At 35.5% G+C, this 144179-nt stretch overlaps 1 pseudogene; it reads left to right on the plus strand.

The window, feature by feature from the left end:
• The first annotated feature begins 57437 nt into the window (after positions 1-57437).
• LOC114903041 lies at positions 57438-118336 on the plus strand (annotated as a pseudogene).
• The last annotated feature ends 25843 nt before the right edge of the window (positions 118337-144179 follow it).

Genomic DNA, 144179 nt, shown 5'->3' on the forward strand with positions numbered 1-144179 from the left:
AAAACTCAGTAAATGTTGGATCAATAAAATACATATAAATACTCTAAGAACTAAAAAATATATCTGTATTAAATTGTAACTGACAGAGCAGTTTCTCATTATCTATGAGAAATCATAATGAATGATTATTTCAAAAGCAGGCATTAAAATATTTAATTTAAGCATATCATTCTATAAGGATTAATCTACTATAAAGGACAAAATAGGGTCAGTGTGATATGAGGAAAAATAAATCCATGTAAATGTCTGTAAAGGACTTGTGAAAATAGTCATTAAAATAGTAGAAAAATGATTATTCTCATAATTGTAGTAACAAAGATTTCTTGAATTAAAAGTTTAGGATATTTGAAGATATTTAAAATATATTGATGAAAATCACATTATATTTTGTAGCAAGTTTAAATTAAACAGAATCATGACACTGAAGTATTTTAATTAGTAATACATATTATAAAGTAAAATATATATCTATTTTTGGTAAACAAGATTTAAAATTAAACTTGTAGGGCTTCCCTGGTGGCACAGTGGTTGAGAGTCCGCCTGCTGATGCAGGGGACACGGGTTCGTGCCCCGGTCCGGGAAGATTCCACATGACGTGGAGTGGCTGGGCCCATGAGCCATGGCCGCTGAGCCTGTGCATCCGGAGCCTGTGCTCTGCAATGGGAGAGGCCACAACAGTGAGAGGCCCGCATGCCGCAAAAAAAAAAAAAAAAATTAAAGTTGTAGCCACACCACCTAGCATGAAAATTTATGAAAGTGGAGGTATATAAAAATTATTTGAATTCAGGGATTTTGATGGTATCTTGTGGTTTAATAAAGCGTTTAACAACAAATTCTCAATCTCACTATCTATGACCATTTTAAAAAATTGTAAGTTGTCTCAAGAGGTGACAAGTGCCTTTAAAACATAGGCTTAAATTACCCTTCAATCAGAAATATATATATATCTTGTTTTAAGTAACAGGTTTCACCAAAATGGAACAAAAAATTTCTCTAAAGCTTTGTTTCTATGTCAGCATCAATAATCACTTTGCTTATTCTACCTGTGATCACAAAACTTCATTATTTTTAAAAATCAATTTTTTATTGAAGTATAATTGACTTGCAATATTATATTAGTTTCATCTGTACAACATATTGATTCCATATTTCTGTACATTGCCAGGATAAGTCTATTTACCATCTGTCACCATGCAAAGTTATCACAGTATTATTGATTATATTCCATATTATGTACAGTACATCTCTGTGACATTAATTTTATAACTGGAAATTTGTAACTCTTAATCCCCTTTGCCTATTTTGCCCAACTCCTCATCCCCTCCCCTCTGACAAAAACCAGGTTTTTTCTCTGTATCTATGACTCTGTTTTTGTTTTGTTATGTTTGTTCATTTGTTTTGATTTTTAGATTCCACATATAAGTGAAAAAATATGGTATTTGTCTTTCTCTGACTTATTTAACTTAGCATAATACACTCGGTTTAGCTATGTTGTCACAAATGGCAAGATTTCATTATTTTTGGTGGCTAATATTCCATTACACACACACACACACACACACACACACACATTTATCTCACATTATCATATTTTCTTTATCCATGGACACAGGTTGCTTCCATAATCTTGACTATTGAGAACAATGTTGTAATAAACATTGGGATGCATGTATCTTTTTGAATCAGTGTTTTTGTTTTCTTTGAGTAAATTTCCATTTTTAATTTTTTGAGGAATCTCCATACTGTTTTCCATAGTAAACATATACCACCAACAGTGCACAGGGGTTCCCTTTTCTCTACATCCTTGCCAGCACTTCTTATTTCTTGTTTTTTTGATAATATCCATTTTTACAAGTGTGAGGTATCTCATTGTGCTTTTGATTTGCATTTCCCTGATGATAAGTGATGATGAGAATCTTTTTATATGTCTCTTGCCATCTGTATGCCTTCTTTTAAAAAATGTCTATTCAGGTTCTCTGTCCATTTTTTAATCAGAGTGTTTGTTTTATTATTGTTGAGTTGTGTGAATTCTTTATATATTTTGGATACTAACCCCTGTTGGACATATCATCCACACATATCCTCTCTCACTCAGTGGACAGCTTTTCATTTTCTTGATAGTTTCTTCTGCTGTGCAAAAGCTGTTTAGTTTGATGTAGTCTCATTTCTTTATTTTCTTTTTGGTTTGCCTTTCCTGAGGAGACAGATTCAAAATTATATTGCTAAGACTAATGTCAAAGATTGTACTGCCTATGTTTTCTTCTATGAGTTTTATGTTTTCAGGCCTTACATTTAATTCTTTAATCCATTTTAAGTTTATTTTTGTACATGGTGTAAGAAAGTGGTCTAGTTGCATTATTTTGCTTGTAGCTGTCCAGTTGTCAACACCATTTATTGAAGAGACTGTATTTTCCACGTTGTATATTCTCACCTTATATATGATAGATTAATTTACCATATAAGTATTGAAAAAACAATAACTGAAATTTTAAAATATACAGTAGAGGGAATCAGCAAATTCGATGATACAGAAGAACAAATAAACAATCTGGGAGACAGAATAGTGGAAATCACCCAATCAGAACAGCAAATATAAAAAAAGAATTTTTAAATATGAGGATAGTTTAAGGGACCTCTGAGACAATGTCAAGCTTATTACCACTCACATTATAGGGGCCCCAGAAGGAGAAGAAAAATCAACAAATTCTAACCATTCTGAAAATATTCTGATATGATTTATGAATTAGTTTCATGTCAAATATTAATATTTATTTGACTTTAAAGCCTATATATGAATAAGTCTAAAACTAGCAGTACTGTTTTCTCTATGATTTGAGGTATATGTAAGGTTTTTTTTAGCATGCATTGTAGACAAATTCATTAAGTATCAAAAACCAAAGAGTAAAATTATGGTTAATAATAGTTTGCTCAATAAATGAAATAAATATTTGTTGAAGGCTATGTTATATGCTATAAGGTTGACCTTGTATTTGCTTCCAGTATAGAAGGTGCATAATATAAGAAATGCAATGAGGAAAGATCTAATCAAATTTTAACAGGAATTCAAATGAGGAGGAGATTATATACAATTGGAGAGAGAGAGAGAGGTTCAGAATTAGGAGGGGAGGAAAATTCTATGGAGATCAATAAGATTTCTTACAACAGACAAGGAGAAAGAGATTATGCTAAATATGCATAACAGAATTAAAAAGAGCATGGGATACAAATGCCTTTTTTAAGTGCCTAAACTAACGTGGTTGATTTAGGTAGTGGCCAAAGAAATGAATATGAAAATATTAGTAAGACTAATGTGTCCAGTAAGGCTGGATACGTGAAAATAATGCATCTAGTTACCTAATCAAAGATACATCAAAAAGAACAGATCTCTAGTTTCTTTCATTGTTTGTAGAACAGTGAATAAGAGGTCTGTCTGTACTGGTTTGGTATGACAATGAAGTTCTTACATTTGGAATTTCTATCAATGCCTAGGTTTCTGACATTATGTGGTCTCTGAATAATTTGTGTCCAGGAACCATTAGGTTGGATGGCATCATGTCACTTTTTACCCCTTATTTCTACCCTCCTCATTTCCTTTTAAAAACCAGCATTGGAGGTATCGTTAAGGGTGTTCATTCTACTTTTAGGGGAGAAGAGAGATCTACTTGGTAAAGAAATGGAGTGAACGTAACAAAGCTGGAGGGATGGTCACATCACTTTAGTTCCTTTCCCATGTTTGTTTTTGAAACACCAGATGCAAGGGGGAAATGTGAGAAAGAAAGTAATAAACAGCAATAATTTTAAAAGCATCAGTAATCCGCCATATGCCATCGTACCCCTCCACGCTTATTTTAAAAAGATAAGGAAGAACTCTCTAAAAGACACAACTGTTGAACTAAGGATGGGCGGCTTTGAAAATAGTGAGTTTTCTGTTCCTGAAAGTGTGTAAATAGAGGCCCAATAACCACGTGGTCAGGATGATACCAGAGGAATTCAGTCTGGCTCCGTGCTCGTGAACTGGCCATTTGCAGAGGACCCCCATGCTCAGAATGGCCCTGGGATTAGTTTAATACTCTGCAGTCAGTGTCTTGAAATTCTTTATTTTTTGGACCAGAAACCCCACATTTGCACTTAGCACTGAATTCTACAAGTTATATAGACACTGCTGAGCATCAGACCAATAATATGAATAACATATCCTTAAACACCCTTCTGACACTGAATTCCTTTGATTCAGTGGGCTTACGTTGGGAATTCAAAATGAGAGACAATCTTTGAAAAATAAGCTTGAATGAAACCTTATGTGGATATGGGGATTAGTAGCAAGAGATATGAAAAAAAAGTAAGTCAACCTGTGTTTATCCAGTCAGTTATGATGACATAAATAGAAGAATATGACTTGAGCAAAATGGGATAGTCTTAATTTCTTTCATTGAAATTAAAGAAATAAAATAGGACAGTTGTGGAGGAAAATGGGCAGATTCTAATTATTTCTGTGACATCTGTACAAATTGAAACAGCCAAATAAGCAATTAATGATGCTACTAGTAGTGGCAATGCAGGACGTGATGGCCTGGGTAAAGCAAGCAATTACTTTTGCAGATGCCTGAGGTGAAATAATCTATTAGCTGTGTACATGGCCCTCCTGAAACTGTTAATTGTGGTAGGTATTGTATTTTTATCTTATCAAAATTGGATTATTTTTCATCCTACAGCTACATTAAATCCTTCAAAAGTCTCATTAATATATAATAATTTTTCTTCAACCCGCAGCAAAAGTTGGTTTTTACATATTTTCATCGCATATCTTCAGAGCAAAGTCTAAAGACATCTCGGAAAACACTGACATTAATATTGTCTGATGCTCCTCCTTAGATGCCTCAAACATTCTCCACAGTGGGTGTGAGGCGTTTATTTCCCTCGACTCCTGTAAAATCCCCATTTGTACGTAAAACAGTGAAATCTGGAAAACCCATATGGCTCAATGCAATTTTCTCATAGAAAACTCCTGCTGGTAACACTTTCTCTTCAGCCCCTGGGTGAGATGCAAAGCTCCTTTATCATCAGAGGTGGAGAAAAATGAAAAGGAAGGGAGCAAAGCCATTTAAGAACTAAGGAGGACTTTAGACAAACACCTCAACTTTTAGTTGCAAATTTAACCTTTTAGTTTAAATAAAGTTGCAGGTCACATTTGTAACTCAAATAAAACTAATTTAACATTTACGTGTGTGTGAGATGTTAATCATCTAACTAAACTATGAAGATTAGAAAAGTTGGCTTTAAGGAAATTGAAACAGAGCCAACAGGAGATATATAGATAGATAGATATAGATAGATATGTATAAAATTTTATATATTTATATATATTTTATTATATATTTAGCACCTATTTTGTTGTATACTATATATTATATTATACATATTTATCTATGTCATGTAAATAATATTACTTTTTATGTTTTATTTTCTTCTATTTCTTGCTCCTAAGAGAGAGAGAGAGAAAGAGAGATTTTAAGGAATTGAGTCATATGATGATACAGGCTTGGCAAATCCAAAATTTTTACCATAGACCAGCAGGCTAGAGACCAAGGGAAACATTGCAGGGTTCAAAGACAGTCTGCTGGCAGAATTCCTTCTTTCTGTGGAGAGGTCAGTGTTTGTTTTATTAAAGTTTTCAACATATAGGGTGAGAACTAACCTCATATAAGGACTGCTTTACTCAAAGTCCATCAACTTAAATGTTAATGTCATCCAAAAAATGCCTTCACAGAAACATCCAGAGTAATGTTTGACCAACTGTCTGGGCACCATTGCCCAAGGAAATTAGCAAATAAAATTAACCCTCATGCTTCCTTTGAAGAGTTTGTGGTTACTGGCACACATTTTTTAATGAAGTAAATACTCAAGTCACAAGTACGAATGACAATATACATATACTGCAGCAGTAGCTATATTTCTGCATAATCTATCATAACAGAGAACTGTATGTAGAAAAAAACCCTTTAACTTCTCAATTCAAAAAACCTTTATATTAAAAAAAGTCACAGATTTTTAAATCTCTTTCCTTATTTCTTCTCTGAAAGAAAATCTTTTTTCAGATCCTTTGTCATGGCACTTAGATTCTTTATTTTTGAAATAAGTTGGTTCACCCTATGTAAAAATGAAGAAAAAACAATTAAACAAACATCTAAGTACAGCAGAAGAGAAACAAATGACTCATCACATTTAATAGGGCACAGACTCATAAAAATAACAATAAATAATATTCAATTGTATGTATAGTTGAAAATAGAATATAATGTAAATTGAATCTCCAGTTGATGAATATTGAATAAAATACTACCAAATCTAATGGCAAGAAATATTTGTCATGCTAGATTGTCTAGGGAAAACCCCAAGGATTATGACTATATTATGAGGATCCACTGGCTTATAGGCTGAGACCTCATTCTTAGCTCTAAAAGGATAAATGAATGCAGAGCGTCTCAAGAAATTTAAATCTTAAAAAGGACACAGCAATACTGTCCCCAAACATCTCTACTTTACTGCTAAAGATACAGAAAAGAATGTGTTAAACTTCGCTTCAAATATCAATTCTTTTGAGATATAAATATGTGTGTGTGTGTGTGTGTGTATATATATATATATAAATGCACTCTTTGTGTAGGGGAATTACTTGATCATAATGAAAAACTTAAAATTCAGAGAATTGTATTATGGGGGTGAGGTGAAGGTGATCTGAGTAACAATTTTTAAAGCCCATGCTAAGTGTATCTAAAAATATTAAAGTCTGTAATTTGAAAGCTTTGTGTCTCTGGGAATATAGTTAGGTCTACAGACAGGAATTAAAATAAAAATGTTTTCTTATTAGAAAAGAATCTCTGAATAAAGAATACAATAGTAGCTTTACTAACTATAAGGAAATATTTCTAGATGCATCTCTATTTAAATTTCATGCAGCATAAACCATGTCCAATCATTCCCCTCTTTCATCTGAGAAGATGTGTTCCAGGTCAGAATGTTAACTCACATAAGTGAATTAGTTCTAGATTTATGCTGAGGCTTGGATTTGCTCAAAGCATATCATATAAAAAGCAAAACTTGAAGCATGGAGAATTACACAAGAAAATGTTCAAATGTTCAGAGTCTACGATGTATGTTATTGGAATGTGCTATTTGAGCGCTATTTTACTCTCTTTAACTAGCTGTGAGCTGGTGCTTTACTTCACCACTCTGGGATACTGTTTCCACTTCCTTATGAAATTAAGGCTTTGATATAAATCATCTTTAACCTACAAAGCTCTTTAATCTGTAAAACTAAGAACACAAAACTGTGAAAGCCAAGAGCTTCTAAATGCATTTTGATTCTAGAAAAGAAGTGTGTCATGAAATTAAAACCATTCATGCTTACCCTGGAGATTCATCCCCCAATAGATTTGTGTCAGAATAAAAGATTTATAAATACATGTACACCATTGTACTTGTACCAAAAGTACTGTAATGTTATTGCAGTTGTGAGACAGAGAAAGGATAATGAAACAATTTGTTATTCTTTATAGCTTTTTTGTATGAAAACCAAAATTATCAAAAATGTCTGCATATAGATTAGACATTTGATATGAAACTGCAAAGTACAATTGAAGAGACAAGTTCCATTATGTGACATAGATACTTCTTTAGACATCAAGCGCAGCATTTCTGTTTACAGGAAGCAAGCCCTGAAGTTCCTCAATCAAAAGTAATATAGTAAATCAAAAGTGCCTGGTTTATTTTGAAGTGTCTTTGCTTGGATTTGAACAACCGTCCTGCTGCTTTTTTTATGAAGAGAGAATTGAGGGTTTTTTTCTCTCCTTTTTAAACGGGAGATCTTTAACTTTAGAGTGTTCTCCTTTGAAAATGACATACTCGTGTACTCTGTATATTCCATGCATGTGTCATGCTGGAATAGGTTTAGTTTCTGTTATTGTTGTCTATGAGGTGGGCCCTGAAGGGTGAGAAATGAGACCGAGAGTAGAAGACAATTTATTGTGAAATTGGTGCTGAGCAGTTCAGTGACCTGGAAGGCATCATGAGTGAGAATCACTGAGTTGTTGATCCATAATGTATTACTGTCATAACTTCATGCCACTTACACTCAGATCAAAGGGTGAAGATAGTGACATTGCTCTAAATTAGAAAACATATTAAAAGAAAGAGATGCTAAATTGGGTTTTCGAAGTATTGGAGAACTGTGTGCACATAGTCTAACAGAAAAAAGAAAAAACTCCAAAGAAATCTTAGATACTTTTGCATGAAATTGATACTATTGCATGAAATTGATACTATTGCTATGATACTACTGCATGAAAAAAAAATGTTTTCAGCTATTTTTCTAATTTATTAAGCAATAGATAGGCAAAATTATGTCTACATATTATTTACAAACCAAGGAAATTGATACTTTTATTCATTAATTTATTCATAATTTACATAAATATAATTCATAGATTTTAACTGTAATGCTTGATGAATTTTAACAAATGAATGTATCCATGTAACTCACATCCAAATTAATAAAAAAGACATCATCGTTATCACCACAAGGTTTCTTTTTTTTTTTTTTTGCGGTACGCGGGCCTCTCAGTGTTGTGTCCTCTCCCGTTGCGGAGCACAGGCTCCGGACGCGCAGGCCCAGCGGCCATGGCTCACGGGCCCAGGTGCTCCGCGGCATGTGGGATTTTCCCAGACCGGGGCACGAACCCGCATCCCCTGCATCGGCAGGTGGACGCTCAACCACTGCACCACTAGGGAAGCCCCGCAAGCTCTCTTATATCCGTTTCTAGTTAATGATCCTCCTCACCCAGGAAACCGGAGTTCTAATTTCTACTGTAGCTCACTGTAACCTTTTATTGAACTTACTATAAATACAAATCTGGACATTGTCGTAGACGTATCATTAGATGGTTTCTGTTATCTTCTCCAAGGAAGTACTGAGTTTTATTCTAGCAAACAACTGAATTGTAATCGATGACCTTGAACTTGTGGACTTTGTTTTGATGAGCTTAGTTCAGTTGTGTCATTAATTTGGGATGAGCTCCTTACTTTTTGACTCTCCAGGCATGACCCTTTTGGGTGTTTTGAGACAGGCTGGGACCTGGGACCTGGGACGCTTTGCTGCAGTGCTTGCACCTGGACAAAGGTCTCCTCAAGCAACAAAATACAAAGAAACTATAATGGACTAAAAATAACCGCATGCATGCAGATTTGGGGTAAATTATGAACAAGATACAAAGAGACCAAGAATACAACTGCCACTTCTGAAGAGCCGAGAGCAAAAACAGGGTGTCAGGAGCAAAAGCAGGGCACTGCGCACGCCCCCTGTACGCAACACCAGCAAAGGGGTGGGCAGACCACCTAAGCCGCCCCTCCGGCCCAACCCTGGGACCTGCCCGCACCCTCACTCTATATAAGGAACCAGCTCGCACCACCTTGGAGAGTGACTAGGGAAACTGTTACTTGTTTTTGCTCCCCTCTTTTGCAGCAGAAGCCCCAAAAAAGCCTTGCCTGAATTTCTTGTCAGGCCTCTGATCAACTTCTATTAATTACAGAAGTCCAAGAATCCTGGTCAGTAACAGTTTGAAGACAGAGCCCAACTTCTGTACCAATGCCCTCGAAGTGAGTAGGACTCAAATTGTAAGAGTCTCCTTTCATTGTGCAGCAGCTGAAAGATGGGCTTTTCCCATTAAGCACTCCATCTGTGGTCCCCCCCCGGACCCCTTGATGTCTTGCTTACATACATAGCCCCCTGCTCAACTCAGATTTGAAAAGAGGTTATACAAGCTGTTGGGTTACTGTCCCGTTTCTCCCTCCTTTTTAGATCTCCCTCAATTTCCATGTACAATGTCAGTCCCAAAGGTCTCCTCTGACAGCATCTCCAGTGAGGCCGAGGCTTTCTGCTTGAGTTCTATTCACTGTGGACACCTGCATAATTCCCGCAACGTGGACCCTTTCCACAGAGGGTAAATTCACCCGTTTCTGAATGCTTTTTTTCACCCACCAGTGTCTTCAAATAGTTCTTGTTAAAATTTTGGCCATAGTTTGTAACTATTTATTTTTATAAAAAACTATTCTGCTCTATCAGAATTGGTTTGTACTCTGCTCCCACACAGTTATCCTAAATCCCTAACAGTATCTATTCCTCTATAGACATACATGTGCTACGGTCTTAATGTTTCTTTCCCCCCACCCCAAATTAATATGTTGAAAACCTAATGCCCAGGATGATGGTATGGGGATGTGGTGGGTCTTTGAGTGTTGCTTAGACCATGAGGGTGGGTCCCTCATGAGTGGAATTAATGACTTAGAAAAGTGGCCCCAGAGAGATTGCTCACTCCATCCACCAGTTGAAGACAGAGTGACAAGTCATCAGCTATAAACCAGGAAGAGAACCCTCACCAGAATGCAACCTTGTTGGTGTCTTGATCTTGAATTCCTAGCCCCCAGAACTCTGAGCAATACATTTCTGCTATTTATAAGCCCAAAAAACAAACAAAAAACCAAAAACCTATTCTGCTCTATCAGAGCCAAGCTCCTGTTCTAAAATAACTTGAAATTTTACTGAATAGAAGTACTGTGCTAACACTTGTTATACCAAAGTCCTTATCACATGGGTTACTTGATTAAATAAATAATTATATATATAAACATGTAATTTTAAAATGTAAAATGTTTCCAAAAGAAAAACAGATTTGTGAGAGAAAATAGAAGAAGCAAATAATTTGGATTGGATTTCGTAAGTACCTCTTGGGACATCTGTAGGATAAAGATTTGTCAGATAATAGGAGGTGGAGAGAGGTTTTCAAAGGTAGAGGAGAGCATCTGTGCAAGAGAAAAGGGCTTATTTCACATAGGAAACTGAAAGTAGGCCAGAGCGACTTAGCTATGGGGCACAAAAGAGAAATAGCAGAAGCAAGGCAGGGACGTACCACTTAGGATTTTGTACAAATGCTTGTAAAATACACTTGTATGCCAAATACAATGGGAGGCTGTCAACAGTTTTTCATCAAGGTAGTGACATGATTTTGACTACAGTATGGAGTCATATACTTTAGCTAAAATATGGAAGATGATTGGATTATGTCAATTCCGATTGATAAATGAAAGATTGTGGGAACCAGGTAGGAATAGTAAAGAAGAAATTAGAAGAATCCAGATGTGTTTTATGGAAGAACAATGGAAAATTTGAAAACATTGTCTTTAATTTTTAAAACATTATTTCATTATTTAAAATCAGTAGTAGCTCATAACAGATTTGAAAAAAAAAACCTTTTTCAGCAATTATTACATTTTTCTGACCTTCACAAATCTATTTTATTAAGTAACATATGACATAACACACATTATTGCTTAAAAATTTACAGTTATAAAAACAATCTTCGAGGTCATCTAGTCCAATTCCCACAACTTAAACAAAAAAAACACACATCTAGCTCATTACTTTTTTAGGGACCTATTTAAATCTGGAAAATCATAGAGGCTGAAAATTCTGACTTCTAATGAAATGAAATCTGCCTCTTAATTTTTACTTAAAGTTACTTAATGATTAAGATGAGTACTGCTCACTTTACACTAATGAACTTTCTTAAATTTCAGATCTTTGGCATATGGTTTAAAATGTTTGGTATTTTTGTTGCTGTTGTTAATATGACAACCTAGAATGATATTCTCAATTTCTAGGCATTCGGTCACTTCTCCTGCCCTTGCCTAGTTTTCTCCACTTTTGATCCTTCTGATAAAAGTTTATACAAATCAATCAGTGTTTGACTCATCTACTTCTTACATACTTAAATTTTAGACTATTTACAAGTCATCTACTCGTATTTATATCCTAGCTCTGAAACAGTTTAATGGACAATAGTAAAATCATTAGACGACTTTGTGTTTCTTGTCAGTGTCTGTTATATTTAAACACCAACATTTTTTGGTGTCCTCTCTCGTTTTCTTCTTTTCTAATTTCAATCTTAATCCAAATGTTTTCCAGCAGTCTTCTTTCCTTAAGTTCATGTATATACACTCTGGACGTAGCATATCATGCCAGTACTTAGTTTATCTGCCATGTTTATGCATTGCTAATTACAACCTGTTCTTCAGTGGTACATCCTGTACTACGCCATACTCTGCCAGTATTTTTGTGTTAGGATATACTTAACTCTCTATTGTTGCATGTTAAGGCCATTTCATACCTGCCTTCTTAAATATAAATGAAGGAAAGGTAGTTCCTTAAAACTTTAAGGTTATTGTTTCTGCTAATAATTTATTCAAAATCTTTTCCTTTTCTGAACAAATTAAAACTCCTTTATCATTTAGTTCAATGTTTCTTCACTAGCTTTAATGTCGTTACACACATGTAGATGTATGTACATGTAATATGTAACACAGATTCATATGTAAAATTTAAAATCAACATTTGGTGACTGTTTTTCATATGTAATTCTACCCACTCTGATCATAATAACCATGAATAATTCACTAGGACATTATAAATAAAATCTATCAGGGTCCTTTAATTCCAACCTTTATGTAACAACAAATTGAGACTTTTCTTTGAAGCTCTAAGAAATGAGAACCATGTAGATATTAGTGCAGATCTTTGTATACATATATACAAAAATATAAATGGTGCATAGAGAGTCTGGATACAGACTTTTAGGTTCTTTTCACTGAGGAATTGCTGTCCCTGTTCAGATGTGATCTGGATTTTTCTTTTGTTTTCACTGTAAAGTTATGAGAGATTCATTTTCATCCTCTCTACCATTACATTGCCACACTCTACCCCCATTTGACTGCAATTTCCAGTAAACTAGAGGTCTTGCTTCTCTCTACATTTGACTGGATCCCCAATGCCAATCCAATGCCAAATATACAATTCTTAAAAACTAAATATTTTCAATAATATTGGTAAACAAATGAATAAAATATTCTTTGTGAGGCCTCTTATTCCATCCTTGTTCCAAGAACTGTACTTCTATTTGCACCAAAGTGCTTAGACTGCATTAGTAAATTCATAATGTTCGTTTCATACATCAGGTTTTTATTGCCTGATTATTAATGAGGCAATGTCTAAAGGCTCAGTCACCTCTTTTCTGTAACCCTTTTATAGCACTCTTCATTTTCCAACTTTGTAATAAAGTTAGTTTATATACACTCTTGGGGTTTCTAGTAGATTGGCTTAAAAAAAGGCAGGCACGGGCTTCCCTATGGCGCAGTGGTTGAGAGTCCGCCTTGTCGATGCAGAGGACACGGGCTCGTGCCCCGGTCCGGGAAGATCCCACATGCCGCGGAGCGGCTGGGCCCGTGAGCCATGGCCGCTGAGCCTGCGCGTCCGGAGCCTGTGCTCCGCAACGGGAGAGGCCACAACAGTGAGAGGCCCGCATACCGCAAAAAAAAAAAAAAAAAAAAAAAAGGCAGGCACCTATGTTAGTTATTATGGTAGGACCATACCTTTTTTGTATCCTCTTTGATATTTAGCATAACTGTGACTTGGCTTGGACAATAAAAGGTGTGCAGCAGTGAATGGTCTGATTTCCGGGTAAAAGTTTTAACAGCCAGTGCGCTTGTCAATGTGTCCCATCCTCCAGTGACAGTGAATGTTGAAACTTGTACTGAGATGTAGCCCACAATGCTTAACGGTTTTTCTTTGAAAATATTTGTTTCCTTTATGTTAAAAAATGTTCCCCTCTATCTGAAAAGAAAGGACAAAGATTTAGCATAGTAGAATATGGCCTATATACACTAAAAAAAAAACAACAAACATTTATCAGAATGGGAATTTGGAAATGGAATTTGGGCTTTTTAATAGTGTTTATTTTGGGGGGCCCTAAGACTAGAGTGTTACTAATTCTGAACTAATTACTATGCTTTGGGGTCATCACAATACAAAAAGAGCTCTACTGACAGTGTTATTAGCCTTCTAAAAATCCATTCTTCCTTTTTCTTTATTATAAGAAGCTTGATATTTACAGAGCAGAAACATGTCCAGTTAAAATATTTGGTTTTTCAAGGTCTTAGAAAGCTAGCTACTTAACATTTTAGGAAAATAATTTGTTATTAATTTACTGAAAACCTTCTATTCTAAACTAAATAACACTCATTTATAAGTTCCTTAAGTGTTTCCTCACTGGTCATGGTTTTTCTGGGTAGCATGTGGCCATGACATGCAGTCCGGTGCTGGGCTGCGGATGAGCTTTTTTTTTTTTTTTTTTTTTTTTTTGCGGTACGCGGGCCTCTCCCGTTGCGGAGCGCAGGCTCCGGACGCGCAGGCTCAGCGGCCATGGCTCACGGGCCCAGCCGCTCCGCGGCACATGGGATCTTCCCGGACCGGGGCACGAACCCGTGTCCCCTGCAGCAGCAGGCAGACTCTCAACCACCGCGCCACCAGGGAATCCCTATGGGCAGGGTTCTTGATGTGTATTAGGAACTACTGTTTGTATGCCCTTACTTGAGATGTAAAATGTGGAAATAAAACAGAAGTCCTCTTTCATTTATTTTCGGATACATTTTGTTTGCAATACTGTATGGATATGGGAATTTTCTACAGTATCACTGAAGTCCAATCTCTGGCTCCACAGGTGTTTAGAGGCTATTGCGTTGACAGCTGCAGTAATTCCATCTTTCATATTGGTAAATCACAAATTCAGTGAATTTTTTAACTCAGAAGTTTCTGTGATGCTTTCTGATACCTTCTTAGTTGTGTCTCAGGTAGAAGCTCCTCCATTGGTCAGTTTTAAAAGTTCTGGGAGTCCTTCCAAGGAGGACCTGGAAGGGAGACTAAAACTCTCCCTGACATATATGGCATTTTCAGAAGATGGCGTGGTTCTCAAGTGAGTTACTGGTATTTTACATTAGCAAAATAACTCGATTTTACAGGTTACAAACAAAAAACATCTGTTTCTCTTTATGCATTTTATTATTTTAGAATAAAATAGGTCATGCTGCTGTAATAAAATTGTCTTTAATCACTTAACAAGCCTAAACTTGACTAAAGCAGTGAATGCCTGGAAACATAATAAATGAAAAAAGCTAGTATTTTTATAACATAAAACTGTATCATTTATAGCTTGTCCATCTCATATTGTCATCCAGCAAAAATAGAAAGCCCAGTAGAGAATTAAGTTATCTTCGTACCTGCTAATGATGGACGCTATTTTTGTTAAGACTGTCAGAATTTACTAACCAAAATTATGACATATAGTCCAAAGAATGCAGTAAACTCTTTATCATGTTAATTAATTGTTCTCTTTTGAAGATCTATTGTGTTGACTAATTGAACATTAATTCAAGTGGAGTGTCCCAGAAAAATAAGAAAACACTTGGGCTCCCTCTTTGTCGTCCGGCTGGTGGCTCTGAGCATTGCCAATGGCCCCGACTCACTCTGACTTTGTGTCCTCATTTAGAGGCCTCGTCTTCTGCACATGGCTTCCTTCCTCATGGTCTGGAAACAACCTGGAGTTGTGTTCTGTTTGGCTGTTGTCTGGCCAGGGCCTTTTGAACAGTACTGTCCCAATGAAGTACTAGATATTATTTATGTAAGAATGAGCTTTTTTTTTTTTAACAATAATATCCTTTCAGAAATTTCTAACTACTTTGTAACTGCATGGCTTAACCTGGTGATAAAAGCAGTTATCAACAGTCTACCTTTTCCAAATCTTAAAAAAAAAACAAATAAAAAATTTAAAACTCTCCCTAACAACTTGCAATGAATTTGTGAGCACCAAATTTCAGGAGTTAAATATGTTTTCTGTTTAAAGTTATCTAGAGGGGTTTGGTTTTCTCTATTGAACTCCAAGGGAGACGACCTGAAACCAGGACAGCACTTTTAAATTCAATTATTTTTTTCTTAAAAATTAAGGACTTTCTTCTTCCCCTTTCCACACTTGGTCTATTTAGTACCACTATCTGACCACTATCCATTAAAGTTTTGTTTCAAAACACTGTTAAAGTGGTTCTCTATGGAATGGACACTAAAAATTGTATATCTCTGCTCCTACACTCCTTAACTTAATGTGCTCACTTTATCTGGAACAACTGTTTTTCTCTAATAAACAAGTATATTTTGATCCTAAAGAGATGTTTCTCTGGCAAATGAAAGTTGTCATGGATTAACTAAAGGTAAATCAGAAATCCAGAGGGGCTCTTACTGTAGATATTGCCCTCTGTGATAAGAAGGCTTTATTTTGTCAGTGAATCATAAACACAGTTTTCTCTGACATTTTATTTCCCAAAGTTTTAATAATATCCCAATCAGGAAATTTAAAAAATTAACATATTTATGTGTATACAAGCATTTCACTTTTGTTTGGTTGTGCCAGGTATAGGAAGGACAGAAGGAAGGAAGGAAGGAAGGAAGGGAAAAATATGGAGTAGAAATATAGAAAGAGTATTTGCAATTACAGAAGTAGAAATATTGCCCTTGGCATAAGAATAAAATAATAAGTATGAAGAGAATATATATAAATACATAACCCACCCTCAAGATGCATCTCTCCGTTCCTACTGGTATTCTTACCACCATGGTGTAGCCCTCTCCCAAATTACACCAGGATAGGTCCATGTGACCAGCAGACTAATAGAATTAGTACGTCAATTTGAGGTCAGGTTATAAGGACTGTAGGTAATTCTCTTGTGGGCTCCTTGTTTGCTTGTGCTCTCATTCTCTTTCTTCCTTTCCTCACTCACTCTGGGGAGGCCAGCATCCCCGTCATGTGAGCAGCGCTATGGAGAGGCCCACACAGCAAGGAATCAAAGCCCCTTGCACTCAGCTTCTGAATGAGTATGATGTAGATTGTCTGGAACCTTCATGAGACTGTGGCCACACAGACAACTTGAGTGCAACTCATGAGAGACACTGAGTCAGAAGCACCCATTAAGGCATGTTGGGAGTCCTGACCTTCAGAGAGTGTGTGAAATAACACACATTTGTCGCTAAGTTTTCAGGTGTTTTGTTACACAACAGATATCTAATACAACATATAAATATGAAAATAGGTGTATGTTTATGTATATGCATGTGTGTATATATACAAATATATATATGCATATATATTTACCTTTAACTTTGATAAATGTTGCTGATTAAAGTTAAATACAACTATTTAAAATCAACATTGATTTCAGCTCAGCATTGCAACAGATGGCCAAATGCCTTAAAGTAACTTAAAATATAAATACCTACTGCCATCTATTGGAGATTTTAATAACTTCCATGCTTATTTAGTGATGTTTATTTTTTTTTAGGGTGAGCTGTGTTTGAAATATACACAAATATATTCAAGCTCTTGAATATCAGCAGTTTTATCCAGAAAAATATTTTATTATTCATATTATCTAGTTAGATAAAAGCTTATCTTAAGGAAAATATACATTCATTATAATGTCAAAACTTCTTAAAAAGTATCTTCACTATGCATATTTATATTTTAAGTTCAAAGTCTCCTTAGATAAAGTATTTAATTTGATTTTTATTTAATTTTATAACTCTTTTATAAATCATTAATAAAAACAAATTTATTTTCAACATAACTTTAGTGTAAAGTGCATTGCATTTTCCCCTAAATCTTATTGAAGTTTGATAAGCTGACAATGACTATGAGTAATGAAGAGATTGTTCATTAACTAAATTGCATTATTCTAAACAACTGTTAATTAACGGCTTTTTTTTCTATTGGGTAAATTAAAATATAATTTATGGCCTGTGGTATTTTTAAATTACTAATAAGAACCCTTAAACATGAAAATGTAGAGTTCACATTAACAACTGGAAAAATATTAGCTCTTTCACAAAACTTTCTGAAGATAAGGAATGGAGAAGCATCAGGACTCCCAGTACATTCCCTGCCTCAACTGTCTTAAGTAATAGAAAGCAATGGTCAATCTTCACTCAACATCTCATGCAGAACTCTTCTCTTTTAGAACAACTGCTCTGGTGACACCTAATATATGTTTAGATTTCATAGTATCAAATTACTCTCAGTTGCTGGGGTTTTTTCCCATACATTATCTTCTATATTTCTTTTATTCTGTACATTGCTTATCACATTTTGAGTAGTTGCTAAGTGTTTAATAATGATGATAATGAGTATCTCAGAAAGAGCAAAGCAAGATATAATTGTATAACAGCAAGATGATACATGGATAGATAGATAGATAGATAGATAGATAGATAGATAGATAGATAGATATTCCACTTGCAAAGATTAGAATAAAGACTCTAAAATCTATACTAAGTCCAACTCAGGTAGCTCAAATTTATTCTTTTGTTAGGCTGGCTTCTCCTGCCTATAAATCTTTCTGTCCCAGTGGGCTAGTCATTATAGATAATTGGTTAGTGTGTTATTTTCATGCTGAGTGGAATAGCTATGTTACTAAAAGCGTTTTTTATAGGCCATATATTGACACTTGGATAATTTAAGAAAAATATGAATCTCATAAAACACCTGGTATTCATTATCTATGTATATCATCCTGTTCAATATTTTGATGACTTACCCCCTTCTGTGTAGATGACAGAAAAAAATCTCTTTCATAAGAGAGAATTTATATCTGTATGAGCTGCACATACAGTGCAATGCAGCACATTTATTTTCCAACTGTTCCCTTTTAGTGCAGAAGATGAGGTAGAGCTACTGAAGTATGTAAGAAAGTGTTGATTGTGAAGAAATTTATGAGAATCCAATCGACATTATCTCATTTTTGACTTACTTTTTGCCAACTAATGGGAATTGTGGCTGAATCTGTCAGAAAGAAATTAACAAAGACTAGAGGATAATTCGTAATGTACAATTAATAAGCAATTTTCTTTGATGGCTCGTTTATAAATGTTGGCTACTATAGGAAATTATCCACAAAGGACAGTCCATTCTCCTGTTTATAATTAATTTTCACTTTGTTAACAAAGATTTTCTTGCAACTATACTGACCTTATAAACTTGTGTTTGAAAAACAGGAAGAAATATTTTAACAACGGTTTATTTTGCACTTCTCAGGTGCCAAATGGCACAAATATAGTCATTTTTGACATGATACTGGTTTTCTAAAATTTCTTATGTTAAAATGAAATGTGAAGGTAATTAACTATGATACATATTTTATTACAAATTATACAAAGGAATGCAAAATTTTATAAATCAATAGAAATTATGTCTATATATTGTATCAGTCATCATATTTAGTGACTCAAATTAGCCAACTACTTTGGTACCAGTAGTACATATTGGTAAATGTTTACATCTAGTCTTTTAGTTTATTCTAATTGTTAATTGTTACTGTGTACTGTCAACTAATGTGTATTTAGAATAAAAATAGTAGAAATTGATGTTGATTATGGAAACAACAGTTCTAATTTAATCTGTATTAATTACTAATAGGTCAGACTGTGCCAGAGACAAACGTCTACACAGTGAATGCCTTAGTAGATTGAACACAGCGACCAATAATTGCTTAATATATTTCTCCAGAAAATGGAAGCTGGTCTAAGCTTAGTCTATGGAAATAGACTAAAATACAAAGATGGAGTTAAGAGAATCTTTGGTAGCATGGAAGACTTCCTGTGATCAGAAAATGAGAGTAAAAGCAAAACAAAACTAAATGAGATGGAGGAAAAAAGAGGACAACTACAAAGTCATCACATTTAGAAAGTGGAAATGGAAGAGAGATGTTTCCAAAATATATCGATATATATCTCACTTTGTGAACCCTATGGGGTAAAAGAATTGTTAGGTGAGTGAAAGGACTAGAGAATGCCCGTGGAACCAGTTTATGGACTGAGTTCTTTGGAGGTGGACTGGTTTCTTGGCACTCACTTGTTCATTCAATTCTTCATTCATTCATTCAATGAGTATGAATTTAGCACTTTCCATATTCTAGACACAGTTCTAGGTACTGAGTATTCCACAATGAACAAAACAGGTATCTGCCCCCTCTTGAGTTTGAGTTTGGTCCGGTATTGCTATATGCTGGAAAAGTTTCACTTCTCAGGTGTGATTCATTGTTTACTTCACAAAGGTAATGAGGGAGAATTCCCCCCGTGGGAGTGGGCTTAGATGCAGTATCATTACAACAATCCACTCCTGACTGATACTTGAAGATTGGCCTCCAAACGCGGTTCATTAAATTAGTTACAATATTCCTTTCCACTTTGAGATACCTGATAGCACAACACCTTAGAAGTCTGCTTGTCAATTTAGTTTGGGGACATCTTCTCGTATTATGTCGTCTTCAGGCAGAGTGCTCCCCAGATCAATAAGTCTGACATTTTCCCTTAATGAATGTCTCTGTGTTACTGTGGTTCATCCTCATTTTTCTCCTGGTAATGGCCTTGATCTCAGAACAGATGAACAATGATACCCAGTAGAGGATCAGAAGAATGGCGGTCTTCAATGATCTCATAAAGCTGCCGTGATAGTCCATGTTACATAGCAACCCCATCCTCAAAGTGGAAGAATCTTCACCTTGAGGAAATGGGGAGAGAGATCTAGTGTAAAATTTTGGAATTACCTGGGGGTATAGATTCCCCAGTTACAGGATCACTCTCCTATGTTTCTAATTCCCTTGACCTAATGACATGGTACATACTACTGCAAGTCTAAAGATATAATTTCCAGAATCATCTGGGTAAAATGACTCTTGCCTCTATTTCCTAGTCCTAAATTTAGTAATACTGATAATATTAGACTTGACTACAAAACAGTGATTGTTAAGAAATATACCCAACATTTTGCTTTCTGCCCACCTCCACCGCAGCCATTTTGTGTTCTGGGAAATGGCTTACTGCAAAGAACCAACCGTCTTTCCTCATATGATATAGGTAAGACTCACTCTCCACTCTCTCTCAGGACTTTCATAAGACCAACTTTGATACCCTTGTTTGTCTATGATAAGTCCAAACACAGACCTTTTTCCCTTCTGCCTGAACTTGCTGTCAAGGTCAGACACAGATTGTCAAACTCCCTGTACTTTGATGAATGATTAACTGAGATTAGAACTTTTTCCCTTGAAACTAATTGGACACAGAGATGAACATTTCCTGTAAAGCTAACTGGCCAGGACTTCCTCTTTTTGAAAAGCAATTCCAACTCTAAACCACAACACCTGTAATGTCTCTACTCTCCCCATGAAGCCTAAGCTGAAGTCACCTGCTGAGACACCATGATCTCAGATCTGGGGCACCCTCTCTTTGCAATAGCCTGAGTGAGATCAATGCCTTTACCTGTTTGATTTTTGTCTCTGACATGTATTTGGACCAAGCGCTATCAGCCTGTATAAGCTGTGGATGTTACTTAAGATAATTGTTAGTGCTAAATGTACTGTACGCCAATAATCTTATTTCTCTATGGACAACTCCAAGAATGATGAGGTATACCTGATCCAGTAAGGTGATCTCTAGCTTGCATCTAGGTAGTGCTGTATGCTTATGGCTAGACCTGAGGACTGCAGAAGGACAAATATACTTCCTTTATTTAAACATTATCACCCACAACTGTGTTCCTTTTAGAATATAGCTAATCTCCCTATTGGTTATCTTAATGGTGCTGATTTTCTTCTACAGCCCTCGTATAAACGTTTCTTTAAAAAAAAAAAAAACACTCTTGTTTATGCCTTAATTTCAGTTCAAATCACAGGTACCATTGACGTTTGTCAATGTAGTAGTTGAACCCCATCCTTGGGGAGTATTTAGTGGAAAAACTGACAATAGAGAACTGTCTCCTCATTTCTGCAAATTGCATGAGCAATTTGTTTATTTGGCCTTCAGCCACCTAAGGCTAAACGCAGAAATATTTCAAGTAACAGGGATAAAAAATTGTGTAATTTTTCCTAATAGCACTGAGGTTGTTGACCTGGAACCAGAATTTCTCTGCCTTCTGCTGTATTATCATCAAGGCAAGAAAAAGTAAGCAACACACTCTAACATAGTTACACTCAGTTGTCATCAAGTTTCCAGAAAGCACCCTCCTCCTCTGTGTTAATGTGTCCTAGGTTGTAAGAGACAATAGGAAAGATTTGAGGTGCTCCATTCCTACGAAGGACTAACAGTTCCTCATCCCACGTACTGCCTCCACAACTAAGTCTACATTATCATTAAGGGTCTGCTTCTTATAACCACAATTCCTAAAGAGGTGGTTTTGAAAGTGCAATGATAAAATATAAGTATATTCTATACAGGAATAGGGCCTGGCACATAGTACCTTCCCAACAAATGTTTAGTTCTATACATACTACTATACACACACACACACACACACACACACACACACACACACACACACACACGTCTCTCTGGTCCCTGACTTTACTTTTATTTATTTTTTTACCTTTTTAAAAAAAATTTTATCTTATTTAATTATTTTTGCCTGACTTTACTTTTAAAATCAAAATAATGTCTTTGCTGTCATTAGCTTTATTTTATCTATGCTTTTAAACATTCCATGTAGCATCTGTCTGTTTTCCTCCACTTTAACATTCTCAAAAAAGGTCATTTGATATTAATAAATTATATCATAGGGCAAAGGGAAAGACATTTACTTTGAGTTATTAGCTCATATTTATCCAAGTCACAGTCAGATGCAGTCCTTTCTACAAGTCATTGACATTTCTAGATAAATGAGATAACACATTTCCATGAATACAGGAAAAGTCAATTCACCAGAGGCTAGAGTGAGGGATTATGGGGAAATTCATTTCCCTTGCCTGTTGTCCTTCATTAACAAAAATGAGGAACTGAGATCATTACAGAGCTGGTTGAGAATTAAAAAGGAATATAACAGTTACCATTAAAGCAACTCTTGAGGAATAATAATAGGATAAATAATGTAATACTCTATAGGCCTATTTCTTCTAATTCCCATTAAAGCACAAATCTTAGCACTGAGAATTCTAGCAAGATATTTGGCAGGACAACTACTGATTGATATTCTAGTTAACATGTTTTTTGAATTCAGACATATTTGCCTTATATTTTAAAGAACATGCTGAGAAAACATGGTACTATATACACTGTTTCTCAGGGAGACACTCAAGAGAAAGGGCTTACCAGAACACTACAATACTACCAGTCAGTCTTATCTTATCTTGTAATGTCAACACATAGGGAGAAAGGACTCGTGAATAAAATATGCTTTGTTTCTTCAAACCACAAGAGAATAACCTGCCTTGTGTCACTTGGTTGAGACCTCCTCCAGTAAATTGCAAATCCCTCATTGTTTGTAATAATCTTCCTAAATCTACAAAATCCTAAATCTACAAAAAAGGATAAAAGAATTTTAAAATTCAGTATTGTTTTAAACCATAAAGCCTAGTGAATTCCTCCTAGTACCTCAGATCACAATAATAAGATTTGAGTGACAGGTTTTAGAAAACTCTATAAATTAAATTAATGGACATATTCTAGCATACTTTTAATTCATGATGATTAATGACAAGACTTTATAAGATTAGCATTAATCAGTAAATAATAGTCATATTCTGCACATCTTGTGTGTTTTCTGGCATTCATGTTTAGGTATGACATAACATGAGGTTTTGCTATTCAAATTCCCTAGCATTAATAAATGTATCTACAGATTTTGGAAATAAAGGTAATCCTTGCAAAAGAAACAAATAAGAAGCATCACATAACAGATTTAATTAGGTATTTTGGTAAGTTACTCTAAGAATGCCTGTAAATGTGTTATTGAGTAGTTTAACAAAGGCTTTAATTAGACCAGATGAAGAAAGTATAAAATATTAATTGAAGTCAGAATAGAGTTGTTTTGAATAAGATTTATTTAACGAAAAGATGTTGCAAAAAAGAGTATGCTGTCTTCATATAAAAAAAGAAGAACTTGTAAGTACATACACTTAAAATTTTTCCATCATGTCCAGGAAACAGAAAGGGAAATAGGTAGTTCAGGAACCAGTAGCTGAGTACTTGAAATGCCCTCAGAAGACTCTGAAAACCTGGGCAGAATTCATATCTCTTCAACTACCACTTCCGTTTTGCTGACTCCTGTCCTCTGAAGTCAACTTTTTACCCAAACTTGGAATTTCCAAATAATAGGATGATAGAATCCTATTACTTGGATTAGGACCAAATTAGGATGGTCTCTAATTTGATTTCTTCAAAGAACATTTGCTGAACATCTAACCTTCTCTACGTCAGACAGTGATAAAACAAAAATTAATCAGAATCAGAATTAATCTTTGTAATTTTAGGGTTTTTAAAAATTAAAATATATAGAATTAGAATTGGAGTATATATGTGTACAAGCATATATGCGCGCACACACGTGTGCTCTTCTTATATGCATGTGTGTATGGTGCGTGTGTGCGTATATATGTGTACAAGCATATACGCGCACACACACGTGTGCTCTTCTTATATGTGTGTGTGTGGATATGGCGTGTGTGTGCGCATATATGTGTGCAAGCATATATGCACGCACACACGTGTGCTCTTATATGTAGGTGTATATGGCGCGTGTGTGCGTATATATGTGTACAAGCATATATGCGCGCACACACATGTGCTCTTCTTATATGTGTGTGTGTATATGGCATGTGCGTGCGTATATACATATGCAAGCATATATGCGCACACACACGTGCGCTCTTCTTATATGTATGTGTGGATATGGCGCGTGTGTGCGTGTTAGTCTTAAGCAGCTGATGATGTAACAGGAGTTTCCCAAAGAAGAGTATTTGCCCAGAGGTTTTCTGCCTTCCACAGGGGCAGATTAACCAGCATGCTAACTTTTTTTTTTCTTAATTCTTTGAAAGTGTTTTGAAATTCCAACGATAGGAACACATAATGTAATTTTAAAAATCGGAGCTGAATTTTTGAATAACAGATGGAGATAATGAGAATAGAGAAGTTCCTCTCGGTATAAACATATCAAATATTGGTTGTTACATGATCCCTTAACCGTCAGGGTTTTATACACTGATTCCTGGGACAGAAAGTGTGTCTTCTCAGGCTGGCAGTGCACAAGCTAAGGAAGTGTCTACTCTCTTACTCATTAAATATGGAAAGTATCAGCAGTGCGGTTGAGCTCAATTAATCATTACAAAGACAAACATGATATAAATCATTTGAAGCAGCTGCTAAGGCAAACTTCAGAAGTATAATGCCAATTTAAAAGTGTTTTCCGGGTTCCCCTGGTGGCGCAGTGGTTGAGAGTCCGCCTGCCGATACAGGAGACAAGGGTTCGTGCCCCGGTCCGGGAAAATCCCACATGCCGCGGAGTGGCTGGGCCCGTGAGCCATGGCCGCTGAGCCTGCGCGTCCGGAGCCTGTGCTCCGCAACGGGAGAGGCCACAACAATGAGAGGCCCACGTCCCGCAAAAAAAAAAAAAAGAAAAAAAAAACTTCTTGGTTTTAGGGGATGATTACTCTAATGTTGAAAATGAATCCCATAATAAGGTATGTTGCCACCCATTCTTCCATGGGAAAAATGATACTGTCAAATGTTGAGGAAACCACTACCAAGAGAAGTATGCTGACCAGGCACATTCTCTCCATGAACAAGCTTCTGCATTTAGGTAGGAATTTTTGGAAGCATGGAGGTCAGAGATTGATGGTCTTTCAAAAGCTTAAGTAAGGTGACATTAGCTGTCAAAACACAGTTGCTCTGATAAAATTGTTGATTGGTTGGCACTTGGAGGTGTTATGGGAGTGAGACCATTTCTAATTATTCAACTGAAGTAAGAAGCTGTCACTGTTTGGTTTGCTTGTAAAAAAAAAAACTGTCATTAACCAATTGATTGGATTAAAATCTAATTTGGGTGACTACTTGATAAATAGTTCTAGAATAATTAGACTTTTCTTTCGACTGTGGTAATATTTTATTCTCAGTTTCCCCTTTCAGTTTTCACACATCCAAAGCTGCAGGGGAGACCGTCAAGGATTTTCCATGTCCTCACTACTATTGTTGAAATGAGGCTTCAACAATTGCCAATAAATATTTTTCAGTGTGAGCATCAATCAGCATGATGTCATTCCAGTTTTTTCTTTGAATCACTTTTTTAATTTAATTTTTATTTTATGTTAGAATATGGTTGGTTTGCAATGTTGCGTTAGTTTCAGGTGAACAGCAAAGTGATTCAGTTAGACATATACATATATCCATTCTTTTTCAGATGCTTCTCCCACGTAGGTTACTTTTTGAATCACCTGTTAAGAAAATACTTATCCAGAAACATTTAAAATTCTGGACAACAAACTTCAAAGACCCCTAAGGCAAACAAGCAGAACTAGAATTATAAGAAATGAATAAAAAATTCTGGAACAATGACCCAAGACTTTCCTTGCTTGATAGAGAAAGCAAGACCCAAATACATCTTGTCTAACATAGCTGGGTTTTCATTTCTCTAAGCTTACATATAGATTATTTCACATTACTGGTCCACAGGAATTATTAGCAGTAGTACAGACTCTCCTTTGGACACAGAACAAAAATCCAAGACAAATCTATTGTTCACAACTATTTATATGAAAAATTTAAATGGTTTGTGCTGCCCTAGAACTTGGGCTGTGCTGTTTGCTATGTCAACCAAAGTGATGGACAAGTTCTAGATGACCACTTTGAATTCTTCAACCCTCATTAATGGAATTAATATCATTAGATGTTTGTTCCACTAATGGTTACTCGTATCTCTAGAAAGAGTGATATTCATTCAGATCCTTGTAATGAGACATCATTTTCTTAGGGTACTGGAAAGTCATTTACTTGAAATAGTCTACTTTCCAGGCCAAACAATCAGCCGTGGTTCTGGGTTTGTTACTGAAAAGTCTATTTTCTGTATAGGAAAGAGAACACAGAAGGTGGAGAGGGGTTATGATCTTCTTTAGTGTAACTATAATTATTTTATTCCTGGGTGTTGGCATGACAATCATTATTGTACCTTTCTTCATTTATGTATCATCTACCAAAAATATTGTTATTGCTAATGTTAGTGTAACTTTCTGCCAATTTATACAAACCCGTATGGTTTTTAAAAAGCCTCCATTGTTAGGGGAATTTACCTACTATAACAGAAACAACATGAACAACTGTTAAAGGCACTAATTAATATTTGTTGTCAGATTCATTATTTAAAGTTGGTGGGTTTTACAGTATTGAATAAAATCTTGCAAACTCCATTCTCTAAAGGAAAAATGGGAGTTATAAGTCTGGATTCAATCAGGTTGTAGAACCACTCAGTAGTTTAAACAGGGAAAGTTTAAAGTAAATAATTAGTAATATGCAGAATAGGAGAGTAACTGTAAAGATAGATACTATAAAGTACCCTAGGGCTCAAGCAGAGTACTCAAGGAAGGGCAAATGTAGATGAGTAGATCTTCACCAGACTGGGGTTCAGACCTTGCCGAAGAAAGTGTAGTTGCAGTCCAGGAGATAGATGGCTGTTAAGCTTTCTAGGTTTCTGGGGCAGAGGTGATCCACAGTAACCATGCTGGAAGGAGCCAACGCTCTGGGGAGTAGATGAGCCAAGACTGGTCGGCAGGCACACAGAGTGTCACAGCACTACAGTAAGAAGCCTGGAGTGCAGGGCGTCTGTGTTGGAAGTGGTCGTTGTAATTGACAAGTAATTGTAACTAGCAGTGTAATTGGAAAGATGGTCGTTGCAGCTAGGCAGAGTTGTAATGTCACTGTCACCAAGCGCCAGAACACACACCACCACTGGATGTCCCACAGATGTTCTGTTGACGGACTGTGCAGCAGGACCAAGAAAAACCAAAACGGGAGTTGAAACCAGAGACGCTTTCACCTGTAATGTCCCTTCAGCATCCTCTACTGGGCAAAGCATAGCATCAGGCTCACTGTGTGGAGGAAATGCCTAGTGTCAAGTCCATTTTCACAGAGCAGATAATGAAGGGAGAATTGGAGTTGAGAGAAAATCAACTGATAGCTAACAGAGAGGAACATATAAAATCTATTCATGTAAATTACAGTTAAGGACGTTTTAAGTTAATATAAAGAAAATTATTTTAGAAACTATCCTTATAATGGAATAGTTGCAATGATTAGTTGACAAATCGAAAAGGTTAAAGAATTTGCCATAAAAGAAAAAGAAACAAGTTACAAAAATTTAAAAATAGGAAACCAAATTATGCATGATTTTTATGGTTATAGAAATGGAAACTGCAGGCAAATTATTACAATTAAAGAGGGAGTACAGCAAGTTTCCTAAATTTAAGGTCAATATACAAAACTCTATTGACTTTCAAAATGCCAGCAAAAAGAGCACCTGGAATTTTTACAAAATAGAATTTTAAAAAGCAACCAAAAATGTTACATCTAAACATCTCTGTGACACAGCTGCAAAATATTTTATATAACAAAATCATACAATGTAAAGAATGTTATAAAAGAAATGTAATTAAATGGAAACATATCATAGTTATATACAAAGACGTAGTATCACTGAAATACCAATACTCTTTTCAAAATATTTCATAATTTAAATTCATTTTCAGTAAACATTACCAAGAGTTTTTCAGAGACCCAGGTTATAAAATATGTATGGAAAAAACTAATTGCTTAGAATAGCCAAGGGAATTATAAAGAAGAACAAGGTAGGAAATCGCTGAATCAAATATCAAAACATAAAAATTATAACTTAAGCACTGTGGGGAATTCAATCAGAGTTATTTGTACAAGGATAAAAAAAAATAGATCAGTGAAACACAGCAAATAGCCCAGATCATAACCCACACACATATTTGCAACTTGGTATATGGCATGTGTAGCATTACTTGTCAATTGGAAAAGTGAATGTTATTTCTGCTTTAATGGATGATACATGTGGGACAAAAAAAGCTGAAATTGAATGATGAACATTGCTTTATTGTCTCCTACTGTGTTATGCTGCTAATGAAAAATCTGATACTTCTTCAATGAGGGTTGCATTCTTCTGTCAGTAAGATTTATTTTTACTTTCTTCCTTTATATGCTTTCTAAGGCTTATATTGGCGAAATGAAAATTCACAAGCTTATCTGTAGTTGTGATTATTATTCTAGTTTTTCACTAGTTGAGACTTTCATTGACAATTTGTATTTTCCTTGGCTCTGAGAATTTGACAGAATTGTAACTTTGATTATTTTTCCCACTCAATTTTCTCTGTTGCTCTTTTTAGGGACTTTTAGTAGAAAATCATTAAACTTTCCTGATTAGTCTTCCAATTTTTGATACGTTCTCTTTATTGTTCTTCTTTTTATGTTTTGTAGACCCCCCTGTAATGTCATACACATTCTTTCCACTGAAGTTCTCATCATCTATGCTTTTTAAAATTGTCTCATTTTCTTCCTTGCTCTCTAGCTGCTGTATTCTTGATCATTTTGGGCTGAGTTATCATTCAAATCTTTCTGATTCAAATCTTTCTGATAAAAATTCCCCTTCTACTGTCTTTATTCATTAAGCAGATATTTATTTAGTGACCACAATTATCCAGACATTCTTCTAGGACCTCAGGATATGTTAATACAACTTGACATGGTCCCTCTCCTCATGAATGTTAATCTAAATTCCTGAATGATATTTGCTACTTCCAGTTTCAATTTCTCAACTTGTTCATCTTTGACCTCTTCTTCTATTCTGTTTGCTTTATTCAGTTTTCAACTTGTTACCAAACCAAACTTGAGTCCATTTGCCAGATACACAGCAAAGCCAATCTACTGACACCAGCTTGTGGTCCAGGGAAGTACAGTGTTCATGGCAAGTCCAAGCAAGGAGAACAGGCAGCTCATGCTCAAGAGACCTGAACTCCCTGATGGTTTTCAGGGAAGGGATTTTAAAGACAGTGTGAGGGAGAGGGTCACAGGGTGTGGATCAACTAGTGCTCAGTTCTCTGACTGGTTGATATTGAGGGTGATGTTTCAGGAATCTCAATCATCAACCTTCTGATTCCAACCAATCTGTGGTCTGCATGCTGGTGGGCAGCATGCAGTTAGTTTCTTCCACTTGGTGGGCATTGTGGTATCTACAAAACAACTTAAGGGTGTGGCTCAGGATATTATCTACAGCCCTTAAAGAGGGACTAAAAGTCCTTGACTTTGTTTTATGGCTCAACTATTATTATTTTGTCTTGCTTGACTGTTTTTGTTTCTGCATTTTTTCACTTCTCCGATTAAATTTGCTCTTTGGAACTTGGAGAAGCCCAAGAGGTTAAAGCTTTTCTACAAATAAGGTGTGGAGGACACAGGAGGGGTTTCTCTCCCTGGGAAGGTCCTGGAGGGTCCTGCTCAGTTTCAAACTAAATATTGGATTTTTGTCATATTTGAGATGAAATAAATTAATTACCTAATTTTCTAGGTGTTAAGTGGATCCATTCCCCATGTATGCCTCACTCCTAAGAGGTAATACACAATAAGTCTCCATGTATGTGAGCAGTGCACATCACCCGGTGGGCTTAAATTTAGGGTGTATAGACAGGAAACCAGAAGGTAGGCTATGTACAATCCATAATGTCAAGTATAGAGGCTTTATTCTGGGTCACCAAAACCTGAATTAAATCTATAATTTCCCTCCCAACAAGCAGCTCCATATTTTAGATAGGACATGCAGAAACAGTGCTTGATTATCTGCTGCGTGGCATTTTTAGAGTAGAGGAAGAGCAAGTAGCAGGCTAATTTTTCTATAAATGACTTCTTAACTAATCATCCTCTTTCTGCTGTACTATCCACTCCTATCTGTGCTCCAAGCCCTATGATTGGAGTGTCTCCTCAGTCCTCAAGGAAAGCTGCCCTCACAGCTCTGCTCGTCCAGCCTTCTTCCCAGTGAGAGGCCTACTGCACCCACAGCACTGTTTTTCTCTTCCCCTAAAATCCCAGTCATGTCTACTACCAAACTTCATTCATAATGCTCTTACATTGATGAGTACTTGTTCTTCTCACTACTAAAAGTTCATGACCTTGGCTATTTTTAATAGCAGTTTGATAAGATTTTGAAAGAGGAAAATGTATGCTTAATAGTTCATACTGAGCTATTTTAAATGTTCTCAATTTTTGTTATATACACTTGGCTTAATATCATGAATGGTCAGAGTAAAATATTTAAAACCAAATATTTCTAAAATTAATTTGAACAATGTGACTAAAAAGGGGTTAATTTCCAAAATATACAAACAGCTCATATAAATCAATATCAAAAAAACAAACAACCTAATTTAAAAAAATTGGACAGAAGATCTAAAGAAACATATCTCCAAAGAAGACATACAAGATGGCCAACAGGCACATGAAAAGATGCTCAACCTTGCTAATTATTAGAGGAATGCTAATTAAAACCATAATAAGGTATAAACTCATAGCAGTCAGAATGACTAGCATCAAAAATCTACAAATAGACTACCTTTCTCATATGTGGTAACCACCAGTTTGTTCCTTGTATCAGTGAGTATGTTTTGTTTTATTTATTCATTTTTTTTGGTTTTTGGATTCTGCATGTAAGTGAAAATGTGCAGTATTTATCTTTCTCTGTCTGACTTATTTTACTAACAATAATATCTTCAAAAATCATCCATGTTGTCCCAAATAGCAAGATAGCAAGATTTCCTTCTTTTTTATGACTGAGTAATATTCTAGGGTGTGTGTGTGTGTGTGTGTGTGTGTGTGTGCATCTCTTCTTTTTTATCCATTCATATGTTGATGGGCACTTAGGTTGCTTTCATTTCTTGATTACTGAGAATAATACTGCTATGAATATTGAGGGGCATATATCTTTTCAAATTAGTGTTTTCCTTTTCTTCAGATAAATACCCAGGTGTACAATTGAGGGATAGTATGGTAGTTCTATTTTTAATCATTTGATGAGACTCCATACTGATTTGCATAGAGGCTGAACCAATTTACATTCCCACAAACAGTGTAAAAGTGTTCCCTTTTCTCATGTATATCGTGTACAAATATGTTCTCCTATTTAGTAGGTTGCCTTTCCTTTTCTTTTTTTTTTGATTGAGGTACAATTTTACAACATAATGATTCACAATTTTTAAAGGTTATACTCCATTTACAGTTATTATAAAAGATTTGGCTATATTCCCTATGTTGTATAATGTATTCTTGTAGCTTATTTATTTTATAGATATTTTATTATTTTTCACTCAATTGTAACTGGGATCGTTTTCTTGATTTCTCTTTGTGATAGTTCATTTAGTAATGAAATGCAATAGATGTCTGTATATTAATTTTGTATCCTGAAACATTATTGAATTCATTTCTTTAGTTTTAAAAATTTTTTGTGGCATCTTCAAAATTTTCTATATATAGTATTATGTTATCTGTAAATAGTGACAGTTTTACATCTTCCCTTCCAATTTGGATGCCTTTTATTTCTCTTTCCTGTCTGATTGCTGTGGCTAGGATTTCCAATATGATGTTATATAGACATGGGAAGAGTGGGTATCCTTATCTTCTTCCTGATCTTGGGGGGAAATCTGTCAGCTTTTCACTGCTAAGTACAATGTTAGCTGTGAATTTGTCATAAACGGTCTTTATTATGCTGAAGTGTGTTCCCTCCATAGTCACTTTGTTGAAAAATTTTATTATGAATATATGTTGAATTCTCTCAAATGTTTCTTCTGCATCTATTAAGATGATCATATGATTTTTATTCTTCATTTTGTTAATGTGGAGTATCCCACTGATTGATTTTCTGTTGTTGATCTTTGCATTCCTGGAATAAATTCTACTTTACTAGGGAATATAATCCATTTAATGCACTGTTGAATTCAGTTTGCTAATATTTTGTTGAGAATTTTTGCATTTATATTCAACAGGAATATTAATCAGTAATTTGCTTTTTTGTAGTATCTTTGGTTTCATTAAGTGTTTTTTTGTTTGTTTGTTTTTCCTGGGGTTTTATCTTGTTCTTTTGTTTGGAACACATTCCTTGTCTTCTCATTATGTTTGAATATTTCTGTTTGTCTCTATGAAATTAGGCAAAACAATTACCTATCCTGACCTTAAAGGTATAGCCTTGTGTAGGAACTGTCTGCCTGTGCCCAGTGGATTTGGTGGGAGAGTTGCATCTGAAGCAAGTGCAGGCTGGGGCCTTTTTTGGGGGGAAGTGCTGAAGGCCATTGCCTTAGCAGGGGTGGGGGTGGGGGTGAGAACTGGAGCCCAGCACAACCCCAAGCTTCTCCCACAGTGTGTGGGGACCACTACCTTGCCAGGGGTAGACTGGAGCCAGGAGTTGGCTAGAGAGGGAGCATGATTTTAGCTGCAGTTTCTCCCAGGGTGTGCTGGCAGCCACCACATTGCAGAGGGCAGGAGCCACAGCCTAGTACAACCTGGAGAGTGCACTGAGGTGTTCTTGGCAAGCTGGCGAGACCATCAGACCCTATTCAGTCTGCTGCTTTCACACTGGGGTTGGGAGTGAGCAAGTCTGCACATGCACCCTTTAAGAGAAGAGCCTTGATTTCCCACAGCCCTTCTGTAAGCTCCACTGGTTTGCAAACCAGGGAGTTCATCTTCCTGGTGCCAGACTCCAGGGCTGGATACCCAGTGTGGGGCTTGAATCTTCACTCCTTAGGGAGAATCTCTGAGCTTGTAATACACCTCCCCTCCTCTGAGTTGCCCCCCAGGGAATGGAGGCAGTGGGGGTTCTGACTAGATCACTTCTCTTTCCCTCCTACTAGTGTCAGTACGTTTTTTTCTTTATATCCTTGGTTGTAGAAGAACCGTTCTGCTAGTCTTCAGGCCATTCCCAAAGAGAACTGGGGTATATGTAGTTTTGGTGTGTTCCTGAAGGGAGAAGAGCTCAAGTTCTCCCACTTTCACCATCCCGATCCTGACTTAGCACAACAGATTTTTACATTGGGATCTGTGAACTGAAGTGCTGACCCTGAGGTTTGTGCTGTATGCAACTTTTCACAGTGAACAGACCATGGCAGCTAAAATTTGAACAGCATTATTGGGGAGCTGGTATTATTTCACTAAAACATGGTAACTAAAATCTGTGCATATCAGAATGGTGCAATATGACAACTGCTAGTATATTATAATTTTTAACCTTAAAGAATATTTCTAAAATTGCTTTTAAGTTAAAAATGGAGAAACATAGAGTAAAAAATGACTGGTACACAGAAAAAAGGGAATATTATACGTAATTACTTGTGGAGGAAACCCAACTTGTTTTTATGGTGTATACCTGAGTAAGACACTGTGCCTATGAAAGTTTTGTTTTGGAATGGTGTGACTTTTTTGCTGATGGAGAAAATATGACATAGATAGCTGAGTTTTCTTATGAAATACAGAGTAATGAGATAATTTTAAAATTCTGTATGCAGAATTGTCTTCATAATTGGCAAGATGCAGTACAAAATGAAGGTATGAGACCTTGTATTCAAAACTTATTAAGAATTTCAAGACAGAAACAGCATATGCTCCTTCTGAGCATATGACCTGTGACACTGTACAGAGGACATGCCCAGGAAGCCCACCTTGCATGCAACAATTTAAGCTGGCGTATTGTTAGGTAGTATGTTGGTATATTTTTAGCTAGCTGAGCAATTCATTTTAAACTGGTTGCCTTGGTATGATTATTTATACTACAACTTTTCACTCTCAAAATTTTCCTATATAGGCTCTGAATTCCATAGTCACTCTGGTTATAAGTAAATATGTTAAAGCTGACATACTCTTGACAAAATGAATAGTTTATAATTTTTGAATAATGGATACTGATAGTGATGGTTCATTGGTATTATGCTTTCTTATAAAGATTAATAAGACCTTTCTGGTCTCAATAAATCTGATATATAGGAAAGACAACTGGAAAGGAGGAAATGGGGTAAAGGAGAAAGGGGACATCTCTTGGGTTACAGCCAGAGCTCACTCTGGAGGATGGGAAAATGAGTGTCAATGATCCCATTGTAAAGAATATAATGCCCTCTTCAATTTCCAGCTCCCAATTTCTTTCTCATAAGCCAAGACAGATTAAAACTGTTGATAAATGATGAATAATAAATAAGTAGCTTTCTATCTATATCATATATCTATATAAGTATTATATATAGAGAGAGATAAAATATATTATGTATGTATATATGTAAATATAGATATATAAAAGACATATCTATACATTATATGTAATTTATATATAGATATAGATTTGGATAGGTTATATATTATATATCATATATCATATATTATATATAGATAGAGCTATGTTATTTGTGTATATGTGCATTATATATAATATATGTGTTTACATATTTGTGTGCATGTGTATATTTTAGCACAATAAATTATCTGTCTCATTTTATTTGTTCTAAAAGTATTTCTTAGGATTGCGACATAATATTTAATTTTTAAAAAGTTCTGCTTTTCTAAATTCCCCTAGATTAACCTAAAAAAAAAAAAATAGGAACATGAACCTGTTTCTATTATTTCTTTCTACAACCACACAGTGGCAGTAAAGGATAAGTGTAAATGCATAGAGACACTGAAGTATATAAAGGAAAAATTGAAACCTCTAAGCACTATAAATAACGTTATATAACAGCAACTTATATAACAAATATAAATAACAAGTTCACAATTAAGAGCAGTCTTATGGTATAAAAGTAATTTATATTATATGGTTTTACAAAATACTAGCTATTGAAATTCAAAGTGTTTTTTTTTTTAATGAAGCATAGTTGAGTCACAATATATATTAGTTGCAGGTATACAGCATAGAGATTCTGTTATTTTATTATTATTTTCTGATTGTATTCCATTATAGGTTATTATAAGTTATTGAATATAATTCCCTGTTCTATACTGTAAATCCTTGTATCTATTTTATGTATAGTAGTTTGCATCTGTTAATTCCATACTCCTAATTTGTCCCTCCTCTTCCCTTCTCTTTTGTAATCCTAAGTTTGTTTTCTATGCTTGTGAGTCTGTGTCTGTCTTGTATATACATTCATTTGCATTATTTTTTAGATTCCACGTATAAGAGATATCACAGAGTATTTGTCTTTGTCTGACTTCACTAATTTTTCTCTAGGTCCACCTGTGTTGCTGCAAAGGTCAACATTTAATTCATTTTTAATGGCTGAGTAATATTCCATTGCACACATATATATCACATCTTTTTTTTTTTTGCAGTACGCGGGCCTCTCACTGTTGTGGCCTCTCCCATTGCAGAGCCTGTGCATGGCAGGCTCAGCAGCCATGGTTCACGGGCTTAGCCACTTTGCAGCATGTGGGATCTTCCTGGACCGGGGCACGAACCCGTGTCCCCTGCATCGGCAGGCGGACTCTCAACCACTGCGCCACCAGGGAAGCCCCCTATATCACATCTTCTTAAGCCAATCATCTGTTGATGGGCACGTGGGTTGCTTCCATGTCTTGGCTCTTGTAAAATTTCTTGGTATCTTTAATTCTAATGGGTCAATAGCATAACTATCAGTGGTTTCCATGTTGGCCCTACAACTCACTTTATCCATACATTTGGACTTGTACTATAAAAGCGGTTCCCAGATTCTTAGCCATCCATTCCATTATTTTCAACTCTTCTCGACATACAAATGTATTTTCCTCCACTTATTATTATTGTAGTCATGAACATAAAGACTCTCTCTATATATAGAGAGATCTCTATACATGTGTACATATATAATATATGTTATATATATTATATAAATTTCCTCTTCTTATTTGTGATGCCTTTAAATATAACTTTTAAAATGCATTTTATTTCTTTCCATATGGTGTATTCTTTAGATGCCAAACTTCCACCCAGAATTCAGGAACTTCTGGCTCCTGCCAGATGTTGAAATTACAGCTGCCCTACCCTATAAAGTTGGTGATAGGGTAATAGCGCTGATGCCTGACCACTGAAATATTCAAATCTTAAAATGTCCACCCTTCAACAATCACTATTCTACAAGGTTTGAGGGAATATCTCACTATGGTTTTGACTTGCATTTCCCGGATGATTAGTGACATTGAGCATCTTTCCATAAGTCTATTGGCCATCTGTATGTCTTCCTTGGTAAAATGTCTATTCAATTCCTCTGCTACGTTTTTAAATTTTATTTTTTTAAACATCTTTATTGGAGTATAATTGCTTTACAATGGTGTGTTAGATTCTGCTGTATAATAAAGTGAATCAGCTATACATATACATATATCCCCATATATCCTCCCTTTTGCGTCTTCCTCCAACCCTCCCTATCCCACTCCTCTAGGTGGACACAAAGCACCGAACTGATCTCCCTGTGCTATGCGGCTGCCTCCCACTAGCTATCTATTTTACATTTGGTAGTGTGTATATGTCCATGCTAATCAAACCCATATTTACATGTTCAGCTAATTTATGATAGAGGAACCAAGAATTTACAGTGTGGAAAAGACAGTCTCATCAATGACTGGTGCTGGGGAAACTGAAAGGCTAAATGCAAAAGAGTGTAATGGACCACTTTCTTACACCGTATACAAAATAAACTCAAAGAGATTAAAGGCTTAAATATAAGACCTGAAACCATAAAATTCCTAGAAGAAAACATAGGCAGTACACTCTTTTATATTGATCTTACCTATTTTTTTTTTTTTGGATCTGTCTCCTCAAGCAAGAGAAACGAAAGCAAAAATAAACAAATGGAACCACATCAAACTAAAAAGCTTTTGAACAGTGAAGAAAACCATTGACAAAACAAAAAGACAAGCTACCAAATGGGAGAAAATATTTGCAAATCATATTACTGGTAAGGAGTTAATATCCAGAATATAAAAATAACTCACAAAACTCAATATCAAAAAAAAAATATTCTGATTTAAGATGGAAAGACAACACTCAGAATGGGAGAAAATATTTGCAAATGAAGCAACTGGATTAATCTCTAAAATATACAAGCATCTCATGCAGTTCAATATCCAGAAAACAAACAACCCAATCCAAATATAGGCAGAAGACCTAAACACATTTCTCCAAAGAACATATACAGACTGCCAACAAACACATGAAAGGATGCTCAACATCACTAATCATTAGAGAAATGCAAATCAAAACTACAATGAGGTATCACCTCACACTGGTCAGAATGGCCATCATCAAAAAATCTACAAACAATAAATGCTGGAGAGAGGATGTGGAGAAAAGGGAACTCCCTTGCACTGTTGGTGGGAATGTAAATTGATACAGCCACTATGGAGAACACTATGGAGGATCCTTGAAAAACTAAAAATAAAACTCCCATATGACCCAGCAATCCCACTACTGGGCATATACCCTGAGAAAACCATAATTCAAAAAGAGTCATGTACCACAATGTTCACTGCAGCACTATTTACAGTAGACATGACATGGAAGCAACCTAAGTGTCCATCGACAGATGAATGGATAAAGAAGATGTGGCACATATATACAGTGGAACATTACTCAGTCATAAAAAGAAAAGAAATTGACTTATTTGTAGTGAAATAAGTCAGAAAGAGAAGAACAAATACCGTATGCTAACACATATATATGGAATCTGAAAAAAAAAAAGGTTCTGAAGAACCTAGGGGCAGGACAGGAATAAAGATTCAGACGTAGAGAATGGACTTGAGGACATGCGGAGGGGGAAGGGTAAGCTGGGACGAAGTGAGAGAGTAGCATGGACATATACGCACTACCAAATGTAAAATAGATAGCTAGTGGGAGGCAGCAGCATAGCACAAGGACATCAGTTCGGTGCTTTGTGTCCACCTAGAGGAGTGGGATAGGGAGGGTTGGAGGAAGACGCAAAAGGGAAGATATATGGGGATATATGTATATGTATAGCTGATTCACTTTATTATACAGCAGAATCTAACACACCATTGTAAAGCAATTATACTCCAATAAAGATGTTTAAAAAAATAAAATTTAAAAACGTAGCAGAGGAATTGAATAGACATTTTACCAAGGAAGACATACAGATGGCCAATAGACTTATGGAAAGATGCTCAATATCACTAATCATCCGGGAAATGCAAGTCAAAACCATAGAGAGATATTCCCTCAAACCTTGTAGAATAGTGATTGTCAAAAAGATAAGAAATAACGAGTATTGCCGAGGATGTGGGAAAAACAGAACACTTGTGCACTGTCAGTGTAAATGTAAATTTGTGCAGCCACTAAGGAAACCATATGAAGATTCCTCAGAAAATTAAAAATAAGGCGTGGGATGAATTGCGAGATTTGGATTGACATATATACACTAATATGTATAAAATAGATAACTATTAAGAACCTGCTCTATAGCACAGGGACCTCTACCTCACTTCACTGTACAGTAGAAACTAACACAACATTGTAAAACAACTCTAACCCAATAAAAAAAATTAAAATAGAAATACCATACGATTCAGCAATTCCACTCTTGGATATTTATCTAAAGAACACAAAAACACTAATTTGAAAGGATTTATGCACCTCTATGTTCATTGCAGCATTATTTACAATAGCCAAGATATGAAAGCAACCTAAATGTCCATTGATAGAGGAATAGATAAAGAAAATAAAAAGATAATATGGAAATGTTAGAGGAAAAATAGAGGATAATAGTTAATTTATATGTAGGTATAAATGCAAACAGCCATGAAGTCCTAGTCAGTAATTATAATTTTATTTTTCATAATCCGTTATATGCTCTCTTTTTCTTCAGTCTGATCTCCTGCTGGCTGTGGTTCTATAACTGGGGTGGGGGGACCTAAACTTTAAATCTTGAATGTATTAGTGACTTTGCCTACATATTATAACTTTCATTAAATTTACCACTAGCAATGGAAGTACTAGGAGGCAATCCAGATGATTCCCTGGACTTCAGACATATTTTATTCCATTTGTTTTATTACGTAATAGCAGTACTAATTTCTCCTGATAATCAAGACCGGTTATCTCAGCCAATACTGTAATCCCTTCTGAGCCTGCGGGCAGCAGTCTCTATGCCCATCTCGATGCCCACTTTGAGACACTGCTATTGTATTCTCTTCTATGTATGTTTTTCTTTGGACCCTAAACAAGCAATGTCCACAGTAGTAGGATTAATGAGCAATTACTTTGTAGGTGGATCATCAAGGGTAATAGTGAGAAAAGGCATTTCTAATCCTAATCCTTGATTTCCAGACCACTGAGGCTGGGCTATTAATGAATGTTACATGCCAACGGATGTACAACCTGGTCAGCTAGAACACTTTACTATGTTTGAAGCTGGGCACTGTGCAAAGAAATGAACAGTAATTTATCTCCCCTCCAGGTGTGTACACGATAAATGTTGATCACAATTTTCCAGACCCTGATGTAGGATAATCATAAACATGCATTGTCAGAAATTGTTTAATGATTACTGAAACATGTTTAACTCTATGTTATGATCCCAGACTGCTCTATATATCCTGAGAGAACCTGTCTTAGACGTCTGGAAAGGAAACATTTCTTCTCAGTGTGGGAAACTACCTAAAACTTAATTATTACTAATTCTACATACCCTTCAGAATAAAAACAATTATTAACTAATTCTGTAACGCATGCATTTAATTATTTAATTTTATTGCAATGCATGTATTCAATTTTTTTAAATGTTAAGGCACAATGAAATTGGAACTCCAGAAATGTTTAAGGTTCAATTTAAGACATATAAAGGTGAAAAAATAGAAGAGAAGAAGGGAAAAATAAGTAATATTTTACTATATTTCTAAACTGTACTTCAAAATCTATGGTAAATGTCTTCTATGAACTAGCACCCTATTGCTACATTGTGACCTATTTCAGCCTCAGAGATATTAAGTAATTAGGTGAGATCAACAGCATATAATTAGAAGTGACAGGGTAATCAAATTAACACTGGATTATTTTCTGTTTTCTGGATGATGGGAGGTTTTCCATGTATGTATGTTTTTCAATAGCAAAATATTAAAACTATTTTCAATGTGTCATGAAAAAAATTAAAAACATACTATATTTCACCAATTATGATGGAATCGTAGTGATGCAACTAGAATAAACTCAGTCTCATTCCATAGCACTCAGTTGTACAGACTGCATCTCTGGGCATAGGATTAGCTGGGCCAGAGTCAGCTGAAATCTCCAGGGATTTTTCACTGGGTTAAGTGTTGCTCTCACAAAAGTGCCTTCACTAAATTGCCAAGACCACTTTCACTGCACTTACTTGTTCTTTACAACCTTCCTTTAGGTAGTGACCTAAATTTACCTGGTTGGGCTTTTGAAAACCATGTGATGTGCTTGCAAAATCAGCATAAACGTCTCTAAGATCTAGGGTTTTCAACAAGGTGTAGGAATATAAGATAAAGATGATGGTGATGATGATGACAACTCATGATCAAGTCACCACTTTCAGTTTAATGCAACACCCATCAAAGAAAAGTTAGTGCCTTACCCAAATTTATTAATTTACTCATTAAGTAAAAAAAAAAATACTTATTATGGGCCAATAACTGGGACAAATATTAAAATAAATTAACGGAACAAAATTATTTTACTTTTTTTTTTCCTACTTTGTGTTTCTCAGTGAATCTTTTAAAGGATACTGTCTATTTATGTTTTAACTCAGTCTTCATTTGCTTATGAAAAGTAATGCTTTAAGAGCCATTCTTGAAAGTTCTGACAATAATCAAGTAGTTTAGTTCACAAAACTACTTGTGTGTTATGTAAAATACCATTAATTACTAAATCATATTTTATAAATAGCATATTATTTAATTACTTCCTAAAGAGATAAGAACTGCATTGCAGGTGATTAAACTATGCTTCTTTTTATTTGAGGGATGTATAAACACATTGCATGCAATAATATATACCCCATGTTGGAAAATTAATTTTTGTACAAAAACAGGTACCAAAAAGATAAGAGATAAAGAAAATGATAGAAATAATGATATATGTTCATATGGACATGGTCCAGAAGAAACTGCTTTATACAACTTTTTTTTTTTTTTTTTTTTTTTGCGGTACGCGGGCCTCTCACTGTCGTGGCCTCTCCCGTTGCGGAGCACAGGCTCCAGACGCGCAGGCTCAGCGGCCATGGCTCACGGGCCCAGCCGCTCCGTGACATGTGGGATCTTCCCGGACCGGGACACGAACCCGCGTCCCCTGCATCGGCAGGCGGACTCTCAACCACTGCGCCACCAGGGAAGCCCTATACAACTATTGAATAGATAAAAACAGGATTAGGATTAGAAATGCCTTTTCTCACTATTACCCTTGATGATCCACCTACAAACTATTGAATAGACTGTAATCCAAATACACATTGCCCAGTTATATAATTATTATAGCACAAGAATTATTTGCATATCAATTCTTGGGGAATTATAATATTTTCTCATAAGAACAATACCATAAATAATCATCAGTTTCACTGGATAGTCCGTGAAATCTTTTGAAGTATCAAGCTAACAAAGCAAAGTTTATACAGTACATTGCCAGGAGAACGGTTTGAAAAAATGCCATTGCTTACAGTACTGAAGTTTGATGAGCAGTGTTATAAACATTTCTAGGAGCATGAAATTAAATTTACATAGACACACTTAACCTCAGGGGTATGATTTAGAATCCGAACATAAGCTAAAGTCGTTGTTTCAGGAAGTAAGCAACATAATAGTCAAAAGTCTAAATGAGAATCTAGCAGATATCTCAGCACTTGGGCAGGGCTGGCTATGAATTAGCTAGGCTAGTTCATAATTAGCTAGTTCTGAGGTCTTAGCTACAAGGAAAAAAAAAAAAAAAAAAAACTCCAAATCTAACCCAAAAGGACAATGCCAAACCAGTAAGTGCCAACCAAAACACTGACTTGTAAGTTAAGATTCTTTCTAAGCTTAACACACCTCCTTAGGCTGATGTCCTCTGAATTAAAATTAAAATAGTGCATAAATCTAATACACCATCTTGGTCACATCCAGTTTTTGATGATTAAGAATAAAGCTGCTATAAATATCCATGTGCAGTTGGGAGTGGGTAAGTTTTCAAATTAGTTGGGAAAATACCTAGAAGCACATATGTTGGATCATAGGGTACAACTATCTTTAACATTATAAAAATTGCCAAATTGTTTTCTGCAGTGGCTGACTCTGCATTTCCACCAGCAAATTAATGAGTTTCTGTTATTTTGAGTTTTTACCAACATTGCAAACAGGCCAGTTTTATGATTTGGGTATTGTTAGTTTTGTATTTAGTCATTCCAATAGGTATGTAGTGCTATCTCATTACTGTTTTAATTTTCAACTCCCTGATAAACAATGTTGAGCATATTTATAAGTGCTTATTTGTCATCTGTATATATTCTTTGGTGAAGTCTATCAAGGCTTCTTGCGCATTTTTCTTTAAATTGCATTGTTTGTTTTCTTATTGTTAAGTTTTGAGCTCTTTATATATTTTGGAAGCAAGAGCTTTATCAGATATGTGTTTTGTAAATATGTTTTCCCAAACTGTGGTTTGTCTTCATTATCTTAATAGTTTATTTCACAGAGCAGGGTTTTTTTGTTGTTTTTTGGGTATTTTTTAGTAGTTCTAATTTATCAATTTTTTTCTTTAATGAATCTTGTTTTTGGTGTGGATCTAAAAAATCCATTGCCAAACCTAAGGTTATATAGATTTTCTTCTATTTTTTTTTCTAGCAGTTTTATCATTTTGCATTTATATTTAATTTGATAATCCATTTTGAGTTAAATTTTGTGAAAGGTGTAAGATTTTTTTGTTTGTTTTGCATATGTGTCCGATTGCTCCAGAATTATTTGTTGAAAATTCCATTCTTCCTCCATTCATTTCTTTACTCCTTCATCAAAGATCATTTGACTATAAGACTGTGGGGGATTTTTTATGGCCTATCTATCTGTTCCATTGATCTGTCTGTTCTTTCACCAACACCACATTGTCTTGATTACTGTAGCTTTACAGTAAGTCTTGATATCAGGTATTATAAGTCCTCCAACTTTGTTCTTCACAATTGTGTTGTTTCTTCTAAGTCTTTTGTCTTTCCATGTAAACTTTAGAAACAGTTTGCCAATATCTACAAAGTAGGTTCCTTGGATTTTGATTGGGATTGTGTTTAATTTATAGATAAATTGGGACAAACTGACATCTTAATATTGAATCTTCCAATTTATGACCATGGAATATCACTCTTCTTTTTTAGATATTCTTTACTTATTTTATTACCTTTTTATTGTCTTCTACTTACATTTCCTATGTATTTTTTTAGATTTATGACTAAGTGTTTCATATTTTTGTGCTGTTATTAGTTGCATATATTGTAAGACTTCAAATTCCATTATTTATTACTAGTAAATAGGAAAGTAATTAACTTCTGCATATTAATCTTATATCTTGTAACTTTGACATACTCACTTATTAGTTCACAATATAGATGTTGAAGGTAGAGATTACATGATTTGCCACTGGGTTTGTTGTTATAAGAGAAAGAAGTGTCACAGCTTTTGATCTGGGTAAATGCACTCATAGAGAGCCAGAGGGGAGGCTTAGGGAGTTTGATTTGGGAAATTCAATATTGAATTACCCATCACTCATCAAGTGGAGATGCCAGGTAGCCAGCTGAATACACGAATCTGGAGTTCATGGAAGAAATCTGGCTTGGGAACACACATTTGGTATTAATGATCATGTGTATATATTCTTAGACTATGGGATTGAATGAAAAAACTTAGGTAATAAATGTAGTTATAAAAAAGAATATGTTCATGGACTGAGGCCTGAAACATGTCAAAATTCAAAGGTCTGAAAGATGAGAAGAATTCAGCAGGGAGGTGAAAATGAGTTTCCAAATACGTAAATGCAGAACCAAAAGAGAGTATGACCCTTAGAGATAAGTGAAGACATTATTTCAATAAAAAGGGTAACCAACTACATCTAGTGCAGCCGATAACTCATTCATACAGGCGCTGAGAAATGACCACTGAATTGGCAACATGGATGTCATCAGTTGTCCTAAGAGCTATTTCACTGGAGCAATAGGGAAATAAATTGCCTGTTTGAAGAGGCCCAAGAAAAAACAAAAATATACAAAATAAGTACAGTTTGCATTAACAACTCTTCAAGAAAGTTTTGCTATAAAGGGAAGTAGACAGGTGGGGTAGACTGATTATTTCTAAAGAAGGAAGATAATTTAGTTTGTATATGTTGATGGAAATCATCTAGTAATTCAATCATGCAAGAGAAAGAGGGGACACTTATAGAGGAACATCTTTGAAAATTAAGACATGGTTGGATCAAGTGCATGATTATAGGTGATTGGCAACAAGGGTAGCACCAACACAAATTCACATAACAGCAGTGAAGGCAGAGCAGACAGTTAGAGGGGCAGTGCAGTAAGCTGACGTTGGTTATGGTCTATGTGAATACATTAAACAAAGGATCTTGTACACATAGTCGTAATGTCATTTCCCAAAGACACCTAAAAGGAAATCTAAATTATATTTTATGCTGGCAATTGAATTATACAATAATACCTCTGCTTGCATGTGTGAGTTTAAAACCACAATGTGTTACTTAACACTTAGAAATAAGCCATCAATAAAGATATTCACTATTAATTAGGTCATAGTTCAATATGTAAGAAATCTATACAAGTTTATGAAAAAATTAGCTCTAAAGGAATATATACATATATATTTATATACACACATGCAGAGAAAAGAAACCGACCTTGGTTAGTAAAATTATGAAAAAATATCCGCCCTCACAATAGTCAAAGAAACGCAAGTAAAGAAAATGCAAAAAGTGAATCAACAAACAAAATTTAACTCACAATTTCAGGCATTATTAAGATGTGCATTCAAAAACCACTGGACTTTTTTAAGAATTTAATTTAGAAATAAATATGAAAAGTGTTACGTACAATTTTAATTAAAGTAATAGAATACAAACATAGCACAAGGCATTATGACAAGTTTGTTAACAGCTGAGGTGGAATCTCATCCAATTATAAACAAGGATTGTTTAAAGATGGTAGGGATGAGTGACTATTTTTGTTCCATTTTTTGAATTTTTCAGATTTTATAAAATTAGCATTTTTTAATGATCAGAAAGTAATTAATAAAAGATTCAAAATTTAGTCGTTACATTGATAATACAATATTATGAATTGCAATCTGAACCTCTAATGATAGGGGAATAGTGCCTTATGGTCTGAACAGTTCATGTTTGGTGATACGTCATAAGAATTATTTAAAAATAGGGAAAGAGTCAAAGTATAATTCTAGGAAGTAAAGAGATCGTCTCTGGTATATTACTATGCTCACATTCATGTCAGTTAGTACTGAAGAGAGAGAGACAGAGACAGAGAGAGCAGAAGAGTGTCTTAGTGAAGACAGGAGCCTTGTTTATCTGGTGTATTGTACAGGCTCAATGCCTGGGCCTAGGTTAGTGTCTGGCACAAAGTAGACACCAATATCTATTTGTGAAAAGAATGTATGCATGCAGAGATTAATATATTTAGACTCAAGGAAATATACTAAAATACTACACACATTAATGTTGACTTTGAGTAGTGGAATAATAGGTGGTAGATGAATTTTGGGAAAAATGTTTTACATTTTTATATATATTACCTAACATTTCTATAATAATTATGCAGTATATATTTCATTTCCTATCCTGATCTAAACTACCACAAAGAAAACATCAAATACATGTCAATGTGATTTTAGGCAGATAAAGAAAAGATAAATTGAAGATAACATTTTTATTCTCATCAAAAAATATTTTACTTTTTTGGAAATCATAGTGAAACAGCTGTTCTGATTAAAATTAAATAAAAAATATCCTTAGTTCAGTAGCAACTTCTTATACAATATCACTGTGAAAATCACTGCTGATGGTTAATTATTGTCAGAGTTGAAATTAGTATTCCAGCTACCGACTCTTTAAAGAGACCTTAGTGCCAGAGAAAAGAAGCAGCAGATGTTCAGATGGCTGCAATTTGGTCCTCAGCAAAGGTTATAATCAGGTTCATAATATAAGCCTCGATGAAGAAGCAGTGTCCTCTAGAAGAAAAGTACATTGGGAAAAAACTCATAAAAATGAGCTCAAAATTAGTCTTCATCACTTAGTAATTATGAGTTTGATTCACCCTTAACTGTTGTAAGCCCCAATTGCTTCAACTATATAATAGAGATCATAATAACTGGCTTACTTACTCATTTCAAGTATAGTTTAGAATATTTGTCAGATTTCGAAGAACTTCTCTTGTGTCTCTTTTTTTTTTGTCTGGGAATCAGTCACTTACTTTCCCTCCCCCACCCATCAAATCACATACCATCAAAATCACTGCATTTCAATGAAAAAAATAAGATCAACTATGGTGAAACAAGTAGCCTGTATCACAGACATAACTATTAGAAAAATGTTTTGAGATGTGTGTTTATAGATTGCTTTACTTAAAATACAGTTTTTTAAAAGTATACTATAGCACCAAATAAAATATGGCCTTTTTCATATTTTTTACTTAATTTTACTTTAAAGCTGGTGTGGCTAAAAATATTGTAAGATTATAGATCTTGACATTTCCACATGGCCAGAAAAAGAGCCTCCTGTAGGCTGTAGATTCTGCTGTTTCTGAGTCAACCACCCCTTCATCCAACAGTCTCTCTGGATATTAAGCAATGTGCCCACATTTCTTAAAGAGACTTCTAAAATAGTTTTACAGGCCTCTTCTCCAGTAAGTACTCCTTCCTGCTGATGCTCCATCACACCATCATCCCAGGAGCATCTGAATTTTCTTGAGACTATATGCATCCCTCTTCACTTCCCCTTCTCTTGGTCCTTTAGACCACTATCTTTGTAATCAGTAAACCCCTTATATCCTCAGCTTTTTCTACTTACCTTCCACCTCAGGTTCCCTAAGTGACCATGGTTTTGCTAGTTTTGAAGTGACAAGGGTTATACTTACATATTTTCTGATGTTCCTGGCAAGAGAGAGAATAAACAATCGAGAGGATAGCACACTGGTGCCCTCGGTGAGTGGTCTGGCTTCAGTTAGAGTGAGGAGGCGGAGAGAATCCAGCCCCTTCCACCATGTGACTTACAGCAAGGAGTCTACAACAGGAAGAGGGCCATCACCCTACCATGCTGTCATCCTGACCTTGAACTTCCAGGCACTAGGACTATGAGAAATACATTCATATTGTTTATAAGCCACCGGGTATGCGATGTTTTGTTATAGTAGTTGCCAAGAACTGAGACATGGGGTGAAATGGTCATTTTAGGGAATAGGAAAATGAATTTACAAGGAAAGTAAAGTAGATTAGTCTCTCTTTGTTGAACATCCACTTTTAATTTTTGCTCATAAGTTTTAAGTGAGTATAGTGAGTGTTGTGGTATGCTTCTGTCAGTGCTCAGCTGCTTTAACTGAATTATAATGCAGACAGTCGGGCTCGGCAAAGTTTAGTTTTGCCAGATGTGAGCGACAGAGGAAGAAGGGAACAAGGGAAGTAAGGATACTTGTGATGGAACTGTTATAGTGCTGGTCCACGGAATCTTGTTTGGCTGAAAGATATGAAGTCATATAGGAGATAAAAGATTACTAAAATAGTGAAAACATGGTATGTTCACTGAATTGGGTGTCTTAATGAGGTCAAAGACTTTTGGAGTGGGATCACAAGTGTAAGTAGAACAGCAAGTGACGGTGAATTGTGGTAGTTGGGATCAAGGTATAAGGTCATCTCAGGGTCTAGGATACGAACATGTAAGTGCACAGCTGTAGCAGCTTCTCTGTTGTGGTAGTAGGGAATGGAGATGGCAGAGGGGCAGTGCTGGATCATCACAGCAATGATTTCAAGATAGGCCTTATAGCTGTTACTCCTTCCCTCTAAAATTAACTCTAATTGATCACTGCAAGGAGAATGAGGTGTTCAACAAACAAACCAGAGCATATGACCACACCCTCAGCTTACAACTAGTCCTTGTCTCTCATTGTTCTCAGATAAAGAGCACAATTCTAAATATTTCTGTATTGACCACTCTTCACCTACCTTGCCAGCCTCATCTTCACCAAATGCCCCTTCCTGGCTTTGCTCTGGACTCGAGCTGTGCTATGCTCTTAGGATTCTCACTCTAAGAATCAGCTCCCTCGCTTCCTTGAGAGGCCAGCTCAGTTAGCCTTTCCTTGGAAAAACCTTCCCTGACCTTCTGAACTATCATAATACCACTCTCCCTGCCCCAAGAGTTCAGGAAAGCAAATTAAATAATGAACATCGTGTTCCACATTTCAAAAAACTTAAAATGTCACAATGTCCTATTTTAGTGAGGATATGGGAAAATATGTGTGCTTACACATTGCTGATGAAAATATATATAAGCCCCACTTCTGGTTTGACATACCATTAAGTGCAGAAAGCACATAAGATACAGGAGCACCATGAAGCAAATTCTGTAATAGTGTTAATATCAATACTAATGAAAGTGTAATTCTGGTATATGTTACTGGAAAACAAAAAGATAGACAGGTAGATAAAAACCACTGTTTCAATGGCGTGTTTTAGTGGTAGCATAATGCATACTCAGGAACTATGCTCTTTAAGTATTATGCTATATTAAGGCAATTCACATCATCGTTAGACTGATTTAAAAATTCCCCAAAATGCTTAGAGTAAATATTTTTGTGGATGAGTTTTGGGTAGAGAAACTTCAAATTAGTTTCTGGAAAATGAATTATTTGCGTTGAGTAAAATTAGACCACAGACACTCACTAAAAGCCTAGACCTATTTTCTGGAAATTTCCGTCGACTGAAACTAATTCAGCCACTTACTCCAATGCTATGTTTAGTTGTTCTCTGTCACCATTCAGTTGTTTTCCTCTGGCATATCATGTGTGCTCACCCTCTCAGAGCTGGGCTGTTCCGGGAAATTGCCTGTCAGACTTCTGAACATCTACTGTTCTGGGGGCAATGTGGCTTTTTCCTGTATTAGTGAAGTCGGCAAGGAGATTTTTGCCTTAAAGAGAAAAAATATTTTAACTAAAATATCAAAGTGGTTTTTTTTTCTAGAATAAATAAGCATCATATTAAGGCTTGAAACATAGAAAATTAGAAAACTAGAATGAATACACATTTTGCATCTTAATATTCACCCAGAAAAATAATTGATAAAAGTATAATACTTTTTAAATGGGAAAAACACTAAAATCAGGAAAAACAAAAAACAAACAGAAAAATCAGACCTGACTTTTTTCATTCTAGTCTGGAACCTGAGAACAAGTTTTTTTTTGTTTTCTAGGCTTGGGTGTGGAGACTAAAGAGGAAGAATCATAATGTATTACAGAAAAAGCTTGGGCTTTGTCTTTTATCACCTTGGGGTCAGATACCTATGAACTGTATGTTCCCAGGTAGATCACTACCTGCCTCTAATTCTTTGTTTCCCCTGCATGGAAAGTGGAGATAATGCAAACACTTGTTCTCTATGTTTGCGGGGTAAAATGGGTACAGTGTGTCGACGTATGTGGGAATTCTTTCCAGACTGCCATGTGAGTGAACGTCAGGTTATCATTGTTCTGCCAGTGGGTGAGGTCCTCCACGTCTCCACAAAAACTGATGCCACAAAGATGTATGAACACTATTCTTGTGGAAGAGGAAATGGAGAGAACACGGCACGCTTCACCAGAGGACATTTCATCAGAATTGTCTGATAGCAATTCTGATTGTAAGGGACTATTTCTCCCAGGCGCTATGAATGAGGAAAAAGAAGCTTGTGCACGAGTCCCCACCTCTGAGAACTACTCCATCTGGTTAGGCCAACACAGAAGAAGGGAGAGATTAAAAATGTTTGCAAAAGAGAGGTCAGGCAAAATCTATAGTATTGATCTCTTGTGGGAAGTATCATATTTTTAATTTGCATAAAGTGCAATGTTTTCATTACAACTCTCCATTTTAGAATATGGATAAATAAGTGGTAAACAAGTGTGAAAATTCAATGATTCCAGAGAAAGTATTCAAAATACACAAATGACGAGAATTTATCCTGAAGCTCATCCAAGCAGAATCTACCAGTCATCATCTTTATTTTTAGGTATTAGCCATAAAATAGCCATGGCTATTTGCTTTATGCAGTAAAGGAATCTTACAAGTATTATCTACCCTTGAGGTTGAAACTTAGCAAGGCACTGATTAAAGGCTTAGGGATAATTCAAGGGACAACATTCTTTGGATTGGTTCGGAAGCATTTAAATTTAACGCTCTGGGATGCCTGTCATTATTTATTAGAGATAGAGAAACAGAAAATACTAAGTAGAACAAAAATAATGAAGGACAACAGAGAAGGGAAATAATGAGCACTGTATACCTGTCTGTAAGAAAAGGCCAAATTCAAATCATCCTCTCGATTTCCGTAGCACTCTTTTCCTATCCTGTTACTCATAGGGATAAAATGAATACTGAGTTCCATTACAAGTGGGTTATAAATGAGCTCAATATAGATGTGGTAAAATGCGTATTAACCCCAAAGCATATAATTGCCTTCCATATCATGCAGTGATAATAGCAACAGGAAGGGAAATTTTCAAAAATTCTTTCATTTTATGCTAATGCAATGCAAGTAACTATGACAACATTTCCTGACAGTCTTAATTTAAATAGTACATTCTGAAAAAATTCCAAATTGACTCCATAAAGGAAATGGATTCGTCGATGTCTACATAAATCTAATTTAAAGAAATGCTTCATACGATAATGGAAAGGTTTTATCCAAATTATAATAAAATACATTTTAGTTTTGTGTTCAACCTTGGCAATGAGTTATTTACTTTCAAATGTATTTATTCATCATGATTCTTAGGTAGCAATCAAAGGACGTCTATCATTTTTCTACTCACTAGAACGTATGCAATGATGGTATGCCTCTAGGACATAAAATTTTAGTATATTAAAAATAAAAGCAGTGGGCTTCCCTGGTTGCACAGTGGTTGAGAGTCCGAGTGCTGATGCAGGGGACACGGGTTCGTGTCCTGGTCCGGGAAGATCCCACATGCCACGGAGCGGCTGGGCACATGAGCCATGGCCGCTGAGCCTGCGCGTCTGGAGCCTGTGCTCCGCAACGGGAGAGGCCACAACAGTGAGAGGCCCGCGTACCGAAAAAAAAAAAAAAAAAGCAGTGACCAAATTCACAATAGTTTTGAAATGAGAATTCTAAGTAACTCAAATAGCCAGTTACTGCTGACACTGCAGTGTCCTAATTCCCTATGTCCACAAAGAAAGGCACTATGGAGCTATGCATTTACACAGAAGATATTTTCACAAATTCATATATATATATATATATATATATATATATATATAAAAATTTTTAGACACAAAAGTAAATATTTAGAATGAGAGAAAAAAATCACAAGAAATTAAATATTTTAAAAAACTGATAAATACCATAAACATCACAAAATCTAGAAACATTACATAATAGTTTAATTATTTGCCTGACACACTTCACATTATATTTTTCCATTTCATTTTTGAGCTATGTAAGAATATGTTTATAAAATCTAATTTATAACATTTTCTATAGAGAGAATAGATAATTCAGTATTTCTTTTAGCATGGTTGATCCAAATTTCTTTTCTAAGCAACTTTTAAAATATAGAAGACTTTTAGATTTACAGAAGTTGTGAAGGTAGTAAAGAGTTCCTGTATACCCCTCACTCATTTTCTGATATTGTGCATTTGTTACAACAAATGAATCAATTTTGAAACATCTTTTTAAAAATTTTTATTGGAGTATAGTTGATTTACAATGTTGTGTTAGTTTCATGTGTACAGCAAGGTGAATCAGTTATACATATACATGTATCCACTCTTTTAAAAATTCTTTATCTGTGTATATGTTATATATTTTGGCTCCAAATTCACATAGGTTCTCTCATCCTATTGGGCTGGACTCAGGCATAAGCTCATTTTGACTATTTCAAATAAAGACATTGTATTTGAGTCAGACACTTTTGGTCTCCTTTCTTGTTCTTCTTTGTCCTTACAAGCCAGAGGCAAATTATTAGGCTGAATCTCATCACAATAAAATAGGAAGAGCACAAATGAGAGATAACTTTCCTAAGCGCATTTAATTTTAAAACTTTCTTTCAGAATTACAACGGCTACTGCTGACACCACCCTATCATCGATGAGTCTGTCTAGTATGTCTTTGTACAATATGTCAGCGTTCTGTTTTTTGGAAGAGAGAAGTGGTGAGCAACGTCCTTGAATTTCTCTTGACAGTTATAATATTTCACTAAAAATATGGATGACTGCACCTTGTGGACTAATATTTAAAATAATGTTTTATTTTAAATCCTTATGTATATTACAGCATCTTTAATCAGAGACTAGGTGTATAAAAAGAGTAAATATGAGAAATGTGACAACAGATCATTCCAAAGAATAGTATGAGTGTTAATCAAATGAAGGAATGAAAGGATAGATTATCTTCTGCTGGGTCCAGCTAAGTTCTTCAGACTCTCTCAGGCCTATACTAGGTGGCTAATCAAGAGTGAAGGAAAAAGAAATTCTGAAATGTCTACCTCCTTATTTCATACATATTGGCCCACGCTTCCTGATAGCAACTAAAGAAACTTAAACCCTGTCATCAGACGCAACTATTTTCAGAGCTTAGTAAAAATGGCCTTGAATGGAACAACTACTCTATTTATTTGAGGAAAGTTGATTCATTTCATTTCATTCACTTCATTTCAATGGTGTTTACTTCACTTGCTTTAATCAATCCCACAATTTAGGGACAGTTATCAAAAACACTGTCATTTCTTTCAAGGTTTCACAAAATTTAAAAACAACACAAACTTTCATAGCAATACTGTATAAATAAAACATAAACATTTTAAAATATGTGTATTTCACATAAAGTAGCTTATGCTACTCTCATAGTACTATGTTCAAGGGCCCATTAGGCAATTACGTTATAAGCGTGTATCAATAGAATCATTTTTATTGTTTTCTATAGTATGTGACACATTTTTTTATATTACAGTGAGATCTAAATGTGTTATGATTCTTTAAAACTGTTTTTTACAATATTCCACATTTTCAAGGAAACTCTCAAGAGAGTTCATAGAACTCTGATTCTTTGTGGAAGTTGATTGGTGCTTTAGCACCAAAACCAAGATCATTTATCATATTCCATAAAATGTGCTGCCTCCATCATGTATTTAATTTGGTTTAAAAAAATCCAACTGATCCATGCTACATATTCCTTTGTGTTAAATATAAATTCTTAGAACCTAAGTGTTTTAGCGGTACATCTATTATCATATTCAAGTGCAAGAAGTCCTGCAATTTTCTAAGAATAGCACAACCAAAATTTGACACATTGTGCAAATCTGTACTAGAAGTATAATTACAAGTATTCTATTTTTGTCAGTGCTTTGACACTGCTGGTGGTTATCTTGCCATGTACTGCATACTTAATAAAAGTCTTTCTTGTTTTGGTTTTTGGGTTGGGCTATTGTAACTACAAAATTTAAATAAGAGCATTAACAACGTTTCCAGTTAGCTGTCCATGTTATTCTAAGAAATAGACCATTTGATGATGATGACCCAACTGCCACTCAGTTTGTCTAATATGACTTCAACTCAAGTGTATGCAATCTGGATGAGTAACACTTGCCCAGTATTCAAACTGAACAGTAAGAGAAACTATTAGAAAAAAGGTTAAATTTCAGTTTAGGTGGTCAATTATGGCGCTGGTAAAATAATCACCACTCCATAGTTTTTCCAAACGGTTACCATCTGCTCTAAAATTAAGAGCCTCTGGTAAAATATAGAGACTAGCTAAGAAAGTATCTGTAATAGCTGAGCATAGAGTCCTTATTCTTAAGTAAGTGCCAAATGCCACAGAGCAGAGGCTCCATCATAGACTTATTTCAAAAGGACAGGGAGGCAAATTTCAAACCTCTCTTGACATTCATAATCCCTCGACTCGAACCTGTGTTTGACAGCCCCAAAGTATAAATCTGTCTGTGGGTTTATCTGATCTACCCAGAGTCATTTTTAAATACAACACGGGGGAAGTGGTTTCTGAGACTTTACAATCAATGGCCTCTGGATATCAACCAGGGCCTACCATAACCCAACCAATCCACATAGTGACTTTGAGAAAAATAGTAAAAGTGTCCCATAAAAGTAAGCCAGTGGGCCCAGAGCAGAGCTGGTAGGACCAAGACTGGATTTCAGGGGCCCTCACTTGGCCCCTTCTGGTCATTTTAGGCAATTTGGGGTTTTGTAGAGGCCAACACCCAGAATAAAACCCTCAGCTATTGGGAAAAATGGGGACTTTATTTCAGTTTTGTTGAGATACAATTGACATACAACACCATATAAATTTAAGGTGTACAACATAATGACTTATATAAATTGCAAAATGATCACCACAGTAAGTTTTGTTGGCATCCAACATCTCATATAGATTTAAAAAAAAGGAAAAATGTGTTCCTTTCCTTGTGGTGAGAGCTCTTAGGGTTTACTCTCTCAGCCACTTTCAGATGTGCCGTAGAGCGGTATTACCAGGGTCAGCATGGAATAGTTTACATTCCCAGTACATACTATCTTCCAACTGGAAGTTCGTACCTTTTCACAAAAGGGGGGCTTTTTAGTCTCATTGAGAAGACCTTGAATAATACCATTAGTCTGTAGATATATGTATATAGATATACATATAAAGGTGTGGTCATGGACAATTCAAAGTAATCTCTGCATTTTATGCTTCTGTAAATGTAATAAAGCAATGGGCATAGACGCTTGCCCTAAAGGATAGGACAGGGTATACAGCTGGGTGGGGAAAAGGACGTACCAGGTGAGGGTACACAGGATGGAAATGGGAATATTGAGGGCTGTTGAGAAAAAACCTGGATAAGCTTCTGCATTTGCTCCCTTCAGGAAGGTGCTGAAATCTTATTGAGAGAAATTAGCAACAAATAAAACAAAACAAAAACAAAAATGAAATCAAAACTGGGATTTCTATGTGAAGCATAGCTGACAAAGTAAATGCAGAAGAAAGTTAGTTTCCATCATAGATCTCAACCAGGGACAACCTGGAGGGGAAAGGGCCACAGCGCCCCCTGTGGTGGACAGACCTGACAGCAGCCCCAGCATGCAGACCCTTTGGGAGGGCCTGGTCGCCACAGCACTGGGATTTGTAAGGAGAAGGGTACCATCACCCCATTCACTTGAAGCCCAGAAGGCCATGTGGGGATGTAGTGGAAAATGGACCATACTCAAAGCTCCAGGTCTTTGAACTAAAAGCTTTGGTGCAAGTTGCATGGCTATAGCTCTTGGGCAAGAATAAAAATAAACTACTTTTTGCTCTTTACTACTTTTATAATCATTATAGGATTACATTATAATCCTACAATGTTGGGAAATGATAGTCTGAAAAATAACATTTACACTCTAGTTCCTGCTGGTATTTATTTGCAACACATGATACAGCTTTATGACAATTACTACAATCTAAAAGTCATAGATTACCTCTAACTGTCCATGACCACACATTTATATGTATGTGTGTATATATATATAAATACTAATGGTGTTATTCAGCTCTGCTAAGTTTGGGAGAGTGATGTATACAACTATTAGAATTCATGGACCTTCTTTAAAAAGTGGCAGGTTTGAAATACATGAACATGCACATTTTTAGTAAAGTATATAAACTTTATCTCTCTTATTCTTATTCATAATTTCAAAGTTTTTGTACATCCTCAATGAGTTAATCATGTTTAAGGCTTTTAATTGCCAGAAGAATTTGTGTTATTTGCTATGTATCCTGCTGTAAATCCCTATTCCTAAGAACTAGTATGAATAGTAAGAGATAATGTTTGGGGCCTGCTTACTCCTTTTTCAGCACAAAAATTTTTTACCCAGGCACCAGTCCTACTCATAACTACAAATGACTTCTTTGAGATAGAACTGCTTCAAAAAATAGATAGTAATTTCCACTTTAATAGGCAAGGTAGAGATTGTAACCCTTACTCTCTAAATTGTCTTCTGGAAAGTCTTTCGATTATCTCAACTTTTTGAAGAATTTTAAACTGGAAAAAAATATTTTATTTCTTTCATTAAAGCTGAAATTCCAGTAGTTAGGTAGTTATGGTTCAGGTAAATGTGACATCTTCCAAGGTATTCACAAAATCACCTAGCTTCAGGCCTGTGACATGTGTACCTCTGTCGGCACATTGAGAGTCACTGGTGGAAGTTGAAATGACTTTGTCTCCAGATACCTCTCTGGTACACCCAGCAGGATAGCTACCCCTGTACACCAGAGGGCTGGAAAAGGACAGAAGCCAGAGGCATTGCCAAAAAAAAGACATCTTTTAGATTCTAAGAGCTCAGAATTCTTCTGTGTTCAGGTCTATTTTAATTTGTTCAATCACTTTTATACTTGGTCTGTCCCATTATCCAAGTAATCTGAAATCTTGTTGGGTTTTTTTTTTTTGTTTGTTTGTTTTTGGCATTCTGTTCCAAAATGCCTGTACTGAAAGTCATAACTAAATCTCCTTCATCCCCCGGGGGAGGAGGAAGGAAGCTATCCATCAACTATCAGGATCCATTGGCATCCCAGAAATGTACCTCCTTGGATGAGAATTCTGCAGCAAGTATGGATCCCTTGGTAAACCACAACGCCTCCAAAACTCCCTTCCTGAAAATGAGATTACTTGTCAGCAAAGTGTGAAATAAAATTCATATTTTATAGCAAGACAAAAAAAATTTAAACATAAAATTTTCTCTGCCCTGTGGCCTCCTCTCTCCCCTCACTATGCATTGTGTATCTGCATTATGCATTGACCAAACCTTCCCCATCGACAGAAATACCTGCTCAACCATAAAGAGCAAAATTCTAGCACCTACAAGACAGTTCTTTAAAGGTAACATTTCTTCTTAATAAGGGGTCACATGGCACTTAGATCTAGATTGTGTAAACTGTCAATGATACGTCATTTAATGTACAGCCCTCTGTCTCAAAAAACGTATATAACTGTGCCTCGAATTCTAACCAGTAGAACAGTTCTCAGAGCTTTCTGAGATGCTGTTCCTGGGTCATAATCCTCAAATTTGGCTTGAATAAAATTTTCTATTTCTTTCTTAGATCAACTGATTAATTTTTCATCAACAAAAGGAAAACTCCTCTCAGGTTGTAGCATGCCGTCATGCCCGATATGATTGGAGGGTTGTTCCCTGTTTAGTTCTAACAGAAGCCTCTACTGATGTTTTGGTTAATTAGCCCAGGATACTGTGGCTACTCATGCAGCTGTGACTGAGATTCTGCGTTCAAGCTGGTCCCTTCCTGCTTCTACAAGTGATTCTAGATCAGACTGATGCAAGCTTGTGACAAGCATGGCTCTAGCTCTACTGCTGCTGCCAATCACTGACTTGGTTTTAAATACACTTTGTGTAAATATGTTTCAAATGTGGTCTCTGTCTGCCTTAATCTGTAAGATGACTATCTTCTGACTGATATCTGGCTTCTTTTTACTTTAATTCTAGCCTTATGATTTCTGCCCTTTGTACAGTCAAACTGTTGACTGATCTTGACTGGGATCCTGATAGAATGCTTTTATCTATATGACCTGTGCGAGTCTGTGTGTTTCCCAAACCCAAAAGCTTTTACTTCATTCACAAGTGAATTGTGACCCACATTCTAAGCCCCTCATGATCAGCTCTAGGATTAACTAGAACATTTCAGTTATTTCTATCACCTGCTCATCAATCACAATTATCTTATCCTAGGCCACTGGGCTTGAACTTCAAGCAAATGCTTGCCATTATCACAAATGTTTACTTTCTTGTAGTCTTCAGACTACCAGAACTGATAAGGTTTACATGATTACATTTATCTGAATTAAAATTCCTCTCTCCATGACCTCATAGATATTATTTTCCATGTTAGTCAAAAGACAAAAATGATCTTAATATTAATTATTTTAGTTTGTACCAATTATACATTTCTTAGCAGTGTTTTGTAATCATTACACTCTTAAAATTGTTTATGCCATAAATTTATTATTAAAATTTCCACTAAAGGAAACAAAATGTTACATGTTTAAAATTTTGTCCATATTCCTTTTCTCCAACTGAAAAATATGTTTTATAACATGTATTTTTTAATATATATAAATTAAAATGATATATTTTTTTAAGAAATAAGGATATCAAATTACGATAGAGAAAATTATGTTTTGTTTAAGGAAACTACTTAATTTTCTGTTCTTCCCTTGGTCCTCTAAAATCCTCAAGCATGGTCCACTGCAGCTCTTGCTGTCTTAACCCAGAATTGTCCTCTCCAAATGTTTGCTGAGGTCACTTCTTAACATACTTTAGACCTCTACACAAACAGCACTTTTCAATGAGGTATTCCCCAACTATTACTATGAGTTTATTTTAAATCGCAGCTTTATTTCTTAATTCTCCTCTTCCTTTTTTCCCCTGTTTTGTCATACCTGACAGCAATATATGTTTTTTTTATTTATTAATCTGTCATTAAAAATGTAGCCCATCGAAATATATCCAGTAGGGTATAAAAATATAAATCCGTCTCCTTAAGAGCAGAATATTGCTGGAGATATTTACTCACCCCTCAACGAAACAGCCTGTGAAGAAATTATTTCCAACTACCCTTGTGGATGGAGATGATCATGTGATCAAGTACTGACCAGTGGAATGTAAGGGGCAGATGGAAATCTCATTAAATCTCTTTAAAACAGGGTGGGATCAATTTTGCCCTTTATTTTCCACTTCATCTTGCCTAGAGTGAGTATTTAATGCTGGAAATGGAACAACTAACTTTTACCCATTAGGTGATAAGTATGAGGACAATGCAACATGCTAAGAATGGCTGGGCCTAAAGATTGGACCTAAATCACTGATGACACTGGCACTACACTTCCTTTATCCAGACTCCCTTGTTATGTGAGCATAAGTGTCCCTTGAGACAGCAGAGGCAAGAAGAAAAACACACCTGCAGCCTGTGGAATGAAAAACACATTCAGAGAAAGACAGACAAAATGAAAAGGCAGAAGACTATGTACCAGATGAAGGAACAAGATAAAATCTCAGAAAAACAACTAAATGAAGTGGAGATATGCACACGTCCAGAAAAAGAATTCAGAATAATAATAGTGAAGATGATCCAGGACCTCAGAAAAAGAATGGAGGCAAAGATCGAGAAGATGCAAGACATGTTTAACAAAGACCTAGAAGAATTAAAGAAAAAAAAAGCAGAGATGAACAATACAATAACTGAAATGAAAAATACACTAGAAGGAATCAATAGCAGAATAACTGAGGCAGAAGAACAGATAAGTGTCCTGGAAGACAGAATGGTGGAATTCACTGTCATGGAACAAAATAAAGAAAAAAGAATGAAAAAAAATGAAGACAGCCTAAGAGACTTCTGGGACAACATTAAACGCACCAACATTCACACTATAAGTGTCCCAGAAGGAGAAGAGAGAGAGAAAGGACCCAAGAATATATTTGGAGAGATTATAGTCGAAAACTTCCCTAACATGGGAAAGGAAATAGCCACCCAAGTCCAGGAAGCACAGAGAGTCCCAGGCAGTATAAACCCAAGGAGAAACACACCAAGACATATAGTAATCAAATTGACAAAAGTTAAATACAAAGAAAAATTATTAAAGTCAACAAGGGAAAAATGACAAATAACATACAAGGGAACTCCCATAAGGTTAACACAGCTGATTTCTCAGCAGAAACTGGCAAGACAGAAGGGAGTGGCACAGTATATTTAAAGTGATGAAAAGGAAGAAAGTACAGCCAAGATTACTCTACCCATAAAGGATATCATTCAGATTTGACAGAGAAATCAAAAGCTTTACATACTAGCAAAAGCAAGAGAATTCAGCACCACCAAACCAGCTTTACAACAAATGCTAAAGGAACTTCTTTATACACTAAAAACAAGAGAAGGAAAAGACCTACAAAAACAAATCCAAAACAATTAAGAAAATGGTAATAGGAACATGCATATCAATAATTACGTTAAACGTGGATGGATTAAATGCTCCAACCAAAAGACACGGGCTCACTGAATGGATGCAAAAACAAGACCCATATATATGCTGTCTACAAGAGACCCACTTTAGACCTAGGGACACATACAGATTGAAAGTGAGGGGATGGAAAAAGATATTCCATGCAAATGGAAATCAAAAGAAACGTGGAGTAGCGATATTCATATCATAAAAATGAATAGATTTAAAAATAAAGAATGTTACAAGAGACAAGGAAGGACACTACATAACGATCAAGGGATCAATCCAAGAAGAACATATAACAATTATAAATATATATGCACCCAACATAGGAGCACCTCAATACATAAGGCAAATGCTAACAGCTATAAAAGAGAAAACTGATGGTAACAAAATAATAGTGGGGGACTTTAACATCTCACTTACACCAATGGACAGATCATCCAGAAGGAAAATTAATAAGGAAACACAAGCTTTAAATGACACAATAGACGGGAAAGATTTCATTGATATTTATAGGATATTCCATCTGAAAAAAGCAGGTTACACTTTCTTCTCAAGTGCACACAGAACATTCTCCAGGATAGATCACATCTTGGGTCACAAATCAAGCCTTGGTAAATTTAAGAAAATTGAAGTCATATCAAACATCTTTTCCAAATACAATGCTAGGAGATTAGAAATAAATTACAGGGAAAAAATGTAAAAAACACAAACACATGGAGGCTAAACAGTACATTACTAAATAACCAAGAGATCACTGAATAAATCAAGGAGCAAATCAAAAAGTACCTAGAGACAAATGACAATGGAAACACAAAAATCCAAAACCTATGGGATGCAACAAAGGCAGTTCTAAGAGGGAATTTATAACAATACAATCCTACCTCAAGAAACAAGAAAAATCTCAAATAAAAAGTCTAAACTTGCACCTAAAGGATCTAGAGAAAGAAGAACAAACAAAACACAAAATTAGTAGAAGGAAAGAAATCATAAAGATAAGAGCAGAAATAATTGCAATAGAAACAAAGAAAACAATAACAAAGATCAATAAAACTAAAAGCTGGTTCTTAGAGAAGATAAACAAAATTGATAAACCTTTAGCCAGACTCATCAAGAAAAAGAGGGAGAGAACTCAAATCAATAAATTTAGAAATGAAAAAGGAGAAGTTACAATGGACCCCGCAGAAATACAAAGCATCATAAGAGACTACTACAAGCAACTCTGTGCCAATAAAATGGAAAATGTGGAAGAAATGGACAAATTCTTAGAAAGGTATAACCTTCCAAGACTGAACCAGGAAGAAATAGAAATATGAACAGATGAATCACAAGTAATGAAATTGAAACTGTGATTAAAATTCTTCCAACAAACAGAAGTCCAGGACCAGATGGCTTCACAGGTGAATGCTATCAAACATTTAAAGAAGAGCAAACACCTATCCTTCTCAAACTCTTCCAAAATTTGCAGAGGAAATAACACTCCCAAACTCATTCTATGAAGCCACATTCACCCTGATACCACAACCAGACAAAGATACTGCAGAAAAAGAAAATTACAGACCAATATCACTGATGAATATAGATGCAAAAATCCTCAACAAAATATTAGCAAACAGAATCCAACAAGACATTAAAAGGATCATAGACCATAATCAAGTGGGATTTATCTCAGGGATGCAAGGATTCTTCAATATACACAAATGGATCAATGTGATAAACCATATTAACAAATTGAAGAATAAAATCCATATGATCATCTCAATAGATGCAGAAAAAGTTTTAACAAAATTCAACACCCACTTATGATAAAAACTCTCCAGAAGTGGGCATAGAGGGATCCTACCACAACATAATAAAGGCCATATGTGACAAACCCACAGCAAACATCATTCTCAGTGGTGAAAAATTAAAAGCATTTGCTCTAAGATCAGGAACAAGACAAGGATGTCCACTCTCGCCACTGTTATTCAACATAGTTATGGAAGTCCTATCCATGGTAATCAGAGAAGAAAAAGAAATAAAAGAAGTCCAAATTGGAAAAGAAGAAGTAAAACTGTCACTGTTTACAGATGACATGATACTATACATAGATAATCCTAAAGACATCATCAGAAAACTACTAGAGCTAATCAATGAATCTGGTAAAGTTGCAGGATACAAAATTAATCCACAGAAATCTCTTTCATTCCTATACACTAAGAAAGAAATGTCATGAAAGAGAAATTAAGGAAACATTCCCATTCACCATTGCAACAAAAAGAATAAAATACCTAGGAATAAACCTACCTAAGGAGATAAAAGACCTGTGCTCAAAAAACTATAAGACACTGATGAAAGAAATCAAAGATGACACAAACAGATGGAGAGATATACCATGTTCTTGGATTGGAAGAATCAATATTGTGAAAATGACTATTCTACCCAAAGCAACCTACAGATTCAATGCAATCCGTATCAAATTACCAACGGCATTTTTTACAGAACCAGAATAAAAAATCTTAAAATTTGTATGGAGACACAAAAAATCCTGAATAACCAAGACAATCATGAGGTGAGGGAAAAAAACAGAGCTGGAGGAATCAGGTTCCCTGACTTCAAACTATACTACAAAGTTACAGTAATCAAGATAGTATGGTACTGGCACAAAAACAGAAATATAGATCAATGGAACAGGATAGAAAGCCCAGAGGTAAACCCACACAACTATGATCAACTAATCTATGACAAAGGATGCAAGGATATACAATGGAGAAAAGACAGTCTCTTCAATAAGTGGTGCTGGGAAAACTGGACAGCTACATGTAAAAGAATGAAAGTAGAACACTCCCTAACACCATACACAAAAATAAACTCAAAATGGATTAAAGACCTAAATGTAAGATGGGACACTATAAAACTCTTAGAGGAAAACATAGGAAGAACACTCTTCGACATTAATCACAGCAAGATCTTTTTTGACCCACCTCCTAGAGTAATGGAAATAAAAACAAAAATAAACAAATGGGATCTAATGAAACAAAAGCTTTTGCACAGCAAAGGAAACTATTAATAAGACAAAAAGACAACTCTCAGAATGGGAGAAAATTTTTGCACACAAATTAACAGACAAAGGATTAATCTCCAAAATATATAAACAGCTCATGCAGCTCAATATTAAAAAATGAACAACCCAATCAAAAAATGGGCAGAAGACCTAAATAGACGTTTCTTCAAAGAAGACATACATATGGCCAAGAGGCACATGAAAAGCTGCTAAACATCACTAATTATTAGAGAAATGTGAATCAAAACTACAATGAGGTATCACCTCACAACAGTTAGAATGGGCATCATCAGAAAATCTACAAACAACAAATGCTGGAGATAGTGTGGAGAAAATGGAACACTCTTGCACTGTTGGTGGGAATGTAAATTGATACAGCCACTATGGAGAACAGTATGGAAATTCCTTAAAAAACTAAAAATAGAACTACCACATGACCCAGCAATCCCACTACTGGGCATATACGCAGAGAAAACCATAATTTTAAAAGACACATGCACCCCAATGTTCATTGAAGCAGTATTTACAATAGCAGGTCACGGAAGCCACCTAAATGCCCATCGACAGATGAATGGATAAAGAAGATGTGGTATACATATACAATGGAATATTACTCAGCCATAAAAAGGAACAAAACTGGGTCATTTGTAGAGAGGTGGATGGACCTAGAGACTGTCATACATAGTGAAGTAAGTCAGAAAGAGAAAAACAAATATCGTATATTTACGCATATATGTGGAATCTAGAAAAATTGTACAGATGAACTGGTTTGCAAGGCAGAAATAGAGACACAGATGTAGAGAACAAACATATGGACACCAAGGGAGAAAGTGGGGGGCAGGGGTGGTGGTGGTGGGATGAATTTGGAGATTGGGATTGACATATATACACTAATATGTATAAAATAGGTAACTAAGAACCTGCTGTATTAAAAAAAAATTTTTTAAATGAGTCTCTCACCTGATTAAGTCACTGTTATTTGTGTTGTCTATTACAGGCAGTCAGACACACATCCTGACCAATGCAAACCTAAAAACTCCTCACAAAGTTATTCTTCCTGAATTCCAAATGATCTTCTGCCTGAGAGTTGCACTCTAGAATTATAATTTATACAAATTTACATATAAAATATATCTCACAATAGTATGAGTTTTATTTTATGATCAATTTTTTTAATGGATTGTGTTAAAGCTGCATAATTTGCTGAAAAGAGCAAAACCTGAAGATTAGGATTTTACCCAAGATTTGCTAGTGAGCAGTCTGGGACTGCAAGATCATTGTATAAAATCTCTAGGTCTCAGTTCCTCATCTGTCAAATTACGAGACTGAACACGAATCCCTCTGAAGACTCTTCTACTTCTAATACTACGTGTCTGTTTCTCGGCTGTTTGACACCTTGTGCTGTGGATGATTACTGTAAAGCTCTGCATTAAGAGAAATGCTGTAGCCAACTTAGCCTAGAGTAAATTAGCCCAACTTTAAATTAGATGATTATGGCTACCCTTCTCCCCCACAAAACACAATGTGAAGGCTGTATGTCAGATATTTGTTTTATTCACCAAGTTAGGGAGCTGTTGTAACACTTCCTAATGACACCTGCTGTCTTCTCTCAGTGATTTTCTAAACTACAGCTGAAGATTAGATTGTACTTGTTACATCTATTTCTAGTGCATGGTCAGATTGACCTGGTGCAACATCTTTGTTGGTTAGAGTGAAAAGTTAATGAGACAGTATTGGCAGATTGAAGAAGAACTGGGAAAATCTAACTGGAAGCATTTTATAAAGCAAATACTCTGAATCACTCTGGACTCTGCGTTTCCATATACCATTCTAGAACATTCATGCCATCCCTTATGAAGTGGCAGTTGCCCTGCTGGAAAATGAACTCCAAAGAGCAAGTATTTCTATCTCTTTTGCACACTGCTCCATCCCAAGGGCCTAGGACACTGTGTAGCATAGATTAGACATCTAATAAATAGTTTTTGAATTGAACTTAATAGAAATGGTTTAGTTCTTAGTATTGCCTCTTTGGAAGAAAATTGGCTGTATTTATGGCAGATAATTTCCAAATTTAAAAAACAACAACCCATTTGTATTGCTAAGCAGAAAGTGTCTTCCCATGAAACATAAAATACATGTTTTGAGAATATATTACATATGTTTTTCTGATTTTTGTTCAAGTTATGGTGACTGGGAGTGAACTCAATGTCATAACAAATTTTAAAATGCATAACTATTAAATGCATAAATTGTACTCTCTTCATTTGCTAAGTATACACATACTAACATAAAGGATTTGGCTCAAATACATGGGCATGAATGGGAGAGTATGTGGAAGAGCTAGATCAGGTTTCCCAGTGTCTGTCAGAGCAAGGCTATCATTGCTATCAGGGTGCTGGTTGCTGATATCTAATCAGGAAGGCAGTAAACATAATGAGGGTATATTGCTGATAATGAGGGTATATTGCTGAGATGCGATACAGCTTAGCCAGTTCCGTGAGCAAAAAGAGCATAGAAGTAAGACGCTCATTGGAAGGCTTTCTTTCAAGTTATGCTTTGATTACAATAAACATCATATCGTGAAATAACGCCGTCCTATATTGAAATTTAGTAAAATAAACATAAAAGGAAGCTACTATAGGCTGCATTTTCCCATTATTCTAGGGGGCATCAACTACTACTGAAGTATGGCTTGATATATTATTAATTCTAGAGGATCTAGACTTAAGTTGCTTTCTCTATAATGGAAGGAGATTAAATTTGCTGACCTTGTGTACTTAAAAATCTTTATCTGTAGGAATTCTAGCAGATGTTTCGTGATAAAATGCCCAAAACCTTTTTTTTTTAATCCCATGTTTGAAATTAAAAATAGTAACACACTCACAAGTGTATGATACTTATGACTTAATTTTTGCACTTTAAATCTACTGATAGAGGAAAGGATGGAAACACATCCTGTTTGAAGGGTTATTTGGGGGGTTTGGGGGGTGGAAAATTGAGACTGGGCAGCAAGAGAAATGTGGATTTCCAAAGTCTTTGGGGGAATTTCTGCCATATCAGTACTATCGCTTGTCTGTGGTGGATATGCCCTTACTTACTTTGGTCCCATCTATCCCTCTAACTTCCTCTCCCATCTTCTCTCCCTCCAGCCACCCTGGCTTTCCTGATGCTCTCGTACCTCACACTTTCACTTTATGGTGTTTTCATCTTTGTTCTCTGGCGAGAATGGTATTCAGCCATTTATCCTCATAATTTACTCCCCCATGTAATCCTAGTCTATCCTTAAATATCACCATATTAGTAAAGGTTTCACCTACAACCATATGTCAAGTAGCATTGTCTCTCACTTTGGATCTCCTAGTTTGACTTTGCTATTCTTATCAATGCCATATATTATGTATTAACTTACTTCTGACTGTTTTTGCCTATAGAATATAAGCTGCATGAGGGTTACATTCGTTTTCTCCACTGCATATCCACAGCACCTAGAATGCCTGGCTGGTTAGTGGCTGCCCCTGAAATGCCTCTTGGATAAATAAACGTGTTGCTTCAATATCAGCCTACACAAAACATGCTGCATTTCTGAGATAAGCCAGCCACTTTTTCAGCCTTAATAGCCATGGTGTTAGCTGACTAAGATCTTTCCAAATAAATATTTCTGTTTAGATCGTTTTCTGCCAGTTCAGTGTCTCCTTCGATCACCTCTCTACTCAGTTTTGGAATTCAAGTCCAGTATAATGAAGAACTCAGGTTCAAAGTTTTGTCCTATAAGACGTGCTGGAGCTTACCTAAGTTAATAGAGGTTTTAGGCTGCCATAAAACGAGTATAATGCCTTTTTTTTCTTTTCTAAATTTATATCAACTGTATTTTCAAAACTATGTCTCACTGTCAGCTTCTGCTGGTAAACTCCCTCGTCTTCAGATCTTAACAACCTACTGCAGGCTTTCCACTCAAATGTTACATCTCCTGCTGTGTTTTCCAAGTATCAAACAGGACATTTCCCTGGAATGCTAGGTGTTTGGGGACAGGGATCAGGGAAGAAAGTTTTATAGATCTGTGCTGAATTTTGACACTCTATTACCTTCTCTCTAGCCTTCCATACCAGCTTGTGTGAGAATTTTATTTTTGTTTTTCCTTTGATAGCTATGGTATCAGAAACAACAGCTGACATTGATCTTAAAGTGCTTTAGGGATCTGTGTATCAAAGGATGAAGAAAAGAAAATTTTGAATAATGCAAACATGAATGTTATTCCTGATTCCTCTACTTACTAGATGAGAGAATTTTAAGAAAACCACTTAGTGTACCTAAAATGGTTTTCTTCATCTGGTAAATTCTAGTCACACTATTTAATAGGAATTTTGCAATAATTATATGAAATGACATATGTAAAGTGCCTGGAACATAGTTGATGCCCAGTGAGTGTTGCCTATTAATAGCATATTAATCTAACCAGTAAGGTTATTAAGTGTTGTGAAAATGAGGAGAAAAGAAGAGGAAACTCAAAAGCAAGAGTGATAGTAAACGAAAGAAGCAAAAAAGAAAAAAGTAGCAAAATAAAAGAAAAGGAGGAAGGCAAATTCACATACACAAATGAAAGCCATGAACAGGAGAATGGGGTCAGGAGCCACTGAATTATCTGTATGATAAAGTACATTAAAACCCTTACATTTTCCAACTCAAGAATTCAAGAATTCTATGTGATAGTAGCTGCCTTTTGAGGAGATTAGAGCGTATGGGGACACTGTTCTTAGCCACATAATTAAATTCACAAAGTCAGTTTTGGAAATCATTGAACACGTGATCATGAATCAAATGTTTTTATGGATTAGTATGAATTATGATGAATTATTTTTATAATTGTTATTATGAATCAATCTACACTTATTAGAGTAGAGATGGTATAAATAATCATTTTGTTGGGATAAATATTACTCCCTTGAAGTATCCGTAACATTTTCAAAGGAGGAAACTGTTATCCTCTAAAAGTCTTAGGAATTATGTAAACAGTTTACCTAAGCAAACTTTTAAAAAATATATTAACAAACACAATGCTTTTATAAAAGCAAACAACAACAAAACACACAATAGTGTATTAATTCGCTTGAACTTTGCATTAATCTTCTTGAAACTGTTCACTGACCCCTGGTTAATTTTCTTACTTCATTTATTTCTATTGCCCCTCATTACAAATTAAATTCTATTTACACTGAACTTCTTTCTGTTGCCCTAATGGACCATTCTCACTTTCATCAGTATATGGGAATGTTCAGGAATCATGTCTTAAACACATTCTTCAGGACGCTTTCCTTGACCTCGGTAGCGTGGATTATTTGCCTTCCCTAACCACTCTCACAGAACCAACATTCAGGACTTCCTTAACCCAAAATTTAGGAAATTGTAATTGCTTATTTAGTACATACAGTCTTTTCATCCTCAAAGACAACAAATCCTAGAAGGCCAAGGACCAATTAGAACACCTGTATCTGGCTCAATAAATATTATATATATATATATATATATATATATATATATAAACTTGGGTAGAAAAGGGAAATAGACAGATATGTTTATAGAATAACAAATTCTAATATATACACACATTTGTCTACAAATTTGGAAAAGTGTTTTTGGTAATGTGATAAAAAACATTTTGTCACTTCAGCTTGCCTTTTCATCAAGCTCGAGGAAGTTTTTCTTAGGAGGTCTGTGGGTAGAGCACACAACTGACATTTCTAGTACAGCTACATCATCATAAAAGCATAACCTTTCTTCTTTTCACAAGTACCCTTTGTGAGTTGATCGGGGAGGGCACAGTCCTTGCTTACATAACAACAGCGATGAAACTTGAAACCAGGATAAATACAAACTGAATACAGCAATGAAGTACAGAATTAACTCATAAGTTTTAAGGAAGTGTAACACATGATAGGGTAGTACTCAGAGGGATATAACATTAAGTAACGTTATTTTGTCCAAAATATTTACTGAGAATATCTCTGTGCAAGGCCCTCTGCTAGAGTTGGGCAGACCAACTAAATCTTCAAATAGAACACAACTCCGTGTGCAGACACATGGGCACACACACATTTATGCTGCCACACAGGATGAAATATGTGTCTTTAGAAGCATGTAATTGTCCTTATGAGTGTAGAGAATGGGATGATTAATTCCTGCTGGAAAGATCAGAATAGATGCATCCTCATGAGATGTGTGGCTTTAGTGATGCTAGGGCAAGAAGTGAATAGTCTGTGAAAAGTGCAGCTAAAATAGAGATTGTGATAACGGGAAAACCGGGAAGGTTGAAGATATCACCATATTTGGGAAATCTGAAAGGTGTAGGGGTCATGCAGAAATATGAAAAATAAGCCATAAATACAAGTTTGATCTGATACAGGGACAGTTCTGAATAACAGGGTAAGGATTTTGGATGCAGTGCGACATTTTGAACAGAGAAGGGATGTGATAAGAGATTTTTTAATGAGAGTTTTTCTTTGGAGAAATTTTGTTTTTAAGGCAGAAAAAAGAATTAGAAACTAACAACAAGATATTTAAACAAGTGCTTCTGATAAATACCATGACTTGTAGAAATGGTGGAGAAAGGGTTAAAATCTCAAGTAGAACAATATCAGATACAAATACATCATTATATCAACCACATTAGAGATGGATCACGTACCATGTAAATGGAAAAATGGGGTTTATTCTAATCTTAGTCATCTCGCTCATCTGTAACTTTCCTCTCTGACTCCTACCAACCACTATCAATTTAGTTACTTGTTCAACTCCCATTTACATGTAAAGCAGTTACTGAATTGTTAACCCATACCACCATGAGAAACAAATTTTCCAATTTGAGGGCAGTGTTTATGTACAATTCCTTTAGGCTTTAGCCTGACAGGTTCCAGTCAAAACACCATTTTCCAAAGTTATGAGTACTTTTTAATGACTAATAAAGCTAGAATTAATATTTGTCTTCAGGTTTTGGTATAAACATAAGTTTTCAAAGAAAATGAGATATTTACAAAAATGGCAAATGCTTAACCAGGAGGGATGAGAGATCTAGGAACATGGTACTTTATTAGTTTGGATTAGATTTTGGTTGCAAGAGAGAAAAAACCTTAAATAGTTCTGTAAACCACACACAAATTGATTTTTCTCTCATGGCAAATTCTGGAGTTGGTAGTCCCAGGGCTGGTGTACTCTATGGAATCAGGCCTCTTTTTTCTTATTGATCAGACACTCAGGTCTCTTTTGTTAAGTGACCACAGATGCCCCCAAAGCTGCTTCAGTTCCAGACTTCACATGATCATTGTAGCTAGCAAGAAGAAGGAAAGAAAATAAGAAGAATTTTCCTATTTAGGAAAATTCCCAGAATTTGCACATATCACTTTCATGGACATCTCAGGGGCCACAACCTAGTCACGTGGACACATCCAGCCCCAAAGTCACCTGGGAATATTATTTGTACTCTTGTCATCCATATGTCTGCTTAAAATTTGGCAAGTTTAACACTACTAAAGATGAAAGAATGATTTTTTTCTCTTTTTCTGGTAGCTACAACATAAACAGGATAGCTGAAGCTTGTATCAATAAATTTGTCCATAAAGGGAATTTAGGAAGAGAAGCTCCCACAATGGTTTCTATGAGACACAAGGATGGAACTATGAGGCACAAGGTGTCAGTCCATGATTGAGCACTTCCAGAGCACTTCTCAAGACAGAAATTACCTTCTGTCTCTTGTATGCTATTGTTATTTTACGTTTTCTGTCAAAGACAAACCTACTCCTAAGTAATAGAGAGAAAAGTCAGCTGTTTCTTTCACAATACCTTCATTCAAATTGCTACCACAATAGAGAGACTTGGGTTTTTGGGGGGGGGGTTTTTGCGGTACGCGGGCCTCTCATTGTTGTGGCCTCTCCCGTTGCGGCGGAGCACAGGCTCCGGACACGCAGGCTCAGCGGCCATGGCTCATGGGCCCAGCCCCTCCGCGGCATGTGGGATCTTCCCGGACCAGGGCACGAACCCGTGTCCCCTGCCTCGGCAGGCGGACTCTCAACCACTGCGCCACCAGGGAAGCCCGAGAGTCTTGTTTTCAAAGCTTCCAAAAATAAAATTAGGACTAACTGGTGAATATACAAATAAACAGATATCATTTCATAGATTGCTTACTGGATTTCTACCATGTACCAGACACTGTGCTAGATAATCAGGGGTAGAGTTTGAGCTGATCTTAACATGGCTTTGCCTTCCTGAAATTTTCTGTGGACTTAAGGGTAAATATTTTAATAAGGCAATTTTACCCAAAAAAGTTTATGTATAATTTTGGGAAGTTATATGAAAGAAAGGGAGAGAAAGAACTTTCAGGCCAACTTGCCCATATGTGAAACCGGCTACTTTCATCACTATTTATTGTTGGTTTTTAGGCACAAACTGGATGACAGCTTAAGAATGTGGTAGAGAAAATTTGTGTGTGGAAAACAGACCTCCAGAAGTTGAAGGTCCCACACAAATCATGCATAGGTCCTATGATATGAAATCTAATAGAAATGATGCTATAAATCCTAAGGCTTTTTAAAGGTTATATTCTAAATGCTGTTTCAGATGATATATATTGCATTAAATGTGTTTGTGTTCTGGTTGATGAATACCTTGATAGATTTCATGGTATTAAAAGGATCATATTTAATTCCAAATGCATCCTTCAGCCTCCTCAGGAGTTAGGATGCCTTTCATCTTCCTCCCTGAGGTTTGACTCAGGGGTGGCATGCATTAACTGTTTGACGGTTATATGTTGCTGAGTAACTCATTTGGTCTCAAGCTGATCTTCAATTAAACCTCTAAGAAACCAGATAGTTCCAAAAAAGACATTAGTTCCTGATTCATAATGTAAATGATTTGGAGAATTTAAAGTAGAACAATTTGATAAGGTAATTGTCTTAGCAATCTTGTAAGATTTCTCATTCTATTGAAAATAGTACAGATCGTCACAAACAGCTAATTTTTAAAAAAGCATTCTGCTTCAATAGTAGAATGGAGATATATACTGATGAGTTCTTATTAATTCTGAAGTTAGTGTGTTTGCTCTCCTTAAGCAATCTAATTATTTCACATTGTAAAGCTATTTGAAATTTAGATTGGCAGTTAAAAGTAGCTTAAAATTAATCTCTAGTTTTATCTTCAGAAGCAACGTTTATCATTAAATGTCTTCCTGTAGCATTTCATCACTTTCTCCAAGTAGTATTTTTCTCTCTCTTCACTAACTACCAAATCAAAAAAAAGAAAAGAATGTGACAGTGAGATTAGTTGACTTATAAAAGAAGTTCTAATGCTTAAAAACAAATTAAGTGGAAAAATTATATTAAAAGCTTAAGAGCACCTGACAGTATACATATTTCTGAAAGCAAAACACAGTCCAAGTTAAAAATATCCCAAGTTTGAGGATTCAAGATGGCAGTGTAGTAAGATCCTAAACTTACCTCCTCCCATGGATGCAACAAATCTACAACGACATATGGAATAATTCCCTCAGAAAGGGACCTGAAAGCTGAATGAATAAAGCCTCCACAACAAAGGGGGAATAGTACAGCATTAATACTTGTAAGAGAGGCAGAGAGACAGTCTTGCCAAGGAAAAAGTCACACTCCGTTCAGTGATCCACAGTTGAGAAGGATAACAAAGATTTGGATCTTTTTCCTAAGGGACAAAGGATCTAGCCTCCACATGAAGCACCCCAACCCCTAGATCCTGAACAGCAGAGACAAGTCTCCAAAAACACCTGACTTGGGAAACCAACTGGGAATACATCTAGGAAAGCTATAGAACTGAATGGAATGAAAAACCTGCTCACAAAGGGCCTACATGCCAAGTTCTGACTCAAAACTAGCACAAAAACACCAAATTAAAAATTGCACATATATGGAATCTAAAAAAATGGTACTGATGAACCTAGTGGCAAGGCAGGAATAAAGACGCAGATGTAGAAAATGGACCTGAGGACACGGTGGGGAAGGGGAAGTTGGGAGTGAGAGAGTAGCACTGACATATATACACTACCAAATGTAAAATAGATAGCTAGTGGGAAGCAGCTGCATAGCACAGGGAGATCAGCTCGGTGCTTTGTGACCACCTAGAGGGGTGGGATAGGGAGGGTGGGAGGGAGACGCAAGAGGGAGAGGATATGGGGATATACATATACATAGAGTTGATTCAGTTTGTTATACAGCAGAAACTAGTACAATTTTATAATTGTAAAGCAATTATATTCCAATAAAGATATGAAAAAAATTAAAAATAAATTAAAAAATGAATGGACCATAGGTGAAGGGAACATAATTATTAGTCCTGAAGTATCTGCTGGAGAGGCAGGAGCCAGCTGGGACACTCCCTGGGGACAGAGACACTGGCAGGTGCCATTTTTGTTATCTCAGGCTACCTGCTAATTGTCACACTAGCAGCACCATTTAAATTCTCCCTTTAACCTGTTAGTGCCATTGGGTGCACCCCTGTGAGAGCTCCACCTACCCTGCTCCTCAGCTGGACCTCACAGCCAGCAGAGGGAGAGCCATGCCCACCGGCACATGCAAAAGTTGTGGGTGGGCCTTGATGCTGGTCCAGGGCCAGCCCAAACCACCAGCATGCTTCAGTAGCAGCTGCAACCAATCACAGCAGGAGGGCACACAGAGCCCACCTATGGGACACTTGTTGAGTGCCTGGTTCTGGTGGTCAGGTGGGATTGAGACTCTGAACCTCACAGGATATCCCCTAAATAAGGCCACTCCCTCAAGACTGGATGATTTACCTAGTACATAAAAACAGACACAGAGAATTAGGCAAAATGAGGAGGCAGAGGAATATGTTCCAGTTGATATAATAAGATAAAACCTCAGAAAAAGAACTAAATGAAACAAAGATAAGAAATCTACCCAATAAAGAATTCAAAGTAATGGTCATAAAGATGCTCACCTTGGAGAAGAATGAATGAACACAGTGAGAATTTCAATAAAGAGATAGAAAATATAAGAAAGAACCAAACAGAAGTGATACCTCAACTGAAAAATACACTACAGGTGTTCAATATCAGACTGGATGAGTTAGAAAAACAAATCATGATCTGGAAGACAAAATAATGGAGCTCACCCAGACAGAGTGACAAAATGAAAAAATAATTTAAAAAAAGAAAAGACAACTTAAGCGAACTTTGGGACATCAACCAGAATAACATCACATTGTAGGGGTCCCAAAGGAGAAGAGAGAAATAAAGGACCAGAAAAATTATTTGAAGAATTAGTGACTGAAAACTTCCCTAATCTGAGGAAGGAAATAGGAATCCCTCAGTCCAGGAAACCCAGAGAGTTCCAAGTTAGATGAAATCAAAGAGACACACTCCACACACATTATAATTAAAATGGTAATTAAGGATAAAGAGGGAATCCTAAAAGCAGCAAGCAAAAAACAACTTGTGATGTACAAGGGAAACCCAATAATGCTTTCAGCAGATTTTTTAGCAGAAAAATTACAGGCCAGAAGGGAGTGACATAATTTATTCAAAGAGCTGAAAGAAAAAAAAAATTCAACAAAGAATTCTTTTATCAACAAAGCTTTCATTCAGAATTGAAGGAGCAGAAAAGAGGTTTCCAGATGAGCAAAACCTAAAGAAGTTCATAATCATTAAACCAACCCCACAAGATATGTTAAAGGGAGTTCTTTAAGCTGAATTAATTGTTAACAAAAAACCAAAAGTAAAAATCTCACTGGAAAAGGCAAATATATAATAAAGGTAGTGGATCAATCACTTATAAAGTAAGTATGAAGATTATAAGAATATAGTAAAATTAACTTAAATTACAATAATTAGTTAAAAAGCTGCATAAAATAAAAAGATGTAAAGTATATCATTGACAGCACAAAATATGGCGGGGGGGGTGAGTAAGAAGATAGCCTTGGAATGTGCTACCAACTTAAAACAGACTACTATTTACATAGAATATTATATGTGAACCTCACAGAAACCACAAGAAAACAACTTACAGTAAATGCACAAAAGAAAATGAGAAAGGAATCTAAACTTGACATTAAAGAAAACCACCAAAACACAAGGGGAGAAAGAGACTAAGAAAGGAACAGGGAGGAACTACAAAAACAGACAGAAAACAATTTAAAAGATGGCAATAGGTCCATACCTAGCAATAATTGCTATCAATATAAATGCACTAAATTTGCCAACCAAAAGACATAGAGAGGTTGAATGGATAAGCAGTTCCATCAATATATTCCCTACAAAAACTCACTTTGGAAGAAAGGACACACTCAAACTAAAAGTGAAGGAATAGAAAAAAATTTTCCTAAGCCAATGGAAATTAAAAGAAAACTGGAGTAGTTATACTCATATCAGACAAACTAGACTTTAAAACAAAGACTATAATAAAAGAAAAAAAGGGTATTACAATATGATAAAGGGGTCAATCCAGCAAGAAGATATAACATTTATAAACATATATTCACCCAACAGAGGAATACCAAGATATATGAAGCAAATATTAATGGATTTAATGGGAGAAATTGAAAGAAATACAATAATAGTAAGGAGCATTAATACCACACTTAAACATCAATGGATGTATCATCCAGACAGATAATCAATGAGGAGTCATTGGGTTAAATAATATGTTAAATCACATTGCTTAATTTTATATGGAACATTTTATTCAAAAGCAGCAGAATACACATTCTCCTCAATGGCATATGGAAAATTCTGCAGGCAGATTACATGTTAGTTCATAAAAGAAATCTCAAAAAGTTCAAGAAATTGAAATCATATCAAGAATCTTCTCTAACCAAAATGGTGTGAAACTAGAAATTAATCAAAAGAAAAAAAATAAGAAAACACACAAACATGTGGAGAAGATGCTACTGAAAAACCAAAGAGGTCAACAAAGAAATCGAAGGAGAAATCAAAACATGCCTAGATATAAATGAAAACAGAAATACAACATATCAAATTCTATGTAATCCAGCAAATGCAGTTCTTAGAGGGAAGTTGTTAGCAATTCAGGCCTACCTCAAGAAAGAAACAAACAAACAAAATCCCAAATAACAATCTAATCTTATACCTAAAGGAGCTAGAAAAAGAACAAATGAAGCTAAGAACTGGTAGAAAATTAGTAGAATTAGTAAAGATCAGAGTGGAAATAAATATAGACAAAAAAAATAGAAAAGTTTGATGGAACTAAGTGCTGGATCTTTGAAAAATTAAACAAAATCACAAGCCTTTAGCCAGGCTAACAAAGAAAAAAAGAGAGAGGATTCAAATAAATAAAATGAGAAATTAAAGAGGAGCAGTTACAACTGATACCACAGAAATGCAGAGGCTCATAAGAGACTACTAAAATAATTATACACCATAAAAATAGGACAACCGTGAAGAAATGGATAAATTCCTAGAAACATACAATCTTTCAAAACTGAATCATGAAGAAAAGGAAAATCTAAATAGACCACATACTAGTAAGGAGACTGAAACAGTAATCAAAAATTTCCCAACAAGAAAAAGTTCAGGACCAGAAGACTTCACTGGCAAATTCTATAAAACATTAAAAAAAGATTAAATATGTATTTTCTCAAACTCTAGCAAAAAATTGAAGAGGAGAAAAATCTTCCAAACACAATTTATGAAGCAAGCATTATCCTGATCTCAAAACCAGACAAGGATACCTCAAGAAAAGAAACCTGATGAACATTTGCAGAAATCCTCAACAAAATATTAGCAAACCAAATCCAACAATACATAAAGGAATCATACACTATTATAAAGTGGGATTTATTCCAGAGATACAAAGATGGTTCAACATCTGCAAATCAATCAGACTGAAACAACACATTAACAAAATGAAGGATAAATATCATATGATCATCTCAATAGATGTGGAAAAACCATTTGACAAGATCGAACATCCATTTATGATTAAAAAAAACTTCAAAAACCAGGTATCAAAAGAAAGTACTTCAATATAATAAAGCCTATATATGACAATGCCATAGCTACCATCATCCTTAAGGGTTAAAAGCTAAAACTTTTTCTCTAAGATCAGGAAGAAGACAAGGGTGCCCACTCTCACCACTTTCATTCCACATAATATTGGAAGTACTACCCATAGCAATTAGACAAGGAGATTAAAAAGCATCCAGATTGGAAAAGAAGAAGTAGAACTGTCACAATTAGCATACTATACAGCACTTTACATAGGAAACCCTAAATAGTCCATCAAAAAAATGTTAGAACTGATAAATAAATTCAGTGAAGTTGCAGCATACAAAATTAAATATACAGAAATGAAGTCAGTTGTGTTTCTATGTACTAAAAATAATCATAAAGAGAAGCTAAGAAAATAATCCATTTACAATTGTATCAAAAAGAATAAAAATACCTAGGAATAAATGTAACCAAGGTAATGAAAGACCTGTATACTAAAAATTTTAAGACACTAATGAAAGAAATTGAAGAAGACACAAATTTTAAAATATTCTGTGTTCATGGACTGAAATAATTCATTATTGTTAAAATGTCCATACTACCCAAAGCAATCTACAGATTCAGTGCTGTCCCTATAAATATTTCAATGGCATTTTTCACAGAACTAGAACAAATAATTCAAAATTTTTTATGGAATCATGAAAGATCACAAATAGTCAAAACATTCTTGAGAAAGAAAAACAAAAATGGGGATATCAAGCTCCCTGATTTTCAACTATAGTACAAAGCTATAGTAATCACAAACTGGCACAAACACAGACACACAAATCAGTGGAACAAAATAGAGAGTTCAGAAATAAACCCACACTTATATGGTCAATTAATTTACGATAAATAAGCAAAGCTCAATGGAAAAATAAGAGTCTCTTCAGTAAATGGTGTTGGAAACACTGGACAGCCACATGCAAAATAATGAAAGTAGACAACTATCCTACACATACACCAAAATTAACTCAAAAAGAATTAAAGACTTGAAGGTAGGGACTTTCCTTGCAGTCCGATGGTTAAGACTCCACGTTTCTACTTCAGGGGACATGGGTTTGATCCCTGGTCAGGCAACTAAGGTCCCACATGCCATGTGGCACGTCCAAAACAATTTTTAAAAAAAAGATTTGAATGTAAGACTTGAAACCATAAAATTCCTAAAAGAAAACATAGGTGGCAATTTCATTGGCATCCATCTTAGCGATGCTTTTGTAGATCTGACTCCAAAGGTGACAGAAACAAAGCAATAACAAATGGGACTACATCAAAATAACAACCTTCTGCACAGTGAAGGAAACCATTTCAAAACAAAAGGTATTTTACAGGGCTTCCCTGGTGGTGCAGTGGTTGAGAGTCCGCCTGCTGATGCAGGGGACACGGGTTTGTGCCCCAGTCTGGGAGGATCCCATATGCCGCAGAGCGGCTGGGCCCGTGAGCCATGGCTGCTGAGCCTGCGCGTCCAGAGCCTGTGCTCCGCAACAGGAGAGGCCACAGCAGTGAGAGGCCCGCGTACTGCAAAAAAAAAAAAAAAAAAAAAAAAAAGGTATTTTACAGAATGGGCGGAGATATTTACAGATCATATATCCAATAAGGGGTTAATATCTAAAGTATATAAAGAACTCATATGACTCGACAACCAAGACAACCCACTTAAAAATGGGCAGATATCGTAAATAGTCATTTTTCCAAAAAAGACATATGGATAGCCAACAGGCACATGAAAAGATGTTCAGCATCATTAATTATTAGGGAAATGCAAATCAAAAGCATGATGAAATATCACTTCATATGTGATAGAATAGCTATTATTAAAAAGACAATAAATAACAAATATTGGAGAGGATGTGGAGAAAAGGGTACCCTCATAAAGATGCCACTATAAACTGGTGCAGACACTATGGAAAACAGTATGGAGATTGCTCATAAAATTAAGAGTAGAACTATCATATGACCTAGTTATTCTATTTCTAGATATTTATCTGAAGAACATGAAAACATTAATTAGAAAGACATAGGCACCCCTATATTCATTGCAGCATTGTTTATAACTGCCAAGATAAGGAAGAAACCTACCTGTACATTGATAGATGAATGAATAAAGAAGATGAGGTATATATACAAAATGAAATAATACTCAGCCATAAAAAAGACTGAAATCCTTTCATTTGGGACATAGATGTATCTTGAAGGTATTATGCTATATGAAATAAGTCACATGGAAAAAGACAAATACTGTCCGATTTCACTCATATGTCAAATCTAAAAGAAAACAAAAAACTAAATAAAACAAAAACAAAGCATAGATACAGATATCAGATTAGTGTTTATCAGAGGAGGAGAGGGTTGGTGGGGCGAGAAAAATGGGTGAAGAGAGTCAACTGTATGACAATGGACGGTAACTAGACTTGTGGGGTGATCAGTTTATAATTATAAATAATTATAATTTTATAATTATAAATTATAAAATTATAATGTTGTACACCTGAAACATTAATAATAATAATAAAATAATATTTCCATAGAAATCATCAAGGTGTTGTTTTCAACTAAATCTCCTAAAATAGGAATGTGTGAGTGAACATCTCAGACGTGGCATTAATGGACAGAAACTAAAGATAAGGGTAACTCAGTGAAGCAGATAGGTGACTAATCTCACACAGTGTTTTCCAAGGATCCCTAGCTATCCGGGATAGTAGTATATAATACACATAGCAACAAAAATACTTTGTGATCACAGCACTTTGGGAAGTGCTAGGTGACAGAGTATAAAATATTTTTGTAACATAAACCTTAGTGTTCTTTGGTTCTTAGCGTTCTTTGCAGAGTGATTCATGTGACAAATTTTGAATGAATCAACCAAAATGAAGCAAGTTTTACTTCATTCTATGAATTTGGGGCCTGAATTTATGGGTTTAAATTTCTTCAATGATGGAATTGCACACAATATTACACAAATAGGAAGTTATTGTGGAAAGAGCTGTGTAATAAACTAGACATGAGTTCAAATCTTTTACTGCCATTTACTAGTTACATGACCTTGAGCTGTTTAAACTATATGAATTTTAGTAATCTCATTGGTAAAAACATTTTTTTAAATCTACCTACATTTATCTAAAGAGTTATAAACATAAAAAATAAGGTAAGTAATAGCTATGATGAACTTTTTTATCTATAATTTATCAACAAAAATTCTTAGTCACTGAATGCATTATGTAACTTAAAAAGATGTCATATCTGATTCTGATAAGCTTTCCAAGTGAATTAAAAAATTATAGAATTATAGAGTCCTGGGTTTACAACTCCATTCTAAATGAATCAAAAGTTATGAATTGCCTTTGTGTAAAATACAATTAGACCTATGTTGAATCAGTAAGTAACAAAAGAAAAACAATTATTTAGGCAAGTTTCTGAGTTAGAAAAAAAGGTTCAGATGGGGTGATCTTGGCACAGAATGATTCATATATGAAAGTATAAAGCACAAGATTTTAAAAATGATTTTCATGTTTAATTTAGAGAGAAAAGATGAGAGGTCACCGATCAATAAAGAGAAAATCTAAAGGGAAGAAGAGTAGCCATTTAGAGATATTGAGAAGAAAAAACATAATGGATTTGAGCCATTTGGGGAAAAAATGAACATAGCTTTTAAAAACCAAAAAGGACTCAGGAGATTGAGAGCTTCAAAGGGATTTTTCTGTGTGTGAAATGACTATAACTGCTCATTGAGACATTATTCCAGTAATGGGATCAACTGCAGATTCCCACAAACGGTTCTTGACAAGAATCACCTTTGTTAATACTATATTCATAGTTGCACTGAATTTTGAACTTTAAAAGTAGCATGGATACATCACTTAAGAGTTGCTTTAGGACATTTATTCAATTTACTACGGAACTGGTCCATAGAGAAGATTAATTTATAATGAATTTGAACTTTAACAAATAAAATACCTACCTCTGAAGGAAGATAATGATTATAAAGAAAAATTTCCCCTTTGCCAAATACCTACTGATTAATTCAAGATTTCAAGACACAGATCGAATGTACTTTCTCTGTAAAACTTTTTTTTTAATTTCCAGAATAGAAATATTTAATTTTCTCATGTTTTAACATAATTATTTTAACATCTTTATTGGAGTATAATTGCTTTAGAATGGTGTGTTACTTTCTGCTTTATAAAAAAGTGAATCAGCTATAAATATACATATATCCCCATATCTCCTCCCTCTGGCGTCTCCCTTCCATTCTCCCTATCCCACCCCTCTAGGTGGTCACAAAGCACTGAGCTGATCTCCCTGTGCTATGCGCTGCTTCCCACTAGCTACTTATTTTACATTTGGTAGTATATATAAGTCCATGCCACTCTCTCACTTCATCTCAGCATACACTTCCCCCAGCCCGTGTCCTCACATCCATTCTCTACATCTGCTTCTTTATTCCTGTCCTGCACCTGGGTTCTTCATAACCATTTTTTTTTAGATTCCATATATATGTGTTAGCATATGGTATTTGTTTTTCTCGTTCTGACTTACTTCACTCTGTCTAACAGACTCAACCACCTCACTACAAATAACTCAATTTTGTTTCTTTTTTGGGCTGAGTAATATTCCATTGTACATATGTGTCACATCTTCTTTATCCTTTCATCTGTCAATGGACACTTAGGTTGCTTCTGTGTCCTGGCTATTTTAAATAGTGCTGCAATGACCAGTGTGGTACACGACACTTTTTGGTTTTATGGTTTTCTCTGGGTATATGCCCAGTAGTAGGATTGCTGAGTCCTATGGTAGTTTTATTTTTAGTTTTTTAAGGAACCTCCATACTGTTCTCCATAATGGCTGTATCAATTTATATTCCCAACAACACTACAAGAGGGTTCCCTTTTCTCCACACCCTACCCATCATTTATTGTTTGTAGATTTTTTGATGATGGCCATTCTGACCAGTGTGAGGTGATACCTCATTGTGGTTTTGATTTGCATTTCTCTAATGATTAGTGATGTTGAGCATTCTTTCATGTGTTTGTTGGCAATCTGTATATCTTCTTTTGAGAAATGTCTATTTAGGTCTTCTGCCCATTTTTGGATTGGTTTGTTTGTTTTTTTGATATTGAGCTGCATGAGCTGCTTGTAAATTTTGGAGGTTAATCCTTTGTCAGTTGCTTCATTTGCAAATATTTTCTCCCATTCTGAGAGTTGTCGTTTTGTCTTGTTTATGGTTTCCTTTGCTGTGCAAAATCCTTTAAGTTTCATTAGGTGTTCTTTGTTTATTTTTTTTTTTTCCATTTCTCTAGGAGGTGGGTATAAAAGGATCTTGCTGTGATTTATGTCATAGAGTGTTCTACCTATGGTTTCCTCTAAGAGTTTGATAGTGTCTGGCCTTACGTTTAGGTCCTTAATCCACTTTTGGTTTATTTCTGTGTATCGTGTTAGGGAGTGTTCTAATTTCATTCTTTTACATGTAGCTGGCCAGTTTTCCCAGCACCACTTATTGAAGAGGTTGTCTTTTCTCCACTGTATATTCCTGACTCCTTTATCAAAGATTAGGTGACCATATGTGCGTGGGTTTATCTCTGGGCTTTCTATCCTGTTCCATTGATCTATATTTCTGTTTTTGTGCCAGTACCATACTGTCTTGATTACTGTAGCTTTGTAGTATAGTCTGAAGTCAGGGAGCTGATTCCTCCAGCTCTGTTTTTCTTTCTCAAGATTGCTTTGGCTATTCGGGGTCTTTTGTGTTTCCATACATGTTGTGAATATTTTTGTTCTAGTTCTGTGAAAAATGCCAGTGCTATTTGATAGGGATTGCATTGAATCTGTAGATTGCTTTGGGTAGTAGATTCATTTTCACAATATTGATTCTCCCAATCCCAGAACATGGTATATCTCTCCATCAGTTTGCGCCATCTTTAATTTCTTTCATCAGTGTCTTATAGTTTTCTGCATACAGATCTTTTATCTCCCTAGGTAGGTTTATTCCTAGGTATTTTATTCTCTTTGTTGCAGTGGTAAACGGGAGTGTTTCCTTAATTTCTCTTTCAGATTTTTCATCATTAGTGTATAGGAATGCGAGAGATTTCTGTGCATTAATTTTGTACCCTGCTACTTTACCAAATTCATTTATTAGGTCTAGTAGTTTTCTGGTAGCCTTTTTAGGATTCTCTATGTACAGTATCATGTCATCTGCAAAGAGTGACAGCTTTACTATGATTTTAGGCAGCCTCTCTGCTAATGGGTGGGGTTGTGTTCCTGTCTTGCTAGTTGTTTGGCATAGGGTGTCCAGCACTGTAACTTGCTTGTTGTTGAGTGGAGCTGGGTCTTAGCGTTGAGATGGAGATCTCTGGGAGAGCTTTCGCCGTTTGATATTACAAGGATCTGGGAGGTCTCTGGTGGAGCAATGTCCTGCAATCTGATCTCCCACCTCAGAGGCACAGGCCTTACACCCAGCCAGAGCACCAAGAGCCTGTCATCCACACGGCTCAGAAGAAAAGGGAGAAAAAAAGAAAGAAAGAAAGAAAAGAAAAGAAAATTTTTTAAAAAATAAAAACAAAAAAATTATTAAAAATAAAAAAAATTAAAATATAATAATAAAAAAGAACAAATGAAAGAAGTGAGCAACCAAAGCTGAAAATAAATCCACCATTGATAACAAGCACTAAAAACTATAGAAATAAAAACAGAGAGACAGAACCCTATGACAAATGGTAAAAGCAAAGCTAAATAGACAAAATCACACAAAGTCCACCACCTCAATTATGGGATGATTCGTTGTCTATTCATGTATTCCAGAGTTGCTGAGTACATCAAGTTGATTGTGGAGATTTAATCTGCTGCTCCTGAGGCTGCTGGTAGAAATTTCCCTTTCTCTTCTTTGTTCGCACAGCTCCTGGGGCTCAGCTTTGGATTTGGCCCCGCCTCTGTGTGTAGGTCGCCTGGGGGCGTCTGTTCCCACTCAGACAGGACGGGGTTAAAGGAGCAGCTGATTAGAGGGCTCTGGCTCCCTCCGGCTGTGGGGAGAGCTGGATACGGAGCACCGTGCATTCTCCTGGGGAAGTTGTCCCTGGATCATGGGACCCTGGCAGTGGCGGGCTGCACAGGCTCCCGGAAGGGGAGGTATGGATAGTGACCTGTGCTCGCTCACAGGCTTTGTGGTGGCGGCAGCAGCAGCCTTAGCGTCTCATGCCCGTCTCTGGGGTCCACACTGATAGCCACGGCTCACGTCCATCTCTGGAGCTCATTTAGGCGGTGCTCTGAATCCCCTCTCCTTGCCCACCCTGAAACAATGGTCTCTTGCCTCAGACAGTTCCAGACTTTTCCCGCACTCCCTCCCGGCTAGCCATGGCGCACTAGCCCCCTTCAGGCTGTGTTCACACCGCCAGCCCCAGTCCTCTCCCTGGGTTCTGAACTCCGAAGCCCGAGCCTCAGCTCCCAGCCCCCAGCTGTCCCAGCAGGTGAGCAGACAAGCCTCTCGGGCTGGTGAGTGCTGGTCAGCACCGATCCTCTGTGTGGGGATCTCTCCACTTTGCCCTCTGCACCCCTGTGGCTGCTCTCTCCTCGGTGGCCCCGAAGCTCCCGCCCACCACCTGCAGTCTCCGCCTGAGAAGGGGCTTCTAGTGTGTGGAAACATTTCCTCCTTCACAGCTCCCTCCTAGAAGTGCAGGTCCCGTCCCTATTCTTTTGTCTCTGTTTATTCTTTTTTCTTTTGCCCTACCCAGGTACGTGGGGAGTTTCTTGCCTTTTAGGAAGTCTGAGGTCTTCTGCCAGTGTTCAGTAGGTGTTCTGTAGGATTTGTTCCACATGTAGATGTATTTCTGATGTACTTGTGGGGAGGAAGGTGATCTCCCATGTCTTACTCCTCTGCCATCTTTAAGGTCTCCCTTTATTTATTTTTTTATTTTTAATTTTTTGGTTCTGAAACTTGCCTTCTTTATTATTTATTTATTGACATATAGTTGATTTACAATGTAGTTAGTTTCACGTGTACAGCAGAGTAATTCAGTTACCTGTATATATACATATATATATATATACATATGTATTCTTTTTCAGATATGCTGTTACAAAATATTGAGTATAGTTCTATGTGCTATGCAGTAGGTCCTTGTTGATATTTTATGTACTGTAGTGTTTTATGTATATGTTAATCCCAAACTCCTAATTTAACCTTCCTCCACCTTTCCCCTTTGGAAACCATAAGTTTGCTTTCTATGTCTGTGCGTCTGTATTTTGTATATAAGTTCATTTACATCTTTTTTTTAAAGATTCCACATATAAGTGATATCATATGATATTTGTCTGACTTACTTCACTTAGTATGATAATCTAGGTCCATCCATGTTGCTGCAAATGGCATTATTTTATTGTTTTTATGGCTGAGCAATACTCCACTGTGTGTGTGTGTATATATATAATTATTTTTAAAATTAATATTTAGGCATGCGTAATATTTCAGACATTTTTGTCCATTTCTGTGATATTGATTTCAAAGAATGTTCACATTTTACCCTTTGTTCCTTGCCTTTGTGTATGTTGATTTTGTTAGAATATTTTTCCATGTAATTGAATAATAAGTATTTTATTTTAGTGATTTCTGTTAATTTAAAAAATTTGTATTAATATGAAATTCACATAACATAAAATGAACCATTTTTAGTGGATAATCCAGTGGCGTTTAGTACATGAACATTGTCATGCAAACTCCAACTCTATCTAGTTTCAAAATATTTTTGTCACCCCAAAAGGAAATCTCTTACCTGTTAAGTTATTATTATCTATTTCCCCCTTCCCCCTGCCCCTGGTACCCTCTAAATTGCATTCCATCTATGTGGATTTACCTCTTCTGGATATTCCTTATTAAATAATTCATACATTATGTGACATTTTATATGTGGTTTCTTTCACTTAGCATAATGCTTTCCAGCTTCATCCATGTTGTAGTGTGTAACAGTTCTTCATTTCTTTCTATACCTGAATGATACCCCATTGTATGTAAATACCACAATTTGTAGTATGTTCACCTTGTGGCCATTGTAAATGATCCTGCAATGAACACACGTGCACAGGTACTTGCTTGAGTACCTGTTTTCTATTCTTCTGAGTATACACCTAAGAGTGGGATTGCTCAGTCTTATGGTAATTCTGTGTTTAACTTTTTGAGGAGCCACAAAACTATTCTCCATAGTACCAAACCATCTTACATTCCCACCAGCTATGTATGAGGGTTCCAATTTCTCCACATCCTCACCAACACTTTTTTATTATTGTTATTACTATTATGACCGTCTTAGTGGTCCAACCCTCTTTCTCTCTCTCCTTCTCTCTCTCTCTCTCTCTCTCTCTTTCTCTCTCTCTTATTCTCCCTCAATAAATTGGTTCTCTTTCTTTAGGAAATCCTGACCAGTACACTTGTTAATTAGAGACTAATTAAATGATTTCTATACACTCAGTGTACAATGGGGGAGACAGAAACTGTATAATTCCTGTAGAAAATCCTGTTTCAAAAGAAGGAAAATAGGATGCACACAGAAGTCTCTGGTCCATAGCAATTCTGAAATCCAGATGAGCATATAATATCACTCATTAATTAGCTTACAATTCTCCTACCTGTGAATGATTCCCCACCATTCTTGGTTTTGGTGTTGCCATCTAACTTATTCCTTCTCTTCAAAAAAAGATGTAGCCTGTCTTTGCAGCTTAGTAAATTTCTCAGCATTCTTGCTACCTTGAGAAGTTCAAAGATTCAAATCTTTCTTTTCATATTGTACTCTGTCTTCTTTTCAGTTCTAGCTGATGCAATTTCTTGAAAAAATTTTCAGGTTTCTTATGACACAATTTATAATTCACTCCATTAGACAAAAAAAAATCCACAAATTTGATCTAGAAAGTTATTTTATACCTTGATCTCCCTGTAAGTCTTTTATAAGACAATGCCCTTAAGATTCAAGAAAGCCCTGTTGTTTAGAAAGGATATGTAAGAAATGACATTATCATATTTAGAGAGCCTTCATTTTTTTGAATAGTTGCTGAGGCCTGTCTTTAGATTTTTCAGAAATCTTGACAAAGTGTTTTACTTTCAGGGTTCTGATTCTATTTACAGAACTGTTTGTTTGTTTGTTTGTTGCAGTATCCTGTATTTACCCACTGCCTTGAAGCCATTTCTTAATTTTAGAAATGTTTTCTATCTGGAGAGACTAGATCTAAAAAAAAAATTGTTTTATTTTTAAACTGAGAAAACCTATGATTCTTTATACTATATTATTTTTACTTCAGCTCTTTTCTATTATCTCACATTTTACTATTGACAGCAAGGAGAAGCCAGGTCATATCTTCAACTCTCTTCCTGGAAGTATCCTTAGCTAGTTTATCAGTGCCTTAGATGTATTTTATCTTTCCATATTACTTCAGTCCACACTGTTCCCAGATTTCTTCTACTCTAATAAGAAAGCTATCCTGCTTCCTATGACACTTACCTATCTTTCATTAAGTGCTTATCAATAGGCTTTTGAGAGCATTTAGGCTTTTTCTAACAGTGTCTTCTTAGTCTTTCACTAACACTCTTCTCAAGACCCTTCCATCTTCCACCTGCAACCTGATTCCAAAACTACTGTCTCAGATTTAGATGCTGCTCTGGGACCAACATCAGTTTCAACATGAGTTGTAGCCAGGATGGTGGACTTTGGCAAATTTTGCTTTCCAACAAAAGACACAATTCCAACCTCGTATATTCTTTCAGAAACTTGCCCCTATCCCAGCAAGATATATTTTCTCTTCTCTTGAAACTGGGTAGATCTTTGTAACTGCCTTGATCAAATGGAATATAGCAGAAATAATATGCCATAATTTATAAGGCTACGTTAGAACAGGAAATACAATTTCTGCCAAGTTCTGTCCCTTGGGACACTTACCCTTGGAATCTATGCACCATATTGTAGGAAAGCTCTGACCCACTGAGAGGGCACAAACACTGTATTATAGGTAAAGGCCAAGCTAAGTGACCAGCTTATCAACAAACAGTAAGTATCGACCACCACAGTGTGGGTGAAATGCCTCAGATGAGTTCAGCCCCTATGTGTAGAGTCAGTTCAAGCCCTCAGCTGTTAGTTGAATCCCCAAACATCATTGAACAGAGACAAATGGTCCTCCCTTTGTCCGTCTAAATTCTAATGCTCCATAGAACCTGTGAACATACAAAATGGTTGTTTTACAGCACTAAATTTGAGGGTAAATTTTTTACACAGCAATAAATAATCAGAACAGTAAGGATTATCAAGAGCAGATAAAAAATATGGAATTAATTGATAGAAATAATCCTGAGATTAAAAAAAATTTGTTCAACCACATAGTCAATTTTTAAAAGATGATTAATGCATTAATTGTTTTAAAATAATACAGTATAAAAAGGTGAGTTTTTATGGACTCATAGTTATAAAAAGATGAAGTTAAATTTTGGTCTCCCATGAGACTAACATCCCTTGAGAACTGAGATCATTATTCAAATTTTTGCATAGGTTCTCAATGTTATTAATCAATAAAAGAACTAATTAATGATTGAAACAATAACTTACTGAATCATGTGACATTTCCTTTAAAGTGATTAGAATTAATATGGGACATCTAGATTCCTGATAGTCAGAAAGTGATTGTAGGGATTGCGAACTGCTCCTCTCCACACCTCTAAACACATATACACACACATAAGATCTTAAAGACATTAAACAAGACACATGAGAGTAAAGATATTTCTGGTTCAAGTGGTTTTGTTTTGGTTTGTTTTGGTTTTATTCTTAATGGCAGGATGAGGATATAATAATATTGCAAATAATTCTTAAATTTTATAATTATACATATTTTCATGATTGTTCAACTCTTAAAGCAAGAGTTCTAGTTCTCTACATATAGACTTCAAGCAAGGAGAGCAAAATATTTATGTATCAGCTTTTTGGCTGGTGAATATTAGTGTAGCAAAATCTGGCATTGTACCTGTTCCTCTGTAAACACACACTTTCAAATTATTCAAAATTTAAGCAATTTGACACTACCCATCTATAGGCCACCTGAAAATACTGTTTATTCCTAAATTGCTTGAAACAGTTAAGTCACTCGCTTAAACTAAAAACATTTTTGTGAATAAAGCTACTGGTGTTGCATCTGACATCTGGACCAATTATCAGCCCTAGTTAATTATGTCCCTTAATGTTCCATGCACTTATTTTCTATCCAGTTCAGACCTTGTAATAAAAACCTCTTTAAATAGGATACAGCTTTTTTGGATAATGCAAAATCCTGATTGAATTGAAAAGAGAGATGTGATATCACAGAACCATTGTCTGTAAAAAGCAATTACATTTTTAAAGTTTTCATCTTCACTTGCCTAAGAAAAATGTAGGTATTCTATACATAGCCAGTAGGAGAGCAGTGAAAATCTCTAGTGAATGTATTAATGTCTGTGTCACATAAAAATTCCTACTTTAGGTTTCATTAAGTCCCATTTGTTTATTTTTGTTTTTATTTCCATTTCTCTAGGAGGTGGGTATAAAAGGATCTTGCTGTGATTTATGTCATAGAGTGTTCTGCCTATGTTTTCCTCTAAGAGTTTTAGAGTGTCTGGCCTTACGTTTAGGTCTTTAATCGATTTTGAGATTATTTTTGTCTATGGTGTTAGGGAATGTTCTAATTTCATTCTTTTACATGTAGCTATCCAGTTTACCCAGCACCATTTAGTGAGGAGGCTGTCTTTTCTCCACTGTATATTATTGCCTCCTTTAGCAAAGATAAGGTGACCATAAGTGTGTGGGTTTGTCTCTGGGCTTTCTATCCTGTTCCATTGATCTATATTTCTGTTTTTGTGTCAGTACTATACTGTCTTGATTACTATAGCTTTGCCATATAGTCTTAAGTCCAGCAGCCTAATTCCTCCAGCTCCATTTTTCTTTCTCAAGATTGCTTTGGCTATTAGGGGTCTTTTGTGATTCTATACAAATTGTGAAATGTTTTATTCTAATTCTGTGAAAAATGCCATTGGTAGTTTGATAGGGTTTGCATTGAATCTGTAGATTGCTTTGGGTAGTAGAGTCATTTTCACAATGTTGATTCTTCCAATCCAAAAACATGGTATATCTCTCCATCTGTTCATATCATCTTTAATTTCTTTCATCAGTGTCTTATAGTTTTCTGCATACAGGTCTTTTGTCTCCTTAGGTAGGTTTACTCCTAGGTATTTTATTCTTTTTGTTGCAATGGTAAATGGGAGTGTTTCCTTAATTTCTCTTTCCGATTTTTCATCATTAGTGTATAGGAATGCAAGAGATTTCTGTGCATTAATTTTGTATCCTGCAACTTTACCAAATTCTTTGATTAGCTCTAGTAGTTTTTGGTAGCATCTTTAGGATTCTCTATGAATAGTATCATGTCATCTGCAAACAGTGACAGCTTTACTTCTTCTTTTCCAATTTGGATTCCTTTCATTTCTTTTTCTTCTCTGATTGTTGTGGCTAAAACTTCCAAAACTATGTTGAATAACAGTGGTGAGAGTGGACAACTTTGTCTTGTTCCTGATCCTAGAGGAAATGCTTTCAGTTTTTCACCATTGAGAACAATGTTGGTTGTGGGTTTGGCATATATGGCCTTTATCATGTTGAGGTAATTTCCCTCTATGGCTACTTTCTGTACGGTTTTTATCATAAATGGTTGTTGGAAAAATATAAAGAAGATGAAAAGTCTCCCTCAGAAAGGGAGAAAATATTTGCAAATGAAGCAAGTGACAAAGGATTAATCTCCAAAATTTACAAGCAGCCCATGCAGCTCAATATCAGTAAAACAAAAAACACAATCTAAAAATGGGTGGAAAATGTAAATACACATTTCTCCAAAGAAGACATATAGATGGCCAACAAACACATGAAAGGATGCTCAACATCACTAATCATTAGAGAAATGCAAGTGAAAACCACAATGAGGTATCACCTCACACCGGTCAGAATGGCCATCATCAAAAAATCTACAAACAATAAATGCTGGAGAGGGTGTGGAGATAAGGGAACCCTCTTGCACTGTTGGTGGGAATGTAAATTGATACAGCCACTATGGAGAACACTATGGAGGTTTCTTAAAGAGCTAAAAATAGAACTACCATATGACACAGCAATCCCACTACTGGGCATATACCCTGAGTAAACCATAATTCAAAAAGATAAATGTACCACAATTTACATTGCTACACTATTTACAATAGCTAGGTCATGGAAGCAACCTAAATGTCCATTGACAGATGAATGGATAAAGAAGATGTGACACATATATACAATGTAATATTACTCAGCATAAAAAGGAACAAAACTGAGTTTGTAGTGAGGTGGATGGACATAGAGTCTGTCATACAGAGTGAAGTAAGTCAGAAAGAAAAAAACAAATACCATATGCTAATGTGTATATATGGAATCTAGAAAAATGGTACTGATGAACTTAGTGGCAGGGCATGAATAAAGATGCAGACGTAGAGAATGGATTTAAAGACACAGGGAGGAAGGTGAGGCTTGGAGAAACTGACAGAGTGACATTGACATATATACGCTACCAAATGTAAAACAGATAGCTAGTGGGAAGCAGCACAGGGAGATCAGCTCATTACTTTGTGACCACCTAAAGGGGTGGAATAAGGAGGGTGGTGGGAGATGGAAGAGGGAGGGGATATGGAGATATATGTATACGTACAGTAGATTCACTTTGTTATACAGCAGAAACTAACACAACATTGTAAAGCAATTATACTCCAAATAAAGATGTAAAAAAATTAAATAAATAAATAAATAAAGCATACCCAAAGGAGAATGGCCAAGGAAGAATAAACTTGGAAGGAAGCCCCTCTCCAAGGCTGTATTTTAGCCTTTATTGGAGAACAGATTGTCTCCCACTGGATAGTAGAGATATTTGGGTTGCCCAAGTCAGAGATGGTCCACAGTCACCTGGTGGCAACAAATAACTCTCCAGGGAGCAGAAGAGCCTAGATCGACTTATGGGCACACAAGGGGTCGGTGCCTCTGTGGGCATGAAGTCTGGAGTGTGTGGCAGCATCTGCATCAGTAGGGCCTCAGGAAGGAAATCACTGTGTCCAAACCAGGGCTACAGAGTCCTTGATGGATAGCATGCTCTGGAATGCAGCTGAGGTAGGGCTCCACCACGTGTTTCCTCATCCTCATACCACTAACCAGTCACTAAACAGGATCAAGGAACTGGATCCTTGAATAGAAATCCTTCCCTCCCATGTGTCTCTCCTGTGACCTCCACTAACAAAGCTTGACATCCTGCTGATTGTAAATGAGAAATGCCTAAGAGTCCATTTCAGAGCAGGTGTCGAAGGGTGAAACTGGAGCAGAGAGGTCATAAATTGATAATGAGCATGACATGACAGGAAGTAAGCCATGACTGAAGACATAATTTGAGTGTTGTCAACTACTTGGTTTTTTATTAGGTGTAGTGGTTGAAGGTAACCTCTGTGAAAAATGTGTAGTTAAGAAAAACATGCTGACTACTAGGAGACATCAATACTTAAGAGATGGGGAAATGGAAAAGGGTGTTTAAGGGAACTAAGAAACATGGGCTTCCCTGGTGGCGCAGTGGTTGAGAGTCCGCCTGCCGATGCAGGGGACATGGGTTCATGACCCGGTCCGGGAAGATCCCACATGCATCAGAGCGGCTGGGCCCGTGAGCCATGGCCGCTGAGCCTGCGCGTCCGGAGCCTGTGCTCCGCAATGGGAGAGGCCACAACGGTGAGAGGCCCACGTACCGCAAAAAAAAAAAAAAAAAGAGAGAGAGAAACAAAGGGTCACAGAAAAGTAAAAGAAAAAACAAACCCAAAATCCAGAGGGCACAATGCCGCAGTAATAATTTTCCTGAATTTGTTCCTGCCCCCAACCCATGCAAAACATCTGCTCCATATGACAGCTGTGCTGGGCTTCTCTCAGCTTCAAATAGGCACTGGTTCTCTGGCTTTGATAGATTCATTTCTGTTTTTAATTCCAGGATCTTTTTCTTCCTCGCATCACACTGCAGTCCATACTCTTTTCCTTTGGTTGTTTACAAACTTGTGCTCATTTTTCTCATTTTAGCTGGACTGTCCTAAGATTTAGGAAAACTTCCCACAATCCCTCCCTGACCCTGGCTGGGTTAGTTACTCCTGAAATGTGCTTCCAGGTAGGAAGAAAACCAAACAATCATATACAAAAGAGAGTAATGAGTTCATGACACAGAAATACATGTTGAATTAAGTAGTAAGTAAATGAAGTGCAGCAGAGAAAGTGAAAACACTTTGGAAAATTAAGGCAGTGGAAATTAAGATGTGCATCAATAGTATTTCATTGGCTTTAGATATTAGTGGAAAATTAACAATTTTTGATGTCTTATCTACTTCTTTACTTCATTTGTTGGAAAGTCCTTAAAAGTGTTGTCTATAACAAGTATGTAGGCTGAATAATGCCCATTCCCCCAAATACCCAAGTCCTAATCCTTGGAACATGTGCATGTGTCTCCTTATATGGCAGCAGAGACTTTGCAGATGTGATTGAATTAAGGAGCTTGAGATGCAGAGGTTATACTGGATTACTGGATGGGTCCCATGTATTCACAAGAGTCCTCCTTCATAAGAGGGAGGCAGTAGAGTTAGAATCAGATAGAAGGAAATGTGAAAGAGAAGGGAGAAAGGGAAAGGGAGAGGGAAAAGGAGAAAAGGAGAGAAAGAGAGAGATGCAGCCTGATGGCTTTGAAGAGGGAGGAAGGGACCAAGGAATCCAGGAAGCTTATAGAATGTAGAAAAGTCAAAGAAACAAATTCTTCTCTAGAGGTGCCAAAAGGAACACAGCCCTGCTGGACCTTTTTAGAAACTCTGACCTCCAAAACTGTACGAGAAACAATAGTGTCGTTTTAAGACACTAAATGTGTGATAGTTTATTACACCAGCAATAGGAAACTAATACACCAACTTCTTTAACTCTCTATTTCCAGCATTCTCTTAAATCTGTAATGCCCAGGCTTTTGCCCCTGTTACTCCACCCTAAATACTTTTCTCAAAGTCACCACTGACTTCTGTTTTATTAAAAATAATAATCAGCTCACAGTCTTTATCCTTTATCAGAATTAACCTATCAGTATCAGAAAACATGTTTAGCCACTATTGCTGTTAATGGAGAAACAACTGCTTCCTTTAGAATGAAGAACAAGACCAGTATTCTTTAATGAATATTTTACAGAAATTTCTAGTTAGCAGGAAAAAAATTAAACAATAACAATGAATAAACTACTGAATGAAGGACACAAACTTCTGCCTATACAGAATTCTCACAATAATCTACAGCCAAAGTATTATGGATACATTTCTGGATGTAATTCTACTATATAAAAGAAAGTTTCACTTGTATATGTAAGAAATAATCTGTTAAAAAAGTAATTAAAAACAGAATTTATAATATAGTAAGAGTACCTAGGAATAAACCAAAATACTACAAAACTGTTATTTTACAAAAAGTAAAAGTATTTCTTGCAGAACATTAAATAAGATTCAAATAAAAATAAAGGTATTGAATAGAAAGACTTGATACCCATACCAACAGGGAAAACAAGTAGGGCAGAAATGCCATGCCAGGTTACAAGACTTAGTAGAAATGTTAGTATATTGGTACAGGAATAGGCAAACGTAGTGTGACCAGATGGAAAACTGATAAATATCCAATCATATTTATTGAAAACTTAATATTTCAGAGAGGCCATTGCAGACCAGTAGGAAAAAGTGGGTATTCAAAATTGGAACTGGAAACAAAAAAATGAACAAGTTTATATATATACATATGTATGTATTTGTGTGTGTACAAACACACATATATATAACATGTATATATAAACACAAACACACATATATATATAATATTTAAGGAATGCAACTGAGGTAACAAAATACAGGAGCATGAGTAAAAACAAGGGAGGAAATGAGGTAAATTGGCTTGAGGAAGACCCTACTACTGGCTTTCAAAACGTATCAGTGACCTGTTGTCTTAAGTTGAGTTGGGTGGTGAGTAAGAATTTGTTTGAATGATTCACATATAGATATATATGAAGCTGTGTTATATGGATTTTATATATAAAATGGCTTCCATTATAATAAATACATAAAAAGGTAATAAAATTTAAGAGACACAATTGAATAAGAAGTAAGGGATTTTACATGGTAAATTCAGAGATGAATATAGTAGCCATGACGAATTTAATAAAGGGGTGTTTAAAAACACAGAATAAAATAAGTAAATTCAAGTTCTTTAAAGATACAGTGAGCATTGATATACAAGCTATAACTTCCAGTTTCTAGAATGGCAAATATTTTCAACTGTCTTCTTCATTGTGAAATCCTAACACTTAGAACAATGCCTAGCATATATTAGGTGTATGACTGATATTTGTGGGATGAATATTTTTTAACCATTTTTTATTGAAGTATAGTTAATTTACAATGTTGTGTTAGTTTCAGGTGTACAGCAAAGTGATTCAGTTATATATACATTTTTTCAGATTACTTTCCATTATAGGTTATTACAAGGTATTGAATATAGTTCCCTGTGCTCTACAGTAGGTTCTTGTTGTTTATTTTATATATAGTAGTGTATGTTAATCTCATACTTGTAATTTATCTCTCTCCCCTCCACCACTATCCCCTTTGGTAACCGTGTGTTTGTTTTCTATGTGTCTATTTCTGTTTTGTAAATAAGTTCATTTGTACCATTTATTTTAGATTCCACATGTAAGTGATATCATATATTTGTCTTTCTCTGGCTTATTTCACTTAGGGTGATAATCTCTAGGTCCATCCATGTTGCTGCAAATGGCAATATTTTATTCTTTTTTATGGCTGAGTAACATTTCTTTGTGTATAGAGAGATACATACATACATACTTAGGTGGCTTCCATGTCTTGGCTATTGTAACTAGTGCTGCTATGAACATTGGGGTGTATGTATCTTTTCGAATTAGAGTTTTCTCCAGATATGTGCCCAGGAGTGGGATTGCAGGATCATATGGTAGCTCTGTTTTTAGTTTTGTAAGGAAACTCCATACTGTTCTTCATAGTGGTTCCACCAATTCACATTCCCAACAGTGTAGGAGGATTCCTTTTTCTCCACACCCTCTCCAGCATTTATTATTTGTAAACTTTTTAATGATGGCCATTCTGACTGGTGTTATGTGATACCTCATTGCAGTTTTGATTTCTGTTTCTCTAATAATTAGCAATATTGAGCATCTTTTTATATGCCTGTTGTCCATCTGTTTGTATTCTTTGAAGAAAAGTCTATTTAGGTCTTCTGCCCACTTTTTGATTATGCTGTTTGCTCTTCTGATATTAAGCTGTATGAGTTGTTTGAATATTTTGGAAATCAATCCCTTGTCAGTTGCATCATTTGCAAATATATTCTCCCAGTCTGTAGATCGTCTTTTCGTTTTGTTTATGGTTTCCATTGCTGTGCAAAAGCTTTTAAGTTTAATTAGGTTCCATTTGTTTATTTTTGTTTTTATTTTCATTACTCTAAGAGATTAATCCAAAAAAATGTTGCTGCTATTTATGTCAAAGAGTATTCTGCCTAGGTATTCCTCTAGGAGTTTTAGAGTATCCAGTCTTACATTTACATATTTTATCCATTTTGTGTTCATTTTTGTGTATGGTGTTAGAGAATGTTCTAATTTCATTCTTTTACATGTAGCTCTCCAGTTTTCCCAGAACCACCTACTGAAGAGACTGTCTTTCTCCATTGTATAGTCTTGCCTCCTTTGTCATAGATTAATTGACCATAAGTTCATGGGTTTACCTCTGGGCTTTCTACCCTGTTCCATTCATCTATGTGTCTGTCTTTGTACCAGTACCATACTGTTTTGATTACCATAGCTTTGTAGTATAGTCTGAAGGCAGGGAGCCTGATTTATTCAGCTTTGTTCTTCTTTCTCAAGATTGTTTTGGCTAATTGGGGTCTTTTTTGTTTCCATACATATCTAGAAGATTTTTGTTCTAATTCTGTGAAAAATGCCATAGGTAATTTGATATGGATTGCATTGAATCTGTAGATAGCTGTGGGTATTATGGTCATTTTAACAATATTAGTTCTTCCAACCAAGAACACAGTATATCTTTCCATCTGTTTGTGTTGTCTTCAATTTCTTTCATCAGCATTTTATAGTTTTCAGAGTAGAGGTCTTTTGTCTCCTTAGGTATGTTTATTCCTATGAATTTTATTATTTTTGATGCAATGGTAAATGGGATTGTTTCCTTAATTTTTCTTTCTGATATTTCATTGTTAGTGTATAGAAATGAAACAGATTTCTGTGTATTAATTTTGTATCCAGCAACTTTACAGAATTCATTGATGATCTCTAGCAGTTTCCTGGTAGCATCTGTAGGATTTTCTATGTATAGCAGTCTGTCATCTGCAAACAGTGACAATTTTACTTCTTTTGTTCCTGGAATGAATATGTTGAACGAATTAATGAAGAAAAAAAAACAAAAAACCGCTGAACAAAAGAACATGATTTTGGAGGGGTTGTCATAGTGATTTTGGAGGGGACTGCAGTTGACAGCTATTTATGTTATTATAGACTTTTTATCCTTTTTTCTGTTTGGTGTGTGTGTGTGTGTGCACATACGTGTATGTGCGTGTATATGTGTATACTTTTTTCTTCCTATTTGAATCTGTTAGTCCTTTTAATTTGTTGCCGCCTTTTTGTTCTGAACAGATAGACAAGATGTTGGAGAATGGTACAGAGAAGAAAGATACAGAAGGCTAAATGCTTTGTTCAGAATTTTTTCTAGATTTAAGGGAGACAAGTAAAAACAATCTTAAGGGTTCTTCTAGATTATCCAATTTGTTTCAATCTAAATATGAATAATGCAGATAATGACACACATAGCCTACTTCCAACCTGATTAGCTGTTTACTCATTACATTTATAGTAATAAATGTCTAGTTCTATTAGTAATTAAGACATTATTTTGTATCAGTCATATAGTTATCTAAGAAAGCCAAAGACAAGTGGGACATTTCTTTAATCAGGTGAAATCATCCTGTTTTCAAGTACTAAAACATCCTAAAATTACGGCTTTTTACTTTTATTTCCAGAATAAAGAACCTTAATACCTGAAATTATGTTAATTCCAAATTCTCATTTTTGTTTATTTGTTTCCAGAAGACAAAAGCCCATTCTTAGAGAAGACAATGAATGATAATTTATCAGGAAAAACAATTACATGTAAAAGGAAAAGCAAAGAAACATTTTAGAAAACAATGATACTCTGAAATGAAAAATCAAAATAGATGGATATTTTTAAAAGCTATGCCATAGTATTGAAAGCCATCTGACAATTAATATAATTATTTATGTATAAACTTTTTCATAAATTAATCGGTTTCTTCTTTTCATAGGAGGACATGTTCAACTACTGAATCTCCTTATATTCTATATGTTCTACATTTGGTAACACTCAAAAGAGACACAAGAAATAGATCTTTCTTTGGTCCAAATAAAAAGAATCTAGATAATTAAGGAACTGTTTCCTACATAATTTGAAAACTGTGTTTCGACACCTTTCAATAAACTGTCAGGCAAAATATTATACCATTACTGAAATATTGAGAAAAACTTACCTGAGCCACCTAAGCATATTTTTCCAGAATGTTAGAAGTGGACAGATTTATCATTGAAGAACTTGCACATTTAAAAAAATTTCAGTGGTTACATTCTGCCATGTTCACTGTGTTAGAAAAATGCAAATTTAAAATATTAAATCATTCATGTAGGTATGTGTATCAGTCAGGGTACATATGTATATGTATATATATGTTACATTTGTATATATATTATATCCTCTTATTGTTGCAAACTGAAATCAAAGAGGAATTACGAATTAGAATTTTTTTCTAGATAAGTAGAACATAGGACAATTTAATGGTCTGAAAAGGACAAGAAGATTAAAGGTCTTAGGTAAACAAAGTTCAGAGAAGTAGAGAATAAATACAAATTTTGTCTATCAGTAGCTCCAGAAAAGGAAACACAGAACAGAGGTGACAAAATAATAAAAGAATTAACAAGGGGAAACTTTCCCCATGGTAAGGAAATATAAATCTATGAATAGCCAAATTATGTATAAAATGTAGTAGTTATTTCCCAGACATTCCAAAAAACAAAAACAAAACCAGGGACTTCGCTCGTGGTCCAGTGGTTAAGAGTCTGCACTTCCACTGCCAGGGGTGTGGGTTTGATCCCTGTTCAGGGATCTAAGATCCACACGGCCAAACAAAACAAAACAAAACAAAACACTTTAAAGTTAAGAATGGAAGTATTTGGACTAAGCCTGTGAAGATATTATTCATTAAAAAAAAAAAACAGTTCAAAGTTTTTATTGTAGAACACCATTAAGACTTTTGATGGATCTTCACTATTATCAGGCAGGAGGTAAAGAGAAGAATAAACTAGAAAATAAAGTTTTTTAAACTTCTAAGTGTACTCTAATACTATTTCTTAAGTTATCTTTCATTTTGTTATTATGCACCTATATATCCATTTATTCAACAAATAAATGAAGTGGCTTCTAGAAAAATATAACATAAAATAAAAATAATAGCTATTTGAAAATAAGGAAAGAACAGATGAAGTCAGTAGGAATGTTATCTTTTAACAGTGAAACCTGTACTTGCATGTTTTGTTGATAAATATGGGCAGAAAATTCCTAAGTTTTCAAGGCAAAGTAAACATACAAATAGAATCACAAAATTCTAGGATAGAAGCTGTACAGTGACAAAAACTTGAACAGATTGCATGAAATTAAAAAGTGTTCAAAGATAAAAACCTTAAAAAAATGTCATTTTTCCCCTGCAAACAAGAGGCAAAAATATATCCTTAGGTCATTTACTTTCACTGTAGTCTATAAATTTCACTTTAAAAATTGATCTCATGGCAGTAACAAGAGGCAATAAAAATATATTTCTATTAGTGGATGAAAACAAGAGAAGCACACCAAAGGAAAAATGCTCATGTAGGCTGTTTGTACATGGGACCCACTGTCTTGAGTCACATGAGAAGTTTTGCACTTCATAAGTAGAAACATATATTAAGACATGTTTTTAAATAAAATATTTACCTCTTTTGATCCCTAAAATTGTACACTATTATAGCAAACACTATGATTGCACATATATATTTCATAAATACGTGCTATACTTATCAATGTCTTCATAAAAGCCAGCATCTTCCTTTAGGCAATTAACAATCTTACTGTATAGAATTAAAGATAGTCAAGGAACCTTATAAAGATGAGAAAATCAGTCCTGAAGTGGATAATTTGTCCTAAGTAATACATGTAGTACCTGCCAGACAGTGGACTTGAATTTTAATTCAGAATCTTTAATTCAGTGCTATGTAAATTATACCAAAGACAATGGCAAGATGATAATGAATATTTTTAATACAAACTAAGGTTATTTTACTATTTATGTGACCACGAAATAAACATTTTTGTGTGTTTGTATAATGACCTTTTCCCATATAAAAAGGAAAAGGGCATTTTCCTTTTTCTGTATAGTTTCAGGTTAAAGGTTTGTCATGAACTTGATGAGCAACCTTGGGCAAATTACTTAACCTCTCTGTGCTTCAGTTTCCACATCTATAAAATGGAAACAATAAGAATAACTCCTTCACAATATTGGTACCAAGATCAAATGAATTAATATTTGTATAGGATATAGTAAGCTCTACATAGATGTTAAACACAAATATATAAAAAGATGCCAACCTGCCAATCTTTATATTATACATTTTTCTATTTATACAGCCCTTCATTTGATGTTTTTGTTATCTTATTAATGGATTAGCAAAAATTTTTAGAAGCTGGAATTTTGAAAAACTAGTATTTATGTTTCTGGAAACAGAGACATTTGACTTACACCAACTTTTTTTTTTTATTGGGATAAACATTTTTTTTTCAGATCTTTATTGGAGTATAAATGCTTTACAATGTTGTGTTAGTTTCTGCTGTATAACAAAGTGAATCAGCTATATTATACATACATCCCCATATCCCTTTCCTCTTGAGCCTCCTTCTCACCCTTCCTATCCCATCCCTCTAGGTCATCACAAAGCACCGAGCTGATCTCCCTGTGCTATGCAGCTGCTTCCCACTAGCTATCTATTTTACATTTGGTAGTGTATATATGTCAATATTACTCTCTCACTTCATCCCAGCTTCCCTTTCCTCCCATGCCCTCAAGTGCATTCTCTATGTCTGCGTCTTTATTCCTGCCCTGCCACTAGGTTCTTCAGTACTGCTTTTGTAATTACATATATATACATTAGCATATGTTATTTGTTTTTCTTTCTGACTTACTTCACTCTGTATGACAGATTCTAGGTCCATCCACCTCACTAAAAATAACTCAATTTCATTCCTTTTAATGGATGACTAATATTCCATTGTATATATGTGCCACATCTTCTTTATCCATTCATCTCTAAATGGAAATTTAGGTTGCTTCCATGTACTGGCTATTGTAAATAGTGCTGCAATGAACATTGTGGTACATGTATATTTTTGAATTGTGGTTTTCTCAGGGTATATGTCCAGTAGTGGGATTTCTGGGTCATATGGTAGTTCTATTTGTAGTTTTTTAAGGGACCTCTATACTCTTCTTAATAGTAGCTGTATCAAATTACATTCCCACCAACAGTGTCAGAGGGTTCCCTTTTCTCCACACCCTCTCCAGCATTTGTTGTTTGTAGATTTTTGATGATGGCCATTCTGACTAGTGTGAGGTGATACCTCATTGTGGTTTTGATTTGCAACAAATTAAAGAACAAAAACCATATGATCATCCCAATAGATGCAGAAAAACTTTTGACCAAATGCAACACCCATTTATGATAAAAACTCTCAGAAAGTGGGCATAGAGGGAACTTACCTCAACATAATAAAAGTCATATATGACAAACCCACAGCAAACATCATTCTCAATGGTGAAAAACTGAAAGCATTTCCTCTAAGATCAGGAACAAGACAAGGATGTCAACTCCCACTACTATTATTCAATGTAGTATTGGAAGTCCTAGACACAGCAATCAGAGAAGAAAAAGAAATAAAAGGAATACAAATTAAAAAAGAAGTAAAACTGTCACTGACTGCAGAAGACATGATACTGTACATAGAAAATCCTAAAGATGCCACCAGAAAACTGCTAGAACTAATCAATGAATTTGGTAAGTTTGAAGGATATAATATAATGCACAGAAATCTCTTGCATTACTATACACTAACAATGAAAGATCAGAAAGAGAAATTAAGGAAACAAACCCATTTACCATAGCAACAAAAAAATAAAATACCTAGGAATAAACCTACCTAAGGAGGCAAAAGACATGTACTAAGAAAACTATAAAACACTGATGAAAGAAATCAAAGATGACATAAACAGATGGAGAGATATACTATGATCCTAGATTGGAAGAATCAATATTGTGAAAATGAGTATACTACCCAAAGCAATCTACAGGTTCAATGCAATCCCTATCAAACTACCAATGGAATTTTTCACATAGCTAGAACAAGAAATTTTACAATTAGTATGGAAACACAAAAGACCCCAAATAGCCAAAGCAAACTTGAGAAAGAAAAATGGAGCTGGAGGAATCAGGCTCCCTGACTTCAGACTATACTACAAAACTACAGTAATCAAAACAGTATGGTACTGGCACAAAAACAGAACTATAGATCAATGGAACAGGATAGAAAGCCAGAGATAAACTCAAGTACATGTGGTCACCTTATCTTTTACAAAGGTGGCAAGAATATACAATGGGAGAAAAGACAGCCTCTTCAATAAGTGGTTCTGGGAAAAATGGACAGCTACATGTAAAAGGATGATATTAGAACACACCCTAACACCATACACAAAAAATAAACTCAGAATGGATTAATGATCTAAATGTAAGGCCAGACACTGTAAAACTCTTAGAGGAAAACATAGGCAGAACACTCTATGACATATTTCACAGAAAGATCCTTTTTAACCCACCTCCTAGAGAAGTGGAAATAAAAGCAAAAATAGACAAATGGGACCTAATGAAACTTAAAAACTTTTGCACAGCAAAGGAAACCATAAACAAGATGAAAAGACAGCCTTCAGAATGGGAGAAAATATTTGCAAACAAAGCAACTGACAAAGGATTAATCTCCAACTTCTGAAATAATTGTGATAGATAGATAGATAGAAAGATAGATAGATAGATGATAGATAGGTGATAGATAGGTAGATAGATAGATGGGTAGTTTTCATCAAGCAAAATTTATTTGTGGTATCCTTTCAAAAACATCATTATGATTATAAAAGAATATTGTTTCACCTAATGCAAAGCCATTTCTAAATAATTTCCTGCTCAATAAAGATGTTTTTCTTACAAAATTTAATGCATGTCATTTTGGCCAAAGCAACAGTGGAAGCTGATTACATGTCAGCTACATTAGACAGTGTGTCCTGCTTTATAATTGCTACACTGGCCTGAAAATCCTGGAGTAAGATTACATGACAGCTGTTTCCCTGTTTGTCCATAAAATTGAGATGTTTGTTTCATAAAGCAATCCCTGTGACCAGAGATTGTTTTTAATATGCAACTAATACCTTTATTGAAATAAGGGAAAATACAAAATGGTTAACTCTCATTGTTCTTGTCCCATCATTTTTATACCTTTGTTTGGTAATAACTCTGTGTGTATAGCTTGCATATGTGCTTGTGTTTGTAGAAACATTCTTATATAATACATATAAATTTGTGAATAAAGGTATACATATATTTCTGTTATGACAATAAAAAGTTAGAAAGATAGAAAGAGGCCATAGGGAAAAATGATAGAATAGGGAATATAATCCACTATATATATCCATTATATGGACACTTTATTTGCCTTCTATAACATTCAGAAAGTATATTTCTCTACAATGCAAAATTGTAACACATACATTTTAAATCAATTATACCATTAATCTAGACATTTAATTTTCAGTCTGTAGAAGAAATTCAATAAAATATTTTAAAAGAAGTATTTGGCAGCATTTTTCCACGTGCTGAAGTCCTGTCTCTCTCTTTCCGTCCCTACCCTAACTATTTATATTATCATGCATCATATTGTGTTATTTTAAAATTTTTATATAATGCAGACTTTTTTATATTTGTCAGCTGATGAAGTATTTGTTTCTTTTACTAAATGAAGTGTTTCAAGGATAAGATCATCTCTTTCTCCATCTTTGCATTTCCAGCACCTGAAAGTTGTATATACTTGTCTTAAATCAAGAAACAGTCCTGGTTGATGATGCCCTCATGCATATAGATGGTATTTAATTGGATAAGATCATCAAGACATGAAAAGATTAATTGGTGAGATTAATTGGAAGCAGCAAAGAAAACTGAACAAAATCTTCCAGCACATTCATAAAGATAACATCCAAAAGTGCATGTTGGATCGAAAGAAGAGTTTTGTACTGCTTACGTTTTTCATGTGAGAGAAAAAGAAGAAAGAGAGATCAGAACTGAGTTTTTCCTTAGTATGTGTCTCAGCATATAAGCAACTCACATATAACAAAGAAATCCTGGGAAACTGTTTGCATGGTTTATCACTGAATGCTCATGCCAAAAAAGTAGAACCTTTTGTTTTGATCAGTGATTATTTTGAGATCAGTGGGATAGACAGGAAAAGAAATGTTGAGATCAATATTGATGTATGGCCTATGATGTATGCAACAGGATGGCATTTTGACAACACGTGCATGCCAATGTCTGCCTGTCTTACCAGAAACATCTTGTAATCATACATTTCCTGATCTTGTTTTTGTATTGGAGAAAAAAATGGCAAAATACAAAAGTTATCACATCGCTCCCACTTGTTACATGTAGAAATCTTTGTATGGTCTACAAAAATACTTCTCAATCGTTTTCATCATTTTTACTTTAACATTTAAACACACACCAATGAATCCACCATAGTTTTACATAATTTTCATTGCATGAATTATAAACCCATCTTTTACTTTCTCCTAAAGAATGTGTGTAGAATGCAAGTGCTTGAAAGTGACATAATTGTTAGTATGACCTTAAGTTTACTTCACATAATAAAAATAATAAACGAAATTGTATATCATAGTGACATAAACTGCAAGTTAGGAGACTGCAAACTGTAGCCACCATGCTAGAGCCAGTTCAATAAATATATTCTGAGAATTTTATAGCAAAATGCAACAGACCCAGAATTTTAAGTGTAAAGAGAGTTCGACAACACATTTTTGTCTATTAAAAATGTTATAAACCTAAGATGATATACAATGACTTTTCAAACTAAAATGTTTTTTTATACTCTATTGATATTTTTTGTACAACAACTTTTAACAGACATCAAATAATCCCACAATGCTCAGTGAATATCAAAGAGAAGAGGACCAAAGATGAAAAAATTAGAACATAACAGATGAAATAGATTGTAGCTGTTCACTGCTAAATACCTTTAGACAAATTATTGAATTGTAAAATTACAAACAACACTGGTGATTATTTGTGCTGACAGAAAATCCATCCTGAAAAACAAAAGCAACAAGAATATGTTTTTCAAATCCTAAAGGCCATCTCAGAAAACTGTTCTGTTTTGTTACTTCCTTGAGGAAGGAAAAATACTTTTTAAATATTTGAGAATAAATTGTTGAAGACTAAATATGGAGACACTGAGAAATAAGATAGTTGTATAAGTACGTAATACAGTTGTTACCATCACCACTCACAAATGATAATACAGATTAAAATCATGTCACACACAGCACTGAACCAAACTACTTTGCATGATAGGCTAAGTTTCTTACGAGTGGTCTGCTGTATAATTAATAGCTACTTTGGATGAGTCAGTCCTTATCAATACCACCAAATTAAAAACAAAAAATAGCTGCAAAATCCAAAACAGAAATAGATTTTTTATTAATTGTAGCATTTAGAAGCAGTTTAATATTTATTTTGTTTTTTCTCCTCTATCATAACAATTTACTTGATATAAAAATCATAAGACCCTTATAAGCTAAATTTAGGCTCCTCAAACCTGTACAAAATTTAATTTGATATCAATCTAAGGATCTGAGGAATGAGCAAATAACCATATTACAGCTGAATTTTTTTAAACATCTTTATTGGAGTATAATTGCTTTACAATGTTGTGTTAGTTTCTGCTGTATAACAAAGTGAATCAGCTATATGTATACATATATCCCATATACCCTCCCTCTTGCATCTCCCTCCCACCCACTCTATTCCACCCCTCTAGGTGGTCATAGAGCACCGAGCTGATCTCCCTGTGCTATGTGGCTGCTTCCCACTAGCTATCTATTTTACATTTGGTAGTGTATATATGTACATGACACTCTCTCACTTTGTCTCAGCTTACCCTTCCCCCTCCCTGTGTCCTCAAGTCTATTCTCTACGTCTGCGTCTTTATTCCTGTCCTGCCCCTAGGCTCTTCAGAAACTTTTTTTTTGTTTTTTAGATTCCATGTATATGTGTTAGCATATGGTATTTTTTTTCTCTTTCTGACTTACTTCTCTCTGCATGACAGACTCTACGTCCATCCAACTCACTACAAATAACTCAATTTCATTTCTTTTGATGGCTGAGTAGTATTCCATTGTATATATGTGCCACGTCTTCTTTATACATTCATCTGTTGATGGACACTTACGTTGCTTCCATGTCCTGGCTATTGTAAATAGTGCTGCAATGAGCATTGTGGTACATGACTCTTTTTGAATTATGGTTTTCTCAGGTATATGCCCAATAGTGGGATTGCTAAGTCATATGGTAGTTCTTTTAGTTTTTTAAGGAACCTCCATACTGTTCTCCATAGTGGCTGTATCAATTTACATTCCCACCAACAGTGCAAAAGGATACCCTTTTCTCCACACCCTCTCCAGCATTTATTGTTTGTAGATTTTTTGATACTGGCCATTCTGACTGGTGTGAGGTGATACCTCATTGTAGTTTTCATTTGCATTTCTCTAATGATTAGTGATGTTGAGCATTCTTTCATGTGTTTGTTGGCAATCTGTATATCTTCTTAGAAGAAATGTTGATTTAGTTCTTCTGCCCATTTTTGGATTGGGTTGTTTGTTTTTTTGATATTGAGCTGCATGAGCTGCTTGTATATTTTGGAGTTTAATCCTTTGTCAGTTGTTTCATCTGCAAATATTTTCTGCCATCCTGAGGGGTGTCTTTTTGTCTTGTTTACGGCTTCCTTTGCTGTGCAAAAGCTTTTAAGTTTCATTAGGTCCCATTTGTTTATTTTTGTTTTTGTTTCCATTTCTCTAGGAGATGGGTCAAAAAAGATTTGCTGTGTTTTATGTCATAGAGTGTTCTGCCTGCCTATGTTTTCCTCTAAGAGGTTTATAGTGTCTGGCCTTACATTTAGGTCTTTAATCCTTTTTGAGTTTATTTTTGTGTATGGTGTTAGGAAGTGTTCTCATTTCATTCTTTTACATGTAGCTGTCCAGTTTTCCCAGCACAACTTATTGAAGAGGCTGTCTTTTCTCCATTGTATATTCTTGCTTCCTTTATAAAGATAAGGTGACCATATGTGCATGGGTATATCTCTGGGCTTTCTATCCTGTTCCATTGATCTATATTTCTGTTTTTGTGCCAATATCTTACTGTTTTGATTACTGTAGCTTTGTAATATAGTGTCAAACTAAAATGTTTTGATTGACTTTTGCAATTATGTATCAAATTACAAATGTGCTCAAATCACAGAAAATGACATTGGAGAACCTCTATGTAAATAACTCAAAGACTAGCTTCCAGTACTTTCTCTTGTTTGAAAGATTATTGTCCTGACATATTGTAATCCACAAATATTCTAAAAAGATATTCATAAATTTTGAGAATTTAAATCAAATACTAACAAGAAATTTACTATTTTTTGTCTACAAGCTAAATCATTTATGACAAAAACTGATAAAAATATGAAACCAAAGCAACTAAATATTAAATTATATTAATTTACTCATAGTAATTTAGATATAATGAAAATATAAATGTCACTCATTTTTAAGGAAAATTACTGAGATTAAAAATTTTTTAAAGAATAAATTTAATTTTTCCATATATTTCCTCTGCAATAGAATATAAAGATTGATATAAAAATTCTGAAAATTTGACATAGATAAAAAGCAGAGGAAGCCTTCTTAAGGTGGTGCACCCCCAACCATTTCCACTATCTTTATCCCAAGCATACTGGGTGTGAAAAAAGAAAACTAAAAATGTATTTGTCTGAGAACAAACAAACAAATAAACAAACAAAAATACAGTTGACCACCCCATGAGGCTATAGGTAATATATATATATAGGAAATAGAAATCTCTGTACATGGTGTTAGGGTTCTTCAGAGAACCAGAACAAATAGGAGATATTTATATATGAAAGAGAGCGAGAGAGAGAATTGAAGGAATTGGCTCATGCAGTTATGGAGGCTGGTGGGTCTGAGATCTTTGGGGCAGGCTGAAGCCTAAAGACCCAGGGAAGAGCTGATGCAGCAGTTTGAGTCTGAAGTCTGTCTGGACAAAGAATTCCTTCTTCCTTGGGGACCTTAGTCTTTACTAAGGCCATCAGTTCATTGAATGTGGCTCACCCAGGTTATGGTGATAATCTGCTTTACTCAAAGTCTATGGATTTAAATGTTAATCACATCTACAAACTACTTTCACAGCTATATTTAGACTGTTGTTTACCAAATAACTGGGTACAATAGCCTAGCCACGTTGATGTATAAAATTAACCATTACACATGGAAAGGTAATGAGTGAAGCAGGTAACATTTAGAGGCTAGGATTTGAGTTAAACCTTTGCAACAAAATCTGCAATATTGCTCATATCTCTATAGATGGGTAATCACAAATATAAAAATAATAATTCTGGTCTGAGAAACCTAGAAAAACAGATGAAGGTGAAAACAAAACTGTAGTATTGAGAAGTGTAATCGAGAAGGTGAAAAAATACACATTCAAGGTGAGTCTACAAAGTACAATCCAAAATACGTGATGAAATTTAACAGTAAGAGCGCAAACAGAAAAAAAATTGAGATAAATCTGTTTAGAATTCTAATAAATTAGACAACCTTAAAAGAGCTATCCAACGAGTATATATTTATCCTCAAGGAGATAAAGAATACAATTAACTGAAAAATACAAGTAATTATGAAAAAAATCCATCCTACTTCAATTGTCATAAGCAAGAAGCAATGAAGAGGGACAAAGTAAAAATCTAGAAATACAGCTATCATAACCAAGATATCTCTTCTTGGTAAAAGAAGAGCCAGATAGATCAATGAAACAGAATAAGGAGTCCAGACATAAACTCACACAAATATAGCCAACTGATCTCTAACAAAGAAGCAAAAGCAATATGACAAATTTTGCTAGATAACTGGATATCTGCATGAAAATAAATAAGAAAAGAATCTAGACAGAACTTAAACCCTTCAAGAAGATTAACTCAAAATGGATTGTAGGCCTAAATGTAAAATGCAAAACTGTGAAACTCTTAAAAGATACTATAGGAGAAAATATAGATAACTTTGGACTTGCAATGACTTTTTAGTTACAATACCAAAAGTATAATCCGTGAGGAATTGATTAGGTGGACTTCATTATAATTTAAAACTTCTGTTCTGCAAAAACACAGTCAAGAGAATGGGAAAATAAACCACAGACTAGAAGAAAATATTTGCAAACCACAGTCGACAAAGAACACATCCAAAATATTCAAAGAACACTTAACACTCAACAGTAAGAAAACATGAAAATTAATTAAAAATGGGGCAAATATCTTAACAGACACCTCACCAAAGAAGATATACTGGTGGCAAATAAACATATGAAAATAGGCACCAAATTATATGTCATTAGGGAATTTGAAGTTCAAACAACGATGAAATATCACTACATGCTTACTAAAATGATCAAAATTCCAAACACTGACAATACCAAATGTTGGCGAGGATGTGGACCAGCAGGAACTCTCATTCACTGCTGGTGGGGATGCAAAATGGTGCAGCCACTTTGGTAGACAGTTTGGCTGTTTCTTACAAAACTAAACATTCTCTTACCATACAATCCAGCAATCATGCTTCTTGGGTTGAAAACTTATGTTCACACAAAAATCCACACACAGATGTTTATAGCAGCTTTATTCGTAATTTCCAAAACCTGGAAGCAAACAAAGATACCTTTCCAAAGGTGAATGCATAAATAAATTTCAGTGCATCCAGAAATGGAATATTATTCAGTCAGTACTGAAAAAATGGGCTATCAAGCCTTGAAAAGACATGGAAGAATCATGAATGTATATTGCTAAGTGAAAGTAACCAATCTGAAAAGAGTGCATACTTTATGTTTCCAGCTATATGATATCCTGGAAAAGGCAAAACTATGGAGATAATCAAAAAGCAGTGATCACTAGGCATTAGTGGGGAGGGATGAATAGGTGAGGCACAGAGGATTTTTAGGGCAGTTAAACTACTTTGTATGATACTATAATGGTGGATAAATGTCACTTACACATTTGTCCAAACCCATAGAATGTGCAATGCCAAAAGTTAACTCTAATGTAAACTATGGACCCTAGATGATAATGATATATTAATGTAACTTCATGGATTATAACAAATGTACCACTTCGGGGAAGGAGTTATAACTTCCTCTCAATTTGCTTTGACCTAAATCTCCTCTAAAAATAAAGTCCATCTGAAAAACCCTGGAAATAAAAAGAAGCCATTGAAATAAATGTCACACTACAGAATAAACTTTAAATCAATGAATATAAAATTGATGAATTGGAAGACATTAATGAGAAGTCACACAAAACACATATATATATACAAAACATGTATATATATATACACACATATATATTTAAAACTGTTGAAGAAATTATCTGATTACGTTATATAAAAAGTTTGAAGATAGTTAGAACTGTAAGTATTGCCTAGTAGCTCTATCCCTGCTCTTGGGAAAGTTATTTACCATCTCTGGATTTTGTTTTCCTTAGCTGCAAAATGTGTGTGATTTAATATTTTTAAGACTATAAACACGGTTGATGTAAGCTGTCACAAGGTAGATACTTAGTATTCTTTTTTCATTTTTCCAGCATGAGTAAATTTAAATTTCTATGAAAAGCTGAGAAAATATAGGTACTATGCAAAAGTAAGTTATTAACTAACACATTTTAGACTTTTACCTTTTCATTCCTACTGCTATTACTCTTGTTTAGACACCATTCTTTTCTGCCTGGACTATTATAATAGACTTCAAATTCTAATGTTCACAATGGCCTTCCAATATCATGTTTCTCCCATCTGTAATTAAACTCCCAAAGACTGCTATTAAGGAATGTTATCTTGAAACATAACTCCAAATAACATACTTCTCAGTGACTCTTCTGGGCTTGCAGGATGTCACAATCTTTTGTCTGTATTCAAGGTCTTCATATCCTGACCACAACTAATTTTTCCATCTTCATTATGAAAATACCAACTGAAAAGGCTATCACTGGAAGTCAAAACAATCCACTAGTGGTAGCAATAAAAAAGAAAGTTGATGAAATCTTGGGTGGGGAGGGACAGGGAACATACACTGAGAAAAGCTCTTTGCTTTCTCTCAATTAATGGAAGCTAATTCAATGAAACTAGGAGCAAACTAGATTGATCATGCATCTATTGCTGGGCAAGGCTTGGGTTGCCCACAGTTTAATTTCTCAGCAATTTCCTGAGAAGTTTTACATAAAGGTCTGTTGTTGAAATGAAGAAAGATGCTGGGAATGGGCTTTCTGATCCTGCTCTGTTGTCAGGTTGGTTTCACCACCCAGGGGCCCAACATGCCTCTTCCCATTGCTGGGTTTCAATGTGCTTTTCGTTCTCTTGGCTGCTTGAGCAAACAGCCATCACTGTTTCCATTGTGAGCTCTTCTCTGTCTGGATCCAAGCCCAAGTTCAGAGAACATGTGCTTGCGACCAACATTTGGCAGCCTGGGTCCCCACTTGGAGTGACTCTCTACCTTTGCCTTTTTCCCATCAAGACAGTTCCTGAATCTGGAGACTGAAGAGCAGGACTGAACACGCTTAGCTCTACAAGCTGGTTCCTCATCCTGCTGGCTCACTGGGATGAGGGACAAAGAATTCACAAAATTCACACCAAAACCACACCAAAATCCAGAGCAGTCTCTTCATTGGAGACAATCTTTCCCTTAGCCTGATATTTTCTAGTAAAAATATTTAGTTAGGGTAAATTCTTGACCTATGTCTTTATTCCATGTTAACTTCTTAAAGGAAAGAGTGAATTTTGTGGTTGGTAAATGGGGTAGGAAGGATTCTAAGACGGACCCAAAGATTCCCATTCCCTAGTGTTAATACTCTCTATAATCTCCCATTTTTGTAAGAAGAACCTATAGATATGGTGGAATGCAGTCTCATGATGATGTTGCATTCAATGGCAAAGGTGAAGGCATTTTGCAGATATAAGTAAAATCTTTCATCAGTTTGACATTGAAATAGGTAGGCCTGACCTTACCAGGTGAACCCTTAGAAGACTGTTTAGGCTCTTGTTGAGATCAGCGAGATGATCTATCTGGTCTTGAATAAGCAAGCTCCCATGTGTTCAACAGCAGCAAGAAAATGAGCTCTGTCCACAGTCACATGAACTGGGGAGAGGACCCTGAGCCTCAGCGCAGGCCAACATGACACTGTGAGGTGTGGCTCCTTGCACCCAGGACCCACAAGAGACATGCCTGGACTTCTGACCTACTTGTGAGGTAATACATGAGTGCTGGTCTAAGCTGATAAGTCTGTGGAGATGTTTATGCAGTGATAAAAAGTTAATATAGTAAGTTTGGAATAAGTTAGTGATAAAATATTGTAATATTTTATTATCTGGGAGCTGCCTGACCACAAGCTGCATGGGATGATCCTTTTATGGAAATTCTGTAATTTTTCCAGTTGTGGCCCTAACTAGGTTGGTTAATAAACCCAAATCGGGGATAAGTAGTAGCAAGTTCTCTTCACACATATAAAATCATGCTCTTCACTCAACTTTATTAATAATAAAGGTAAAATTTGGGTGTTAATCAATCTAAATCCTGATTCTTTCTCCCATTTGGTTCTGAATTAGTTTGGGGAAAAGAAATACACTTTCTTTGTTAGATGTTTACAAACCCTGAAATCTATAATATTTTCACTTGTCATACAATAATAATGCATTACCAACATTGCACATCATTACTGCTAACCAAGACAATTGAAAGAGAAATGCAGCAACCAGAAAAATACAGTGCATCATGGGGAAAATGGCATTTCTCTAAAACATCTAAAGCAATTTCAATGCTATCATCTAAACAACCACCCCTGAGCTTCATTATTTTCTTCCTGATGTGAAATGGGTTGAAAATATAACTTTTCTTTTATAAATACACAATTACAAAGACAGTCACAGTAGAAGAAAATCTTTATGAACACCGTGTCCTTGAATGATGTCAGAGTTGTTGTTTGAAATGAATTTGCATAACTGCCAGCCTTGAGTTTCCTAGACGTCTTTGGCAGAAATAGTGTCCCAATTGTTTTCTCCAGAACCAAGATGACAACGTTCTTAAATAAAATTGTCATTAAATTTCCTTTTGAACTCTGACTGCATGATTGAATAAATATTATCTGCTGAGACTGGCTGTGAAGATAAGTATTTCATGACAGTTAATATATTTCATATGCAAATGTTTTGGCCTCTCTCTATATTGGAAGCACGGAAAAAAAACACTTGCTATCTATTTAATTTAGAATGTAATATCAAATCAGATGCATAGGTTCCTGAAATCAAATAGCTATTTTATTGTATCATTTTTATTAAAATGACACATTTTGTACTGAGGACAATTCAGTGATAATATGCTGATTTCCATATGTATGAAGTACTACCAGAAAGAAATACATCTTCTTATATATAAATTATTCAAGTAAAATGTGAAGTTTTTACAATATGTATATATGAACTTTTTACATAAATATGTATATATATATATATATATATATATATATATATATATATATATAAGTTTCCAAATTTTCATCTGAATTTCTCCTCACAATTATCATATATTTTGCCATAAATATCCTTGGATTCCTTGTACCATTAAAAATATATATATTGCTTCTTCTATTCATAAAACATCTCTGTATAGATTATTTTGAATTGACCCTCACCTGATTTACTGTGTATATAATTTGCTTAATATCATAATTTATTCCTCAATTTAAAAAAATAAATACCACTTTTTAAAGATTCATAGGACTTATTTTTCCACAGACTAGAAATTTTAGGTCTAATAACCATTTTAAGTTGAAAGTATGCTGGATGAGAAATACATTCGTATTTGTAATTTAGAAATATGTGAATTATTTCTCATTCCCTGAAAGCTGTTCCATATTTACTAATTCAAAAATACCATACATTCATGTTTTCTTAATATCAATTGCCCTCTTTCCTAGACAGAGAGGCATTGGGTTTTGATGTTATTTGTACAAGTAATGAATAGTCTTTGTAAAAATTCCCACTCTTCTTTAAATGTGTAATTTTGTTATTATCCCATTTTATGGTCAGCCTACTTTGAGTCTTCCCCAAATTCCCCTTTTGTGTGCATTGCTAGTCCCCTTCCTAATTAGTGCTGTGATTGTTGCTTTCTTAAAAGTGCACCAATATATCTTCTCTTGTAAAATACAATTGCTTTTTATATTTCTGGAACTAAAAACAGATGATTCTAAAAACACAGCAACACAGAAAAAAATATTTGAATTCTTATAAACACTAAATCTCTGAAAGAAAGGATAAGTAGGAAAACAAAAGGCCAAGGATCCAGAGGTGGGGAAAGACGCAGAATTAAGAGATAGAAAGTGGAAGGAGGTGGTAAAAAAATCAGGTGTTTGATGCAAGAGGACAGAATGATAACCTTGTGTCCTGTGATAGAAGATAAAGGTGAAAAAGGACCATAAATCTTCGTGAATGTTGAGAAGTATGAAAAAGAAGACATGAAAGTGACAGTGAACAAAATGACCCCATTGTATTTGGAAAGAAAAAAGCATTTTCTGCAAAATTGTAGACAAGAAAGTTAAATCACATGGAGACTGAACAAATATTTAATCTATTATCTCAAATTTGGTCTCAATTATGTTTATTCCTATGGAAAATAAACTGTTTTAATACTTATTTTTCTGTTCCGTAAAAAAACAAAAGGATAAGTTTTGTGATTTTCTAATAAATTACATACTTATTTCTATATCACTCTATTATCAGATAGTCACAATAAATATTAAATGGAAAGTTGAGAAATTAGAAGGAGAAATTTGGGGACTGTAGTTTTAAGTTATATAAAACAGTCTCGCACTTTACCCCAGTGTAGATCCCTCCATCAGTCAGGGTTCCCCAGAGAAACAGAACTAATAATTATACAACGTGTGTGTGTGCTGTTGGGGAGGAATAAATTTCCTCCACCCTTCTGGGCTCTTCTGGCTGCTCTAAGAATTAGATTAACATGAGGCAGATTAACAGAAAATCGAACAATGGAGAGACCCAGGAAAACTAACTCACCACGATGGTTGAAATTCTCACTTTAAACACCGTCTTCAGCGGCTACTTCCCACTAGCTATCTATTTTACGTTTTGTAGTGTATATATGTCCATGCCACTCTCACTTTGTCACAGCTTACCCTTCCCCTTCCCCATATCCTCAAGTCCATGCTCTAGTAGGTGTGTGTCTTTATTCCCGTCTTACCCCTAGGTTCTTCATGACCTTTTTTTTTTTCCCTTAGATTCCATATATATGTGTTAGCATATGGTATTTGTTTCTCTCTTTCTGATTTACTTCACTCTGTATGACAGACTCTAGGTCCATCTACCTCACTACAAATAACTCAATTTCATTTCTTTTTATGGCTGACAGATCAGCTAGGTGGTTTGTGACCACCTAGAGGGGTGGTATAGGGAGGGTGGGAGGGAGGGAGACACAAGAGGGAAGAGATATGGGAACATATGTATATGTATAACTGATTCACTTTGTTATGAAGCAGAAACTGACACCACTGTAAAGCAATTATACTCCAATAAAGATGTTAAAAAAAACAAACAAACAAACAAAACACCGTCTTCAGCTAAAGACAAAAGCTTCTTTTGCGGGGTGTGGTCAGGACTTCCGAGGGTAGGAAGGCAATTCTTGGAAGATAGAGAAGCAAATGTTTGGTAAACAACTGTTTGCTGGGCCACATGGAGACAATGGGACACAGAGTGGACTTTGATCTCTAGGCCCTGTTCCCCCACCACTCCTAGCCCACGTTTTGCAGACATCTCCAGTGACGGTTTTATTCCAGGAACAGTACCATAAATCTAAAGGCAGGCAGTTAAGGGGGAGATAACAAGAAAGACCTCCGGAGTCGTGTTTTTTTTTTTTTAAATAACCAGCCTAGATTAATCCTCTTGTCAAAGAGACACAATTAGGGGTGGAAAATTGTGCTGCCCTGAAGTCCCACGTTTGAAACGTCTCCAAGTCTCAGAGTCCAGAAGCTGAGTCGGTAGATTGTTCCGTCCCACTGAGCCAGTCTCTTAGTCCTGACCGTAGTTGTTCCTGCCCGTCTGCAGGAAGTTCAGGCAAGACCCCATGGAGGTGTTTGTGGACTACGAAACCAAGCTCACACTGCTTGGGTTGCAGCAGTACTACGTCAGACTTCCTGCAGAAGAACTGCAAGCTCTTTGATCTCGTGGACGTGCTGGAGTTTAACCAGGTGGTGATATTTGTGAAGTCGGTGGAATGCTGCATGGCCTTAGCCCGGCTCCTCTTGGAGCAGAACTTCCCAGCCATTGCCATCCACAGGGGCATGGCCCAGGAGGAGCAACTGTCATGTTATCAAGCAGTTCAAGGACTTCCAGTGGTGGATCGTGGTGGCCACCAATCTGTTTGGCTGAGGAACGGACATTGAGCGTGTCAACACTGTCTTCAATTATGACATTCCCGAGGACTCGGACACCTACCTCCGCCACGTAGCCCGTGCGGGTTGCTTTGGAACCAAAGACCTGGCCATTACTTTCGTGTCTGATGAGAATGATGCCAACATCCTCAGTGATGTCCAGGACAGGTTTGAAATGAATGTGGCAGAGCTTCCAGAAGAAATAAACATCTCCACATACATTGAGCAGAGCCGGTAACCACGTGCCCTGATGTCCCGGAGCCACCCTGCTTCCCATGTGTTGCTTCAAGTCCTCTTCCTAGGTGACACTGGGTCTTTCTTTTTACTGTTTAAAAGCTGTAGATTTGTGTAAGAATAAATTTTTATTATGGAAAAATTCAGTTCAGAAGGTGGTGATGGAGATATGCTCTCACAGTAAGGCCTGTGTGGTGCTAGAAACCAGGTATTTATTATTATTATTAATAGACCTTTATTGGAATATAATTGCTTCACAATACGGTGTTAGTTTCTGTTGTACAACAAAGCGAATCAGCCATATGCATACACGCGTCCCCATATCCCCTCCCTCTTGAGCCTCCCTCCCACCCTCCCTATCCCACCCCACTAGCTCATCGCAAAGCACCGAGCAGATCTCCCTGTGCTATATTGCTGCTTCCCACCAGCCAACTATTTTACATTTGGTAGTGTATATATGTCAATGCCACTCTCACTTGGCCCCAGCTTCACCCCCCCACCCCATGACATCAAGTCCATTCTCTATGTCTACCTCTTTATTCCTGCCCTGTAACTAGGTTCATCAGTACCTTTTTTTCTTTTTAGATTCCATATATATGCCTTAGCTTACGGTATTTGTTTTTCTCTTTCTGACTTACTTCACTCTGTATGACAGACACTAGGTCCATCCACCTCACTACAAATAACTCAATTTTGTTTCTTCTTATGGCTGAGTAATATTCCAATGTATATATGTGTCACATCTTCTTTATCCGTTCATCTGTTGATAATAAGAGGCATCTCTATGGAGACTAAAGAAAAACAAAGGTTAATGATTGGAGCAATGTATAAACCAATGTCTAAGCCCAGGAGGCAGCCAGATGAGAAGATTTCTAGATGTCAGGACTAAAGCGTCTTCAGATCAAGTGAGGGCAGACAGCGACAATCTGACAGATTTTCCTGGTTTGTAGTTGAATGTCTCTGATGATGTCATCAGGTGTTCAGGTAAACTACTGAGTGACCCACACAGCAACAGGCATGAAGATTGTATCTAGACATGAGCTACTGTGATGATCTCTCTTAAATTTGTATCAAGTTGTTCAGCTTCAGTTTGCTGGGCTCCAGGAAGAGCACGACTTTAGCTCTCTGTGACTCCAAATAACAAGTAAAAGAAAAATTGGAAATGTTAGTTTGGAGAGCTGTAGCCAAATTCTGAGGAAACTAGGAGAATTTGTGATCCAATCCAGTAATCAGGTGGAAAAACAAAACCTCTAAGATGATTAAGGAACTAGAATCTAATATCCACTATTGAAACGTAATATTTTTTCTAAATTTACCCTCATTTTTTTAAAATCAATGGTAGCCAAATTAAGCTAATTTGTTTTCAGAAAATGTCTAGTTTCAATAAACTTGGCCTGATTACTTGCATAGTCCAGAAAGAATAGCAATTGACCATAAAGGCTCTTTTAAATTTGCTTTGCTGGAACTTTTCATAAGGAATCTCTAGGTTGAAATTTTAAATACCTCTCAAGGCCAGGAGGCCAAGAAGCCAAGGGTTTGCCATCAGACTTGCCTGTAATACCTATAGATATTGGGTGAATTTCTCTCTTCTTCAGGTCCCAAAAATATCCTGAGGTTCCTGCACCTGCCAGAAAGTGATCTTCCTTACTCACCTAATATGGGTGCTGGGAATCAGGTAGGCAAAGTACCTGCCTGTTTTCCAAAAGGCTTTATGGCTACATAGAGTCAAACTAAGTTCCTTAAAGCTGTCTGGTTATATCCGATTCTGTTCACATTCTCAAATATGACATTATAGCCAAAACCTTGGTAATACAATGTTTCAAAATGTGTCCTGTCACAATGGGAGCAGATTTTTAGTGAACTTATGTAACTAACAATATTGTCAGGAACATAAGACTATTCACTAAGAGCTTTCAAATTCTGGAGGGATCAAGTAGGGAGAATGTTTTATTTCTGCTTACCAAGATATACTTTATGAAATTGTGGTGGATCACAATTATCTTGTTTTCCTTATAACTGGAAAACAAAGATTAAAAAGCTAGTAAAATGTCAGGAAAATTTATAACAATTATAATCATATTCATTGGGTCATTCAGTGCCATGTAATTAATTCTTGTTGAACTTGATTTTTTTTCTTAGCAGTTTCATGAAGTTATCAGGTTTTCCATTAGAATTCTCTAATTTTTTACCGAGTTCAGTGTTATGATCTGAAAATTATCAGAAACCTATAATTGTCAAAAAGACCTTGCTACGAATTTTCTTGACGATAAAGAATTTTTGCAAAAGCATCAAAGTAAAATGATAACTGTCTACAAATTTCAAAAGACATAATGGCATACAGATCTGAGTACAATACAACTAATTTTAAAAATTGTCATTTCTGTGACATATAACATTTTAAGATAACTAGAATTAAGACTGTTAACATTTTACCAAGACATATCAGATTTTAGGAATGTCATATAAATTTTAGAACACATATTAATAATATTCATGCACACAAAACAACCTACAAATGTCTAATATTGTTTATGTGACAATGCTTCCCATGTAATTTAATATGCTAAATAAGACTTATTAGTTTAGTATAACTCTTTGAGGTTGTCGACAAAAAATTAATCGATTGATCTAAGAAAGAAATGGAAAATTTTATTCAAGCCAATTGAGGGTTATAACCCAAGGACAGCATCTCAGAAAGCTCCAAGAACTGTTCTGCCCATTAAGTCAAGGCACAGTTATATAACAATTTTGACACAGAGGGCTATACATTAAATGACATATCATTGACTGTTTATGTATTCCAGATCTAAGTGTCATCATGGCCCCTTACAAGATCAAGAAAAAATGTTATTTTTTAAGAAGTTGTCTTGTTGATGCTAGGAGAATGTTGTTCTTTATGACTGAGCGTGTACTTCTGCTGATGGGAGGTTTGGTCAATGCATAATGCAGATGTACAAAGCACAGTAGAGGGAAGAGAGGAGACCAAAGGGCAGAGAAATATTTTTTATGTTTAAATTATTTTTCTTGCCATAAAATCTGAATTTTATTTCACACTTGTCATCCCTACCTCGAAATCATCACACAAGTCACAAGCTAGCATCTGACTTTAGCTGCTCCTCTACTGTGCACATCATCAACTGTCATGACTATAGCTCCAAAAAAAAAGAACTCACAGGAAAATAAGATACATCTTTTGTATGCCACAGCTGGAAGAGAAAGAGAAGGTAGATCAGATGAGGCAGAAGTAACATATGTGATAAACGATAATTTAAAATAAGCATATTCATTATTCACAAAGAGGTAAGGGAAGATTGGAGCAGTAAAAATGCACATGAAGTCATAAAAGCCAAACAGAAACTACTATTAATAAAAAGCAATAATTAAGATAAAGAACTCAACAGATGGGCTGAGTTCTAGAATGAAAACCAGAGAAGGATGGATTATTGACCTGCAAGATTAGGCAAAATAAATTTCTCAGAAGCTGATAGGAAGAGAAGAAGAAATTTTAAAAGTAAAAGAGATATGGAAGTTGGAAGTATAATTGCCAGTACGTATACCATAGATTTTAAAGAAATATAGAGTAACCCAAGTGTCCATTGACAGATGAATGGATAAAGAAGATGTGGTACATATACACAATTAAATATTACTCAGCCATACAAAAATAATGAAGTAGTACCATTTGCAGCAACATGGATGGACCTAGAGATTATCATACTAAGTGAAGTAAGTCAAACAGAGAAAGACAAATATAATATGATATTGCTTATATGTGGAACCTAAAAAAAAGATAAATGAACTTATTTATACAACATAAATAGACTCACAGACATAGAAAACAAACTTACGGTTACCAAAGGGGATAGCAGGGGTGGGAGGAGAAATAAATTAAGAGTTTGAGATTAACATATACAGACTACGATACATAAAATAGTCCAACAGCAAGGACCTACTGTATAGCACAGGAAAGTATATTCAAAACATTGTAATTAACTATAATGGAAAAAAAACTGAATATATATATATATATATATATAACTGAATCACTTTGCTGTGCACCTGAAACTAACACATTGTAAATCAACTATATTTCAATAAAAAATTAAGAAAACAAGAAACAAAGAGTGATAAGGTATTTCTTTATTAATATGTATGCTATCTTGGTTGGATTTAGGTATAAATGTTATAATGTCTACATAAAAAGAATTCAAAAGCTTTTGTACATGTTCTGTGCTTTGGTACAATTTAAACAGCATTAGCCTTATATGTTTCTTAAACTTTATATGAAATTTTCTCTGAAAAACCATGTGGACCGAATGTTTTAGTAGAAGCAGAGATAGCTCATTAATTTTTTCTCTTATTTCTTAGTGATAACTGGTAGTCTTAGATTTATCTCCCCTCTGCCCTCAACTCTGAAAATTTATGTATTTTGAAAATTGCCTAGTTTTGTCAAAACCTACAACCATAATTTTTTTCCACTGTAAATTGTATGCAACACTTTTGCATTTATAGAGGATTTTGAAGCACCTCCCCCTTCTTAGTAATCTGAGGTTAGAGATTTCTCCAATTTTCTTTCAAGTTAAAATTATGTTCCTGTGCTTTTTCCCTTGATACTTTATAATGACATCTGTGAGGAAAGGGAGGTAGATAATTCTCCATCATATTAAATCAGAAATAAAAACTGGAAAACTAGTTTTCATTTTAATAGACTATCTTGCAGGTTTGTATACTCTACAAAGTCAAGCTGTATTTCTCTTTACACTATAGAGTTACTTACTGAATAGAAACAACAGTTATCCATTTTGGTAAGATACCATTTTTAGAGAGCAAAAAACAACTAGAAAGATCATCAGAAACTTAAAATGTCATGAATTTAATTTTAACATTAGTAATATTTCTAAGGCACTTAAATTTGATCTCAATATGACATGTCATTATTTTTAACAATAGAATTTGGCAAGAAAATTAAAACTTGACAAGGCTTGAATAATTTACAATTAATAAAAGTCTACGCTTTGAGAATGACCTGCCTTACCCGTAGAACTCTTTGCTCAGCACTTTTTAGAATGTTGCCACGAAAATAAAAATGGCAAGAAACTTGAACTAATGAGTATTTTATACCAAAGTTTGGTGTCTAAAACCAACACAGAGCTTTTCCTCTATTGTCTTCCCTTAAAAAAATCCATCCTCCCGCCTCTAGAAGAAAGGGGAAGTAGGAGCAAGAGAAGGAGAAGAAGGAAAAAGAGAAAGAGAAGAAAACATTTTTGGTTAAAAATTGTTTACAAAATAAACTGAAAGGAATGATACAAATGTCTTCTACAAATGGAGATTAAAATTCTTGGACAAATTATTAATTCCTTAGCATCAAAGACTATGCATGACATCCATTATCGAGTCAAAAACCCTAGTATAATAAAAATAATGAGATAATAATATCATCACATTTTTGAGGAATTCCTATCTAATAGAAAATAATACAAATCGTCCCCATAAAGCATATATTAGAATTTTACCTGACCACAAACAGAACACAATAAATTACTGTTGTGTTTATGCTATTTATTATCTAATCCTCATAATGTCTTATAAGGTGTTCCCTTTCAAAAGAAGAAAACTGGAAGCTCCTAGAAGTTGATTAATTTGATCAACATATCATTGATAGTAACTTGAAAAGGCAGATACTAACTTGGCCTCCAGATAATCTTCTTATGACATTGCCAAATATCCTGCATGTGACTGACCATGTATATGTCAGCATAGCTTCTTACCCAAGTATACTTGGAGTTCTTCTGAATCCAGAAGGATTTCCATCCATAATGACAAAATACCTATTTTCTCTTCTCAGGACTGGAAGCCCTTCCACCACACAGCATGCATGTGAACAGGCACAACTTTCTACAGGAAAAGGTGGCAATTCATCTACAGGGTAACCCTAACCCATCCCACCCCCAAATCCACATCTACGTGACAAGAATGCACTGCCACCTACCGAATTGAACTTGATGATGGTATCTCTTATCTAACGTGAGCTAAAGTCTCGAATATTTACAGTTTGGTATCCATTTGTTGGGCTCAGAAGCAGTCTACCCCAAGATATGCCACAAAGGCATATTGATGATTTTGTACTAAAGTTACTTGAGAAACAGCTGGTGAAATAAATTGATATTAAAAAAAATGTTTTGACTCTCCTCTTTCCCCCTGAAAATAGAAAATAAATCTTTCATGTGAAGGTATACTCCCTTATAACAGGAGGTTAGAAAGCATCCTTATCATCAGAGTTAGGAACCTCAAGCCTAAGAAAACTGTATAAACAAACACATCCTTTTTTCATTAGTCTGATACCCCAAGCACAAGCTGTTTTGTTTCATTAAATCTTCATAAATAATTGTTTTGTTAATTTAAACCTGGTGTAAAACAACCTGCTTAGGTTACTTCAGGTATCTCACTTTTATGAGGCCTTCATGCATATGAATTAAATTGTTGTTTTTGTCTCCTGTTAATCTGTCCTGTTTCAATTTAATTATTAGACCATTCAAAAGAATTTCAGTGGGGAAGGGGGAAATGTCCTCCCCCCCAACACATTCTATGACTAACTAAACTACCTGACCTGCATAGCTATGAACTGTACATTCCCCATACCTCTGAGTCTAAATTGAAACCTGATTGTGTCATGAGGACATTACTTTTCCTGAATCTTTTTTATGCTTTTATCTTGTGCTTTCAACTATTCTTGCTCACAAGTTTGTTTGTTTTTTTGTTTGATTTTTTAATAACTGAAACCTCTCGCGCATTCACCACTCTAGACTGTTCATGCGCAAAAGTCTATTCCTGCTTCATTTCCTGTCATCCTTACTATCACTGCCATATCACTTCAAATAATCTCAACTATATTCCAAACTCTTTTGTCCAATTATCCTTCCACTACTCCCACCTGGAACTCTGTAACTAAGTATGAAGTGCCAATATCCTATTCTCTCTTACCTCCAGAGAGGCTGTGGTTTGATCCTGAAAAAAATTAAAAAAAGAATAAGTATTGTTTCTTCCAAAATTTTGATTATTCTTGCTATCTATCTATGTTTTTCTAGTCAACTGCTCATTCTCCACAGTAAGTCTTTCAAAACTTCAAACCCTCACCTCTCTCCTTGTCATTCAGGGAAAGGAATTTCTAATACTTTCACAATGGAATAAGACCAAAAGCTTCACATTCAGTATGAAATATATCACAACACACTTCCTTAGGGAAAGTTCGTCAGCCTGAAGGGATGCAGAAAAAACCCTCCTGTCCAAGAACTCCCATTGATACAAGACAAAGTTTGACTGCCATGTGGAAGAGAGGTGACACAAAGCTAGCTTTCACTCTGGTCTCTGCCCTGAGTATGAAGAAGTGTGAAGAAGTGTTGTCTATCACTCGGGAGGTGCAGAAATGCTGAGAAAGATATACCCTTGAGGCTCAGATGCACAGGGCCTGCCCAAGCCTTTGACTAAACAGAAGAAGGAAGAAATGCCCCCTTATGTACAGCACAGGGAATATAGGCATTATTTTATAACTTTATACGGACTATAATCTGTAAAAATATCAAATCTCTATGTTGTACACCTGAAACTAATAAACTATTGTAAACCAACTATACTTCAATTAAAAAAAAAAAAAAGAAAGAAACACCTCCTGCCCTGCTTCTGAGCCATTTACTGAGTAACCAACAAGAGCAGTCTACCACTGGAGAAGGATAAAAGAGAAGAGACCACCTCCTCTTTATGTTACAAGTGTGCAAAGCCTGCCAAAAGATGAGAGTGAAAGAACACTGAAAAATCCCCATAATAGACTTCAAACTAACCACAAGGTAAGGGCAGCCCGGGAATGTGAAGCCTGTTGTACACTGAAAGTAACTGTACTAAAAGCAAAACCCTAAACCGTTCAGCCGCTGACTAGATTGACTTATTCCCTACACTAACAGTCTGATAGAAGATACGGTATGACCATTTCCAAGCAGAAATATGATATACATAAGTCTTTAGTCTTTTTTTTGTACACATTGTTCAAAATTCAATTAAAAAGTACAGGATTTGTAAAAAAAATCAAGATAACAAAATTAGATTCATGATTAAAAGTTAAAATAGTCTCAGACCCAGAGACGTACAAAATGCTGAAACTATAAGAATGATGGCTTTAAAATAACTACATTTAATATGTTAAATGTTTTAGTGAAAAAGGTAAACAGCGAGCATGAGCAACTGGTGAATTTTAGCATATAGATAGAATCCATAAAAAGAATCCAAATAAAAACACAGTATCAGAAATGAAAAATCCCTTAATGAGTTACTCAACAAGATGAACACAGCAGAGGAAATAATCACTGAACTTGAAGATGTAAATATGCATAGTACCCAAAACGAAACAAAACGCATAATGCAAACAAATAGAACAGAGCATTCAAGGGTTGTAGGAATATATCAGTCTAACATATGTTTCATTGGAGTTTAGGAAGGGCAAAAGGAAGGGATCAAAAGAATTTCAGTAGAAAGTAGCCAAGAATTTCCAAAATAAATGAAAGTCCACAAATCTATTTAAACCTAGAGAACCACAAATAAATATTCACCTAAGTAGGCACATGATTATCAAGCTGCTGGAAAACAAAATTTAAGAGAAAATCTTGAAGACAGCAGAGAATAAAGAAACTTACCTACAGAGGAGCAAAGAGAGGACCACAGCAAATTTCTTGTCAGAAACTCTGTAAGCAGAAGAGAATATCAATGTCAAGGGAGAAAAAGTCATCTTGGAATTCTGAACACAGAAAAATTGTCTTTCAAAAACTTCAGGCAAAATACTTTTTCAGAAAAAAAGCTGAGAGAGTCCATTACCAATACACTTGCACTACAAGAAATGTTGAAGAGGTTATTCTGGCAGAAGAAATATGATACCAGATGAAAATGTGCTTCTACAGAAAAGAATGAAGTGCACCAGAAATCATAAAAATTGGAGTATGTATTTAAAATCTCATTTAAAATGTTTAATTGATAATAACTTGACTAAACAAAAGAGTAAAAACATATTATGAGGTTTATGACATATATAGAAATAAAATGTATAAGGATAACAGTATGAAGAACTTGAAGGAGAAAATGAAAGTCTAATGTAAGTTTTCTTTAACTACGTGAGAGATGGTATAACATTCTCTGAAAGTAGACTGTAATAAGTTAAGCTTGCAATATTTAAATCTCAGAGCAATTTCTAAAAATAAAATAATTAGCTAAAGCCAATAATGGAGAAAAGATATATAATCATAAGAAACACCCAATCTGAAGGAAGGCAGGAAAAATACAATATAATGCTGATTGACGTTATTTCTCTCCAAATTTATATATAATGGACTGTATATGAAAGAGAAAATAGATTAATGTTTGCCTTAGCATTTTTATCAGCAGCAATTCTAACCTTATAGTGTCAGGAAAACTTGGGGTTAAGTCCAAGTTCTGCCTCTTCTGAGCTGTGTAATAATTTGTCAGATTCTTAGCTTCTCTTACTTACTCTTGTTCTTCTTATATGAGAGGGCTTTTAATCTCCATCTTGAAATTGTGTAATTTTTTTAAAAGCAATTTAGCTCCTACTGCATGTAAGTTTTACAAATTCTATGTATCAATATTATTATTATACTATAGATATTGTATCAGAAGCTGAAAATCCTCATCATTTTTTTTCTGTATTTACACACTAACCTGCCTTCAACATGCCGCCTTTACCGCACTCTAAATCAGTACATTTAAGTAACAGCATTTTGAAATAAATTTGGTTAACGTAGCCATATTATAGTGTGTTTTATCTAAAGTCTTGCTATTGCCTAGCCAATATCAGTGTACATATGTAGTGGGAAATTATTTGTAACTGGGCAAATATCATGTTGCCTCATTATCTAACCATTACAGACGTCAAAGGAAATATTTGTTGGAGCTCAGACAGGACCTTCAGCAACAAAAAAACTTGATGTGGCAAAAAAAAAGAGTCAGGGTTTTGATCTCAGAAAGCAAATGTAGATCATTTTTTTTCTTTTTTAATTTTCCCCAAAGACTGAATTAAAACTATTAGTATGTTATACAGATTGTAATAAACTAGCTGCTTATTTATTGCTTTGTAATGGAGAGGAAAGCTGTAACTTCCAAGTGACTGGAGGGCAACATTTTTTTTTTCAGACAGCACTTTCTCCATTCTCCAAATTTTCAACAGAATATGATAACAGAAGCAAAGAACTGGCTTTGATTTTTACACGTGCCCATTATTAGAGCAAATATATTTAATATATCATGACTAATGCTTAATTTGACTATTGCAAAAAGTAATAATAATAATAAAGAAAAAAGTAAAAGAAACATCCCTGCCCTCTGTGAGAGGCCCCCAAAGATATCTAAGTCCTAAACCCTGGAATCTGTGAATGTTATAAAACTATAACAACATGGCCAAAGGACTTTGCAGATGTGATAAAATTAAGATCTTGAAATGGGTAAATTATCCCCTGTTACATGAGTAGGCCCCGGATGTAATCAGAAGTACCTTTAAAAGAGAAAGTCTTCGGGGAACTTGACACAGCAGAAGACAATGCAACAACCACAGCAGACAGAGATTTGGAGAGTCTACACTGCTGGCTTGAAGATGAAGGGAAAGACAAGAGGTAAGGAAGACAGCTCTATAAACTGGAAAAGACAAGGAAACCAATTCTCTCCTTAGACATTTCAGAGACAGCATGGCCCAGCTGACACCTTGATTTCAGCCCAGTGAAACTGATTTCAGAATAGTGACCTCCAGAATTGTGAGATGGTAAGTATGTGTTTAAGATAATAAGTATGTATATAAGATAATAAATGAGTGATAACACAAAGCTTGTGGTAATTTGTTATAGCAGCCATAGGAAAATAATGTACTCCCTGCCCCCCCAAAATAAATTACAAGTAGAATTCTCATGCCTGTAAGAGTGAGTGTGCCTCCCCTTGATAGGCTAGAAATATAGTCATACAAATTTTAATTGGGGATTTTCTCTTCTAAAGTTCATGTTTGTTGTACCTATTGTTAACCAGATTTGCCTTAAATTTTTTCAATAAAATAATTGTTTATGAAGAATGCATTCTCCATATACTTGGAAATTTATAACTCTAATTTAAGAGAAATCTCTTAAAGATATTAGTTTGTCAGATGACTGAGTCTATACAATTTGTGTAGTAACTTGCTAATCTTATTTTCAGGAAATCACTTCTTTTCAATGTGGTCCAAAATTAGAGGCAGCTGACAATTTTATTGTACTCCCCAAGCAGTAAAATTGTTGCATTCGTATTTTTACATTTTCCAAGTATTTCATAGTAATAAACTCAACTGATATTTTTGTCAACGTAAGATATGCATAACAACCAATATTATTATAACTAAAAAGACAACTCAGTACAGAGGAAGACTTAGCCATTTAGTCACTTGGCTCGCTAGTGTGTTATATCTGTGTCAAGACCTTGAATCTCTGTCTCTAGTAAGTAGTACTAGTTACTAGTTACTTTCCTATGCACCACCTAATGCATCAAAACCTGAATTTCATGCCTAAGCATGACATAAAGATTCAGAGTGGCATGATCAGTTTATACTACTAACTAGATATGATGCCACATATAGGTACTAGTACATGACTCAGGAACTAAAGGATCAATTTATTTTATGTTAACAGGAGTTACTGTTTTCTAATGCCAGATACAAAGCATGTATGACATAAACAGTGTTCCAACAAAAATATATTTCCTATTCTAAAAAATTATAAAAGTGAAACACTAAAAGGGATTAATAAATTGTTTTCAGAAATTTGAAATTAGGCATATCTCATTCAAAATAGTATGCTATTCTTATTATATTATAGCAAGAAAACATACCCAATAGTATTAATCAAATCAAAATGTTTCATATTTTCAAAACATCTCCACTTAGGTGTAAAAAGAGCATTAAAAATGTGAATTGAAGCTAAGTATGCAATAAAATTAAAAATAAGTTTTGAGGGCTTCCCTGGTGGCGCAGTGGTTGAGAGTCCGCCTGCCGATGCAGGGGACACGGGTTCGTGCCCCGGTCCGGGAGGATCCCACATGCTGCGGAGCGGCTGAGCCCGTGAGCCATGGCCGCTGAGCCTGCGCATCCGGAGCCTGTGCTCCACAACGGGAGAGGCCACAACAGTGAGAGGCCCACATACCACAAAAAGATAAATAAATAAATAAAAATAAGTTTTGAGACTAACTTTCAAGAAATAATAGTCAATAAAGTGATTGCGTTATCTTATATGAAACTGTGGTTTGGCATTTCAAATAACTTTTATGATGATATCATTAACTTAAATGTAACTTTAAAGAGTGAGTCAGAAGTAATGAGAAAAAGCACTTAGTTATGAATATTAACTAACCATCTGGATGTTATGTTTGAAAATAGACCGTTTATTTACTAACAACAGCATAGTGATCACAGAATCTGGCTTGGCCTAATTACTTACGATGCTGATAAAACTGCAATGATGTTCGTATTACAATCATAAAATTACAGTGAATTAGAAATGAGAAATTATGGATGAAACAGCATTAAACATTTGGTGATGATAAAAAATTATGAAAACAGTTGTCAATGCATATTCATGCCAAGCCTGAACTGAAGATTTTAATAATAACAATACAAATAACAAGAACTCACTTTATGAGTCAGACTAAAATTAGTGCCAGTTCACCTGCATTATTATACTTAATCTTTACTATCCTCACATTGTAAACAAACTCTTTAATACATTTTCCCAAATATTTGACAGAGTTGTGATTCAATTTGAATATCTGACTCAAAATCCCATTTCTTTGCCTTATAACAAAGGTCTCTATGTTAATCTCTAACTTTATTTTTACTCTTTATTCTGTTGTGTGTTTATATAATGATGAATTTATGTGTTCATCAAAATTATATATATCACTCTCTTTACCTCTAAAATGGAAAATATGGAATAATTTTAATATTTAATTAAAATGAACTAATGTTTATCAAGTTTACCAAACAAACAAGAACCAAGCCATTTTTCCTTCTCAGGATTCTAAATCTACCTTGCAAAAGTACGTAAATAATCAACTATACTTTAATTAAAAAATAAATAATTTAAAAAACCAAAAAGAATGAAACCTGCCTGCACCTTGCATTCAGACTTCTGGTCTCCAGACCTGTGAGAGCACACATGCTTGTTGTTTTAAGTTACCAAGTTTGGGTAATTTGTTATGGCTGCCCTATGAAACCAATACACACCTGGTCAAAGAAAACTGGGGAGAGGCATGGGAGAAGACCAGAGTTTACCCCAGACAAAGATTTCAGCAGCAACATATTCAGCGAGCAGAATATTCAGACGAGACAAGTTTTGTACCAGAGTCAGCAATTCAGGGAGCTGCCCTGTCCAGTCCTCGTTCGTAAATAACTCTCCATCTGGATGTGAGAAGGGGGAAGTGACAGAGGTCTGAAAGACCAACTGAGGAATATTAAGCATTAAAACGACAGCATCAAAAACCCCAAACTACTGAACCCATCTAAGATTACGGATTTTCTGAAATTATTATGGTCAAAATAATAACCTGTTTCTGTAACTTCCTCCTCTGCCCCTTTCCCCGGACGGGGACCATCCAGATGTTGACCCTCTGAGGTTGAGAAAGAATTTGATTCTCTGCGAATCCTCTCAACCGTTTGGCAGTGCTGTTCTGGGAAAGAAGAAAAGAGTAGGATCAGGTTATAGCCGGGGTCAAAAAGCCCATTAGTAAAATGCCAAGAAAAGGGTCCTGCTGACTAGTTCTTTTATTGGGGCTTCATGTTCATAATTCTCCCTATTTATCCATTCGTTATTTTTTCTTTCTAATATTTGATTGGACACTCCCGAATACCAGACATTGTGTTCAGTGCTGTAATATAGTAAAAAGAAACAAACAAAACATAAGTGTTCCAGGATTTAATTGTGAAAATTTGCAAATTGGAAAACTTAAAAGACTTTTTCAGTGACCATCGACATACCCACCACGGCCTAGTGTCTATACTTAAACCTCATACTGTGCTTACTTTATAGCATATTGATCCATCTCTCTAATCCTCATTTGTCAATCTTATTTTTGATATGTTTCAAAGTAAATTTCAGGCAGAAGTAGACTTTCCCTAAATACGTCATCTTGCATATAATTTACTATGATTTGACATTTGTTTGCTGCTTTATTTTCTTTAGGGTTTAAGCTTACATACAGTGAAACTTAGAAATTTTAGGTGAACATTCACTGAGTTTTGGCAAGTGGGTAGATACATGTAACCCCCAACGTCTTGAGATATAAACATTACCCTAGACCCCAAATCCCTTCACTTTTCCATCCATTCCGTGTCCACAGACTCCAGAGACAACCATTGTTTTTCTCTCACCACAGAAAAGTTTTGCCAGTTCTACAAGTTCATATGTACAGAATAATGTACTATTTTGTGTAAGGTTCTTTCACTCTTTTTGTGCTGAGTTATATTGTTTTTATCTAAATGAGTTCCTTTTTATTGCTGGGTAGAATTAAGTTGTATAATTTTATCCCAATTTGTCTGTTTATTCTCCTATCTATGGGCACCTGGACTGTTTCCAGTTTGAGGTTATTATAAGGAAAGCTGCTATAAACATTCTGTAAAAGCCTTCTGGGGTTTTGTGTGTGTGTGTGTGTGTGTGTGTGTGCATGCTCACACACACACGCACTAATCTGGGCTGACATGACATTTGGCCTTTTTTTAATGTGTGCATTTTTATTTTTCAAAAGACAAGACAAAGAATTAAAAAAGAGATAGACAGAGCATCGTGTCGGCTGTTAGTGTCACAGAGATAAGGATGTGCTCATTAAAAAAAAAAAAAAAAAGTGGCTTTTACTTTTGTGACCTTTCTGGAAATCTCTGGAAATTTTCCTGTGTGGTCACAATTAATAATCTTAGAGAATTCTGTTCCTTACAGATGAAAAGTACTTTAAAAGACTTTGATATGCCTAGATTTTCAAGATAGATAGGAATGAATACTCCAGCATCTGTCATCGGAAGCACACTCATATCCAATTAAATTAAAAAGAGAAAACGAAATATAGAACATTGTGTATAAATTGGGTTATCAGGTAAGAATGTAAAAGAACTAAATGACCAGAAAGAGGAGAAAGTGTAACATCCTATCTGTTTTGGAAGTTAGGGAACCATTTTGCCATTCCTGGTGCTAAGGAACATCCAGTTATTTTAAAGTATTTTGCACAATGTGTCTGAATAAATAATATTTTATTTTACCTTGTGGTCCTGTGCTCCTGCCATGGCTTTTCTTTCTAAAGACCAGTATGTTAAATATAAATTATGAAACTTGGAGTATACGGACTTGTACCATATGGACTTAATTGCTTTTGAAGCTTTATAGCTGTCTTCATACCTTAGATGAATGTTTTGTTCCGGAAAACATTTTATTGCTTCTCTTTCCTAAAAACCCTTGTACTTCTCTACCCTTCCTCATTGCACCCTCAGTTCCCAAACAATAATGCTGCAAGCCCCAAATCAAATAAAGCAGTCTTTCCTGCCAACATTCCAAATGTGATTCCTCTTTCTTCTGAATTCTTACATCTTTATATTATGTGTTTTTATCACCAGAATATGAGAGCTTGTATAATAGTGATAGATTTCACATATGTTTCTTTACCACAAACTATCTAGACAGGAACATGGTTTACACATCTTTGTACCCCTTCCTCTTCTCCTCCTAATGCCAAAGCAATGCATTTACTTGTGTGAATAAACACCTGGTTGTTCAAAACTGCCAGAACCTACTTAGGAGGATCAATAACTACCCCACGGAGGCCCTTCACTAACCCTTCAGAAACCTGTGAGAGAGGTCTCAGAATTTTCTTTTTCATCCTCACTCCTGAGTAAGGCTATGTCAGGATAGCCTTTTGCAAATATAAGCAAGAATTTTTCATAATACTTTAAAAAAAATCTGTGGATACTACTTGTACCACTCTGCCCTGATAGAGGTTAATTTACTAAAAATAGTGTGTTTGTGTGAATGGGAAATTGATGTATGTATGTTTATATTTATCATAAACATCACACACGGCTAGCTGTATCAAAGCTTGAGTTGCATTTTCCCAAGATTACTTAGGCTTTGTGTGGTTCACTGTAGTTCAGTTTTATGACCTCAATGTAAGACATAATGAAAAAAATTTAGATTCAAAGACCACCTTATTTTTATCAGTTTTGATCACATCTTGTAATATTTCATTTTACGGGCCTAAAAAGTTCTGGAAGAAGCTTACTGTGCTTCCTAAAGAAAAAAAGTATATTTCTGTCTAAACAATCCCTTGTATGAAAAGAGCCAGAAAGATGTATCTTAAATACAGAAAAAGAAAACTATTTTTAATCTAGAGTGCAATATCAATCTGAAAGTTTTGCCCCGGTTCCACAGCTGTTAAACTACTAAGAATTCTGTTCATACACACAAACAAATAAATCTGTCCAGACTAATTCCAAGGAACAGATATTTGGCATATAGGATAGTTCCCTGAAAAGAAACTGTGATAAACATGGCTTTCAGGAAATTGCAAAGCCCTCTACTCTTCCTCTTCCCATTATATCCAAAACAGATATTTACCACATCTGCATCAAAAGATATAAGAAAATACTGTTATATATAAACATTATATGTATTTCTCTTTTTTTTTTAGTAAATTTATTTATTTTTTATTTAATTTTGGCTGTGTTGGGTCTGTTGCTGCACATGGGCTTTCTCTAGTTGCGGCGAGCGGGGGCTACTCTTCGTTGCGGTGCGCGGGCTTTTCATTGCGGGGGCTTCTCTTGTTGCGGAGCATGGTCTCTAGGCGCGCAGGCTCAGTAGTTGTGGCTCGCGGGCTCTAGAGTGCAAGCTCGGTAGTTATGGTGCACGGGGCTTAGTTGCTCCGCGGCATGTGGGATCTTCCCGGACCAGGGCTCGAACCCGTGTCCCTTGCATTGGCAGGCGGATGCTTAACCACTGCGCCACCAAGGAAGTCCCAGCGTTATTTATATTTCTAAAGTATGCTCTGTATGTTGTGTGAGGTAATGATAAGGAACAACATTAGCTAAAATATTATGTATAACATAAAAGCCAAGACAGTGGCCGGAGAATGCTTCATCCATCTAAGCAGGGCCCAGAGAACATAGAAGATAATTGAGAACACCCAAAACTCACTGGTGAGTGAGACTCCTCCCTTGGGGGGACCCAACAGCTGGAATTAATGATTAGGTGTCTGTTTTTCAGATCATACATCAGACTTATTCCAGTTTGAGAAAAATACCTCTAGCAAACCAAAACAAAGAGAATAACTTCACATCCAGCTTCTACCTAGAATCCTGCGGGGGGGCCCACTGACCATTTCTCCAGAGAAGTTAATTCTCAGACTCCCCCCCACCCCCGCATCAAGAGCAAAGTGCTGTTGCCCTCGGGGCCCAGCACCTGGTAAGAGAGCATTTCCCTCCCTTCTCCCAATATGCATTTTATTTCCAACTGTAACAACATAGAGGTATGTAGGGGAGGGACAGAGATAGTTGAAACATTCCTTTAAGAACACTGCCTCTTTCTTTTGTCTTAGTATCTATATAGAGTAGTCTTTGAAATAGAGCCATTTGTCACATAATTAGGGTTGTTGAAATCAAAGCAAAACACAGAAATAACAAATAAAATGGACATTACTGTTTTCAGACTCCTAGAGAACATATATTACATTATAGAGCACACTTATTCAGTCATTTCCTTAAGGAGCACTACCAAATCTTTGCATATTGAAAACCCCACTTCATGACCTATTTCCTTTCACAGCACACAAATTAACTGTTGAATTAATCACCACAGATGTTTTGGAAAAAATATCACTGCAGACAACAGCTAGCTTTTTCAAAAGCCCTATCCTCTGCTCCAAATTAAACATGAAAGTGATACGTGTTCACAATAAAAGTTTACCCCAGCCTACTTCAAAGGACAAGCAAAGCAAGATTAAAAAAGGAAAACATTTTACTCCCTTTTGTTTGCAGATCTAGGTGAAAGTTCTCCAAACAGCTTGGGACTTAATGATGACAGAGACCAACAGAGAAGATCCATCATCTCTTTCTTCTGATTATGAATAGTACAACAAGCCTTAAGTGGACTGATGCTGTACTAAGGAAAAACCATCTCTAGCCACCCTCCTTTGCTGGCTGGTGTCTTTGAAAGTGGCATGACATTTCACCAGAATATGTTTTACTCAGTCATATTTCTAAATAAAAGAAATTATATGCATGCTGTCATTTTAACATATTAGGAAGTATTAAATTAATTAAATGAGGAGGCCACTAGGTTGAGGTGGGTACCAAAGTGAAAAAAAACACCTCAAGGTTAGGAAATTGAAACCTAAGGACAACCGATCACAGCCAACTAGACTATAATTTGTCGCCAATCAGTAATTTCCTTACTTTTCTTCAGCCTTTTCCCTATAGAAGTTTCTCCCACCAGACCCTGTCAGTGGAATGCTCCTAACCACTTCCCATTGACGCTACCTGATTGTAATGAATTTTTGCTCAAATAAACTCAAAAATTTTAATATGCTTCAGTTTATCTTTTACAGAAGAAAGAGTTTTAAAGAAAAAACACTTATTTCTGTTTTCAGTAAATAAAGCTCACTAAAAAAGTATATTTTTGTGTGTGTTAAGAATTGCACCAAGATAATCTGTTATTTTATAATATTGGAATACACCTATGCTTCCATGGGTCTTTGATGTCAGCAAAGCTTACCTGCCTTTGGCATTCTCGTAATTTATACAGTTTACCCTAATGATCCAGTGGGGCTTTTGCTGTCTCCAGATGCAATGGTCTCTCCAGAGTACCTCTTACAATGTTTTAGTTAATGCTTCTGCTTTTCCTTCCCTTGCAGCTGGGTTCTTGACAATCAAATACCTTGGATACAGGTGGGTTTATTTCTGTTGCTTTCCAAACTCCCATTCTAATTTAGATCTTCAGTTCGTAAAATCACTGCCCCAATATATACATATATTTTTTGGCTGTACCTTGCCAAATGTGGGATCTTAGTTCCCCGACCAGAGCTTGAACCCGTGCCCCCTGCACTGAGAATGCAATCTTAACCACTGGACCACCAGAGAAGTCCCCACTGCCCCAATTTCTGATTGTAATCTAAGGAAGCAGGTAAAAATAAAGAAAACAGAAGATGTTGCATAATTGTTATTATGGTAAAATGAATTCATCACTGTCTATGATATATTCAGTAATAAAGAATTTCTTCCGCTTCTAAATTCTTCTTGCAATTGTTTAGTAATTTTCCATTTCTATCTTGTAGTATACATATTTTTATGCATGTCTTAGCTTCTGTACTAAAATTTAGTCTTTTTAAGGACAAAAGCAAATATGCAATGATTTCTATCTTGCCTTATCACTTCAAATGTAGTACCTTAAAATGATTGTTTGAGAAGTGTAAAGTACATGTTCTTTGAGACAAGATTTCACAGATTTAAAAAACGAATTTTAACAAAGTACCAGAACATGGAAAAACAAAACAAAAATGCCAACAAACAAAAATAGTGCACTGTAAACACCAAACATGGCACCTATAAAATAGGGTTTATAAAGAAAAGCAATAGTCCTCTGCTGCATGTTTCCCCAAATGTAGCCTTCCTTGGTGGACTCAGTTATGGTTCCCTCACTTAACTGTATATGCTTTTAATTCTTTGGGTTTTTATCATACCATAAAAAAACATGCTTATGCTGCTGTGTCTTGACTTTACAGTTTTAAACATTTAAAATTGACGTTGCGGGGAGGGGATCAAGACGGTGAGTAGGAAAACCTCAGCCCGCTCCCCTCTCAGGCACACCAAAATTACAACAACTTACAGAACAGCTACCCGTGACAGTGACAAGAAGATTAACAGCAAAGCCTTTACACAACTAAAGATATAAAGAAGGAGTGCCAATGACAGGCTGGAGGGGCAAAGACGCAGTCTAGTAAGGACCCTCAGACTGGAGGAATACCATAGCTGCAGAGATCCTCCCCAGGAGCAAGGAGTCCAAGCCCCACACAGGGACGCCCAGCTCAGAGGTCCTGCACCAGGAAGATAAACCCCCAGAATGTTGGGCTTTGAAAATGAGTGGGCCTTACGTTCAGGAGAGCCAGAGAGCTGTAAGAAACAGAGACTCTGCTCCTAAAGGGTGCTTGCAAAATCTCACCCTCTCAAAGTCCCAGCCCGGAGGCACTAGTTTGAAAGGCTCCTGGGACATACCTACTTGGGAATGTGGGGAGCCTCCCGAGGGTCAGGAGACAGCTGGGATTCCCCCTGGGCACTGAAACACTGGTGGCAGCCATTTGGGGGCTTGTCCTTCTGTGATAACACCAGCGCTGTCAAGTGCCAATTGGAAATCCTTTCTCTAGCCTGTTAGCACTGCAGGCCAGCCCCAATCACCACCAAGCCCACAGCAGCCACGCACCACGGGGCCACACATCTGGCCACTCAGGAAGCCAGCTTCACCCACCAGTGGCTGGAGCAGCCACAAGGCAAGGCCTTGCAACCAGCCTAGTGGGGGTCCAGCCTCACTGCACCCACAGTAGTCAGCTCTGCCACAACTGAAGGGAGCACACAGCCCACATAAGGGACACCCCTGAAGCATTTAGCTCTGATGGCCAGAGAGGAATATGTTGCTGGGCCCCATAAGATGTCCTGTTCATAAGGCCACTTCTCCAAGATCAGGAAATATACCAGACCTACCTGATACATAGAAATGGACACAGAGAATTAGGCAAAATGAGGAGACAGAGGAATATGTTCCAAATGAATAAACAAGACAAAACCTCAGAAAAAGATCTAAACAATGATAAGCAACCTACCTGTTAAAGGGTTCAAGGTAATGATTATCAAGATGTTTAACGAACTTGGAAGAAGAATGGATGAACACAGTGACAATTTTAACAAAAAATTAGATAATATAAAGAACTAAACAGAGCTGAAGAACACAATACCTGAAATCCACTACAAAAAAAAACTGAAAAAAAATAAACAAGTGGAGGCTAAACAATATGTTCCTAAACAAATAATGGATCACTGAAGAACTCAAAGAAGAAATCAAAAAATACCTGGAGACACATGAAAATGAAAATACAATGATCCAACTCTATGGGGTGCAGCAAAAACAGTTGTAAGTGGGTATTTATAGAGATACAATATTACTTCAGGAAACAAGAAAACTTTCCAATAAACAATCTAACCTTACACTTAAAAGAACTAGAAAATAAAGTGACTAGAAGAAAAGAAATAATAAATACCAGAGCAGAAGTAAATAATATAAAGGCTAAGAAACAATAGAAAAGATTACTGAAACTAAAAGCTGGTTCTTCAAAAAGTTAAACAAAATTGATAAACCTTTAGCCAGACTCATCAAGAAGAAAAGAGAGAGGGCCCAAATAAATACAATCAGAAATGGAAGAGCAGTTACAACTGACACCACAGAAATTCTAATGATCATAAGAGATTACTATGAACAATTATACTCCAATAAAATGAACAACCTAGAAGAAATGGATAAATTCCTAGAAAATGACATGATTCCCAAGATCAATGGAACAGAATAGAGAGCCCAGAAATGAACCCACACACTTATGGTCAATTAAGCTACAGCAAAGGAGGCAAGAATATATGATAGGGAAAAGACAGCCTCTTCCATAAGTGATATTAGGAAAACTGGACAGCCACATGCAAAGAATCAAACTGGACTATTTTCTCACATTAAATGTGAAAATAAACTCAAAATGGATTGAAGACTAAATGTAAGACCCGAAACCATAAAACTCCTAGAAGAAATCAAACGCAATAGGCTCTTTGACATCAGTCTTAGCAATATTTTTTTGGATCTGCCTCCTCAGACGAATGAAACAAAAGCAAAAATAAACAAATGGGACCACATCAAACTAAAAAGCTTTTGTAGAGCAAAGGAAACTACAACAAAATCAAAAGGCAGCCTACTGAATGGGAGAAGATATTTGCAAATGATATATCTGATAAGAAGTTAATATCCTAAGTATACAATTCAACATCAAAACAAACAGAAAAATGACCCAATTAAAAAATGGGCAGAGGGGCTTCCCTGGTGGCGCAGTGGTTGAGAGTCCACCTGCCAATGCAGGGGACACGGATTCGTGCCCTGGTTCGGGAGGAACCCACATGCCGCGGAGCAGCTGGGCCCGTGAGCCATGGCCGCTGAGCCTGCGCGTCCGGAGCCTGTGCTCCGCAACGGGAGAGGCAACAGCAGTGAGAGGCCCGTGTACCATAAAAAAAAAAAAAAAAAAAAAAAAAAAATGGGCAGAGGGCCCGAATAGATTTTTTTTTTCCCAAAGGAGACAAAAGATGGCCGACAAGCACATGAAAAAATGCTCAGCAGCGCTAATCATCAGAGAAATGCAAATCAAAACCACAATGAAATATCACCTCACACCTGTCAGATGGCCATCATCAAAAAGACCATAAAAAGGAAATGTTGGAGAGGATGTGGAAGAAAGGGAACTCTCATACACTGTTCGTGGGGATGTAAATTGATGCAGCCACTGTGGAAAACATACTATTCCTCAAAAATTTAAAAATAAAACTACCATATGATCCAGCAATTTCACTTATGAGTGTCTTTCCAAAGAACAAAAACACTAGTTCAAAAATATATATGTACCCGATGTTCATTGCAGCATTGTTTACAATAGCCAAGATATGGAAACAACTTTAGGGTCCATAGATAGATGAATGGAAAAGGAAGTGGTAAGTATACAGAATGAAATATTACTCAGCCATGAAAGAAGAATGAAATTTTGTCTTTTGCAACAACATGGCTGGACCTAGAGAATATTAAGCTAGGTTGAAATAAGTCCTACAGAGTAAGACAAATAACATATGATTTTACTCATATGTGGAATCTAAAAAGTAAATGAATGAACAAATATAACTAAATGAACAAATATAACTAAATGAACAAATATAACTAAACAGAAACAAACTCATAGATACAGGGAACAAACGAGTCACTGCCAGAGGGAAGAAGAGTGAGGAGATGAATGACAAAATTAAGAGGTAGAAACTTCCAGTTACTAAAAAAAAGTGTCACGGGGATGTAATGTATAGCATAGGAAATACAGTCAATAATATTATAATAATTATGTATGGTGACAGATGATAACTAGACTCATTGTGGTGATCATTTTGAAATGTATAGAACATTGCACCTGTCAGAATGGTTATCCTCAAAAAGACTAGAGATAACAAGTGCTCGAGAGGGCGTGGAGAAAAGGGAACACTTGTGCACTGTGGTGGGAATGTCAATTGGTGCAGCCATGACGGAGAACAGTATGGAGGTTCCTCAAAAAAGTAAAAATAGAACTAACATATGACTCAGCACTTCCACTTCTGAGCATTTGAAAGAAGAAAACAAAGAACACTAATTACAAAAGGTATACGCATCTCTATGTTCATTGCAGCTCTATTTACAACAGGCAACATGTGGAAGCAACTTAAGTGCCCATCGAGAGATGAATGGATAAAGGAGATGTGGTGTTCATGTATATATTTGTTATATATATATATTCATATCCACATAATATATATGAATATCACTCAGAATTTTTTAAATGATATTTAAATAAATAAAACGTTGAATCACTATGTTGTACACCTAAGAGTAACATAATATTGTGATTCAATTTTTCTTCAAAAAAAAAGAAAAAATAATATTTAAGAAAAGGTAGAAGCCAAGACAGACCTCTTAATCTTTGTAAGATTTATGTCAATAAGATTATTATGACCTTCCATTTCAAACTCCAAGGAAGGTACAACTAGTTCTCAGATAGTTCTGGCAGCCCTCGATGATGACATAGTGTGTGTGATGGAGAGTGCTTCTATTTTATGAGTAATAAATTGATTATTTTTTTAACATCTTTATTGGAGTATAATTGCTTTACAATGGTGTGTTAGTTTCTGCTTTATAACAAAGTGAATCAGCTATACATATACACATATACACATATCCCCTCCCTCTTGCATCTCCCTCCCACCCTCCCTATCCCATCCCTCTAGGTGGTCACAAAGCACTGAGCTGATCTCCCGGTGCTATGCAGCTGCTTCCCACTAAGTATCTATTTTACATTTGCTAGTGTATACATGAACATGCCACTCTCTCACTTCGTCCCAGCTTACCCTTCCCCCTCCCTGTGTTCTCAAGTCCATTCTCTACATCTGTGTCTTTACTCCTATCCTGCCCCTAGGTTCTTCAGAAACTTTTATTTATTTTTTTTTAGATTCCATATATATGTGTTAGCATATAGTATTTGTTTTTCTCTTTCTGACTTACTTCACTCTGTATGACAGACTCTAGGTCCATCCAAATCACTACAAATAACTCAATTTCATTTCTTTTTATGGCTGAGTAATATTCCATTGTATATATGTGCCACATCTTCTTTATCCATTCATCTGTCAATGGACACTTAGGTTGCTTCCATGTCCTGGCTATTGTAAATAGAGCTTCAATGAGCATTGTGGTACATGACTCTTTTTGAATTATGGTTTTCTCAGGGTATGTGCCCAGGAGTGGGATTGCTAGATCGTATGGTAGTTCTATGTTTAGTTTTTCAAGGAACCTCCATACTGTTCTCCATAGTGGCTGTATCAATTTACATTCCCACCAACAGTGCAAGATGGTTCCCTTTTCTTCACACTATTTCCAGCATTTAATAAATCAGTTATAATCCAAATTCTATATAGCATGTGGTCTACTTTATGGCTAATTTAGATTTAGAAAATCTATTCTTCAAATCAACTCTCCAGTGCTGGCAGTACTATTTTCCTGTTTGAGGAAACTGAGGTACAGAGGCTGTCATTTTTCCAAAGTCAGGGGACTAATAAATGGTATTGCCTGGATTCAAACACAAACTATTTGTCCTCAGAGTAAGTACATTTAACCACCAGTATTCTCACATCATACTTGCTTTAGCAACTAATAAATAATTTTCAGGACATTTTCTGTAACAACCTCCTGCCAACCTATTCACCACACCTTCACCAGCTACACTCCTGCCCTGTGTTTCTTGTGTTTTCTACAATAGGTTCATTTATCACACTATATGAAACTGTTCATAAATTGTCTCCCAAAGGAAACATTAATTCCTTGAGGATTCAGTATTAGGCAACTATTCAAAAACAAATAAATAAAGCTGTTGTACAGAAGATCATACATGAATGTCTAATTAAATAAATGCATGGTTGTATACTTTTATGCTAATGTTCCTTCCAGCTCTACAATCGTATGTTGGTGAAACATTGAAATCACCACAGTAATGTTTTCACCAATTCATCACAGTCCTATCTTTAAAATCAGCTTTTTTTCCCTGTTAATAAGAAAAAATTATTTTTATTGAATTATAATTGATTTTAAATGTTTCAAGTGTACAGCAAAATGATTCAGATAAATGGAAATATGTATATATGTATGCATATATATTCTTTTTCAGATTCTTTTCCATTACGGGTTATTAAAAGATATCAAATATGGTTCTCTGTGCTATACAGTAGGTTCTTGTTGTTTAAGTATTTTATTTTATTTATTTATTTTTTAACATCTTTATTGGAATATAATTGCTTTACAATGATGTGTTAGTTTCTGCTTTATAACAAATTGAATCAGTTATACATATACATATGTCCCCATATCTCTTCCCTCTTGGGTCTCCCTCCCTCCCATCCTCCCTATCCCACCCCTCTAGGTGGTCACAAAGCACCGAGCAGATCTCCCTGTGCT

Source organism: Monodon monoceros, unplaced genomic scaffold (assembly GCF_005190385.1).
Source record: "Monodon monoceros isolate NGI ecotype Baffin Bay Population unplaced genomic scaffold, NGI_Narwhal_1 Super_Scaffold_20, whole genome shotgun sequence".
NCBI lineage: Eukaryota > Metazoa > Chordata > Mammalia > Artiodactyla > Monodontidae > Monodon > Monodon monoceros.